At 43.6% G+C, this 144179-nt stretch overlaps 2 protein-coding genes across 4 annotated transcripts in view; one reads left to right on the top strand and one right to left on the bottom strand.

Moving 5' to 3' along the window:
• msraa (methionine sulfoxide reductase Aa) overlaps positions 1–13844 on the top strand; it is a 119453-nt gene extending 105609 nt beyond the window's left edge. The window contains exon 6 of the mRNA XM_035794131.2: positions 13219–13844. Coding sequence (XP_035650024.1) covers positions 13219–13383 — 165 coding nt within the window. The 3' untranslated portion in view covers positions 13384–13844. The remainder of the gene's footprint in view (positions 1–13218) is intronic.
• A 9619-nt stretch (positions 13845–23463) lies between these two features.
• On the bottom strand, positions 23464–143648 carry LOC118398611 (calcipressin-2-like). 3 transcript variants are annotated; one of them, XM_035794129.2, is made up of 5 exons: positions 143442–143648; positions 139907–140124; positions 70157–70330; positions 69178–69349; positions 23464–26173 (listed from the first exon to the last, which is right to left on the bottom strand). In XM_035794129.2, exons 2-5 carry the CDS (start codon positions 140120–140122, stop codon positions 26016–26018), a joined length of 720 nt encoding a protein of 239 aa, XP_035650022.1. In that variant the 5' UTR covers positions 140123–140124; positions 143442–143648; the 3' UTR covers positions 23464–26015. The 3 variants fall into 3 exon arrangements, with proteins under 3 accessions (XP_035650022.1, XP_035650021.1, XP_035650023.1); XM_035794128.2 differs by lacking the exon at positions 143442–143648 and adding an exon at positions 142940–143043; XM_035794130.2 differs by lacking the exons at positions 139907–140124; positions 143442–143648 and adding an exon at positions 92290–92599.
• Positions 143649–144179: the final 531 nt, after the last annotated feature.

The following is a 144179-nucleotide window of genomic DNA, read 5'->3' as shown; positions in this document are numbered from 1 at the left end:
CAATATTAGGTCCTAAATCTAGCATGAAAGTGCATCTTTATAAGTGTGTGGGCTAATATAGTCAAAATATTTGCCTTGGGGTAAGTTGAGCCGTTGGCCATGGGGTGAGTTGAGCCAACAGCAAGTTGAGCAGATTTGAAGTGTTTTCTTCCCAGCTGTAACGCAAGGCATTTTCACTGGAATTTGAGGAAGCAACAGAGCTTGCCCTTGGTTAAAAGTGTTTGTTAGGTGTTAAGCCTGTATTAAAATGATTAAAAGACAAAACATGTATTGTGATTGTGTTTAAGAAATGTAGTGGTGTTGTTTCATTCAGTACAGATATGTGTAGGCGGCTTAACTTACCCTGTCCTGCCGCTCAACTTATCCCATACCTATTGTTCCAAGAGACAACTTTTTACAAATGTTTTCAAAACTGTAATCTTTATATGAATTCTGATTATTTCCAGGGATACACAACATCCTGAAATATATGTACATATCTTTGTTAGAAAGAATACTATATTTCCCTTGACGGAGTGATACTGAATGTATAAAATTGCTTAACCCTTCCCTTACGTGTGTGGCTTTCACACCCACAGAGATACAGTAGATCGTTCATAGTTTATAGAGTGGACAGATACAGTAGAATGTTCATAGTCCATAGAGTGGACAGATACAGTAGATCGTTCATAGTTTATAGAGTGGACAGATACAGTAGAATGTTCATAGTCCATAGAGTGGACAGATACAGTAGATCGTTCATAGTTTATAGAGTGGACAGATACAGTAGAATGTTCATAGTCCATAGAGTGGACAGATACAGTAGATCGTTCATAGTTTATAGAGTGGACAGATACAGTAGAATGTTCATAGTCCATAGAGTGGACAGATACAGTAGATCGTTCATAGTTTATAGAGTGGACAGATACAGTAGATCGTTCATAGTCCATAGAGTGGACAGATACAGTAGAATGTTCATAGTCCATAGAGTGGACAGATACAGTAGATCGTTCATAGTTTATAGAGTGGACAGATACAGTAGATCGTTCATAGTTTATAGAGTGGACAGATACAGTAGAATGTTCATAGTCCATAGAGTGGACAGATACAGTAGATCGTTCATAGTTTATAGAGTGGACAGATACAGTAGATCGTTCATAGTTTATAGAGTGGACAGATACAGTAGAATGTTCATAGTCCATAGAGTGGACAGATACAGTAGATCGTTCATAGTCCATAGAGTGGACAGATACAGTAGATCGTTCATAGTCCATAGAGTGGACAGATACAGTAGATCGTTCATAGTCCATAGAGTGGACAGATACAGTAGATCGTTCATAGTCCATAGTCCATAGAGTGGACAGATACAGTAGATCATTCATAGTTCATAGAGTGGACAGATACAGTAGATCGTTCATAGTCCATAGAGTGGACAGATACAGTAGATCGTTCATAGTCCATAGAGTGGACAGATACAGTAGATCGTTCATAGTCCATAGTCCATAGAGTGGACAGATACAGTAGATCGTTCATAGTCCATAGAGTGGACAGATACAGTAGAATGTTCATAGTCCATAGAGTGGACAGATACAGTAGATCGTTCATAGTCCATAGAGTGGACAGATACAGTAGAATGTTCATAGTTCATAGAGTGGACAGATACAGTAGATCGTTCATAGTCCATAGAGTGGACAGATACAGTAGAATGTTCATAGTCCATAGAGTGGACAGATACAGTAGATCGTTCATAGTCCATAGAGTGGACAGATACAGTAGAATGTTCATAGTCCATAGAGTGGACAGATACAGTAGATCGTTCATAGTCCATAGAGTGGACAGATACAGTAGAATGTTCATAGTCCATAGAGTGGACAGATACAGTAGATCGTTCATAGTCCATAGAGTGGACAGATACAGTAGATCGTTCATAGTCCATAGAGTGGACAGATACAGTAGATCGTTCATAGTCCATAGAGTGGACAGATACAGTAGATCGTTCATAGTCCATAGAGTGGACAGATACAGTAGATCGTTCATAGTCCATAGAGTGGACAGATACAGTAGATCGTTCATAGTCCATAGAGTGGACAGATACAGTAGATCGTTCATAGTCCATAGAGTGGACAGATACAGTAGAATGTTCATAGTCCATAGAGTGGACAGATACAGTAGATCGTTCATAGTCCATAGAGTGGACAGATACAGTAGATTGTTCATAGTCCATAGAGTGGACAGATACAGTAGATCGTTCATAGTCCATAGAGTGGACAGATACAGTAGATCGTTCATAGTCCATAGAGTGGACAGATACAGTAGGAGTTAATGCTTCAGTATGGAGTAGCTCCATGGTTTGGGATGTGACCAAGGAACCTGTGTGTGTTCATATGAGGAGTTAATATTACTGTCTGCCTTCCTCACCTCTGTGTTCAGTAGACATAGAAAGCTGTTGAAGAGACCCAAGCCCCCTGGATCTCCCAGGAAGGGGTGCTTGTTAGTCCCCCTGGGGGTAGGATAACCCCTGACCAGGAGCCCCCAGCTAATGAAGGAGTGAGCGAATGATTGGAAGGAGGGGTAAATGATGGATGGGGTTTAGAGGAGAGGTGTGACCTTTGTTCACAGCATGTCACTCTCAGCTGATTAAGGCTAGTGTGTTCTCAGCCAACATAAAGACAAAGAAAAGAGTTCAGACGCATAAAACTGAATTTTCCGTCTCTTCCATTGAAGCAAACAAGCAAAAGAAAAGGGACCTGCAGGGTACTGGCCAGACTGAATTGGAGAGTGGATGAATGTCAAGTCCCTTAGCTTCCATCCACTGCTAAAGTGCTGTCTCCTAGACCTACCATCACTCACTGCTTAGACACAGAAATGAGAGATAAACATGTCATTCTTCTTCTGCATGGTTTCCTTTGTCTCTCAGGTGAACTATGAGCCATCTGCTGCCAGACTGACATGTACGCATATGCAAAAGTATGTGGACACCCCTTCAAATTAGAGGATTTGGCTATTTCAGCCACACCCGTTGCTGACAGGTGTATACAATTGAGCACACAGTCATGCAAACTCCATAGGCAAACATTGGCAGTAGAATGACCTTACTGAAGAGCTCAGGGACTTTCAACGTTGGTACCTTCATAGGATGCCACCTTTCCAAGTCAGTTAAGGGCTGTTATTGTGAAGTGGAAACACTCAGCTCGCGAAGTGGTAGGCCACACAAGCTCGCAGAATTGGACTTCCGAGTGCTGTAACACGTAGTGCATAAAAATCGTCTGTCGTTTGCAACACTCACTGCCAAGTTCCAAACTGCCTCTGGAAGCAACGTCAGCATAAGAACTCTTTGTCGGGAGCTTCATCAATTGGGTTTCCATGCCCGAGGAGGAATAATGGTCTGGGGCTGTTTTTCATGGTTCGGACTAGGCCCCTTAGTTCCATTGAAGGGACATCTTAACGCTACAGCATACAATGACATTCTAGACAATTCTGCTCAGGGTTTTCAACGTGGTACCGTCATAGGATGCCACCTTTCCAACAAGTCAGTTTGTCAAATTTCTGCCCTACTGGAGCTGCCCCGGTCAACTGTAAGTGCTGTTATTGTGAAGTGGAAACGCTCAGTCGCGAAGTGGTGGGGCACACAAGCTCACAGAACGGGACCACCAAGTGCTGTAGCGTGTAACAATTGCCTGTCCTACACTACGTGTTGCAACACTCACTACCGAGTTCCAAACTGCCTCTGAACTCAATGTCAGCACAACAACTGTTTGTCGGCAGCTTCATGAAATTAGTTTCCATGGCCGAGCAGCCGCACGCAAGCCAAGTGTGCAATGCCAAGCGTCGGCTGGAGTGGTGTAAAAACTCAATATTCACTTACATTTAAGTCATTTAGCAGACGCTCTTATCCACTTCATTTCACAATAAGGTACAGAAGTGAAGTGAAACTTCCAGAAGCTGTTAAATGAGGGCCAGGTTGACAGGATGGGTAGTGTAATGTCTAGTACACATGAATTGCAGTACACATGAATTACAAGTACCCCTCAAGATAAACTTAATTTTAACTAGAAGAAATCCTGTACAATGCATAGTAATTACATTGTACTTAGGCAAATATTACGATGCTTTGAAATAGTTAACCCAGATGGTTCATTTTATTTTGATGGTAAGTGCTAGCAATTATGTTGAGTGAAGATATATTTTCAACAGTGGACATTTATGGATAAGTAATTAGAGCCGAATCTTTCAGACACCCAAGACATCCACGAGGGGTCACAACCTTTGTAACAGTTGTTACTGAATCGAATAAAGCTGAGAAGAAATGAAACACAGAAAGTTTGTGAATTTAGTGGAAACCATCCCATTTGTAACAAGCACGGTAACAAGAATTCATTGTTACACCTTTGCAATTACAGACCGCAATACTTGTTAGTGTGATAGTCAGTTAAGAACAAATTCTTATTTACAATGACGGCCTACCCCGGCCAAACCCAGACGACGCTGGGCAATTGTGCGCCCCCCTATGGGACTCCCAATCAAGGCCGGATGTTATACAGCCTGGATACGAACCAGGGACTGTAGTGACGCCTCTTGCACTGAGATGCAGTGCCTTAGACTGCTGCGCCACTTGGGAGCCCCTTAAAATAAAGTTTTACCTAAATATACCCAAGTTTTCCGCACTGATCATGATGGAACTGTGTGATGACAAGTGCCAGGTCTTGCACCATGCGTCAAGTTCAAAGTAACGGTTTGAGCTCCATAATGATTTACATTTGTATTTTTACTACCATTTCTATTTGGCCTTCATTATAACGTCATTATAACGACATCATAACCACCATCGATAAAAGACAGTACTGTGCAGCCGTCTTCATCGACCTTGCCAAGGCTTTCGACTCTGTCAATCACCATATTCTTATCGGCAGACTCAGTAGCCTCGGTTTTTCGGATGACTGCCTTGCCTGGTTCACCAATTACTTTGCAGACAGAGTTCAGTGTGTCAAATCGGAGGGCATGTTGTCCAGTCCTCTGGCAGTCTCTATGGGGGTGCCACAGGGTTCAATTCTCGGGCCGACTCTTTTCTCTGTATATATCAATGATGTTGCTCTTGCTGCGGGCGATTCCCTGATCCACCTCTACGCAGACGACACCATTGTATACACTTTCGGCCCGTCATTGGACACTGTGCTATCTAACCTCCAATCGAGCTTCAATGCCATACAACACTCCTTCCGTGGCCTCCAACTGCTCTTAAACGCTAGTAAAACCAAATGCATGCTTTTCAACCCATCGCTGCCTGCACCCGCATGCCCGACTAGCATCACCACACTGGATGGTTCCGATCTTGAATATGTGGACACCTATAAATACCTAGGTGTCTGGCTAGACTGCAAACTCTCCTTCCAGACCCATATCAAACATCTCCAATCGAAAATCAAATCAAGAATCGGCTTTCTATTCCGCAACAAAGCCTCCTTCACTCACGCTGCCAAGCTTACCCTAGTAAAACTGACTATCCTACCGATCCTCGACTTCGGCGACGTCATCTACAAAATTGCTTCCAACACTCTACTCAGCAAACTGGATGCAGTTTATCACAGTGCCATCCGTTTTGTCACTAAAGCACCTTATACTACCCACCACTGCGACTTGTATGCTCTAGTCGGCTGGCCCTCACTACATATTCGTCGCCAGACCCACTGGCTCCAGGTCATCTACAAGGCCATGCTAGGCAAAGTTCCGCCTTATCTCAGCTCACTGGTCACGATGGCAACACCCATCCGTAGCACGCGCTCCAGCAGGTGTATCTCATTGATCATCCCTAAAGCCAACACCTCATTCGGCCGCCTTTCGTTCCAGTACTCTGCTACCTGTGACTGGAACGAATTGCAAAAATCGCTGAAGTTGGAGACTTTTATCTCCCTCACCAACTTCAAACATCAGCTAGCTGAGCAGCTAACTGATCGCTGCAGCTGTACATAATCTATTGGTAAATAGCACACCCATTTTCACCTACCTCATCCCCACAGTTTTTATTTATTTACTTTTCTGCTCTTTTGCACACCAATATCTCTACCTGTACATGATCATCTGATCATTTATCACTCTAGTGTTAATCTGCAATATTGTAATTATTCACCTACCTCCTCATGCCTTTTGCACACATTGTATATAGACTCCCCTTTTTTCTCTGTGTTATTGACTTGTTAATTGTTTACTCCATGTGTAACTCTGTGTTGTCTGTTCACACTGCTACGCTTTATCTTGGCCAGGTCGCAGTTGCAAATGAGAACCTGTTCTCAACTAGCCTACCTGGTTAAATAAAGGTGAAATAAAATTAAAAATTAAAAAATTAAATAGTATATAAAGGTAGGCTAAATCAAATGAATTAATGGAATGATAAGAATGTAGGGAAGGGAAAGAACACTAAATTGGCAGTTAAATATGCGTGGTTATTAGGCTACTTATGGTCAGTACCGATAGTGGCTAATAATATTTAACATAGGCTATAGCCTATAAATTGAAGGGAACAGAAAAAGTTGTGACATATTATTAGAACATTCTAGAGCACAAAGGTTACATTTGGTGTGACTTTTTGCCTTGTCATCCAATTTGGCTTGCGTCTCCACATTTAATCATGTGGAACATAATGGCACAGCATTTCATACTTCACTGTAGGAAATGGGCATAAATAGGCCTACCTGTCATGTTGATATTGGTACACCCTGATCTGTTTCACCTGTCCTTGTCCATGTCTCCACCCCCCTCCAGGTGTCGCCCATCTTCCCAATTATCCCCTGTGTATTTATACCTGTGTTCTCTGTCTGTTTGTTGCCAGTGTTTTTCCTGTCAGCTCCTATCGTTTCCCAGCATCTCATTTCTCGTCCTCCTGGTTTTTGACCTTTGCCTGTCCTGACCCTGTACCTGCCCGCCTGACCTCTGTCCCTGAGCCTACCTGCCGTCCTGTACCTTTGCTCCACCTCTGGATTACTGATCTCTGCGTGTCCCTGATTCTGCCTGCCGTCCTGTACCTTTACCTTACCCTGGATTATCGACCCCTGCCTGCCTTGACCTGTCTTTGCCTGCCCCTGTTGCTACAATAAACATTGTTACTTCGACAGTCTGCATCTGGGTCTTACCGTGATTCCTGATAGATATGCTTTTCAGTTCCCTTCCATATGACTGGTTTCTAGAACAATTATAATTTAGCCTATATTTACAATCTCCTTACTCAAACAGATAACTGTCACGCCTTGGTCTTAGTATTTTTGTGTTTTCTTTATTTGTTTGGTCAGGCCAGGGTGTGACATGGGTTATTGTGGTGTGTTTTGTCTTAGGGGTTTGTGGGGTGTCTAGGTAGTCTATGGCTGCCTGAGGCGGTTCTCAATCAGAGTCAGGTGATTATCGTTGTCTCTGATTGGGAACCATATTTAGGCAGCCATATTCTGTGATTGTTTCGTGGGTGATTGTTCCTGTCTTTGTGTTTGCACCAGATAGTGCTGTTTCGGTTTTCGTTATTTCATTTCATTATTTTTGTAGTTTCTGTATGTATAGTTTTTCCTTCATTAAAATATCATGAATCATCATCACGCTGCATTTTGGTCCGATCCTTGTTCTACCTCTTCGTCAGAGGAGGAGATAGTAGAGAGCCGTTACAATAACTCATGTACCTAGGTCTTATCAATAGCTCTTTTCATATCAATGTATAAAGGACAGTGCATGGAGACTGCTGTTATTTTTATCTTTACCTTATTCATGGTTTCCTCGCTCATAAAGGTGGTGGATTATTTGACAAATACTATATTTGGCTACAGAAGTGCCATTTCTTAACGATCTCTGCAGCTTTAGTACAAAAACAAATCCTGTGGAATGACGTCAGCACATACTGGAGGAGTTACTGGCTAGCTACAAGTGGCTAGCTTAGCTAACAAACTAGCTATTCGGTCGCGGCGTGCATGACCAGAAAGACGTCAATGAACCACCAAAAACACACCTCATTTCTGTTATAAAATTGAAAAAGAGGAGTTTTTTGTGCCTAAAGCCGACCTTTAAAGCTAATTTCCTGCAAATGTTTTTTTGTTGCCATTCTGTGTTCATAGGCTACATTGGGGTGGGCGAATCGACCTGTTCTGAATATTGAGGGGGATGTCTCCCCATCCCCCGTGGCAATTTTGTCTAGGATTTACACGAGCGTAACTCGGGTCTGAATTTCCGCCATTGTGTAAATGTCTTTCCCTGAAGATGCTAACAAACTGTAACAAAGGAATACAACATATGGACATTCTAAATAGTGGCAGCTGTAGTTCTATACATTAAGAACATTCATCTTGAAATCTAAGTTACACCCCCACATCCTTTGTTTCTCCTACCTGCATCCAAGGTTGTGCATGTTTTATGGGGTCCTTAAATACACAGGGTGCTTTAGACGTGTGCTGTTGGAGTTTCCTTTGGCGTATTATAGGCTCTTAACGCAAAATGGGATATTTCACTCTTCACAAATCCTTTGTTGCCCAGAAATGGACTAAAAATGGTGATTGGGATTTAATGTCCTGCCAATGTCTCAGCCTGTTGGACACCAGGCTGCTTACCTTGTTTTGTTCCACAAAAGCCTTTTGTCTCAAGCTCTTGCTCTGATCCATTTTCCAGAGCTGAGTGGGAGAAAGAAATGCCACCTGCCACTGCATTATCTTAGCTACACTCACACTTGCACACAGACCTTCCTCCCACCTCGCTGTGACAATAAGTGTTAACACTGCCCACTGTAGCTCTGGTCTCCCTAGCGACCAGGCTTCTTGGGGAGGCTGCCATAATCGGTGAGCTCAGAACGATGGAGTGCTATCCAGGCTCGGTACCGCTACGGAAACATGCCTGTCTCCAATTCTATCTGGCGGTGCCAGTTTGGCCAGGTGCCAGAGGGGGTTGGCATGCACCCGGTGGTGAGCTGCGGATGGCGATAGCTACCTGCTGGGTGTCCACGCAGAGATATTCAGAGGGAGAGAGAGAAAGGGAGAACGAGGTAGAAAGGAATAGGGGAAGAATGTGTCTGACAGAGGAGGGTATGGAAAGGGGCAGTAATTAGGGAGAGAGGACTGAGTGGTAAATGGGGGTTGATGAGGCTGAAAGAGTTAGAGAGAGGCTTAAATGTCTGTGGAGATCCTTCCATGGCCTATATGGAAGCTGGGTTATAGGGGTGGAGCTGGGCTATATGGGTGGGGTATAAGGGTGGAACTGGGGTCATATGGGTGGAGCTGGGCTATAGGGGTGGGGTATAAGGGTGGAACTTGGGTCATTTTGGTGGAGCTGGGGTTATAATGGTGGAACGGAGGTCATATGGGTGGAGATGGGCTATAGAGGTGGGGTATAAGGGTGGAACTGGGGTCATTTTGGTGGATCTGGGGTTATAATGGTGGAATTGAGGTCATATGGGTGGAGCTGGGGTTATAATGGTGGAACTGGTGTCATATGGGTGGAGTTGGGGTTATAATGGTGGAGCTGGGGTTATAGGGGTGGAGCTGGGGTTATAGGGGTGGAGCTGGGGTTATAATGGTGGAGCTGGGGTTATAATGGTGGAGCTGGGGTTATAGGGGGGGAGCTGGGGTTATAGGGGTGGGTGTAGTTAGGACTAGAGTTCAGGCTGAGGGTATAGTTAGAACTAGAGTTAGGGCTGAGGGTATAGTTAGAATTGGAGTTCGGGCTGAGGCTATAGTTAGAACTAGAGTTCGGGCTGAGGGTATAGTTAGAACTAGAGTTAGGGCTGATGGTATAGTTAGAACTAGAGTTAGGGCTGATGGTATAGTTAGGACTAGAGTTAGGGCTGAGGGTATAGTTAGAACTAGAGTTAGGGCTGAGGGTATAGTTAGAACTAGAGTTAGGGCTGAGGGTATAGTTAGAACTAGAGTTAGGGCTGATGGTATAGTTAGGACTAGAGTTAGGGCTGATGGTATAGTTAGGACTAGAGTTAGCGCTGAGGGTATAGTTAGAACTAGACCTAGGGCTGATGGTATAGTTAGAACTAGACCTAGGGCTGATGGTATAGTTAGGACTAGAGTTAGGACTGAGGGTATAGTTAAGACTAGGGTTAGGGCTGAGGGTACTAGAGTTCGGGCTGATGGAATAGTTAGGACTAGAGTTAGGGCTGAGGGTATAGTTAGAACTAGAGTTAGGGCTGAGGGTATAGTTAAAACTAGAGTTAGGACTGAGGGTATAGTTAGGACTAGGGTTAGGGCTGAGGGTACTAGAGTTCGGGCTTAGGGTATAGTTAGAACGAGAGCTAGGGCTGATGGTATAGTTAGGACTAGAGTTAGGGCTGAGGGTATAGTTAGAACTAAAGTTAGGGCTGAGGGTATAGTTAGAACTAGAGCTAGGGCTGATGGTATAGTTAGGACTAGAGTTAGGGCTGATGGTATAGTTAGAACTAGAGTTAGGGCTGAGGGTATAGTTAGGACTAGAGTAAGGCTGATGGTATAGTTAGAACTAGAGCTAGGGCTGATGGTATAGTTAGGACTAGAGTTAGGGCTGATGGTATAGTTAGAACTAGAGCTAAGGCTGATGGTATAGTTAGGACTAGAGTTAGGGCTGATGGTATAGTTAGAACTAGAGTTAGGGCTGAGGGTATAGTTAGGACTAGAGTAAGGCTGATGGTATAGTTAGAACTAGAGCTAGGGCTGATGGTATAGTTAGGACTAGAGTTAGGGCTGATGGTATAGTTAGAACTAGAGCTAGGGCTGATGGTATAGTTAGGACTAGAGTTAGGGCTGATGGTATAGTTAGAACTAGAGTTAGGGCTGAGGGTATAGTTAGAACTAGAGTTAGGGCTGATGGTATAGTTAGGACTAGAGTTAGGGCTGATGGTATAGTTAGAACTAGAGCTAGGGCTGATGGTATAGTTAGGACTAGAGTTAGGGCTGATGGTATAGTTAGAACTAGAGCTAGGGCTGATGGTATAGTTAGGACTAGAGTTAGGGCTGATGGTATAGTTAGAACTAGAGTTAGGGCTGAGGGTATAGTTAGGACTAGAGTAAGGCTGATGGTATAGTTAGAACTAGAGCTAGGGCTGATGGTATAGTTAGGACTAGAGTTAGGGCTGATGGTATAGTTAGAACTAGAGTTAGGGCTGAGGGTATAGTTAGGACTAGAGTAAGGCTGATGGTATAGTTAGAACTAGAGCTGGGACTTAGGCTGGCGTGGAAGTAGAATATGGCCTCTGTCAATTGCATACTCCTCTCTCATCACCTCCTTCTCAAAAGGGATCCTCTGGCTTTTTCATCCAATGGGAGAAGGAGGTGAGTAGAGATGACGTGGGGAGTATGCAATTATTTAAAAAAGGCCCTTGAGAGAGAAGAGTTGATTCTGTGTTACCTCGCTCTCTCTCTCCTGTCCCCTCTGCAATGGCAGCTGCTCCAAACAGGTGCGTGGCTACCTCCAGGCAGATGGTCAGAGAAATGAGGTAGTTGGCAGGTTACTTCACACAGTCTTTCTTTCGCCACACACACACACACACACACACACACACACACACACACACACACACACACACCACACACACACACACACACACACACACACACACACACACACACACACACACACACACACACACACACACACTGAGCAACAGAACATAAGTGAGAGGGGGGAGGTTGGTGAGGTAGAGGAAGAGATGGTGAAGTAATGGAGGACTAAAGATAGAAAGAGAGAAATAGAAAATGAAAGAAAGAAAGATCCATTGTTGCATCATTTTTTGAATCTCCCAAGTGGTATTGCATTAAGGTACAGAATTATTGCATTAAGGTACAGAAGTATTGCATTAAGGCCAGAAGTATGTTTAGTGGATTCGGCTATTTCAGCCACACCTGTTACTGACAGGTGTATAAAATCGAGCACACAACCATGCGATTTCCAAACGTTGGCGTAGAAACATTGGCAGTAGAATGTGTTAGACAGAAGAGCTCAGTGACTTTCAACGTAGCACCGTCATAGGATGCCACCTTTCCAAGTCAGTTAAGGGCTGTTATTGTGAAGTGAAAACACTCAGCTCGCGAAGTGGTAGGCTACACAAGCTCGCAGAATTGGACTTCCGAGTGCTGTAACACGTAGTGCATAAAGATCGTCTGTCCTCGGTTGCAACACTCACTGCCAAGTTCCAAACTGCCTCTGGAAGCAACGTCAGCATAAGAACTCTTTGTCGGGAGCTTCATCAATTGGGTTTCCATGCCCGAGGAGGAATAATGGTCTGGGGCTGTTTTTCATGGTTCGGACTAGGCCCCTTAGTTCCATTGAAGGGACATCTTAACGCTACAGCATACAATGACATTCTAGACAATTCTGTGATTCCAAATTTGTGGCAACAGTTTGGGGAAGGCCCAACATCAGTGCCTGACCTCACTAATGCTCTTGTGGCTGAATGAAAGCAAGTCCATGCAGCAACGTTCCAACATCAGAGGGGGACCAACTCCATATAAATGACAATGATTTTGGAATGAGATATTTGACGCCATGTAGTGTAAAGCTACTCTCAACAATATCCCCCTGGAACATTACTTCTCATTTCTCAGCTAAAAATCATCATATTCTCACAACCCAGAACAATGAATTTGCTTCCAACCTGGATTTCTCTATATGCTGTGTATTATACCAGACTAGCGTACAATTCAAACCTTGCTTGCGGATGTCAGATGATATCCAGGCTGGTCCTATCCATGATTTTCCATAGAGGAGGAAAAGCAGGGAGTATGGCCCAGTGATGTGTACCTGCTTCAACGGCCCTGTACTGGGGGTTAGCCTGAATGATGTGTGTGTGTGGACCATATAAAAATGCTGCAGTCATTGGCATTGGGTATGCTGGGTCGTGGGGCCCTGTGACAGTGCACACACTCATAAACCCATTGCCCCCTCCCCATACACACACTGGGCACATCTGGAGCACGTGAGCAGACATCTGCCAGGGCCTCACCCGTAGGGGAATCCGGAATACTAATGACCCATCTATGTGCCCGTCTCTGCTCCACTGCTTTACAAATGAGAGAGAGCGAGAACTGCCAACAGTATTAAAAAATAGATTTTCTTTGTAAGAAAACACGTTCCTTTAACGAGTCATAAAAATGTTTTGAAAGTACTTATATGGAAGGAGGCAGCAGGAAATGGTTCAAAATGTTTCGTTTGTGTGGCTTTTAGAAAGTATTTCCCTTGTAATCATTCCTGGACTATTAATTCATGAAGGTCATTCCTAATGACATATCGTTGTTGTTTCTACAGGTCCTGATAGAGGGGGGCTTTGGAGAAATCACCACAGAGATAGCCGAGGCCCATGAGTTCTACTATGCTGAGGACTACCACCAGCAGTACCTCAGCAAGAACCCCCGTGGATACTGTGGCCTCAGCGGCACTGGAGTCTCCTGTCCAATAGGACTCAAGAAATAACCACCTCTGTCCAATAGGGAATGACCATCCGATTGGCTAGTTTTGTTTGACAAGTCTAGTTTCTATTAATTGAAATGGAAGTTGCCTTCATTCCGATGCAGTAATGAAGCATATTCAGAGTTTATATACAAACAGTTCATATCTGAGTCTTATTTCAAATGCTTTGGTAATCAATCACTACAAACGTAAATGAAAGCACATTGTCTTGTTTCAATCAAATCACCCCCAGTATGTACCCCAGTATGTACCAATATGTACCCCCAGTATATACCAGTATGTACCTCTGTATGTACCCCCAGTATGTACCAGTATGTGCACCAGTATGTACCAGTATGTACCCCAGCACATACCAGTATGTACCAGTATGTACCCCAGCACATACCAGTATGTACCGGTATGTACCAGTATGTACATCAGATTGAACTCTATGGGGTGTTGGTGGATTAAATTATTAAAATGCATGTTGATGTTTGGCTGGTTCCTTTGTGTGGTGATTGGCTGGTTCCTTTGTGTGTGGATTGGCTGGTTCCTTTGTGTGGTGATTGGCTGGTTCCTTTGTGGAGTGTTTGGCTGGTTCCTTTGTGTGGTGATTGGCTGGTTCCTTTGTGTGGTGATTGGCTGGTTCCTTTGTGTGGTGATTGGCTGGTTCCTTTGTGGAGTGTTTGGCTGGTTCCTTTGTGTGGTGATTGGCTGGTTCCTTTGTGTGGTGATTGGCTGGTTCCTTTGTGGAGTGTTTGACTGGTTCCTTTGTGGGATGTTTGACTGGTTCCTTTGTAGGGTGTTTGACTGGTTCCTTTGTAGGATGTTTGACTGATTCCTTTGTGGGATGTTTGACTGGTTCCTTTGTGGGATGTCTGACTGGTTCCTTTGTAGGATGTTTGACTGGTTCCTTTGTGGGATGTTTGGCTGGTTCCTTTGTAGGGTGTTTGGCTGGTTCCTTTGTGGAGTGTTTGACTGGTTCCTTTGTGGGATGTTTGACTGGTTCCTTTGTGGGATGTTTGACTGGATCCTTTGGGATGTTTGACTGGTTCCTTTGTGGGATGTTTGACTGGTTCCTTTGTGGGATGTTTGACTGGTTCCTTTGTGGGATGTTTGACTGGTTCCTTTGTGGGATGTTTGACTGGATCCTTTGGGATGTTTGACTGGTTCCTTTGTGGGATGTTTGACTGGTTCCTTTGTGGGATGTTTGACTGGTTCCTTTGTGGGATGTTTGACTGGTTCCTTTGGGATGTTTGACTGGTTCCTTTGGGATGTTTGACTGGATCCTTTGTGGGATGTTTGACTGGTTCCTTTGTGGGATGTTTGACTGGTTCCTTTGTGGGATGTTTGACTGGTTCCTTTGTGGGATGTTTGACTGGTTCCTTTGGGATCTTTGACTGGTTCCTTTGGGATGTTTGACTGGTTCCTTTGTGGGATGTTTGACTGGTTCCTTTGTGGGATGTTTGACTGGTTCCTTTGTGGGGATGTTTGACTGTTTGTTCCTTTTGGGATGTTTGATGTTTGGGTTTGACTGGTTCCTTTGTGGGATGTTTGGATGTTTGACTGGTTCCTTTGTGGGATGGACTGGTTCCTTTGTGGGATGTTTGACTGGTTCCTTTGTGGGATGTTTGACTGGTTCCTTTGTGGGATGTTTGACTGGTTCCTTTGTGGGATGTTTGACTGGTTCCTTTTTGGGATCTTTGTATTCCTTAAACTGGTTCCTGATTGGGATGTTTGACTGGTTCCTTTGTGGGATGTTTGATCCTGATGTTTGACTGGTTCCTTTGTGGGATGTTTGACTGGTTCCTTTGTGGGATGTTTGACTGGTTCCTTTGTGGGATGTTTGACTGGTTCCTTTGTGGGGATGTTTGACTGGTTCCTTTGTGGGGATGTTTGACTGGTTCCTTTGTGGGATGTTTGACTGGTTCCTTTGTGGGATGTTTGACTGGATCCTTTGGGATGTTTGACTGGTTCCTTTGTGGGATGTTTGACTAGATCCTTTGGGATGTTTGACTGGTTCCTTTGTGGGATGTTTGACCGGTTCCTTTGTGGGATGTTTGACTGGATCCTTTGGGATGTTTGACTGGTTCCTTTGTGGGATGTTTGACCGGTTCCTTTGTGGGATGTTTGACTGGATCCTTTGGGATGTTTGACTGGTTCCTTTGTGGGATGTTTGACTGGTTCCTTTGTGGGATGTTTGACTGGTTCCTTTGTGGGATGTTTGACTGGATCCTTTGTAGGGTGTTTGACTGGTTCCTTTGTGGGGTGTTTGGCTGATTCCTTTGTGGGGTGTTTGGCCTGTGTTAGGTGACCTCCTTTCCGTGACCCCTCCCCCCCACACTTCTTGTTGGCAGAGAGAATATTTTACAGGAATAAAATCCCTACATTAAAAATGTTAGCTGACATGGGCTAGTTGATCTGGACATTTCTGACAAGTTATAAATAGCTGTCTAAGGACTGACATGACAAGAGGAACTGATGATGAACTACCCAATTTAGAAATGTCAACTTGTGCCTTCTACTACTACAACTTTCAAGAGTAAGTTTAAAGCCGGACTGAGCCCCACAGTTTGGGAAGCACTGTTCTAATCGATGATCAAAGACATTGGGCTTTAACATATATTTTTTTCATGTAGTTTCTACACCTACTACAGGTCTACATTATGAATATGAAATAGTTTCCTATTGAAATGGCATATCTCTCTCTCTCCCTCTTTCTCTTTTTCACACACTCACCAGTTCCTACACACATCTATTCATCTTTCCATCTGTCCTGTAGTCTACCTATCTGCCCAACACTGCCAGCCAGCACATCCACACAAACACTAACTACTCTCTCTCTTCTGTCCCACAGTGTCAGCGCATATTCAATCTCTTGAATTAAAGAGCTGACTGACAACCGACACAAAGGAACAAGAGTCTTTATGCTGAGCTCTCATCAACACTACCATGCCTTGCAGGAGATGACTCCTTTGGCGTAGTCCTCCTTGGTTCTCTTCACTAACAAGCAGCGTGCCAATACACTGTGTGATCATGTCCATTTGCAATGGGCTGCTGCTAGAACAGAGCTATTAGAGAAACTATTGTTGCCAACAATCCAAGGAAATGGGCTGAATTGTTCTTCAGTAGTTTACAACAGCTGATAGAGGAACCTCCAGTTAGTTGTGGGGTTTGGGAGGGTGAGTTGCAGTTCTACAATAAGCATGGTTTTTGGTTGGGTTTTGATGTACTCCATTTAAGGAGGAGTGTCAGTGATGGTTCTGCTGGATGGATGGATGAACGAACAGACATGTGACGTTTTTCAGTTTCAGTAAGCAGCTGAAGGCCCAGCCAGCTGGGCTAATCTCCAGACCCAGACCAGGTGGCTCCTGCACCACGCTCCTCTCCCTCAGCTGCCACAAATCTGCCACCGCAGCCTGGGCAAGGCTCGCCTGGCTCTGGGGCCCAGGATACAGGACCAGAAACTGGCAGAGCACTGGAGCATGGTAACAGCACACACACACAAACAGGCATACACACAGATGGTTGCACTGAAAACAGAGCTACACAGCATGCTCTCAAGTACAGGTAATGCTGGGAAGGCCATTGTTTTGACTACCATGGCTATGCCTCCATCCACAGGACACAAGTGGTCACTGAGTTGTTTGATGAGCATAAAACCGATGTGAACTATATGGCAGTTACAGTTGAAGTCGGAAGTGTACATACACTTAGGTTTGAGTCATTAAAACTAATTTTTCAGTCACTCCACAAATTTCTTGTCAACGAACTATAATTTTGGCAAGTCTGCTAGGACATCTACTTTGTGCATGACACAAGTAATTTTTCGAACAATTGTTTACAGACATATTATTTCACTCATAATCCACTGGATCACAATTCCAGTGGGTCAGAAGTGTACATACACTAAGTTGACTGTACCTTTAAACAGCTTGGAAAATTTCAGAAAATATGTGTTATGGCTTTAGAAGCTTCTGATAGGCTAATTGACATCATTTGAGTCAATTGGAGGTGTACCTGTGGACGTATTTCAAGGCCTACCTTCAAACTCAGTGCCTCTTTGCTTGACATCATGGGAAAATCAAAACAAATCAGCTAAGACATCAGAAAAAAATTGGAGAACTCCACAAGTCCGGTTCAATTTCCAAATGCCTGAAGGTACCACGTTCATCTGTACAAACAATAGTACGCAAGTATAAACACCATGAGACCACACAGCCGTCATACCGCTCAGGAAGGAGACGCGTTCTGTCTCCTAGAGATGAACATACTTTGGTGCGAAAAATGCAAATCAATCCCAGAACAACAGCAAAGGACCTTGTCAAGATGCTGGAGGAAACGGGTACAAAAGTATCTATATCCACAGTAAAACGAGTCCTATAGCGACAGAACCTGAAAGGCCGCTCAGCAAGGAAGAAGCCACTGCTCCAAAACCGCCATAAAAAAAGCCAGACTATGGTTTGCAACTGCACATGAGGACAAAGATCGTACTTTTTGGAGAAATGTCCTCTGGTGTGATGAAACATAAATAGAACTGGCAATAATGACCATTGTTATGTTTGGAGGGAAAAGGGGAAGGGGGGGCAAGCCGAAGAACACCATCCCAACCGTGAAGCACGGGGGTGCCAGCATCATGTTGTGGGGGTGCTTTGCTGCAGGAGGGACTGGTGCACTTCACAAAATAGATGGCATCATGAGGTAGGAAAATTATGTGGATATATTGAAGCAAAATCTCAAGACATCAGTCAGAAAGTTGAAGCTTGGTTGCAAATGGGTATTCCAAATGTACAATGACCCCAAGCATACTTCCAAAGTTGTGGCAAAATGTCTTAAGGACAACAAAGTGAAGGTATTGGAATGGCCATCACAAAGCCCTGACCTCAATCCTATAGAAAATTTGTGGGCAGAACTGAAAAAGTGTGTGCGAGCAAGGAGGCCTACAAACCTGACACCAGCTCTGTCAGGAGGAATGGACCAAAATTCATGGGAAGCTTGTGGAAGGCTACCTGAAACATTTAACCCAGGTTAAACAATTTAAAGGCAATGCTACCAAATACTAATTTATTGTATGTAAACTTCTGACCCACTGGGAATGTGATGAAACAAACCAAAGCTGAAAGAAATCATTCTCTCTACTATTATTCTGACATTTCACATTCTTAAAATGAAGTGGTGATCTTAACTGACCTAAGAAAGGGAATTGTTACTAGGAATAAATGTCAGGAATTGTGAAACACTTAATTGAAATGTATTTGGCTAAGGTGTATGTAAACTTCCCACTTCAACTGTACCTGTATGTATGCACATACAATCAGTCACACAGCACCGCCCGCCAAAATAACCATTGATACGCACACACACATTTACCATAAGATGATGCAACATCTTAACAAAACATATTTCTACACTTGAGCAATGGAACAGCTGGAGCTCGTCTGAAATGATTATATTGTACAGTGGTTCACTATCTGTCGTAAATCAAATCAAATTGTATTAGTCACATATGCTGAAAACAACCGGTGGAGACCTTACAGTGAACTGCTTACTTATAAGCCCCTAACCAACAATGCAGTTGAAATACGGATTATGCGGATAAGAATAAGAAATACAAGTAACAATTAATTAAAGAGCAGCAGTAAAATAACAAAAGCGAGACTATATATAGGGGGTCAATGTGCGGGGGCACCGGTTCGTTGAGATAATATGTACATATAGGTAGAGTTATTAAAGTGACTGTGCACAGATGATAACCACAGAGAGTAGCAGTGGTGTAAACGAGGGGGAGAAGGGGTGGGGGCAATGCAAATAGTCTGGGTAGCCATTTGATTAGGTGTTCACGAGTCTTATGACTTGGGGGTAGAAGCTGTTAAGAAGCCTCTTGAACCTAGACTTGGCGTTCCGATGCCGCTTTCTGTGCGGTAACAGAGTGAACAGTCTATGACTAGGGTGGCTGGAGTCTTTGACAATTTTTTGGGCCTTCCTCTGACACCGCCTGGTATAGAGGTCCTGGATGGCAGGAAGCTTGGCCCCAATGATGTATTGGGCCGTTCGCACTACCCGCTGTTAGTGCCTTGCAGTCGGAGGCAGAGCAGTTGCCATACCAGGCAGTGATGCAACCAGTCAGGATCCTCTCGATGTTGCAGCTGTAGAAGCTTCTGAGGATCTGAGGACCCATTCCATAATAGCACTATAGTGGGGTTTCAATATTATCTACATGAAAACAGGCAGTCATAGACTAACTATTTCATGGTGGCATTTCACTTCATGATGATATGATCATTCCTTTTAATAACGCCTATAAAATCTAATCTCAGTTGCTTAAACTTGGCCCTAAAACTGTCAGCCTATAAAATGGTAAGGTATTTACTGCCCCCCAGTGGTCCATGCATATATTGCAACTTGATTTATTTCTACTGCTGTGAATTTTTATTACGCAATGAAATAGAAGGGGGTGAGTGCTATGGCTGTACTACAATGTATGTTTAAGGGTTAGGGTTAGTTACACTAACCCTAACTCTTAGACTGGTAATACAATGCACCTACAACTATAGCACTAATTCTAACCCTAGACTGGTACTGACAGCAGTAACACTAACCCACACTCTAATCTTAACTCTACAAGAAAAAATATTTGACTTTCCAACCCTGATGAATGTTTTATGTTTTGCAATATTGATATCACTATTGTGACCATAAGCAGGCATTCTTCTCACCCTATAGTCCAAGCCTGTGGCTTCTAAATGTCTCCTCTAGAGGACAGTACACCACACCTTACTGAGCTGATGTCCAAGAAGTTATACTGTCACTGTGAATAGAGATAGTCAAAGACTTTATTTGCAGACACAGTAAGACTGAACCATATTTTACAGGGTTCTTTTCTGGTTATGCATTCACCATTTCGACACAAAACCCACCATTGGTGTGCATGGCCAAAGAGATCTATTTTCATGTCATCTGTCCAAAGCACCTGTTCCAATTTAAGGGTCAATTCCGTTTAGCAGACTCCAGGCGTTTACATTTGTTGGATGACAAGAAAATATATATCTTTGGCCACACACACCAGTGGTGGGTTTGTCATCTGAATGAGAACGCATGAGCAGAAAATAACCCAGTACCTACTGTAAAACACAGTGGTTGATCTTTGACGTTATGGAGCTATTTGGCTTCCACTGGTCCTTGGACCCTTGTTAAGGTCAATGATGTCATGAACTTTACCAAGGACCAGGACCTTTTTGCCAAAACCTGGTTGCCTCTGTCAGGAGGCTGAAAGTTGGCCGCAAGTGGATCTTCCAGCAAGACGATAACCCCGAGCACACTTCAAAATCCACAAAGTAATTATTAATTGGCCACAAAAGCAACTTTTTGAAATGGGCATATCAGTCTCCGGACTTGAAACCCATTGAAAACCTGTGGTTTGAATTGAGAGGGCAGTCCATAAGTGCACACAAAATATATCAATGATCTGTAAGGATTCTGGAGGAATGGTCTAAGATCCCTCCTTGCCTGGAAACCCGATGTTGAATTGCATTGAATTATACATCGGGCAGAAATGAACATGAACAGATATTAATCAGGAAATTTTCCTCTCACAACCTTTGTAAGCCAGAATGCTGAATAAAATTATATTTCAACATACTTTACCTGCTTGTCCATGTGGTTGGTCATTTTGACGGTAGGAATGTGAACTGGTAAAGTACGTTAAAATATAATTTTATTCAATATTCTGGCTTGTAGAGGTCGTGAGAGGAAACTTTCCTGATTCAAACGCTAATTTCTGCCCGATGTGAGTTCAACGTCGGTTTCCAGGCAAGGATTCCTCCCAATGTGTTCACCAACTCATAAAGCATGTTAGAAAAAGGCTCAGTGCCAGTATGAGGTACACATAATGAGTCATACTACCCATAAAACCTAGCAGTTAAACGAGGAAATGGTTCCAATAGTTTTTCCACCATTCATTTTTCCCTTAGGGGATTTTAGAAACACTTAAAATAAAGGCTGTGTTTCGTGTAGGCTTACCGTGACATGACGTTTTGATAACCGTGTAAATCTTTCTTGGACAAGGCGATTTTTATCATTATATTCACCTACATTTACCCCCCCCCAAAAATAAAATGCTAATTTGCTGCTGATGTGGCTATCATAAAGAACTACAAATGCCATGATCTGGACGAGACTGCCGAATCGAGGCAAAGGTAAGAATCTCTAGATTAACTATCTAATATTAGCTAAATTTAGTAATGAATAAATTGGCTACATGTCTTTAAACTGTCAAATTTGTGAACTGTCTTCTGCAAGTTTTAAATTGACACATTAACTGTTGGCAAAGGTGTCAGCTAGAGATGTCGTGCAGGAGCTTGCAGGGATTTGTAGTCTTGCATGTCTACTTTGATGCTAATTAGCATTTTAGAATCTGAGAGTAAATGGAGACAAATATATTGATAAAAGTAACCTTGTCCGAGAGAGATTTACATGATTATCAAAACATCACGACAGGATAAGCCCAGACGAAGCACAGCCCTTATTTTAAGTGTTTCTAAAATTCCATATGGGAAAAATGAATGGTGGAAAAACTATTGGAACCATTTCCCTGTCTGACCACTAGGTTTTATGGGTATTATGACACCTCCAATGTGGGGCTCTATACTTGCAAGGTGAGGTATTGAAAACAGGGGTGTCAGTCATTTTGACCACTACCTTTTTGAGAAAAATTATATTACTTGTTTTAACCAAATCTCTTTTCCTTGAGCAATGCATTAGTATAAAATAATATAATTTCCCCATTTTTTGGGAGCATAAATATACAGGTAACTGCTAAAATAATGGAAACACTTGAGTAAATTAGGGATACAAAGTATATTGAAAGCAGGAGATTCCACACATGTGTGGTTCCTGAGTTAAACAATGAACATCCCATCATGTTGAGAAGACCATTATTTTGGCTACCATGTCTATGCCTCCATTGGATGACTATGACCCCCCACTCCACAGGGCACAAGTGGTCACTGAACGCTTTGACAAGTATGAAAACCATATGCCATGGCCGTCTCAAGTCACCAGATCTCAACCGAATTGAACACTTACGGGAGATTCTGGAGCGGCACCTGAGACACTGTTTTCCACCACCATCAACAAAACACTTAAATGATGGAATTTGTCATGGAAGAATAGTGTCACATCCTTCCTATAGTTTTCGACACTTATACAATCTATGGCAAGGTGCATTGAAGCTGTTCTGGCTCATGGTGACCCAATACCATATTAAGAAACTAGGTTGGGGTTTCCTTTATTTTTGGCAGTTACCAGTAGCTCAGTATTTGAATGATTTATTTTACACAGTCATTTTTGCTCCTCTTTATCAAGGGTGTCAATCATTTAGGAACCCACTGTATATGGGAGCCAGTTAGAGTGCTTCATGTCTGGATGTCAGGGCCAAACACACCTTCATCTTGGCACTAGACCGACCAGCTGAGGAGGCAGGAGACGGAGGAGAGGAGGGGGAGTCAAGACACCACTTTACATGTACTTTCAGACTGTTGTAAATATCTGCTTTGACCCTGTTCACCCCATCAACACAGCACTTAGCCCTCTAAAGTTTAAGCCTACATAGCCTGTACCTGACTTAACATCAGTGTCATATTGTAGAAGACTGATAGAAGGGGAGGGCAACAGTGATTGATGTCTGTTGCGACAGCGTTGCCCTAGAAAACCCACAGCAACAGTTAAGTGAGGGGAATAACAAGCGTTCTCCAACAGCCGATAAAGCAATAAGGAACACGAGAGAGATGAACGTTGTTTATCACAGTGATATCCTCTTTGTTAAACATTAAACACGGTATAATGATGATAGCTCTTAAGAAATACAATTTAAATTGACATTGACACTGAAATTGGCCGTGACTATTCTTACACACTGATGATGCACACGGGAGAGAAAGTGATTGAGTGAAGGTTAGGAGAATGGAGGAGTCAAGATGGGAGTCAAATCTCTTAGTAAATGGGGGCTGGGGAGGGGATGTAGACTTGAGAATTTCCCCCTTATTTTCCTATAAAATCAGTAGGCCTATAAGCAACAATAGGACACATTAAAAACAAGACAATGCATTAAAACCAAACTCTTTTAATACTACCGTAGAATCATGTCAACTACTTTTACATGGCTACCATGAATATTTGTACAAAAATGCAGTAAAAATAGTATTGATTAATATATACAGATATGTATCCTTAGTGTAGGCAGGCAGGTTGTACATGTAGAATGACAAGTACATTGAAGGTGTTGCACAAGTTTTACACAATACAGATATTGGTTCCCCCCCATCACTGATACTACTTCCCAAATCCAACAGACTCTCAGAAGAAAACAGACAATAATATGATTTCAAAAATAAATGGAGAAAAAGAAATCAGTAAAATACAAATATCTGGACATTTTGAATCACATACAGGTACATATTGACAACATGCAGAATTCTTACTGTGTTTATGTTTAAGGATATGACTGCAGGACAAGCTTATAGAGCAGATTCAACAGACCAGGGGTATAGGCGAAAAACACCAAAATCTAGAAACAAAGTCATTGCATGTATACAAGTCACCTCATTTTGGGTTGTAATGGTGGCTGTAGTACATCATTTGGACAGGGGCATGTTATTGTGTTGTTGGTAACCATCAGATAAATGCAGTGAGGGAAGAGTGTCTTAAAACCAGCATGTACGAAACAAAACAAGGATGAAGGACTACTGTTACCCCAACCATTTGAAAGAAAGAAATGTTACATGATTCAAACCTGGTGTTTTTAGAAATAGATAGGGACTGTAATTAAATTTAATTTGATGTCTGTGTTTTTCAAAAAGGATAGTGGCACATTATTACCAACAACATTTGATCTGCTTTAAATGTCAATTATAAGCAGATGGGGAAATATTGCAGGTAAAGAAAAGGGCATTTAGCGCAACCTACTGGAGCTTGGTGAAGTAAACCATATTATCAATCAGCACACTTTGAACTGGGTCATCAAATCAGACCATTGGATTTATCATCATCATCATCATCATCATCATCATCATCATCATCATCATCATCATCAGAGATCGGGGTTGAAATGACAGACACTGTGAGGTTACTGGCTGAGTGGTTAGAGTGTAGAAAAGCACCAGGGTGGAATCAGTGTGTCAAACAAATGTGGAATCTCAGTGTTGGTGTAGTGTCTAAAACAGAAAGGGTCAATAGCAAACTGATCCCAACGCCAGTTCTCCACAAACAGACAGGGCATTTTAAATGCATTTTGTACAGGGCTTGTTCTATAGTCCTATAAGTTATTCGGGCATACCAAGACACTCTGCACCAACACAGGAAAAACTCAACAAAACACACAAAGGGAAACAAAAATGATTGTGTGAGTGAGTGTCATTTCCCTTGACCATTTTCACAGAAACTGTGTAATAGCACTTGGAAGATTTTGTATAACATAATACGTTGTTTTTTTTTTCATCCTCACAAGATTGTTGTGATGCATTTTCTTATTCCTTATGAGTCTGAATAAATGTTTCTTTCTCGCTCTCTACAGAAGCACACAAACTGCAAGGAAACCCCATGCCTGAACCACTGTTCTCAAACAACACAATATCTCTATAAAAATGCACATTATAGACTGTCTTCACGTGATGACATCTGATTGGCTATCCATTTTTTCCCTAGGAGGAAAGGGTTATTCTGTTTTTTTTTCTTAGTTCACTTTTTCCCCCTCTTTCTTTAAAACAGACTGTCAGGGACAAGACATGGACACAGAAAAATTCACATTGAGGAAAAATCACAGAAAGTTCATTGTACATAATGTTTTCACTTGAAGGCGCATGGCTTGTAACAGGTTTAAACATTGTTTTCTGTGAAGAACACCGATAGCCAGAACACCCAGGGAGGAGAGAGAGAAGATAGAGAAGAGAGAGAGGTCACATTGACAGTTACATACAGCAAACGGAGCAAAGTAAATACACAAACTGTATCAGACCAGTGCATGCATTGGCAAGATAAAAAAAATCCCATGGTCGACAGACAGCACTGACAACATGAGGAACAACCTCTGACAACTTTAAGTATTGAGTATTTATAATATTCCTTAGGGTTACTTCAATTCATGCAGCACCAGTCCCTCACCACCTCAGTGGCTAACATGCCCTGATGAGAGAAGTGCTATTCATCATTAGTGCTTGTGGTACATACGCAGTGGTGCGAGAGCAAAGCTAACGTCCAGCAAACAGTCCATAAAAGCGACCTATGGGCTTCTTTAAACTGGCATGCACCACAACCGCTAAGAGCTCAAAGCAAGGTGCTGCCCCATCACTGCTAACTGTGTGACATTACATCAACAGAATCATAAAGAGAGGAACCAATCACTGAGGGCATGGTGGCTGCAACTAGAAATGTGAAAATGATAGTGGACGGAAACTAACTCTGTGATCATACATGTAGCACATCAACGGCTGTATGTCGGCGAGGACGAGGAACAGAGATCACTCCCCCTCTGGCCCAGGCGGACAGCCTTAAGGCGGGAAGGCTGAACATGGGGAATGTTCCTGTGAGAGACATGGGTGGGGGTCAAATTCTCCTTCCTCCACACGAGGATGTTACGGCAGGAAGTGGCAGGGGGACAGAGTTCAGTTGGACACAGGAAGGTCAGGGCGCCGGGTCTGGATGATTTTTGGTTTGGGGCAATTCTTTGGTTCCTCTTCCTCCTCCTCTGTGTCGCTATCGCACACGTGGACTACGACGCTGGGAGTGGACTCTGTTCCCGCATGCAGCTCAAACTTCTCTCCTGTAGACAGAGTGAGTGAGTGAGAAGAGAGCGGGAGAAACAGAGACAGAGAGAGAAGGTAAGTACAAGGCAGACGTTTCAGAATTCAAAGCAGCAGATCTCAGAACATTTTTCTACAGTAGAATTACATGACCTCAAGAGGGAGCCCACGTTCAGTATGACGAGGCAAAGGATTTAGGATTTAGGATTTTCTACTCATGAATTGGAGGCATTTCAGTGAGCAGAAGATGAATATACAGTCTTTGTAATTATCTGGTTATAAGGACCTCAACACAGAGAAGACTGAGATAATATGGGGCGGCAGGTAGCCTAGTGGTTAGAGCGTTGGGCCAGTCCCCTAAAGGTCGCTAGATCGAATCCCCGAGCTGACAAGTTAAAAATCTGTCATTCTGCCCCTGAACAAGGCAGTTAACCCAGTGTTCCTAGGCCGTCACTGTAAATAAGAATTTGTTCTTAAACCTGTAAGTTCTCTGACATATTAGGAATGTTTATGTATCTGAGGTATAGCAGCGGCATCCCTTGGGCCAAGCGGTATGATTGTAGTACAGTCATGTTGGCCAAATCCAAAGTTGTGGCAAAATGGCTTACGGGCAAAGTCAAGGTATTGTAGTGGCTATCACAAAGCCCTGATCTCAATCCTATAGAAAATGTGTGGGCAGAACTGAAAAAGTGTGTGTGAGCAAGGAGGCCTACAAACCTGACAACAGCTGTCAGGAGGAATGGGCCAAAATTCACCCAACTGATTGTGGGAAGCTTGTGGAAGGCTACCTGAAATGTTTGACCCAAGTTAAACAATTGAAAGGCAATGCTACCAAATACTAATTGAGTGTATGTAAACTTCTGACCCACTGGGAATGTGATGAAAGAAATAAAAGCTGAAAGAAATCATTCTCTCTACTGTTATTCTGACATTTCACATTCTTAAAATAAAGTGGTGATCCTAACTGACCTAAGACAGAGAATTTTTAGTAGGAATAAATGTCAGAAATTGTGAAAAACTGTGTTTAAATGTATTTGGCTAAGGTGTATGTAAACTTCCGACTTCAACTGTAGCTTCAAGTGTTTTAACCAAATACTGGTGGATTCAACTGATAAATGAATGGACAACCTGACCAGAGAGGTCCCAGACCTGAATAACAGTTTGCAGTTCTCCCAGGGTCAGCTCGATGACAGCAATCTGTAATTCATTGAAAGAGTACATCAGTTCTGTGTGAATCTATGATAACAATGATGGATGAATCAGACTCTCAAGGGACAATCAAGGTGGAACAACATGGTTGTGGACGGAATTGCAGAATCTCCACATGACGGAGACTGATGGACCACAGGAAGTTTGAGGTGGAGTGCGCCCACAGGACTGTAAAACCCACCAAAAAGCCCAGGACGATAGTGGTCAAGTTCCTGATGTTCAAGGACAAGGTAGCTGTTCTGGAAAGAGCCAAGAACTTGAGAGGAACGTATATCTTCCTCAATGAGGACTATTCTGAAGCTGTGCGCCAGAAGAGGAAAGAACTGATCCCAGCCATGAAAGCTGCCAGAGCGAGTGGGGACATTGCTTACATCCGCTATGACAGGCTCATTGTCCACCCTCCTTCACAGAAGCCTGGAGGGGATGAGAGAGCCAAGCCTATGGGTTCGTAGCTTCAACCCCACAGCACACACACACACCAATTGATTAATGGACAACTGAATGTATATTTATTTTCCTCTTGCTTTGTTAGCTCTTTTCAGTATTATGTCTCTCTGATAAGCTACCCAGGAAAGGGCTGAAAATAGCACTTTCCTGGGTAGCATATTTAATATATAGTGCCTTGTAAAAGTATTGACATTCACACCCTTGGCGTTTTTCCTATTTTGTTGCATTACGACATGTAATTTAAATTGATTTTATTTTGGATTTCATGTAATGGACACACAAAATAGTGAAATGAACAAAATAACTGTAAATTAAAAAAGGAAAAGTGGTGTGTGCATATGTATTCACCACCTTTGCTATAAAGCCCCTAACTAAGATCTGGTGCAACCAATTACCTTCAGAAGTCATGTAATTTGTTAAAGAAAGTAGGCCCCAGAGTCTGCAACAACACTAACCAAGGGGCACCACCAAGCAAGCGGCACTATGAAGACCAAGGAGCTCCCCAAACAGGCTAGGGACAATTGTGGAGAAGTACAGATCAGGGTTGGTTTATAAAAAAATATCAGAAACGTTGATCATCCCATGGAGTACCATTAAATCCATTATTAAACAATGGAAAGAATATGGCATTACAACAAACCTTCCAAGAGAGGGCCGCCCACCAAAACTCACGGACCAGGCAAGGAGGGCATTAATCAGAGGCAACAAAGAGACCAAAGATAACTCTGAAGGAGCTGCAAAGCTCCACAGCGGAGATTGGAGTATCTGTCCATAGGACCACTTTAAGTTGTACACTCCACAGAGCTGGGCTTTACGGAAGAGTGGCCAGAAAAAGAGCCATTGCTTAAAGAAAAAAACAAGCAAACATGTTTGGTGTTTGCCAAAAGGCATGTGGGAGACTCCCCAAACATATGGAAGAAGGTACTCTGGTCAGATGAGACTAAAATTGAGCTTTTTGGCCATCAAGGAAAATATATACCCCAAGAGACTTGCAGCTGTAATTGCTGCCAACGGTGGCTCTACAAAGTATTTGCTTTGGGTGGGAGGGGGGGTGAATAGTTATGCACGCTCAAGTTTTCAGTTTTTTGTTATTTCTTGTTTGTTTCACAAGAAAAAATAGAAATAATAAAATAAAAATAATAAAATAAAAAAGTTGTAAGCAAGTTGTGTAAATCAAATTATACAAACCCCCCAAAATCTATTTTAATTCCAGGTTGTAAGAAAATAGGAAAAATGCTAGGGGGGTGAATACTTTCGCAAACCACTGTACGTAGCCTTAGAAATAAGGTTCATGAAATCAATAACTTGCTAACATTAGATAACATTCATATATTAGCCATTTCTGAGACTCACTTAGATAATTAATTTGATGATACAGTAGGAGCAATACAAGTATATAACATCTATAGAAGAGACAGAAATGATTATGGGGGAGGTGTTGTATATATTCAGAGCCATATCCCTGTAATGCTTAGAGAAGATCTTATGTCAAGTGTTATTGAAGTGTTGTGGTTGCAGGTTCACTGGGCACATCTAAAGTAGAGATGCACCGATATTACATTTTTGCCCGATACCGATATCCAATATTTTCCTTGACAAAAAACCTCAGATACTGATAACCGATATTAACATTTTGGCGGCATTTTAAGCATTCTAGTACAGTTAAATAGTTAACACACACACACACACAGGGACACAGCGGTCTAAGGCACTGCATCTCCGTGCAAGAGGCGTCACTACAGTCCCTGGTTCAGATCCAGGCTGTATCATATCTGGCTGTGATTGAGAGTCCCATAGGGCGGCGCACAATTGGCCGGGTTTGGCCGGGGTAGCCGTCATTGTAAATAAGAATTTGTTCTTAACTGACTTGCCGAGTTAAATAAAGGTTACACACACACCACACACACACACACACCACACTGACCCAAAAGTTATTTTGTTGGCATTTACGTATGACCCCCTTACCAGTAAAACATAATCAAAATCTATTTCCTTCATTTACTTGCTGTGCTGTTTTGTTGTTCATTTGTTCAGTCGTTTCATTCTCAACTAGGATTTCATCATACATGTCAAGCAGTGAAGTTTCAAGCTCTGTCTGTCCGTGGCATCTCATCCTCAGTGTGCACTGTCATTGTGTCTGTTTCCATCTTGTCCAGCTGTGTATGTAACATTTCACGTAAACCCTGTTTCTTGTCCGCATTGAAGTAGCAGTCCTTGTACCTAGCATCGAGCATGGTGGTGACACCGTAAAGAGGCTCAGAGAGAATGCCACCAAATCTCTTGTTCACAGCCTCCAGTACTTTTGTAAGTTTTAACCCCACGGTCTGTGTGGGCAATTTTGTTGAGCAGGCGTTTCAATGCCATGACAGAGGGAATCACGTCTGCTGCAGAAGCAGTTGATTAGCTTATTTCTCAAGTCAGTTGTTCGGATGGCTCTAGGAGTGTATTCATATTTCCAAGTTTCAAACGTGTTCTCAAATACCATTGAAATGGCAGCAGCGGTATGAGAACCAGCACATTCTTGAGCATGCAATACGGCTTTCCTCGGTATGAAATCCTCGTCGACCCACTGTCCTGTCAGACTCAGTATGCTCATGGGGCTAACATTGGCTGGTCCAAATGTCAGTCATGAAGCTAATAGCAGTGACGCCCATAGCAAGTAGGTCATAGATGTACGTTTCAACGGTACTGTGTAACTCTGGTAGGGCAACATCTGAAGAATAGTGTGTACCGGGGCTCGACCAGTCGGCGAAAGCCAACATCATCCACGACAGAGGACGGTTGATTGTCAAGGGCAATGAATTCCATTATCTTGGCGTTAGAGGATTTCACCTTTGAGTTGTCTCGCTGAAATGTTCTTATTCTTTCAAATGACTGCTCGTCTTGAACTTGTTGAGTTGTTGGAAGTGTGCACTTAGTGTGCGCTCCATGGCATCATTGCGTAATCTACTTACGTCATATATGTAGGTATGCGCGGCAGCTTTGACATCGGACTTGCGCATCGGCGTTAAATTAGACATCGGGCCGATGCCAATGTTGCCATTTTTAGCTAATATCGGCCGAATCTGATATACTCACCAATATATCATGCATCCCGATATATCATGCTTCCGGCGCCGACAGAAATGGCCGCCTCGCTTCGCGTTCCTAGGGAACTATGCAGTTTTTTGGTTTTTTTACGTGTTATTTCTTACATTAGTACCCCAGGTCATCTTAGGTTTCATTACATACAGTCGAGAAGAACTACTGAATATAAGATCAGCGTCAACTCACCATCAGTACGACCAAGAATATGTTTTCCGCGACGCGGATCCTGTGTTCTGCCTTACAAACAGGTCAACGGAATTGATTCCATGCAGCGACCCCAAAAACGACTTCATAAAAGAGGGAAACGTAGCGGTCTTCTGGTCAGACTCCGGACACGGGCACATCGTGCACCACTCCCTAGCATTCTTCTTGCCAATGTCCAGTCTCTTGACAACAAGGTTGATGAAATCCAAGCAAGGGTAGCATTCCAGAGGGACATCAGAGACTGTAACGTTCTCTGCTTCACGGAAACGTGGCTCACTGGAGAGACACTGTCCGGGGCGGTGCAGCCAACTGGTTTCTCCACGCATCGCGCAGACAGAAACAAACATCTTTCTGGTAAGAAGAGTGGCGGGGGCGTATGCCTCATGACTAACGAGACATGGTGTGATGAAAGAAACATACAGGAACTCAAATCCTTCTGTTCACCTGATTTAGAATTCCTCACAATCAAATGTAGACCGCATTATCTACCAAGAGAATTCTCTTCGATTATAATCACAGCCATATATATCCCCCCCCCAAGCAGACACATCGATGGCTCTGAACAAACTTTATTAAACTCTTTGCAAACTGGAAACCATTTATCCGGAGGCTGCATTCATTGTAGCTGGGGATTTTAACGAAGCTAATCTGAAAACAAGACTCCCTAAATTTTATCAGCATATTGATTGCGCAACCAGGGGTGGTAAAACCTTGGATCATTGTTACTCTAACTTCCGCGACGCATATAAGGCCGTGCCCCGCCCCCCTTTCGGAAAAGCTGACCACGACTCCATTTTGTTGATCCCTGCCTACAGACAGAAACTTAAACAAGAGGCTCCCACGCTGAGGTCTGTCCAACGCTGGTCCGACCAAGCTGACTCCACACTCCAAGACTGCTTCCATCACGTGGACTGGGACATGTTTCGTATTGCGTCAGATAACAATATTGACGAATACGCTGATTCGGTGTGCGAGTTCATTAGAACGTGCGTTGAAGATGTCGTTCCCATAAAAACATTCCCTAACCAGAAACCGTGGATTGATGGCAGCATTCGCGTGAAACTGAAAGCGCGAACCACTGCTTTTAATCAGGGCAAGGTGTCTGGTAACATGACCGGTTACAAACAGTGCAGCTATTCCCTCCGCAAGGCTATCAAACAAGCTAAGCGTCAGTACAGAGACAAAGTAGAATCTCAATTCAACGGCTCAGACACAAGAGGCATGTGGCAGGGTCTACAGTCAATCACGGACTACAAGAAGAAACCCAGCCCAGTCACGGACCAGGATGTCTTACTCCCAGGCAGACTAAATAACTTTTTTGCCCGCTTTGAGGACAATACAGTGCCACTGACACGGCCTGCAACTAAAACATGCGGTCTCTCCTTCACTGCAGCCGAGGTGAGTAAGACATTTAAACGTGTTAACCCTCGCAAGGCTGCAGGCCCAGACGGCATCCCCAGCCGCGCCCTCAGAGCATGCGCAGACCAGCTGGCCGGTGTGTTTACGGACATATTCAATCAATCCCTATACCAGTCTGCTGTTCCCACATGCTTCAAGAGGGCCACCATTGTTCCTTTCCCAAGAAAGCTAAGGTAACTGAGCTAAACGACTACCGCCCGTAGCACTCACTTCCGTCATCATGAAGTGCTTTGAGAGACTAGTCAAGGACCATATCACCTCCACCCTACCTGACACCCTAGACCCACTCCAATTTGCTTACCGCCCAAATAGGTCCACAGACGATGCAATCTCAACCACACTGCGCACTGCCCTAACCCATCTGGACAAGAGGAATACCTATGTGAGAATGCTGTTCATCGACTACAGCTCGGCATTCAACACCATAGTACCCTCCAAGCTCGTCATCAAGCTCGAGACCCTGGGTCTCGACCCCGCCCTGTGCAACTGGGTACTGGACTTCCTGACGGGCCGCCCCCAGGTGGTGAGGGAAGGCAACAACATCTCCTCCCCGCTGATCCTCAACACGGGGGCCCCACAAGGGTGCGTTCTGAGCCCTCTCCTGTACTCCCTGTTCACCATGTGTATGTGACAAATAAAATTTGATTTTATTTGATTTGATTTAAAGCCTTTTAGGACACCAATTGCGAACAGTCAGTATCTGAATAATATGTGTGAAATGCTTGATAGTGCATGTGTTGTAAACAGAGAGGTCTACTTTCTTTGGGAACTTAATATTGACTGGTTTTCATCAAGCTGTCCGCGCAAGAGGAAGCTTCTCACTGTAACCAGTGCCTGTAATCTGGTTCAGGTCATTAATCAACCTACCAGGGTGTTTACAAACACCACAGGAACAAGATCATGCACATGTATCGATCACATTTGAACTAATACCTTAGAACTTTGTTCTAAGCTGTATCCATACCCAGTGGATGCAGTGATCACAATATAGTGGCTATATCCAGGAAAGCCAAAGTTCCAACAGCTGGGCCTAAAATAGTATACAAGAGCTCATACAAAATATTTTGCTGTGACTCTTATGTGGATGATGTTAAAAATATTTGTTAGTCTGATGTGATTAATGAGAAGCATCCAGATGCTGCACTTAATACATTTATGAAATTGCTTCTTTCAATTACTGATAAACATGCACCTGTTAAAAACTTCGTAGGGCCGAGATCCCGTGAACGGGATCGATATGACAACAGCCAGTGAAAGTGCAGGGCGCCAAATTCAAACAACAGAAATCTCATAAAAATTCCTCAAACATACAAGTATCTTATTGTTAATCCAACCACAGTGTCCGATTTCAAATAGGGTTTATAGCGAAAGCGCTCAGAGACCCAACAAGCCAAAAAGATATCCGCCATATTGTGCAGTCAACAGAAGTCAGAAATAACATTATAAATATTCACTTACCTTTGATGATCTTCATCAGAATGCACTCCCAGGAATCCCAGTTCCACAATAAATGTTTGTTTTGTACGATAATGTCCATCATTTATGTCCAAATAGCTACTTTTGTTAGCGCGTTTTGTAAACAAATCCAAAGTCACAAAGTGCGTTCACTAGTTGCAGACGAAATGTCAAAAAGTTCCGTTACAGTCCGCAGAAACATGTCAAACGGGTTTGGCATTTACAATTTACAACACTCATTTACAACTGCGACCTGGCCAAGATAAAGCAAAGCAGTGCGACAAAAACAACAACACAGAGTTACACATAAACAAATGCACAGTCAATAACACAATAGAAAAATCTATGTACAGTGTGTGCAAATGTACAAGATTAGGGAGGTAAGGCAATAAATAGGCCATAGAGGCAAAATAATTACAATTTAGCATTAACACTGGAGTGATCGATGTGCAGATGATGATGTGCAAGTAGAGATACCGGGGTGCAAAAGAGCAAAAAGATAAATAATAACATGGGACGAGGTAGTTGGGTGTGTTATTTACAGATTGGCTGTGTATAGGTAGAGTGATCGGTAAGCTCCTCTGACAGCTAGAGTTAGAGAGGGAGATTAGAGGGGGAGATATAAGTCTCCAGCTTCAGTGATTTTTGCAATTCGTTACAGTCATTGGCAGCAGAGAACTGGAAGGAAAGGCAGCCAAAGAGGTGTTGGCTTTGGGGATGTCCAGTGAAATATACCTGCTGGAGCGTGTGCTACGGGTGGGTGTTGCTATGGTGACCAGTGAGCTGAGATAAAGTGGGGCTTTACCTAGCAAGGACTTATAGATAACCTGGAGCCAGTGGGTTTGGCAAAGAATATGTAGCGTTGGCCAGCCAACGAGAGCATACAGGTCGCAGTGGTGGGTAGTATATGGTGCTTTGGTGACAAAATGGATGGCACTGTGATAGACTACATCCAGTTTGCTGAGTAGAGTGTTTGGAGGCTATTTTGTAAATGACTTCTCCGAAGTCAAGGATCGGTAGGATAGTCAGTTTTATGTTTGGCAGCATGAGTGAAGGAGGCTTTTTTTTGCGAAATAGGAAGCCGATTCTAGATTTAATTTTGGATTGGAGATGCTTAATGTGAGTCTGTAAGGAGAGTTTACAGTCTAACCAGACACCTAGGTATTTGTCGTTGTTCACATATTCTGAGTGGGGGTTGCTGCAGGGGGTGCAGAGCTGTTGGCCGGGGTAGGGGTAGCCAGGTGGAAAGCATAGCCAGCTGTAGAAAAATGCATATTGAAATGATCGATTATCGTAGATTTATCAGTGGTGACAGTGTTTCCTAGCTTCAGTGCAGTGGGCAGCTGGGAGGAGGTGCTCTTATTCTCCATGGACGTTAGTGTCCCAAAACGTTTTGGAATTAGTGCTACAGGATGCAAATTTCTGTTTGAAAAAGCTAGCCTTAGCTTTCCTAACTGATTGTGCATATTGGTTCCTGACTACCCTGAAAAGTTGCATATCGCAGGGGGGTTTTTGAAGCTAATGCAGAACGTCACAGGATGTTTTTGTGCTAGTCAAGGGCAGTCAAGACTGGGGTAAACCAAGGGCTATATCTGTTCTTAGTTCTACATTTTATGAATGGGGCATGCTTATTTAAGATGGTGAGGAAATCACTTTTAAAGAGCAACCAGGCATCCTCTACTGACGGGATGAGGTCAAAATCCTTACAGGATACCTGGGCCAGGGCGATTAGAAAGGCCTGCTTTCTGAAGTGTTTTAGGGAGCGTTTGACAATGAGAAGGGGTGTTCGTTTGACCACGGACCCATTACGGATGCAGGCAATGAGGAAGTGATTGCTGAGATCCTGGTAGAAGACAGCAGAGGTGTATTTAGAGGACAGGTTAGTCAGGATGATATCTATGAGGGTACCTATGGTTACTGATTTAGGGTTGTACCTGGTAGGTTCCTTGATAATTTGTGTGAGATTGAGGGCATCTAGCTTAGACTGTAGGACGGCCGGGGTGTTAAGCATAACCCAGTTTAGGTCACCTAACAGTATGAACTCTGAAGATATATGGGGGCAATCAATTCACATATGTTGTCCAGGGCACAGCTGGGGGCTGAGGGGGGTCTATAACAAGCGCAACGGTGAGAGACTTCTTTCTGGAAAGGTGGATTTTTAAAAGTAGAATTGTTTGGGCACAGACCTGGATAGCATGACAGAACTCTGCAGTAGATTGCAACTCCACCCACTTTGGCAGTTCTATCTTGGCGGAAAATGTTGTAGTTGGGGTTGGAAATTTCAGAATTTTTGGGGGTCATCCTAAGCCAGGATTCAGACACGTCTAGGACATCAGGGTTGGCGGAGTGTGCTAAAGCAGCGAATAAAACAAACTTAGGGAGGAGGCTTCTGATGCATGAAACCAAGGCTTTTACGGTTACAGAAGTCAACAAATAAGAGCGCCTGGGGAATAGGAGTGGTGCTGGGGGCTGCAGGGCCTGGGTTAACCTCTACATCACCAGAGGAACAGAGGAGGAGTAGGATAAGGGTACGGCTAAAGGCTATAAGAACTGGTTGTCTAGTGCATTTGCAATAGAGTAAAAATAAGCAGATTTCTGGGCGTGGAAGAATAGATTCAAGGCATAATGTACAGATAAGGGTATGGTAGGATGTGAGTACAGTGGAGGTAAACCTAGGCATTGAGTGACGATGAGAGAGGTTTTGTCTCTAGAGGCACCAGTTAAGCCAGGTGAGGTCTCCGCATGTTTGGGGGGTGGGACAAAAGGCCTATATAAGGCATGTTGGGCAGGGTTGGGGGCTCTACAGTGAAATAAGACAATAATAACTAACCAAAACAGCAATAGACAAGGCGTGTTGACATTAGGAAGAGGCATGTGTAGCCGAGTGATCATAGGGTCCAATGAGCAGCAACAGATTAGACAGGGAGCCGTTCAGTAGTTGCTACTAGGCTATGCGAGCTGGAGACACAGCGATTCAGACAGCTAGTGGGCCAGGGCTAGCAGATGGGCCTTCGGCGATGTCGCAACGGAAAAGCCTGTTGAAACTAGCTCGGACGATTACGTCGGCAGACCAATCGTGATGGATTGGCGGTGCTCCGTGTCAGCAATAAAGGGTCCAGGCCAATTGGCAAAAGAGGTATTGTAGCCCAAGAATTAGCTGGTAGACCTATTTGGCTAGCCGGGAGATGGGTCTAGCTCAAGGCTAGCTCAAGGCTAACTGGTGCTTACTACGGGACAGAGGCGTTAGCTAGCAGTAGTCACTCGAATGCAGCTAGCTAGCTGCGATGATCCGGTGTAATGGACCAGGGCTTGCGGCAGGAATCCAGTGATGCGGTAGAGAAAAAAGCAGTCCGATGTGCTCTGGGTTGATATCGCGCTGTGCAGACTGGCAGCTGAAGCTGGCTGATGTCCGAGTTAACGGTGAAGACCGCTAGCAGTGGCTAACTGACTACTAGCTCGCAGCTAGTTAGCTGGCTAACTTCTGATGGGGTTTCCGATTCTAAAGTATAAAAATAGTAGATCCGTACCACCTTGGGTGAGGCAGGTTGCAGGTAAGTATATTCAGTTCGTAGATGGAAAGTGAGATTAAAATATATTCAAAATATATATGAAAAAAACAAACAAAACGACTATGTACACGGTACAAGACAAACACACGTCCGACTGCTATGCCATCTTAGAAGAGCCAAGATCCATGGATTGATGAGGAATTGAAAAACAGTATGGTTTAAGAGATGGGGCAAAAGGAGTGGCTAATAAGTCTGGCTGGACATCTGACTGGCTGACTTAATGCAAATTGAGACATTTTGTGACTAAACTCAACAAAAAGAAGAAGAAACTGTATTACGAGGCCAAGATATATGATATAAAGAATGATGGAAAAAAGTACTTTAAATGAAATTATGGGCAAAAAGACAAATTCAACTCTATCTTTCATAGAATCAGATTGCCTATTCATCACATAGCCGTTTGATGTTGGCAATTCTTTTAATGATTACTTCATTGGCAAAGTGGGCAAATTTAGGCAGGAAATGCCAACAATGAACAGTGAGCCTTGATATTCATGCATTAAAAAAAACTAATAATCAAAGAAAACATTGACAACTTAGATGGAAAGCTACTGAGGATGGTGGCTGACTCCTATCTATCATATCTTTAATCTGAGCCTAGAGGAAAGTCTTTGTCCTCAGGCTTGGAGGGAAGCCAAAGTAATTCTGCTACCCAAGAGTGGTAAATCGGCCTTTACTGGTTCTAACAGCAGACCTATAAGCTTGCTGCCAGCTCTTAGCAACCTGTTTAAAAAAATTGTGATTGACCAAATACAATGCTAATTCTCTGTAAACAAATTTACAACAGACTTTCAGCATGCTTATACAGAAGGGTACTCAACATTGACACAAATGACTGATGATTGGTTGAAAGAAATTGATAATAATAAGATTGTCAGAGCTGTACTGTTAGATTTCAGTGCAGCCTTTGTTATTATTAAACTGGTTGAAAAAAAAAACGTATGTGTTATGGCTTTTCGACCTCTGCCATATCGTGGATTCAGAGCTATCTATCTAATAGAACTCAAAAAGGTTTTCTTTAATCGGAAGCTTCTCTAATATCCAACATTTAAAGTGTGGTTTACTCTAGGTCCTCTACTCTTTTCTATTTTTTACCAATGACCTGCCACAAAGCATGTGTGTCCATGTATGCTGATGATTCAACCATATACACATCAGCAACCTGTCACGACTTCCTCCAAAGTTGGCTCCCCTGCCTGTTCAGGCGGTGCTCGGCGGTCGTCGTCACCGTGCTACTAGCCGCCACCGATCCCTTTTTCGTTTGTCTGTTTGTTTTATCTTATTAGTTTCACCTGTGTTTCTGTTGTTTGGCTTTATGAGCTTCCCTATATTTAGTAGGTAGACCCGCCCTTGTTTTGTGCGGGATTGTTTTTATGTTACTTGTGTGCATTTTAGGTATCGCGAGGTGGATTTATTTTCTGAACTTGGCACCCTGTGTTTTTTGGGTTGTCACGTTGTATGTCCGCGCCCTGTATTGTTGGGCTTATCATTTTATGTGCTGAAGTAAAGAGCACTTTTCCCCAGTGGAACTCTCTGCGTCTGATTCCTTCACCCACCTAGTCCCGCGTGACACAACCACAGCTAATGAAGTCACTGAAACCCTTAACAAAGAGTTAAAGTCTGTTTTGGAATGGGTGGCCAGTAACAAACTGGTCCTGAACATCTCTAAAACTAAGAGCATTTTATTTGGTACAAATCATGCCTTTAGTTCTAGACCTCAGCTGAATCTGGTAATGAATGGTGTGGCTGTTGAACAAGTTGAGGAGACTAAATTATTTGGCGTTACCTTAGATTGTAAAATGGTCAAAACATATACAGTGCCTTGCGAAAGTATTCGGCCCCCTTGAACTTTGCGACCTTTTGCCACATTTCAGGCTTCAAACATAAAGATATAAAACTGTATTTTTTTGTGAAGAATCAAAAACAAGTGGGACACAATCATGAAGTGGAACGACATTTATTGGATATTTCAAACTTTTTTAACAAATCAAAAACTGAAAAATTGGGCGTGCAAAATTATTGCATAGAACTCCGTTCCATCTCAAATTGCTCAAATGAACAGATAAAGCAACACCTCGCGGCACAACGCCTCGCCCCTATTTGACCTAGATAGTTTGTGTGTATGCATTGATATGTAGGCTACGTGTGCCTTTAAAAAAAAAATGTAGTTCTGTCCTTGAGCTGTTCTTGTTCTGTATTATGACATGTTTCATGTTTTGTGTGGACCCCAGGAAGACCCCTGCTTTTGCAACAGCTAATGGGGATCTGCCTGGGCGGCAGGTAGCCTAGTGTTCACAGCGTTGGGCCAGTAACCGAAAGGTTCCTGGTTTCGAATCCCGGAGCTGACAAGGTAAAAATGTGTATTTCTGCCCCTGAACAAGGCCGTTACCTCACTGTTCCCCGGTAGGCCATCATTGTAAATAAGAATTTGTTCTTAACTGACTTGCCTAGTTAAATAAAGGTTAAATGTAAAAAAAAATACAAATAATAATAATTGTTATTCAGAGTATTCACACAGCATTGTGTTACAAAGTGAGTCTCTCTCTCCATTTCTCCTGAGGGCCTGGACTCCTCAGCCAACCACTGGGTGACGTCAATGCTGCTGCATTCTGACGCGCAGAGAGGGAGAGGAGGGGAGAGCGAGAGAAGGGGAATGCAGAAAATAAAACGAGTGAAAAGGAAATAGAGAACGAATGAGAGGTGCTGAGAGAAAGAGAATGACAGGGGATAGTAGAGGAGAGGAGATCTGACACCACACTGCACAAGCCCAGTCCTCAGAACAAGATAAAGGACCTAACTACCATATCAGTATCTGTCAACTATAAGATACAGAGTTTCAAACATCTCCCCACCTAAAAGACCACTGGGATCGCAACACTCTCCTAGCCATCATCTATCATACTGAGGGACTCAAATAACGACAGCATTACCGTTCTCTATCACGACACACACACTAGTCCGTCATGAATGCTGCCTATCTGGACCTAGCATTATCCATGCTATTTCAGGCTCTGCTAATAAATGTGCTCTCTCTGTGTGTGTGTGTGTGTGTGTGTGTGTGTGTGTGTGTGTGTGTGTGTGTGTGTGTGTGTGTGTGTGTGTGTGTGTGTGTGTGTGTGTGTGTGTGTGTGTGTGTGTGTGTGTGTGTGTGTGTGTGTGTGTGTGTGTGTGTGTGTGTGTGTGTGTGTGTGTGTGTGTGTGTGTGTGTGTGTGTGTGTGGACTGTACTGTATGTGGTGAGCTCACCATCTCTGGTGAATGTCTGTACCCCACCCAGCCAGCCAGCTCCTATCAAAAGTGATGGCTCATACCATGCAGAGTGCGTGTGTGTGCGGTGGGTAATGGGGGTAGAAGGACAGATAGACATGATGGTCTCTCTCCTTTGGGTTAAGCGTGGCCTAAGCCCAGGACCACTAACAGACTGCAGCTATTATTACTGCATTCTTTCAAGCCAGGCCAAACACTCCAAATAATTTACTCCCTGTATCACCATTTCTTAAATATACAACATTCCTTAGCAACAGTCTCAAAATAAACAGGTGTGCCAGAGTATAGTACATGGAGCTGCAGTGTTTCACAAGGCCGCCAGGCCAGACGAATTACCAGGACATGTACTCACTCAGAGCATGCGTGGACCAAATGGCAAGTGTCTTCACTGACATTTCAACCTCTCCCTGTTCAAGACTGTAATACCTACATATTTCAAGCAGACCACCATGGTCCCTGCGCCCAAGAAAGCAAAGGTAATCTGCCTAAATGACTACGTTGGTAGCCATGAAGTGCTTTGTCATGGCTCACATCAGCACCATCATCCCGGTAACCCTAGACCAACTCCAATTCGCATACCGCCCCAACAGATCCACAGAGGATGCAATCTCAATCGTACTACACACTGCCCTTTCCCACCTGGACAAAAGGAACACCTATGTGAGAATGCTGTTCACTGACTACAGGTCAGCGTTAAACACCATAGTGCCCACAATGCTCATGACTAAGCTAAGGACCCTGAGACTAAACACCTCCCTCTGCAACTGGATCCTGGACTTCCTGACGTGCCGCTCCCAGCTGGTAAGGGTAGGTAACAACATGTCTGCCACGCTGATCCTCAACACTGGGGCCCCTCAGGGGTGCATGCTTAGTCCCCTCCTGTACTCTCTGTTCACACATGAATGCGTAGCCAAGCACTACTCCAACACCATCATTAAGTTTGCTGATGACACAACGGTGGTAGGCATGATTACTGACAACGATGAGACAGCCTATAGGGAGGAGGCCAGAGACCTGGCAGTGTGGTGCCAAGACAACAACCTCTCCCTCAATGTGAGCAAGACAAAGGAGATTATCGTGGACTACAGGAAAAGGAGGGCCGAACACGCCCCCATTCACATCGACCGGGCTGTCGTGGAGCTGGTCGAGAGTTTTGCGTTCCTTGGTGTCCACATCACCAACAAACTATCATGATTCAAACACACCAAGAAAGTTGTGAAGAGGGCATGTCAATGTCTTTTCCCCCTTTAGGAGACTGAAAAGATTTGGCAAGGGTCCTCAGATCCTCAAAACGTTATACAGTAAGGCGCGACAGAGGGTATACAACATTCCTTAATAGTCTCAAAATAAACAGGTGTGCCACAGTGCCAAAAAATGGTCAGAGACTCCAGCCACCCTAGTCATAGACTGTTCTCTCTGCTACCGCACGGCAAGCGGTACCGGAGCGCCAAGTCTAGGTCCAAAAGGTTCCTTAACAGCTTCTACCCCCAAGTCATAAGACTGCTGAATAATTAATCAAATGGCCACCCAGCCTATTTACATTGACCCTCCCTTTGTTTTTACACTACTACTACTCGCTGTTTATTATCTATGCATAGTCACTTTATCTCTACCTACAGGTACAAATGACCTCGACTAACCTGTAACCCAGCACATTGACCCCCTGCCTCGTTATTGTTATTTTATTGTGTTACTTTTTATTACATTTTTTACTTTAGTTTATTTAGTCAATATTTTTTAAACTCTATTTCTTGAACTGCATTGTTGGTTAAGGGCTAAGGGCTTACAAGTAAGCATTTCACAGTAAAGTCTACACCTATTGTATTCGGTGCATGTGGAAATTAAATTTGATTTGAGTGTTTGATACTGGGAGGAATGTGTGCTGCATCCCATGCACTGATGTCCTCTGATCTAGTGTGGAAACATTGAAACGTTTCCTCGCTAGCACTGACTTTGCTGATAGCTGCTTTATGGAGGAAAAATAATACTTACTATGACTGTGATATGTGGTTGTCTCACCTAGCCGTCTTTATGGTGAATGCACTTAAGTCGCTTTGGATAAGAGCGTCTGCTAAATCACTGAAATGTCAAATGAAATGCTAAAGACCTCATCTATTCTACTGTATGCTGTATAGTCCAATACACCCAGCCATGTCTTCACTGTACTGCCACAGTACTACAGTTCCTTCTGCTCTCCAGACCCTGGTATGGTAACAGTACAGCACTACCTGCTGCCACACATGCTTGGCAACCCCCTCACCCATCTAACTGCCCACAGATGCGCCTCAAATATTTCATTAAGTGTTTTTATTTCTCAGGCTTAATGAGAAAGCGAGTGCGAGGCTGGAAGGCTGGGAACAACAAAATAATTCTCTCCTTAACGAGGCCTTGTGTTGTAGGGAGGCAGCCTGGTGGGGCCGCAGCACTATACTACACTCAGGTAGCCCCTCTCTCTGAAGGCTGGGTTGCATATGGAAACACTGTAGTGGAAAAACACACACACACCTTGTGTAACTGGCTATTATTGCCATGCTGGAAGAAAGCAATCTGACTGGATAAAGGTTTTGTGCCAAAATGCCAAGCGCTGAAGTTATGGTCTGTCTCTTGTTGCTAGTTTTAATGGGGATGAGTTGAGACAGTTTAATGCAGCTAGGAAACAACAGAAACAATATCATTTTCACAGTTTAAAGAGTTCAATAAACAACTAATGACTAGAAGAATGTTCAAATTAAAATCCCTATTCTCTATTTGTTTGTTAAATGAGCATGAAACATCAGACTGACTGAGTCAACTCTCTCAGGAGTGCTAACCCCAAGGCTTCTCCACCGATACTCTGAAGAATAAAAGCCTGTAATGCTCACACACACGCATACTATGGAGTATGCACGCACGCACGCACGCACGCACGCACGCACGCACGCACGCACACACACACACACACACACACACACACACACACACACACACACACACAAATTATGTATGCCAGATAACTATAGTAAACGCCTGTGATGTTTGCAGTTTAAACATAAACAGAGTTTTTAAAATAAAATGTTCCTATACATACTGCACTCTACATTATTGCATTGCAAGTCTAAACAGTGTTTTAAAAGTTTACATTCATATACTGCACTCTATTCCATGACCTAGAACGCATATGCCCAGGCCTTATCATTTAAGAGCTACTTCAGTGTACCAGGAAACATTCACCACCAATGCATCTTTATTTTTAGCCCAATCACATTTACATTTTCTGCACTAGAAGTGTTCTAAACATATCAGATAACCATTCCCAAGTGTCTACAATACCAGTTGTATCTCTACGTGTTGTCACTAGAGGTCGACAAATTATGATTTTTCAACGCCGATACCGATACCAATTATTGGAGGACCAAAAAAAGCAGATACAGATTAATCGGATGATTTTTTATTTTATTTGTAATAATGACAATTACAACAATACTGAATGAACACTTATTTTAACTTAATATAATACATCAATAAAATCAATTTAGCCTCAAATAAATAATGAAACATGTTTAAATAATGCAAAAACAAAGTGTTGGAGAAGAAAGTAAAAGTGCAATATGTGCCATGTAAGAAAGCTAACGTTTAAGTTCCTTGCTCAGAACATGAGAACATATGAAAGCTGGTGGTTCCTTATAACATGAGTCTTCAATATTCCCAGGTAAGAAGTTTTACGTTGTAGTTATTATAGGAATTATAGGACTATTTCTCTCTATACCATTTGTATTTCATTAACCTTTGACTATTGGATGTTCTTATAGGTACTTTAGTATTGCCAGTGTAACAGTATAGCTTCCGTACCTCTCCTCGCTCCTACCTAGGCTCGAACCAGGAACACAACGACAACAGCCACCCTCGAAGCAGCGTTACCCATGCAGAGCAAGGGGAATAACTACTCCAAGTCTCAGAGCGAGTGACGTTTGAAACGCTATTAGCGCGCACCCCGCTAACTAGCTAGCCACTGTTCCTAGGCCGTCATTGAAAATAAGAATTTGTTCTTAACTGACATGCCTAGTAAAATAAAGGTTAAAATATATTTAAAAAATTAAATAAAAATTCACAACGGTTACACCAGCCTAATCTCGGGAGTTGATAGGCTTGAAGTCATAAACAGCTGCTGGCAAATGCACGAAAGTGATACTTGAATGAATACTTCCGAGCCTGCTGCTGCCTACCATCACTCAGTCAGACTGCTCTATCAAATCATAGACTTAGTTATAACATGATAAAACACAGAAATACGAGCCTTCGGTCATTAATATGGTCGAATCCGGAAATCATCTCGAAAACAAGACGTTTATTCTTTCAGTGAAATACGGAACCGTTCCGTATTTTATCTAACGGGTGGCATCCATAAGTCTAAATATTATAGTTACATTGCACAACCTTCAATGTTATGTCATAATTACGTAAAATTCTGGCAAATTAGGTGGCCCAAAATGTTGCATATACACTAACTCTGCGTGCAATGAACGCAAGAGAAGTGACACAATTTCACCTGGTTAATATTGCCTGCTAACCTGGATTTCTTTTAGCTAAATATGCAGGTTTAAAATATATACTTCTGTGTATTGAGTTTAAGAAATGCATTGATGTTTATGGCTAGGTACACGCTGGAGCAACGATACGCACCGCGTCGATTATATGCAACGCAGGACACGCTAGATAAACTAGTAATATCATCAAGCATGTGTAGTTAACTAGTGATTATGATTGATTGATTGTTTTTTATAAGATAAGTTTAATGCTAGCTAGCAACTTACCTTAGCTTACTGCATTTGCGTAACAGGCAGTCTCCTCGTGGAGTGCAATGTAATCAGGTGGTTAGAGCGTTGGACTAGTTAACTGTAAGGTTGCAAGATTGAATCCTCCGAGCTGACAAGGTAAAAATCTGTCGTTCTGTCCCTGAACGAGGCAGTTATTAACCCACCGTTCCTAGGCCGTCATTGAAAATAGGAATGTGTTCTGAACTGAATTGCCTAGTTAAGTAAAGGTATAATTATTGTTATTATTTTTTTTAAATTGGCAAAATTGGTGTCCAAAAATACCGATTTACGATTGTTATGAAAACTTGAAATCAGCCCTAATTAATCGGCCATTCTGATTAATCGGTCAACCTCTAGTTGTCACTACTATTCCCTGAACTCTTGTCAGTCTCTGACCCCTAAGCTCAGAATCTCTAACTACAGTCGCTGCTCCACTTCTGACTCCAAGTTAGTATATAAACTAATGTCCAGCGATGCAGGGGGTAAAGACCAGCTTGATGCCGCTCTCCTCTGTTCCCATGATTATGCAATATCCTTTAAATCGGGGGTCTCCAACCTTTTCTAGCATGAGAGATACTGTAAAAATATTCAACATAACGTAAGCCCAAAAAAATAATTATAGCTTTCAAATAGGCACATTCTTCTCTTCACCCCTACAACGGTTCCCCAGGTTCTTGGTGTACAAGAGAAAGTAGTGCCCCATGCTTCACTTTTTTATGTCTGGAAGAAAACTAACAAATATCGATTTTTTTTTGTGTAGTTCCCCTTTAATTGCGCATCTGTCCCTTTTAATGTACATCAAGCGAGTGATGAATGTGAGGTCGAATGAGCCGCTCTAGCAATGGTTTGATACTGCTGATGCTCATTTCATTGGAAAGTTTGCAAATAAGAAATAATCAGTTTCGACCCGTCATTCAGGGCTCTGCCCCACCTGTTTTGAGCCCCACATTTTTTTACATTTTTGCATGTTAATTTGGCATGAATAAACTCAGCAAAAAACAAAATGTTTTTCAGGAGCATGTCTTTCAAAGATAATTTGTAAAAATTCCAATAAATTCACAGATCTTCATTGTAAAGGGTTTAAACACTGTTTCCCATGCTTGTTCAATGAACCATAAATAATTAATGAACATGCACCTGTGGAACGGTCGTTAAGACACAAACAGTTTACAGACAGACGGTAGACAATTAAGGTCACAGTTATGAAAACTTAGGAAACTAAAGACGCCTTTCTACTGACTCTGAACAACACCAAAAGAAAGATGCCCAGGTCCCTGCTCATCTGCGTGAACATGCCCTAGGCATGCTGCAAGGAGGCATGAGGACTGCAGATGTGGCCAGCGCAATAAATTGCCATGTCCATACTGTGAGACGTCTAAGACAGGGCTACAGGGAAACAGGACGGAGCTGGTCGTCCTCGCAGTGGCAGACCACGTGCAACAACACCTGCACAGGATCGGTACATTCGAATATCACACCTGCGTGACAGGTACAGGATGGCAACAACAACTGCCCGAGTTACACCAGGAACGCACAATCCCTCCATCAGTGCTCAGACTGTCCGCAATAGGCTGAGAGAGGCTGGACTGGGGGCTTGTAGGCCTGTTGTAAAGCAGGTCCTCACCAGACATCACCGGCAACAATGTCGCCTTTGGGCACAAACCCACCATCGTTGGACCAGACAGGACTGGCAAAAAGTGCTCTTCACTGACGAGTCGCGATTTTGTCTCACCAGGGGTGATGGTCGAATTTGAGTTTATCGTCGAAGGAGAGTTTATCGTCGAAGGAATGAGTGTTACACCGAGGCCTGTACTCTGGAGCGGGATCGATTTGGAGGTGGAGGGTCCTTCATAGTCTGGGGCGGTGTGCCACAGCATCATCGGATGCAGCCAATTTCAACGTTTGCTGAAAATAAAGGCAGTTGACAGTGAGAGGGCGTTTCTTTTTTTGCTGAGTTTACGTGTCACATATCTTAGCTAGCAGTCATCATCAGGAATCAAGTCGACAATCTATGGCAAATCCTTTTTAATCGCTGTCATATGAAGATAAATAATTAAGAGAAATTACAGATAAAACGTATCGGTGCTCATCAGCCATTGGACATAAACATTAAACAACAAGTTGGAAATCGCAAATTCAACAATGAGTGGTTTGGAAGGAATCAGTGACATTGGCTAACTGCAAGCATTGCAAAGCAATTACTAGCCTGCTATTCAGTGGAGTGGCTGTGTGGTCCCAAATCTGGGATTAAGGGGCTTTTCCAAGTTTAAAATGATAAACATTCAACATTGGCCATGCTGTCAATGAAGCATGATTCGTGCCACGCTCAAAACAACTGTTAACTCTGAACTGCGAAAACTTAACTTCAGTGAGTTCAAAACAACTGGTAAGTCAGGAATAAATGATCTCCGACTGGGAAAATACGTTTTGAAGAGTCATTCAACTCAGAATTGTAAATCCGGCCTCTTTCTAGAGCTACGACCTGAAGATCAATGACGTCATCATGATTCAACCTTGTTTTTTTCCGAGTTCCCAGTTGTTTTGAAAGCACCATAAATCCAGAGAATGTCAGACTTTGATGACAAAAGGCCACGAAGGACCGCCCACCTCCTTCATGTTCAAGTGAGCACAGCACAACAAGGTGAGTCCAAAAATGTATTGTATGCTGCTGAATAAACGATGTAATATGCCAAGGAGATATGCATACTGTAGCTAAGAAAGTAATACTGAGTGTATGTTGTGTAGTAAGATGTTAGTAGCCCATGTGCCTCACCCTAATAATTTGGTCTATTTACCCATCTTAATTTCGCCTACTGTTATGACTTGGTGGTGCACATGTAGCATATAGCCTGGTTTAGAGAAATGTAATCATTGAATATTGTAAGAGCTTTCATTGTCTGCTTATATGCCCCCTTTATTTATCCTACAGTTCTGACTTGGTGTATAGGGAGAACACTGTAAGAACTCCCTACGTTCTTAATTCTGTCGCTGTACATTTCGAAAGTGCTAAACAAATGGTTGTATTGACTACGTCCGTCCTAGCTCGCTCATTAATGTCTGAATCTAAATGATGGATTGCCTCTTATTCGCTTGTCGTCCCCTTATGCCATAGTTGGTACATCTCAATTGTCATAAGAAACCACATTTGCTTAAGCAACTCAGCCCATATCAGTTATGTTTTTTAAAAGGCAGTAATTGAGGCTGAATTACTTGTTTTACTGCCACACAAGGCTCCGCTGATAGCCAGGTGTAGCAGCCGTAAGGTGTTGGGACAGCTTTATGTAGGCCCTAACACCGTTTGTCACCGTTATAGTGCACCGTTTGTCACTGTTATAGTGCAATTAATGTATTGTTTAGTGTTGTGTTTTGCTTTGCTGGCATGCCTCCCATTTATTTTTGATTTTTTTGCCCCACCAAGATAAACATGCTAAAATTGCCACTGCAAATAATATATTCAAATTATATACTTACTCATAATAGGTAAGCCTACTTTGCAGCTACAATTTGAATGAGAAGGTTTTGTGGAAAGTGTTTCTGTCAACCCACAAGACGGTTATCACAACTGGCTACACACGACGGAGTGACAGACAAACGCGCGATACCACACAGACAGACAGCGGCGATATTGCTGGAAATTAATTGCCATATAGTGTTAAGGTAGTCTTTTTAAGTCAATAGTGGCAAACCAGGGGTGGGATAATGTCAAGTCGCGTTGATTAAATAGTAGCTGGGAGCTTAAAGTGTCTGATACTTGTGAGATTTGTTTATGACAGTTTGTGGTGGAAAACATGAAAAATGTGAAATACTCATATGTGGGCTGCGAGCTACTGGTAGGGCTACTGGTAGGGCTACTGGTAGGGCTACTGGTAGCTTGCGATCAACCTTTTGGAGACCCCTGCTTTAAATGAATCACTTATGCAACCCACTCTAGTCCCTAAACAGAGAAAGGGAAAGGGACTCAATAGGAATATGAAATGGTGTTCCAGTAAATATGAGAGGAAGTAAGTATATTGCATGTTTTGATAGATACAGGAAGATCATTCTACTAAAATACAACTGAGTCAGAGTCATATGAGTAATCAATCTTAGTTGTAGGCCTACAGTATATTCCGGTGAGTGAGCCTATGCAGTCATGCAGGCTATTCCCTGAGGTATAGGGGATAACCCCAATTTATCAGATCAGAGAGAGGAGGGATAGAGAGGGCGAGAGAGTGAGGATAGAGGGACCGAGAGAGGAAAGATAGTGAGAGAGGGGGGTGAGAGAAATAGAGAATTCCCTAGGGGGTTGACAGCTGAGAGTTAGTAATGCCAAACACTGTTGCATAATTTAAATGTTCCTACATCTCATCCCACCACCTGGAGCTATTTTAACAGCCACTGCAGCTTAAAATAAAAGAATGAGAGATACTTAAAATAGAAGAGAGAGAGAGATACTTAAAATAGAAGAGAGAGAGAGATACTTAAAATAGAAGAAGAGAGAGTTACTTAAAATAGAAGAGAGAGAGAGATACTTAAAATAGAAGAGAGAGAGAGATACTTAAAATAGAAGAGAGAGAGATACTTAAAATAGAAGAAGAGAGAGATACTTAAAATAGAAGAGAGAGAGAGATACTTAAAATAGAAGAGAGAGAGAGATACTTAAAATAGAAGAGAGAGAGAGATACTTAAAATAGAAGAGAGAGAGAGAGATACTTAAAATAGAAGAGAGAGAGAGATACTTAAAATAGAAGAAGAGAGAGATACTTAAAATAGAAGAAGAGAGAGATACTTAAAATAGAAGAGAGAGAGAGATACTTAAAATAGAAGAGAGAGAGAGATACTTAAAATAGAAGAGAGAGAGAGATACTTAAAATAGAAGAGAGAGAGAGATACTTAAAATAGAAGAAGAGAGAGATACTTAAAATAGAAGAGAGAGAGAGAGATACTTAAAATAGAAGAGAGAGAGAGATACTTAAAATAGAAGAAGAGAGAGATACTTAAAATAGAAGAAGAGAGAGATACTTAAAATAGAAGAGAGAGAGAGATACTTAAAATAGAAGAGAGAGAGATACTTAAAATAGAAGAGAGAGAGAGATACTTAAAATAGAAGAGAGAGAGAGATACTTAAAATAGAAGAAGAGAGAGATACTTAAAATAGAAGAGAGAGAGAGATACTTAAAATAGAAGAAGAGAGAGATACTTAAAATAGAAGAAGAGAGAGATACTTAAAATAGAAAAGAGGTTAGCAAGGAACTGCAGGTGCTTGCTCCCCCCCTCTCTTTATATCATTGTCTGGAACTAAGGGTGTTTACAGTGGGAGTTAACCGTGCGATTGGCAGCTCAAGTTACGTCTAGTTAAAATAAGCAAGATGGCCAGATTCTGTGAAACAGCTGTTCTGATGAGAAATTGAGGCTCTTTCCAGGAAGGGCTTGAGGTGGGCTTGACTCTGGCTGTATGGAATACTGTATAATCCTTGTACATTTAGATACTCTCTGAAATGGAGCATTCTCAGAGCGTAGTAGCCTAGCTTTCACAATACTAAGCTTAACTATTGGACACTATATAATCGTCATATCAATCTTGGCTTTTTGAGTAGGGTTAGGCCTACTACTGGACAAAAAAGCACTCTAGTATAAGGCATTTAGTGAGCTATATAAAAAAAAGACAGACAAAAAGATGAATGACAATCCACATAGATGTAGTATAAACAAGAACAAGACATAACAGCTGACTGATTGACATTTGCATCCGCTGCTTGCTCTGACCAAACCTCTAACTCAAAGACGGCCATCATTACCACACCACACACAATTGTGGTTGTCACTCTCTCCTGACTGACTGCCTGACACAGTGGCTGAGGTGAATCCTAGAGGAGTGGGGGAGGGGAGGGATTGATTGTGTTGTTTATCAGATGGTGCGATTTAAAGGGTGTGAGAAATGTATGTGAGAAACCTAAAAATGATTGTTTGTAGCCAGCACTTTCAGCCAGAGGATTTTGAAACGGAAGTCTGAAAAAAGTGATAGTATTCCATCGATTTCCCCCTTCTCTTCAAAGAGGAAGGCATCCGATCAGCCAACATCAGTGCAACAGAAAATAAGCCAAGCTGAGGTAATGTTGTTAACGTTACTTATCTAACTAGCTAGCTAGCAAACTACATTTGTTTATGTTCTATTTAGAGTCCGATCGCATCAACATCTGCAGCGGCATCAACATCAAGCTCAACACCAGGAACTAGTAAGTCTACGTCACCTTCTAAAATCGTACAAAAATCGACTAAATCTTTCCATGACGAGTAAATAAAAATACTGGAGCTAGGCATATACATGGTCCGTGTCTTGTTGTCATAGCTGGTGTTTACAAGTAGGCTACAACTTCTACTGTCGTTTTCTCTGTGTAGTGAAGGCTTAGTTGATTGTTCGTACAAGGCTTGAAGTCTACATTGGAGAAAATGAGGTATTAGTAAGGAGAGGATGGTGTGGGTGACTGACTGGTGTCTGTTCGGGTGTGTGTGTGAAGGTTAGTATGCATGATCTATTGACATGAGTGTGGAGGGTGCATATTGTACCTTGTTTGAGTGTGTATTGATGGGGACAAAGTAGTAAAATGTTGTCTCATCGCTGACTACTGTGTGTCCTTCAGACTAATCCTGCTACTGAGGACGACCTTGACACCAACGTTAGTAGTACAGAGCCTGTAGACCCATTGGATGAAAGCTTTCAGCCTAGAGTAAGCCTAAGCTCAACATCATCTGACGTTGAAACAAGCCAGGACAGCCAAAGGTATTTATGAAAGCACAAAACCCTCTTGAGAAAACAAAATCACCAATACACTAAACTGTCTACAAGACAAGTGCTCCTCAAACCTTTTACACCCTTGCAGTCAGTTCTTTGGCAGGGGTGAGAGGGGCTGTTAGTATACTTTTCGAACCTATTCACACTATTGTTGGCAGTGCTCGTCTACCCAACAGCACAACTGTAGGCACTCATATACAACAATACACACCTGGACTGTCTACAAGTCAAGCCCCCATCAAACGTTTCACATCTTTGCTAACAGTCCAACTCAATGCCCCATTATTGACTCTGAGTGTAACAGAACACATACTGTACCCGCCTACTGTATCCTTTTTTGGTTTACAGATGAACATGGTTTATTGTATGGTTACACATCCTCATGATCAGTATTGATGTTTTACACATCCTCTTCATGTCTTTCCAGGGGACTTGCGGTACATACAAATCTTCTGCGAGAGGTCGAAGCAGCGGCTAGTGAAGAACATCGCCAAAGCCTGCTAAACCAGCTGCCATTACCCTTCACAAGCAGAGGTTCACCAGCTGAAGAACATTCAACTAAAACCACATCCATATTCAGTTAGACTCGTGTTCTAGTATAATATAGATTGAAGGATGCCTGCTGATTCATGATTTCGACTGTCCGAGAAACACAGCCTGCCAGTCTGTCTCGTCCCGACTCCCGTTCATTACTATGGGACAGCTGGAGATCGAATTTGAATATTGAAACAAGGTTGAAAATGTCGGAGGGACAAACAGCAAGGTTTATACAAATCTCCGCTTTTGAAAACTAAATGTTAGTCTAAAAGATATGTGAGATAATGTCTAGATGCATCTTATAGTGGAGATCAACTTTATAAATTGCCTGGCTGGGCTGATGAGAAAGTGGATTGTGCAGTCAGATAGGCATTTTAAGCTTATAGATTTAGCTGGTGGTAACTTGTGGAATAGACACCGGCCTGAATGCAGTTTTAACCAATCAGCATTCAGAATTAGAACTAACCGTTGTATAATATAGGAAACCAGAAACCAGAAACCAATAAAGTGCTGACTTTAACTTCTGGATCAATTCATTGTGATATTCATGAAATATATTTGGTTAATCTAGGTTCAATCTTACTGCTAAAACAAATGATGCAGGGAGTTGGTGTATAATTTAAACTTGAATTTGTTGGCAAGTAAACATTAGTTTACTAGATTAGTTTATCAATATAACAAATAAGTAAACATGGCTTGTATTCAAGACAAAGTTTATTTGCTCTGGAGCCCGAGGTGAGTTTACACAGCAGTATGCAGGGACAGGTATGTAAATGTAAGACATACAGTTTAAGTCAGAGGTTAATATACAACTTAGCCAAATACAGTTCAACTCAGATTTTCACCATGCCTTCCACAAGCTTCCCACAATACATTGGGTGCATTTTGGCCCATTCTTCCTGACAGAGCTGGTGTAACTGAGTCAGGTTTGTAGGCCTCCTTGCTCACATATACCTTTTCAGTTCTGACCACCCATTTTCTATCAGATTGAGGTCAGGGCTTTGTGATGGCCACTCCAATACCTTGATGTTGTTGTCCTTAAGCCATTTTGACAGAACTTTGGAAATATGCTTGGGGTCAATGTCCATTTGGAAGACCCATTTGCGACCAAGCTGTAACTTCCTGACTGATGTCTTGAGATGTTGCTTCAATATATCCACACAATTTTCCATCCTCATGATGCCATCTATTTTGTGAAGTGCACAAGTCCCTCCTGCAGTAAAGAACACCCACAACATGATGCTGCCACCCCCGTGCTTCACGGTTGGGATGGTGTTCTTCGGCTTGCAAGCCTCCCCTTTTTTCTCCAACATAATGATGGTCATTATGGCCAAACAGTTTTGTACCTGTTTTCTCCAGCATCTTCACAAGGTCCTTTGCTGTTGTTCTGGGATTGATCTGCACTTTTTGCACCAAAGTACATTCATCACTAGGAGACAGAACACGTCTCCTTCCTGAGCGGTATGACGAATGCGTGGTCCCATGGTGTTCATACTTGCATACTATTGTTTGTACAGATGAACGTGGTACCTTCAGGCGTTTGGAAATTGCTCCCAAGGATAAACCAGACTTGTGGAGGTCTACAATGGTTGTTCTGAGGTCTTGGCTGATTTCTTTTGATTTTCCCATGATGTCAAGCAAAGAGTTTGCACTGAGTTTGAAGGTAATACATCCACAGGTACACCTCCAATTGACTCAAATGATGTCAATTAGCCTTTCAAGCTGTTTAAAGGCACAGTCAACTTAGTGTATGTAAACTTCTGACCCACTGGAATTGTGATACAGTGAATTATATGTGAAATAATCTGTCTGTAAACAATTGTTGGAAAAAATGACTTGTGTCATGCACGAAGTAGATGTCCTAACAGACTTGCCAAAACTATAGTTCGTTAACAAGAAATTTGTGGTGGTTGAAAAATGAATTTTAATGACTCCAACCTAAGTGTATGTAAACTTCCAACTTCAACTGTATATACAGTAGAAGATAAATATACTACTAATGCTTATAATACATACCACAGTTCTACAAAGGGAATACTTGCATAGGGTATGTTGGGGTGGTGCAGTGAGGTGTTCAGAGTCACTTTGATACAAGGGGGCGATTGTTGTTATAGGACCTTTCGCATCTCCTCTTGAGAGCCATCAACTTCTTTGTATCCAAGCGCCATTGTCTGCGAGAGAAAGACGAAAACACTATTAGACATTCAAGGGCAATCAATGTGTATTCTCTGTATTTCTACTGTAGCAGCATGGTGTAGAAAATGAGACATCTCACAGACACATGTTAGCTAGCTACAACACACAGGTATAGTTACTCCAAGACTAATATGAGTAATAAAGCCAAAGTCTTTCCTTTACTCTCTACAATATTCATCAACGTTTTGCTCCTAATGAGAGGCACTGAGGCTAGCTAGGCTAGTTAGGTAAATAGCTAAAACGTTAGACGACAGTACATTTTAGGTATAGAAAATGCAGCTAGCTAGCTAAACTTGTCTTGTAACGGTACTTACAAGTCCTGTTATGGCCGAATCAATCACCAAATTGTACTGTACTGAACAACACTGCTTTGTGTAAAAAGAGAGGTTATATTTAAGCAATAAGGCCCGAGGAGGTGTGGTATATGGCCAATATACCACGGCTAAGGGCTGTTCCTATGCAAGACACAACGCGGAGTGCCTGGATACAGCCCTTAGCCGTGGTATGTTGGCCATATATCGCTATCATAAACTGTTTACCAACGTAGAGCAGTAAACATAACTGTTTTGTCATACCCATGGTATACAGTCTGATATACAGTGGGGCAAAAAAGTATTTAGTCAGCCACCAATTGTGCAAGTTCTTCCACTTAAAAAGATGAGAGAGGCCTGCAATTTTCATCATAGGTACACTTCAACTATGACAGACAAAATGAGGAAAAGAAATCCAGAAAATCACATTGTAGGATTTTTAATGAATTTATTTGCAAATTATGGTGGAAAATAAGTATTTGGTCAATAACAAAAGTTTATCTCAATACTTTGTTATATACCCTTTGTTGGCAATGACAGAGGTCAAACGTTTTCTGTAAGTCTTCACAAGGTTTTCACACACTGTTGCTGGTATTTTGGCCCATTCATCCATGCAGATCTCCTCTAGAGCAGTGATGTGTTGGGGCTGCTGCTGGGCAACACGGACTTTCAACTCCCTCCAAAGATGTTCTATGGGGATGAGATCTGGAGACTGGCTAGGCCACTCCAGGACCTTGAAATGCTTCTTACGAAGCCACTCCTTCCTTGCCCGGGCGGTGTGTTTGGGATCATTGTCATGCTGAAAGACCCAGCCACGTTTCATCTTCAATGCCCTTGCTGATGGAAGGAGCTTTTCACTCAAAATCTCACGATACATGGCCCCATTCATTCTTTCCTTTACACGGATCAGTCGTCCTGGTCCCTTTGCAGAAAAACAGCCCCAAAGCATGATGTTTCCACCCCCATGCTTCACAGTAGGTATGGTGTTCTTTGGATGCAACTCCGCATTCTTTGTCCTCCAAACACGACGAGTTGCGTTTTTACCAAAAAGTTATATTTTGGTTTCATCTGACCATATGACATTCTCCCAATCTTCTTCTGGATCATCCAAATGCTCTCTAGCAAACTTCAGACGGGCCTGGACATGTACTGGCTTAAGCAGGGGGACACGTCTGGCACTGCAGGATTTGAGTCCCTGGCGGTGTAGTGTGTTACTGATGGTAGGCTTTGTTACTTTGGTCCCAGCTCTCTGCAGGTCATTCACTATGTCCCCCCGTGTGGTTCTGGGATTTTTGCTCACCGTTCTTGTGATCATTTTGACCCCACGGGGTGAGATCTTGCGTGGAGCCCCAGATCGAGGGAGATTATCAGTGGTCTTGTATGTCTTCGATTTCCTAATAATTGCTCCCACAGTTGATTTCTTCAAACCAAGCTGCTTACCTATTGCAGATTCAGTCTTTCCAGCCTGGTGCAGGTCTACAATTTTGTTTCTGGTGTCCTTTGACAGCTCTTTGGTCTGGGCCATAGTGGAGTTTGGAGTGTGACTGTTTGAGGTTGTGGACCGGTGTCTTTTATACTGATAACAAATTCAAACAGGTGCCATTAATACAGGTAACGAGTGGAGGACAGAGGAGCCTCTTAAAGAAGATGTTACAGTTCAGTGAGAGCCAGAAATCTTGCTTGTTTGTAGGTGACCAAATACTTATTTTCCACCATAATTTACAAATAAATTCATTAAAAATCCTACAATGTGATTTTCTGGATTTTTTCTCTCATTTTGTCTGTCATAGTTGAAGTGTACCTATGATGAAAATTACAGGCCTCTCTCATCTTTTTAAGTGGGAGAACTTGCACAATTGGTGGCTGACTAAATACTTTTTTGCCCCACTGTACCATGGCTGTCAGCCGATCAGCATTCAGGGCTCGAACCACCCAGTTTATAATACTAGCTAGCTACCGACAGCAAAACAACTTACTTCTTTGTCATTTGCCCTCCTGAGTCCTGGTCCAGCTGGTCTAGGCTACCGCCACTGCTTGCTTGTCTCACAATTATTTTTCTTGGTCTCAACTCCTCTTCAGTGCATTCTGGCTCAAATAAATAGGGCTGTATGTTCCTATGTAAAAGAACATTTAAAAAAAATCTATGTCCAGTTCTTCTTGGAAAGAGGAATCATCACAAGCAGCCATTGTAGCTAATTCATTTGCAATTTCCGATAGATAGTGCACGGTAACATATCTCTAGTGAAGCTGTAAACTGTGTACCGCCCCTGTTTTGAAAAGCCTGCTTTCGAAAGTGGGAACAAGACAGTAGACCTCCCTTCAGGCTGTTGTCTTTACAAAGCCAGGGAAAATGAGTCAACTTAGATATCCTGCAATGTCCTGGCAGTCCAAAGGCTCTATTAAGCAAGGACAACCATATCTAATCGCTGCTGTCGTGATCATGTAATCGGCGAAACACAAAGGCCACAATTATTGCAACAAAACATGACTCCATTTATTTTTAGACATCTCCAAGCACAATTTTTTTCATCCAGCTATATTTTATCTTTAGTTAACTAGGCAAGTCAGTTAAGAACAAATTCTTATTTTCAATGACAGTACGATAGATTTGTACTTTGTCAGCTCGGGGATTTGAACTTGCAACCTTTTGGTTACTAGTCCAACGCTCTAACTACTAGGCTATGCTGCCACCCCTATTGTGCCCCTATAGTGCATAATTATGTCTGAAACACCCTCTCATCAATCAGAATTATGTAGGGAGACTGGAAAAACACACCAAATAGTGTCTGTCGGTGAAGTTTTCCTTTAATGAGAGGACTGTTGATACTCCTCTCATAGCAGAGATTAATAAGCCCATGGTGTATCGGGATCAGTAGGCACAGGTTGTCGATATCTCTCAGCCTCATGCATTATTTATGGTTGACATGGCGACGCGCAGCAGAACCTTTGTGGAGAGAGTGGCACTGCTTTGGCGTGCAGCTCTTTCAAGTCGGTGGCGTGTTACATTTAGCACACTAGCACAGCCCCTCTGATGGCATGAAAAACAGAGGCAGACTGGAGCAGAGGAGTGAAGGTGGATAGGATACATTCTGACTGGAGTGCTGTTCTTTAAATCAAAAGTGAAGCCTTGTGTCTTAAACTGGTGAGAGATACTGTATTACAGACAGACAAGTTTCTCCATCTCAACCTCATATTTTACTGTGTGTGAAATGCTTTTTAAATCAACACGTCATAGGAAGCCCACTGGGCAATATTGCATCGTCTGACAGACAGTGCTAAACATGTCCATGGATCGAAATACATAGTTATTTTAGATGAACTCTCCCCTCTTTTACTATAATGTCACACACAACCTTGTGCAGAATGTCCTTCCTCAGTTTAAATACATATGTAAATAGCTTGTTGCCTGTAATACATCTTGTGGAACACATTCCCCATGGGACCAGTATTTAATTAGACCAACAGCTGGGGTTGTAGAGAGGTTGACCTGACTGACTCTTGTGAAATGGACGGTTACATTCTGAGCGGTCATCTACTCTGTCGGTCAACATGTGTGGTCCACTACAAACACTAACTGGACATGACACGGTCATAAAGGCCAGAACACAACCTTCCCTATACTCTGAAGTGGAACGATACGGGAGTTAATACTCTTGTTATGATCATAAAGTATTTTTAAGGACTCAAAGGGCTTTACATTGTATGGCAGTAAAACGTATTGATGTCTCTATACGGCATCTTGAAGGTCAACTGGGGTCCAGCTCATAAATTGTCCTTCACTCTCAGTCTTTGTTGTTGTGTCTCTATGCCCTTGTTCTGTACACAGAGGGATGAATTAGGGATGATTATAGAACAGACAGGGATTGATGCCAGAGGACGTATTCTATGAATACTAAGAAGTTTAAAAAGGTACAGGTTCTGACCGGTGTGACTTGAGACCATTAATCTTTTAAAGAGGCAGCCAGTAGTTTCTACATCCATTATAAGACCTTTAAATGAATGAAATATACCAATTGATTATTGAAGAAAATAACTGATAAATAACATGCCTCCAAAACTTAGTTCAACGGTCATGCCCCATCAGCTTGTTTTACTCATGTTTGTAAACAATGTAAACATAAACAAACACCGTATTGCCTCAAAACATGTGTCCCTCTGCCCTCCCCAAATCATGGCATTGAACAGTTCAGCAGACCTGTATCCCTCCATAACTGGCTACGAGACTATTGTGTAACATTTATTGACCATTTTGATACCTTCTGGAAACAAAGCTTGTGTTATAAGGAGGATGGGATCCACTCACATCATTTGGACTAGTTAAAAGAAGCTAAATCAGATTATTATGTTAATACACTATCTTAATGTACAGGGAACCCATACAAATGTTGGAAAGCTGTTAAATCACTTTAGGCTTGCGTCTCCTCTTCTCTCCCCAAAGAAATTAATTTAGATTCTGGCCCTATTACTGTCAAAATTGATCTCATTAATGCATTTAATCACCATTTTATCTCTGCGGGCTTTATATTTGAATGTATTTTCAAAGCAGTAGTTTGGATGTAGATGGTGAAAATCTATTGAATGATACTGAAAACGCTGGTCAGGAGTTTTCTTTTCGGAAATTCAATGATAAAGAAGTCCTGGATGCTTTGCTAACATTAGTCAAAAAAAATCTGCAGGGGCTGGTCATTTGGAGCCTAGTCTGCTTAAGTGTGCAGCACCCCTTATTGCTGGCTGAGTAGCTCACATTTCTAATTTAAATTTTTTATCAGGAAGTATTCCAAAAGCATGGAAATCCACATATGTGCTGTGGGGATACAAATGATCTTGACAACTATCGCCATAGGTTATTGAATACTTGGTTAATGTACAACTTCGTTCCTTTTTATCTGATAATTGTATTCTTAATATAAACCAATCAGGGTTTAGGCCTGAGCATATTACTACCACAGCAACCACGGCTCCCGAGTGACGCAGCGGTCAAAGGCACTGCATCTCAGAGCAAGAGGCATTACTACAGTCCCTGGTTCGATTCCAGGCTGTATCACATCCGGCCGTAATTGGGAGTCCCATAGGGCGGTGCACAATTGGCCAAGCGTCGTCCGGGTTTGGCCGGGGTAGCCTGTCATTGTAAATAAGAATTTGTTCTTATCTGACTTGCCCAGTTAAATAAATAAACTGTTTTGCTGTTTTCCGTTTTGCTGAAGAAATGATAAAGAGTAGGCCTGGGATACACAGCCTGTTTATGGTTTCAGAATTATCTTAGCGACAGAACTCAGGCCATCCTGAATTTCTTGAGATTCAAAAAGGTGTCCCTCCGGGTTCAATTTTGGGTCCATTATTGTTCACTTTGTATATTAATGACATAGGAAACACTGTTAATACTTGTGACATTCATCTCTATGCAGATGACACAATTCTGTGCCACCTCAGTGCAGCAGGGAATTTGTGAACTTCAGCATGACTTTGATTCAATTCAGAAATCACTTACAGATCTTAATTAGTGTTAAATACAAGTAAAACCAAGCCATTGCTGTTTCTAGGTCATGAAATGTTGACCCCGACGACCTGCATATTTGAGCTATAAATGGAGCCCAAATTGAGCTTGTTTTTCAATAGAAGTATCTGGGTGTCTGGATTGATGACAAGTTATCCTTCGTAACGCATATAGAAAATCTGACTAAGAAGCTAAAATCCAAGATAGTTTTTTATATTGAAATATAGATCACAACTTAGTATTAAAAATAGGATAAATATTGTTCAAACAACGCTTCTCCCTGTTTTGAATTTTGGTGATATTGTTTACATGCATTTGACAACCTCTGTTTTAAAACCCTTGGACACTGTCTACCATCCAGCAATACATTTCATCACAGGGGACAATTTTAGAACTCATCATTGTAGTCTGTATAAAAATGTGGGATGGACCTCTGTCTGTAAGAAGAGAGCTGCATTCTCTTCTATTTACAGTTGAAGTAGGAAGTTTACATACATTTAGGTTGGAGTCATTAAAACTTGTTTTACAACCACTCCACAAATTTATTGTTAACAAACTACAGTTTTGGCAAGTCAGTTAGGACACCTACTTTGTGCATGACACTCAAGTCATTTTTCCAACAATTGTTTACAGACAGATTATTTCACTTATAACTCACTGTTCCAGTGGGTCAGAAGTTTACATACACTAAGTTGACTGTGCCTTTAATCAGCTTGGAAAATTCCAGAAAATGAAGTCATGGCTTTAGAAGCTTCTGATAGGCTAATTGACATCATTTGAGTCAATTGGAGGTGTACCTGTGGATGTATTTCAAAGCCTACCTTCAAACTCAGTGCAAACTATTTGCTTGACATCATGGGAAAATCAAAAGAAGTCAGCCAAGACCTCAGAAAAAAATGTAGACCTCCACAAGTCTGTTTCATTCTTGGGAGCAATTTCCAAACGCCTGACGGTACCACAGTCATCTGTACAAAACAATAGTAAGCCAGTATAAATACCATGGGACCACACAGCTGTCTTACCGCTCAGGAAGGAGACGCGTCTCCTAGAGATGAACATACTTTGGTGCAAAAAGTGCAAATCAATCCCAGAACAACAGAAAAGGACCTATTGAAGATGTTGGAGGAAACAGGTACAAATGTATCTATATCCACAGTAAAATGAGTCCTATATCGACATAACCTGAAAGGTCGCTCAGCAAGGAAGAGGCCACTGCTCCAAATCCACCATAAAAAAGCCAGACTACAGTTTGCACCTTGGGACAAAGATAGCACTTTTTGGAGAAATGTCCTCTGGTCTGATGAAACAAAAATAGAACTGTTTTGCCATAATGACAATCGTTATGTTTGGAGGAAAAAGGGGGAGGCTGCAAGCCGAAGAACACCATCACAACCGTGAAGCACGGGGGTGGCAGCATCATGTTGTGTAGGTGCTTTGCAAAATAGATGGCATCATGAGGTAGGAAAATTATGTGGATATATTGAAGCAACATATCAAGACATCAGTCTGGAAGTTAAAGTTTGGTCGCAAATGGGTCTTCCAAATGGACAATGACCTCAAGCATACTTCAATAGTTGTGGCAAAATGGCTTAAGGACAACAGCATCAAGGTATTGGACTGGCCATCACAAAGCCCTGACCTCAATCCTATTGAAAATTTGTGGGCAGAACTGAAAAAGCGTGTGCGAGCAAGCAGGCCTACAAACCTGACTCAGTTACACCAGCTCTGACAGGAGGAATTGGCCAAAATGCACCCAACGTATTGTGGGAAGCTTGTGGAAGGCTCCCTGAAACGTTCGACCCAAGTTCAAAAAATTAAAAGGCAATGCTACCAAATACTAGTTTATTGTATGTAAACTTCTGACCCATTGGGAATGTGATGAAAGAAATCAAATCTGAAAAAAATCATTCTCTCTAATATTATTCTGACGTTTCACATGCTTAAAATAAATTAGTGATCCTAATTGACGTAAGACAGGGAATGTTTACTAGGATTAAATGTCAGGCATTGCGAAAAACTGGGTTTAAATGTATTTGGCTAAGGTGTATGTAAACTTCCAAATTCAAATGTATTTACAAAGCAATTTTACAGAAACTCCCTCTATATGTAATATCATTAATTAAGATAAGAATCATAAGTTACCAAATCCGTTCATAGGAATGGATAACACTAGAGTTACCTCCAGTCTCCACAGATTTGGGAAAATCTGCGTCCCCCTAATTTGTGTAACAATCTACAGAGTTCACTGCAGCTAGATGACACTCAGGCAGTTTACATTATTGATTGAGGACCTCTATGTATTTCAATGTGATTGCTTTTATTAAATGTTTATTTTTGTTTATTGTGCAGAATTAAACTCAGCAAAAAAAGAAACGTCCTCTCGCTGTCAACTGAGTTTATTTTCAGCAACCTTAACATGTGCAAATATTTGTATGAACATAACAAGATTCAACAACAGACAAACTGAACAAGTTCCACAGACATGTGACTAACAGAAATTGAATAATGTGTCCCTGAACAAAGGGGGGGGGGGGGTCAAAATCAAAAGTAACAGTCAGTATCTGGTGTGGCCACCAGCTGCATTAAGTACTCTCCTCCTCATGGACTGCACCAGATTTGCCAGTTCTTGCTGTGAGATGTTACCCCACTCTTCCATCAAGGCACCTGCAAGTTCGCGGACATTTCTGGGGGGAATGGCCCTAGCCCTCACCCTCCGATCCAACAGGTCCCAGACGTGCTCAATGGGATTGAGATCCGGGCTCTTCGCTGGCAATGGCAGAACACTGACACTCCTGTCTTGCAGGAAATCACACACAGAACGGGCAGTATGGCTGGTGGCATTGTCATGCTGTGATGAGCATGCAGGAAGGGTACTGCATGAGGGAGGAGGGTGTCTTCCCTGTAACACACAGCGTTGAGATTGCCTGCAATGACAACAAGCTCAGTCCGATGATGCTGTGACACACCGCCCCAGACCATGACGGACCCTCCACCTCCAAATCAATCCCGCTCCAGAGTACAGACCTCGGTGTAACGCTCATTCCTTCAAAGATAAACGCGAATCCGACCATCACCCCTGGTGAGACAAAACTGCGACTCGTCAGTGAAGAGCACTTTTTTGCCAGTCCTGTCTGGTCCAGCCACGGTGGGTTTGTGCCCATATGCAACATTGTTGCCGGTGATGTCTGGTGAGGACCTGCCTTACAACAGGCCTACAAGCCTTTAGTCCAGCCTCTCTCAGCCTATTGCGGACAGTCTGAGCACTGATGCAGGGATTTTGCATTCCTGGTGCAACTCGGGCAGTTGTTGTTGCCATCTTAGACCTGTCCCGCAGGTGTGATGTTCGGATGTACCGATCCTGTGCAGGTGTTGTTGCACGTGGTCTGCCACTATGAGGATGATCAGCTGTCTGTCCTGACTCCCTGTAGCGCTGTCTTAGGCGTCTCATAGTACGGACATTGCAATTTATTGACCTGGCCACATCTGCAGTCCTCATGCCTCCTTGCAGCATGCCTAAGGCACGTTCATGCAGATGAGCAGCGACCCTGGGCATCTTTCTTTTGGTGTTTCTCAGAGTCAGTAGAAAGGCCTCTTTAGTGTCCTAAGTTTTCATAACTGTGACCTTAATTGCCTACCGTCTGTAAGCTGTTAGTGTCTTAACGACCATTACACAGGTGCATGTTCATTAATTGTTTATGGTTCATTGAACCATTGAAGCATGGGAAACAATGTTTAAACCCTTTACAATGAAGATCTGTGAAGTTATTTGGATTTTTACGAATTATCTTTGAAAGACAGGCTCCTGAAAAAGGAAAGGTTTTTTTTGTTGCTGCGTTTATATGGTTTTATACACGTGTATGTTTAATTCTGTTTTTATTGTAATGTGTAGAGGGCTCTCTTGTCAAATATATTTTTAATCTCAATGTGACTCCCTGTTAAAATAAAGATTCAATAAAATAAATAAATACAGGTAAATCATGCAAGGAGTCAAATTTGATGAAAAAAAACAGATAAAAATACACCATATGGACCAGTGGGGACTGTGAAGCAACACAAACATAGGCACAGACACATGCATACAAATGCACGATAACATACGCACTGTACACACACCTACACATGGCTTTTGTGTTTGGCCCTGTCCGGGGGTGTCCTCGGATGGGGCCACAGTGTCTCCTGACCCCTCCTGTCTCAGTCTCCAGTATTTATGCTGCAGTAGTTTATGTGTCGGGGGGCTAGGGTCAGTTTGTTATATCTGGAGTACTTCTACTGTCCTATTCGGTGTCCTGTGTGAATTTAAGTGTGCTCTACCTGACATGATGACTCCTTGCTGTCCCCAGTCCACCTGGCCCTGCTGCTGCTCCAGTTTCAAATGTTCTGCCTTATTATTATTGGACCATGCTGGTCATTTATGAACATTTTAACATCTTGGCCATGTTCTGTTATAATCTCCACCCGGCACAGCCAGAAGAGGACTGGCCACCCCACATACCCTGGTTCCTCTCTAGATTTCTTCCTAGGTTTTGGCCTTTCTAGGGAGTTTTTCCTAGCCACCGTGATTCTACACCTGCATTGCTTGCTGTTTGGGGTTTTAGGCTGGGTTTCTGTACAGCACTTTGAGATATCAGCTGATGTACGAAGGGCTATATAAATTTGATTTGATTTGTGTTGTGGATATGTGGTAGTAGAGTAGGGCCTGAGGGCACATACTTAATATGTTGTGAAATCTGTTGTGAATGTATTGTAATGTTTAAAAAAATATCTAACTGCCTTCATTTTGCTGGACCCCGCAAAGGATAGCAGCTAATGGGGATCCATAATAAATGCAAATCAATACAAATGCATGGTGAAAACTATCATTTTGATATCATGGATGGTCAGTCCTTGTATCCATAGCTCTGTGCATGAGTTTGAGAGCAGGTACATTTCTCCAGCCACATCCCTCAGCTGTTCACCATATCAGTGGTGGAGAGGCGCTTTGTTATTGTTTGAACTTCAGATTACCACTTTAAACAACAATGATTTGACCTGATCCCCTGCTTAACCGAGGGTAGGTGATCTAGGATGTCCAATTACCTGACGCTCACGTAGAACTGGATATATTTACAGAGTGGATATATTTACAGACAGAGATGTGAGAAAGGGAATGAGGGGGAGAATGACAAATAGCTATCAAGCAAGAGAATGGGACAATAGAAAGATCAGACAGAGAATGGGACAATAGAAAGATCAGAAAGATAATGGGACATTAGAAAGATCAGACAGAGAATGGGACACTAGAAAGATCAGACAGAGAATGGGACACTAGAAAGTTCAGACAGAGAATGGGACACTAGAAAGATCAGACAGATAATGGGACATTAGAAAGATCAGACAGAGAATGGGACACTAGAAAGATCAGACAGAGAATGGGACACTAGAAAGTTCAGACAGAGAATGGGACACTAGAAAGTTCAGACAGAGAATGGGACACTAGAAAGTTCAGACAGAGAATGGGACACTAGAAAGATCAGACAGAGAATGGGACAATAGAAAGATCAGACAGAGAATGGGACATTAGAAAGATCAGACAGAGAATGGGACAATAGAAAGATCAGACAGAGAATGGGACATTAGAAAGATCAGACAGAGAATGGGACACTAGAAAGATCAGACAGAGAATGGGACACTAGAAAGTTCAGACAGAGAATGGGACACTAGAAAGTTCAGACAGAGAATGGGACACTAGAAAGATCAGACAGAGAATGGGACACTAGAAAGATCAGACAGAGAATGGGACACTAGAAAGATCAGACAGAGAATGGGACAATAGAAAGATCAGACAGAGAATGGGACAATAGAAAGATCAGACAGAGAATGGGACATTAGAAAGATCAGACAGAGAATGGGACACTAGAAAGATCAGACAGAGAATGGGACACTAGAAAGTTCAGACAGAGAATGGGACACTAGAAAGTTCAGACAGAGAATGGGACACTAGAAAGATCAGACAGAGAATGGGACAATAGAAAGATCAGACAGAGAATGGGACATTAGAAAGATCAGACAGAGAATGGGACAATAGAAAGATCAGACAGAGAATGGGACACTAGAAAGTTCAGACAGAGAATGGGACACTAGAAAGTTCAGACAGAGAATGGGACACTAGAAAGATCAGACAGAGAATGGGACAATAGAAAGATCAGACAGAGAATGGGACATTAGAAAGATCAGACAGAGAATGGGACAATAGAAAGATCAGACAGAGAATGGGACATTAGAAAGATCAGACAGAGAATGGGACACTAGAAAGATCAGACAGAGAATGGGACACTAGAAAGTTCAGACAGAGAATGGGACACTAGAAAGTTCAGACAGAGAATGGGACACTAGAAAGTTCAGACAGAGAATGGGACACTAGAAAGTTCAGACAGAGAATGGGACACTAGAAAGATCAGACAGAGAATGGGACACTAGAAAGATCAGACAGAGAATGGGACAATAGAAAGATCAGACAGAGAATGGGACAATAGAAAGATCAGACAGAGAATGGGACATTAGAAAGATCAGACAGAGAATGGGACACTAGAAAGATCAGACAGAGAATGGGACACTAGAAAGTTCAGACAGAGAATGGGACACTAGAAAGTTCAGACAGAGAATGGGACACTAGAAAGTTCAGACAGAGAATGGGACACTAGAAAGTTCAGACAGAGAATGGGACACTAGAAAGATCAGACAGAGAATGGGACACTAGAAAGATCAGACAGATAATGGGACATTAGAAAGATCAGACAGAGAATGGGACACTAGAAAGATCAGACAGAGAATGGGACACTAGAAAGTTCAGACAGAGAATGGGACACTAGAAAGTTCAGACAGAGAATGGGACACTAGAAAGTTCAGACAGAGAATGGGACACTAGAAAGTTCAGACAGAGAATGGGACACTAGAAAGATCAGACAGAGAATGGGACATTAGAAAGATCAGACAGAGAATGGGACACTAGAAAGATCAGACAGAGAATGGGACACTAGAAAGATCAGACAGAGAATGGGACATTAGAAAGATCAGACAGAGAATGGGACACTAGAAAGATCAGACAGAGAATGGGACACTAGAAAGTTCAGACAGAGAATGGGACACTAGAAAGTTCAGACAGAGAATGGGACACTAGAAAGATCAGACAGAGAATGGGACACTAGAAAGTTCAGACAGAGAATGGGACACTAGAAAGTTCAGACAGAGAATGGGACACTAGAAAGATCAGACAGAGAATGGGACACTAGAAAGTTCAGACAGAGAATGGGACACTAGAAAGTTCAGACAGAGAATGGGACACTAGAAAGTTCAGACAGAGAATGGGACACTAGAAAGTTCAGACAGAGAATGGGACACTAGAAAGTTCAGACAGAGAATGGGACACTAGAAAGTTCAGACAGAGAATGGGACACTAGAAAGTTCAGACAGAGAATGGGACACTAGAAAGTTCAGACAGAGAATGGGACATTCTGTCTCAGCCTCCAGTAATTATGCTGCAGAAGTTTATGTGTCGGGGGGCTAGGGTCAGTTTGTTATATCTGGAGTGCTTCTCCTGTCTTATCCAGTGTCCTGTGTGAATTTAAGTAATGCTCTCTCTAATTCTCTTTTTCTCTCTTTCTTTCTCTCTCTCCGAGGACCTGAGCCCTTGGACCATGCCTCAGGACTACCTGGCATGATGACTCCTTGCTGTCCCCAGTCGACCTGGCCGTGCTGCTGCTCCAGTTTCAACTGTTCTGCTTGCGGCTATGGAATCCTGACCTGTTCACTGGACGTGCTACCTGTCCCAGACCTATTATTTATGAACATTTGAACATCTTGGCTATGTACTGTTATAATCTCCACCCAGCACAGCCAGAAGAGGACTGGCCACCCCTCATAGCATGGTTCATCTATAGGTTTCTTCCTAGGTTTTGGCCTTTCTAGGGAGTTTTTCCTAGCCAACGTGCTTCAACACCTGCATTGCTTGCTGTTTGGGGTTTTAGGCTGGGTTTCTGTACAGCACTTTGAGATATCAGCTGATGTACGAAGGGCTATATAAATACATTTGATTTGATTAGAAATATCTGACAGAGAATGGGACAATAGAAAGACCAGACAGAGAATGGGAGACAGAAATGATTGAGAAAAGGAAACATGGAGAGTAATTGAAAGTTGTGAGAGAAGGGTTGAGACTGACAAATTAAAACTGACAGAGCGAGGTCGCTCTGTAAGAAACAGTATGCACAATATAGTGGTATAACTCACCGGGGCCCAGCTTGGCCACCGCATAGAGCAGGTCATAGTTGATGACGGTCGTAGCCTCGTCTATCTGCTGCCAGCCAATGGGCGGTGAGCCGGGAGGGGAGATGAGGAACTGTTTAGAGGGCTGAGGAGGAGCCAGGTGCAGGTTATCACCATCTGATACTGGGTTCTGGACCTGAGGGAGGGAGAGAGAGAGAGAAACCAATTATTAGTGAATGTGTTTGAATCCGATGTCTCTTAGTAATAGGCTTGAACAAAAACCTAGTCTAGTGAGGTTGGCCCTCATCATCGCCACCAGGCCTGTCATCTTGACTAATAGCTGATAGGCCTAAATTAGTGCAGATCACATGCAGATGAACCTAATGTAGCACAGGTGTAGAAAGACGGCTGAGCGGAGTCCCCACTTCCGTTTTTCAGGGGAAACGGAGGATAGGTTGAAAATACTGTACCCCTGAAAAATGGCAACATCCGCGTTCTACCAACGGCGTTAAGGGTGCATGTAGATCACCAGAGTGCTGTGAAGTGTGCTCCAGCCTTCAGGCAACACAACGGAACATTTGGTCCTGCAGGTAATAGGTCTTCTCTAACAGGAGAATAACTCATGGACTTCATCTCTCTTTCTCTCTGCCTCAGCAGGGTGTTTGTGACCCTGATATCCTTTGGGAAAGGAATTAGACAGGCCTACTGGCTAATGTGGAGCAATCACACGCTGCTGCAAGGAGGACGGCACACACACACACACACACAAACACACACACACACACACACACACAAACACACACACACCCTGGAGAGGCTTTTAAAGTTAGTCACACTGCAACGGTGACAAAACCTTTTCCATAAACACAGTTTTTCCCCTGAACTATACACCATAACTAAAGCTAGTGTCTTAAGGTGTCCTTTCCTTCCAGCAATAGGCAACAGAACTATCATAAGGGTAAATCAAAGTCAGTCCTGCCTGTTGTACTGTATAAATACTGACCTGAGCGAAGTAGAGTTTGAGCTTCTTGCCCCTGAAGGGCGTTTCGTGCAGCTCTATCCTGGCGCTTGCGGCTGCTTTGGGGTTGCTGAAGTTGATACGGACACGCCGGAAGCTCTTGAACAGCTGGAACGTCACCCGCTCATCGTAGGACAGGAACAGAGCCTCAAACATCTCCTGAACCAAGACAATATAGAGAGACAAAAACAAACCACATGAAGTTGTGCATATTATGGTTTCAGGTGGTAAATGCCGAAGCATGAATAATTCAGATAGACATACATTAAGCCCGGAGGGAGAAAGAGACCGTCAGCAGTGTCTGGAGTGAGGCACTATATTTATCACAGCCTCCACCAGTCCCCACAGAATCCAGGTAACAACCTGTTAATCATGCACAGGGGATGCTGCATGTCTCTGTGTTGTTTTATTGGGTGCAGTCTAGATGATGTTTTCTGTTGCAGACCAAATAAATCGGCCATTCATTAAGCCTGGCCAGAGGAGAGAAGGAGCGAGAGGGAGCGAGAGAGCGAGGAAAAACGTGTGTGTGTGTGTGTTTGGAATCTATCCGCTCGCTTAGCATTCATTTCCTGCTGCGGAGTAGAGCTAATGAAAGGTGTCTTATCTGAGCATCATCTCCCAGACCTGCCCTGGGCTGCAAAGAGAAAGGAGAGAGAGCAGAAAGGCAGAGAGTAGAAAGGGAGAGGGGAGAAGAGTAGCGATTTGGATACAGCGGAAGGCAGAGTTGGGGGAGAGAGGGACACAGGGTAGAGGAAAGAGGAGAAAGAAAGAGGAAGAGGGAGTCGTTTCCTCATTTCCTCAGACCAGGGGGCCACAGTCAGTTCTGGGAAAATCTCCCACAACCTCTAGGCTCTACAGCCTGATCGCTAACACAACATCTCTGTTACTGTAGCTATGTCTGTCCCCTATGACCACACCTCATAACCCCAGGATAGAATTCATAGGTTATAGCCAGACCAGGTTATACACAGAACAAGTGTGCAATAGAGATGATTGTGTCAAACACTCAATCCTGTGAATTAAGACACTCAACCGAAAAGTAAATCTCCCACCTCAGCTAACTCACACGACTGGTACTTTCCCCAAATGAGACGTTTGTTCACAATAACAAGTAGGTCTTAAACACAGCATTAAAGACAGAGCAGAGCATATGGCCTACAGTATTTCCCCTCCCTCCCTCTCTTCCACCCTCCCTCCCTCCCTCATGGTGGTGAGCGGAGATGCTGTTCTAGCAGACTCTAAACGAGCCACCTCATTCAGCCAGTAATGAGTGTGAAGATGAGCACTTTTAAAGAGATAATCTGGTGCTTAACTGTCCATCTGAATAAATATTTGCTGTAAATTGATTAGCAGTGCATGGGTAAAAAAAAAATGATAATAAAATAAACACTTGAACAGGGATTTCACTACTGCCACAATCAAATGTCGACCGCATTATCTACCAATTATATTATTATATTATAATTATAATCACAGACGTACATATTCCCTCCCAAGCAGACACATCGATGGCCCTGAACGAACTTTATTTGACTCTATGTAAACTGGAAACCACATATCCTGCAGCTGCATTCATTGTAGCTGGCGATTTTAACAAGGCTAATCTGAAAACAAGACTCCCTAAATTCTATCAGCATATCGATTGTGCTACCAGGGCTGGTAAAACCTTGGATCATTGTTATTCTAACTTCCACGACGCATATAAGGCCCTCCCCCGCACTCCATTCGGGAAAGCTGACCACGACCTCATTTTGTTGCTTCCAGCCTACAGACAGAAATTAAAACAAGAAGCTCCCGCGCTCAGGTCTGTTCAACGCTGGTCCGACCAATCTGATTCCACGCTTCAAGACTGCTTCGATCACGTGGATTGGGATATGTTCCGCATTGCGTCCAACAACAACATTGACGAATACGCTGATTCGGTCAGCGAGTTCATTAGAAAGTGCATCTGCGACGCTATACCCACAGCAACGATTAAAACATTCCCAAACCAGAAACCGTGGATTGACGGCAGCATTCGCACGAAACTGAAAGCGCGAACCACTGATTTTAAGCAGGGCAAGGTGACTGGAAACATGACCGAATACAAACAGTGTAGCTATTCCCTCCGCAAGGCAATCGAACAAGCTACGTGTCAGTATAGAGACAAAGCAGAGTCGCAATTCAACGGCTCAGACACAAGAGGTATGTGGCAGGGTCTACAGTCAATCACGGATTACAAAAAGGAAACCAGCCCTGTCGCGGACCAGGATGTCTTGCTCCCAGACAGACTAAATAACTTTTTTGCTCGCTTTGAGGACAATACAGTGCCACTGACACGGCCCGCTACCAAAACCTGCAGGCTCCCGTTCACTGCAGTCGACGTGAGTAAAACATTTAAACGTGTTAACCCTCGCAAGGCTGCAGGCCCAGACGGCACCCCCAGCCGCGTCCTCAGAGCATGCGCAGATCAGATGGCTGGTGTGTTTACGAACATATTCAATCAATCCTTATCCCAGTCTGCTGTTCCCAAATGCTTCAAGAGGGCCACCATTGTTCCTGTTCCCAAGAAAGCTAAAGTGAATGAGCTAAACGACTACCACCCCGTAGCACTCACTTTCGTCATCATGAAGTGCTTTGAGAGACTAGTCAAGGACCATATCACCTCCACCCTACCTGACACCCTAGACCCACTCCAATTTGCTTACCGCCCCAATAGGTCCACAGACGACGCAATCGCAACCACACTGCACACTGCCCTAACCCATCTGGACAAGAAGAATACCTATGAGAGAATGCTGTTCATCGACTACAGCTCAGCATTTAACACCATAGTACCCTCCAAACTCGTCATCAAGCTCGAGACCCTGGGTCTCGACCCCGCCTTGTGCAACTGGGGTACTGGACTTCCTGATGGGCCGCCCCCAGGTGGTGAGGGTAGGTAACAACATCTCTACCCCGCTGATCCTCAACACTGGGGCCCCACAACGGTGCGTTCTGAGCCCTCTCCTGTACTCCCTGTTCACCCACGACTGCGTGGCCATGCACGCCTCCAACTCAATCATCAAGTTTGTGGACGACACTACAGTGGTAGGCTTGATTATCAACAATGACGAGACGGCCTACAGTGAGGAGGTGAGGGCCCTCGGAGTGTGGTGTCAGGAAAATAACCTCACACTCAACGTCAACAAAACAAAGGAGATTATTGTGGACTTCAGGAAACAGCAGACGGAGCACCCTCAGTGGAGAGGGTAGTAAGTTTTAAGTTCCTCTGCGTACATATCACGGACAAACTGAATTGGTCCACCCACACAGACAGCGTTGTGAAGAAGGCTCAGCAGCGCCTCTTCAACCTCAGGAGGCTGAAGAAATTTGGCTTGTCACCAAAAGCACTCACAAACTTCTACAGATGTACAATCGAGAGCATCCTGTCGGGCTGTATCACCGCCTGGTACGGCAACTGCTCCGCCCACAACCCAAGGGCTCTCCAGAGGGTAGTGAGGTCTGCACAACACATCACCGGGGGCAAACTACCTGCCCTCCAGGATACCTACACCACCCGATGTCACAGGAAGGCCATAAAGATCATCAAGGACAACAACCACCCGAGCCACTGCCTGTTCACCCCGCTATCATCCAGAAGGCGAGGTCAGTACAGGTGCATCAAAGCAGGGACAGAGAGACTGAAAAACAGCTTCTATCTCAAGGCCATCAGACTGTTAAACAGCCATCACTAACATTGAGTGGCTGCTGCCAACATACTGACTCAACTCGAGCCACTTCAATAATGGGAATTGATGGAAATTGATGGAAAAATATATCACTAGCCACTTTAAACAAAGCTACTTAATATAATGTTTACATACCCTACATTACTCATCTCATATGTATATGTATATACTGTACTCTATATCATCTACTGCATCTTGCCATCTTTATGTAATACATGTATCACAAGCCACTTTAAACAAAGCTACTTAATATAATGTTTATATACCCTACATTACTTATCTCATATGTATATACTGTACTCTATACCATCTACTGCATCTTGCCTATGCCGTTCTGTACCATCACTCATTCATATATCTTTATGTACATACTTTATCCCTTTACACTTGTGTGTATAAGGTAGTAGTTGTGGAATTGTTAGGTTAGATTACTCGTTGGTTATTACTCCATTGTCGGAACTAGAAGCACAAGCATTTCGCTACACTCGCATTAACATCTGCTAACCATGTGTATGTGACAAATAAAATGTGATTTGATTTACATCCTCCTTAGAAGGATCGGCAATAGTGAGACTGCCTGGGCAGGTTACAGAGAGCGTGTTCATGTACAGTACAATCAATTCAATGGCTCTTTTGTTCGTCAGTTAATACATTCCCGAGCCAAGGAAGATTTCTAGATTCGGCTGTGCTCCCTCAAATAAACAATGTGACCACGTAACATTGTTTAGAAGACGTCTGTTAAAACTAGTCTGACAGAATAGCCTAGTTCCAAGATGCCACATCTCACTCCCATCAAAACATCTATTCACAACACTCTGAGTCACTCAGATACAATAGTCGTCTATCAGCATGCCTGACAAAGAGAGCGCATTAGCAGCTCGTTATGTCAGAGCCGGTGACAGATGAAAATATGACTTCCTTGGTGGAGCTGGTCTGTAGAGACAGGCAGTCACTTTCCAAACTAGTAAATGTGTCTCAGAGTTTGTTTCCTGTCAGTGTGTGTGAGATCGGTGGTGTGTAGCAGGCTCCCGATGCCTAGTAAGGGTCCTGGGAGCTGACAGCTGGGACCGGTATGTGTCTGTCCTGATTGGGGGGCTGGAAATGAGTGGTGACAGCTCAGTTCAGTTTGCTGTACTCCTCCCCTTCGACAGGTGAGGGGGTGTAAAATAGAGAGGTCTGGTGGAGGAGGACCTGGCTCACTGTAGGTGCCTTGGATCAGCACTTTAACAGTTTCCCTCTGCGTTGTCAGAGTAGTGGGAATGAATACAGAAGCAAATGTTGCTGCTTCAACGTTTCACTTCGGTCGCATGTTCTTCTGCCTTTCAATAAGCCAGAGCAGTAGGATTACGTTGCCCCCTAGACACCGATAAGACACCGTCATGTTTGCATTCCTCTACCCGAATGGTCTAAGCTCAAGATTGAGGCAAACTGCTCCTACATCTGTACCTAGAAGCAACTTCTAGCCCGAGTTAAGGCTAAAGCAGACATAATGTTGCATCCAACTCATGAACAAAAATTGACTGGGTTCCCTCTCTGTACAACAATATTCCAACTCAGGTGATGTAGCCATCTCCAAGACTCTAGAGCCTCAGACCCACACCACACAGAGGAGGAAAGTGTTTCAGCAGTAGGATGGAAAGCAGCACCAGCAGGGCAGTGTGTGGATCTGAGCTGGCTTAGCATGGAACCTGTCACACATGAAACCTGATCCACCAATCAGTAACATCACCCTCTGGGTCAGGTTTATGTTCCATCACTAAGGCTTTAGCTTACATAGGCCTAATGGCATTAAAATACCTGGCCTGCTCTACTTTAGAGTGTTCTGCAGAGAAGGCATTGTGAGTGTAATTCGAGAATAGATCACATTCTTTCGCAAATATGGACAGTGAGGTGAGGAGTAGAGGAAAAGAGAGGGAGGGTTTCGTTGGAGCTGGAATGGAGGGAACATACTGTAGCTTTCTAAAAATACTCTTTCTCTCTCCACCTGCCGACCGATCCATGCATTACCAAAGAGCCGGTGGGCACATTCCTCCTAGTTAAGCAAATGGCTCAGGCACATTACTGGTGGAATAACGCATGATGCTCAGGAGGAGAGATTGATCAAAAATAGCTTCAGAATGATGAGAATTAGAGAGGCTGAGGCCCTGATGTCATCTGGACGGGTATGTTTGGGTGTGTGTGTGTGTGTGTGTGTGTGTGTGTGTGTGTGTGTGTGTGTGTGTGTGTGTGTGTGTGTGTGTGTGTGTGTGTGTGTGTGTGTGTGTGTGTGTGTGTGTGTGTGTGTACAAAGATAGTTGTGATAAGATAGTTGTGATAAGGAAAGTATAACCTCTCTGACATCACTCAGATGGGTCATGAGTGTGTGTGTGTGGGGTGTGTGTGGGGCTAAGTACAGAAGGCTTTCAGGACACTTATCAGCCTAATGGTTAGTGAGAGTGTGTCCATAACAAACGTATCAAACACTGCGGAGGCTCAAAGACAAATAATGTCAGAAAAGTGATTAGGAAAGACGGTGTTAGACTGTAGGGGCAGGGAGGATGTGCAAGCATACAGCTGCTGTTGGAGGGGATGACCAGGAAGGACAGGATGGGAGTGAGTAAGTGATGGTACTTCTTGTTGGCGAGGCCCATTACTTGTCTGGAGCTGCTTCCAGAGGCGTAGCTAGGTCAGGATGCATCACAGATGCTCTTATCCAAAGCAATACAAAATACATTAAGGAAATTACAATGATCTTGCAGAAGCATTACTGTAGTTCAACATCACAGATTTTGGTTCATCTCTAGGTTCCTTTCTAGGGAGTTTTTCCCAGCCACCGTGCTTCTACATCTGCATTCCTTGCTCTTTGGGGTTTTAGACTGGGTATTTAATATAAGCACTTTGTGACATCTGCTGATGTAAAAATGGCTTTATGAAATAGATTTCATTTTCTCCTCCAGTGATAGTGAAGGCTGGCAGCAGCCTGAGGCATATTGAGTTTCACGTTGACTGACTGTTACCATATTTCAAAGCAAGGTCCCTGCAATACTGAGACATCCAGGTCGAATGCATTAGATATTCTCTACCGTAGTGTGATGTATCATATTACTTTAAAAGAGGAGAAAAGGGATGAATATGACTGATACAACCTCTAGAAACGCCACAGAATCCAACACATTCTGACCACAGAACGAGAAAGATATGCACACACACACACACACACACACACACACACACACACACACACACACACACACACACACACACACACACACACACACACACACACACACACACACACAAAATCAAATCAAATCAAATGTTATTTGTCACATACACATGGTTAGCAGATGTTAATGCGAGTGTAGCGAAATGCTTGTGCTTCTAGTTCCACACACACACACACAAGGTGCAGCCAATTATTCATAGCTACGTTTTCCCCATGCAAACTATATATCACTTTGAGAATGACTCAGAGTTGACTCGTTAGCGAGACAGGGGATCCGACTACTTTTCCAAAGCAATGATCTGTCCGAAGGTATCAGCTGTCATCTAATGTTCTGACGTAGAACCATCCAAATGTAGTCTGTGGATGACAGCAGGAGCAGAGGAGAGGAGGACATGTAAACTCATCTTGCACAGTGCTTTGTGTTTCAGAGCTGATGAGTTGGAAAGTGGTGGTGCTCATGTGGGGTTATATGTTTAAATCAGGTGATGTGAATGGGTGACAGAACATGCTCAAACGAGACCTACTGCTACACACAGTGAAGTGTGTTAAGAGCAAAGCATGAGGTGCCATTTTGCTAACTGTTGCCACGGGGTTATGCAACATCAGCATATTTCAATAAATCTAGCACAAAGTAGCACAGCGAACAATAATACTCAACATAAACAAAGATGACCTAGAAAATATTACGCAGGATGAAAAAGACGAGTCCACTGAAACTCATTACCCTTCGACAACATTGACACAAGCCAAAGGCAATAGGAGAATTTCTGGGCTAAAATAATGCACACAGCGGAGGTACGCTGGGAATGCAGAGCAGCTTCCAGTATTTCACCGTTCCGACTCTGAGCTGTCCTGTGTTGTGCTCTCTCTGCACTCAGAATGTTAACGAGAAACAGCTTGTGTTCTGTTCCTACATTGTTTTCACTGGAGATTCCAGACACAGCGTTCCAGAACACTCACACAGCTTCCCTAACCAGGAGGGACTGACTGGGTGCAACATTCCACTACAGAGGACAGACAGGAATGACTAGGACATGGCTAATTCATCTTAACTGACCTTCAAAGTGACCTGAGGCTTTAGCTGGGCCAGACTGACTGTACATTGCAGATGAGGATTTGAGCACACTCAATCTGGCTAGTGATTGAATAAATATGCATAAAGTATGCTACAGATGTAGGATCTTAATTTGACCAACCTGTTGCAGGAGAAGAGGGTGAGAAGATTAAGAACTCTCTTTGGGGAGACAGTGAGGAGATCTGGCATGAGAAAGAGGGTAGCATTGTGTTCCCAAAGACTTGCCCCAGCTCCTTCTAGGCAACGGACCGAGAGAAATACACAAAGAAAATGTATTCTGAAAGAGAGCAAGCAGCTTATTCCCTGGAGGGGAAAGGCTTGTGCTTGGCCACCACTAACATCTGTTTAAGGTACCATCTCAGTATCTCACTCTTCAGATGAGTCTCAGAGCCCAGGATGCATGGAGTCTTCTGTTGTCTCTTCCATCTAACATCAACACAGAAGAGATATTGCATAACTAGGACCATGAGTGTTTTTGAAAATCTGATTTGACCAGGAAAAGGTCACATGGTCTTGACATAACATATGGGTGAATAGGAGTCGACGATGACTTAACAGTGTAATGTGTATGCTGTGATGCAGAACTGTCATCGTCGAGGACTGCTGCTCACACCATGACGATGTGACCAACACAATCCTTCCAAGAAAAAGGGAAGCCATGGTGTATCCATTCAATTGGGTCTTACTGTCCACAACCTTTATGGTGGTTTAGTTACAGACCACAAAGCCTTTAGTGGCGTGACTCCCATGCTGGATCAGCTGAGGAGAGTCTTTGTGGGTTATGATGATATTTGGCATGAGATTGAAAGGGAAAGTAACCCTCCTGGGAACAAGGTGAGGAGACCGTACCGTAGCAGTGGTTATAGCAACACGCTAAACACGGGGACACAACACTGGCTGTCAACATACTGCACACAGTGTTTGAGAGAAATAATCATATTTCACCTACATTTAACCAGGTAGGCTAGTTGAGAACAAGTTCTCATTTGCAACTGTGACCTGGCCAAGATAAAGCAAAGCAGTGCGATATAAACAACACAGAGTTACACATGGGATAAACAAACATACAGTCAATAACATTAGAAAAATCTATATACAGTGTGTGCAAATGTAGTAACATAAGGGAGGTAAGGCAAAAAAATTGGCCATAGTGGCAAAAAAAATACTATTTAGCAATTAAACACTGGAGTGATAGATGTGCAGAAGATGAATGTGCAAGTAGAGATACTGGGGTGCAAAGGAGCACAAATAAATAAATAACAATATGGGGATAAGGTAGATGGGTGGGCTATTTACAGATGGGCTGTGTACAGGTGCAACGATCAGTAAGCTGCTCTGAAAAGCTGATTCTTAAAGTTAGTGAGGGAGATATAAGACTTCAGCTTCAGTGAGTCTTGCAATTCGTTACAGTCATTGGCAGCAGAGAACTGGAAGGAAAGGTGGCCAAAGGAGAAGTTGGCTTTGGGGATGACCTATGAAATATACCTGCTGTAGCGCATGCTACGGGTGGATGCTGCTATGGTGACCGGAGAGCTGAGATAAGGCATTACCTAGAAAATACTTATAGATGACCTGGAGCCAGTGGGTTTGGCGACAAATATGAAGCGACGGCCAGCCAACGAGAGCATACAGGTCGCAGTAGTGGGTAGTACAGTTGAAGTCTGAAGTTTACATACACTTAGGTTGGAGTCATTAAAACTCATTTTTCAGCCACTCCACACATTTCTTGTTGACAAACTATAGTTTAGGCAAGTTGGATAGGACATCTACTTTGTGCATGACACAAGGAATTTTCCAACAATTGTTTACAGACAGATTATTTCACTGTATCACAACCCAGTGGGTCAGAAGTTTTTGTACACTAAATTGACTGTGCCTTTAAACAGCTTTGAAAATTCCAGAAAAATATGTCATGGCTTAAGAAGCTTCTGATAGGCTAATTGACATCATTTGAGTCAATTGGAGGTGTACCTGTGGATGTATTTCAAGGCCTACCTTCAAACTCAGTGCAAACTCTTTGCTTGACATCATGGGAAAATCAAAAGAAATCAGCCAAGACCTCAAAGAAAAATTGTAGACCTCCACAAGTCTGGTTCATCATTGGGAGCAATTTTCAAATGCCTGAAGGTACCACGTTCATCTGTACAAACAATAGTACGCAAGTGTAAACACCATGGGACCACGCAGCCGTCATATCGCTCATCCTAGAGATTAACGTACTTTGTTGCGAAAAGTGTGAATCAATCCCAGGACAACAGCAAAGGACCTTGTGAAGATGCTAGAGGAAACAGGTACAAAAACGAGTCCTACATCGACATAACCTGAAAAGCCACACAGCAAGGAAGAAGCCACTGCTCCAAAACCGCCATAAAAAAAATCCAGACTACGGTTTGCAACTGCATATGGAGACAAAGAGCGTACTTTTGGGAAAATGTCCTCTGGTCTGATGAAACAAAAATATAACTGTTTGGCCATAATGACCACTTGCAAGCCGAAGAACACCAATCCAACCGCGAAGCACGGGGGTGGCAGCATCATGTTGAAGGAAAAATAGATGGCATCATGAAGAGGGGAAAATAATATGGATGTATTGAAGCAACATCTCAAGACATCAGTCAGGAAGTTAAAGCTTGGTCGCAAATGGGTCTTCCAAATGAACAATGACCCCAAGCATACATCCAAAGTTGTGGCAAAATGGCTTAAGGACAACAACTTCAAGGTATTGGAGTTGCCATCCCAAAGGCCTGACCTCAATCCCATAGAACATTTGTGGGCAGAACTGAAAAAGCATGTGCGAGCAAGGAGGCTTACAAACGTGACTCAGTCACACCAGCTCTGTCAGGAGGAATGGGCCAAAATTAACCTAACTTATTGTGGGAAGCTTGTGGAAGACTACCTGAAACATTTGACCCAAGTTAAACAATTGAAAGGCAATGCTACCAAATACTAATTGAGTGTATGTAAACTTCTGACCCACTGGGAATGTGATGAAAGGAATGAAAGCTGGAAAAAATAATTCTCTACTATTATTCTGACATTTCACATTCTTAAAATGAAGTGGTGATCCTAACTGACCTAAGACAATTAATATTTACTAGGATTAAATGTCAGGAATTGTGAAAAACTGAGTTTAAATTGGCTAAGGTGTATGTAAACTTCCGACTTCAACTGTATTTGGGGCTTTGGTGACAAAACCAACTGCATTGTGATAGACTACATCCAGTTTGCCGAGTAGAGTGTTGAAGGCTATTTTGTAAATGACCGCCAAAGTCAAGGATCGGTAGGATAGTCAGTTTTACGAGGGTATGTTTGGCAGCATGGACGCTTTGTTGCGAAATAGGTAGCAGATTCTAGATTTAATTTTGGATTGGAGATGCTTAATGTGATTCTGGAAGGAGAGTTTATAGTTTAACCAGACACCTAGGTATTTGTAGTTGTCCAAATATTCAGAACCGTCCAGAGTAGTGATGGTAAACGAACGGGCAGGTGCAGGCAGCGATCGGTTGAAGAGCATTCATTTAGTTTTACTTGCATTTAAGAGCAGTTGGAGGCCACGGAAGGAGTGTTGTATGGCATTGAAGCTCGTCTGGAGGTTAGTTAACACAGTGTCCAAAGAAGGGCCAGAAGTATACAGAATGGTGTCGTCTGCGTAGAGGTGGATCAGAGACTCACCAGCAGCAAGAGCGACATCATTGATGTATACAGAGAAAAGACTCGAGATTTGAACCCTGTGGCACCCCCATAGAGACTGACAGAGGTCATGACAACAGGCCCTCCGATTTGACACACTAAACTCTATCTGAGAAGTAGTTGGTGAACCAGGCGAGGCAGTCATTTGAGAAACCAAGACTGTTGAGTCTGCCAATAAGAACAAGGTGATTGACAGAGTCGAAATCCTTGGCCAGGTCGATGAAGACGGCTGCACAGTACTGTCTTTTATTGATGGCGGTTATGATATCGTTTAGGGCCTTGAGCGTGGATGAGGTGCACCCATGACCAGCTCGGAAACCAGATTGCATAGCGGAGAAGGTACGGTTGGATTCGAAATGGTGGGTGATCTGTTTGTTAATTAACTTGGCTTTCGAAGACTTTAGAAAGGCAGGGTAGGATAGATATAGGTCTGTAACAGTTTGGGTCTAGAGTGTCTCCCCCTTTGAAGAGGGGGATGACAGCGACAGTTTTCCAATCTTTAGGGATCTAGGAGAAATGAGGGATACTTGGAAAAGTAGCTGTAGGGGGTGCAGAGCTGTTGACTGGGTTAGGGGTAGCCAGGTGGAAGGCATGGCCAGCCGTAGAAAAATTCTGATTGAAATTCTCGATTATCTGAGATTTTATCAGTGGTGACAATGTTTCCTAGCCTCGGTGCAGTGGGCAGCTGGGAGGAGGTTATCTTATTCTCTATGGACTTTACAGTGTCCCAGAACTTTTTGGAGCTTGTGCTACAGGATAAACATTTCTGTTTGAAAAAGCTAGCCTTAGCGTTCCCAACTGCCTGTGTATATTGGTTCCTAACTTCCCTGAAAAGTTGCATATCGCAGGGGCTATTCGATGCTAATGCAGAACGCCACAGGATGTTTTTGTGCTGGTCAAGGGTAGTCCAGTCTGGAGTGAATAACCAGGCATCCTCTACTGACAGAATGAGGTCAATATCCTTCCAGGATACCCGGGCCAGGTCGATTAGAAAGGCCTGCTCGCTGAAGTGTTTTAGGGAGCGTTTGACAGTGATGAGGGGTGGTCCTTTGATCGCAGACCCATTTCGGACGCAGTGATCGCCGAGATCCTGGTTGAAGACAGCATAGGTGTATTTAGAGGGCAGGTTGGTCAGGAGGATATCTATGTGGGTGCCCGTGTTTACAGATGTAGGGTTGTACCTGGTAGGTTCCTTGATCATTTGTGTGTGATTGAGGGCATCTAGCGGAGATTGTAGGATGGCCGGGGTGTTAAGCATATCCCAGTTTAGGTCACCTAACAGTACAAAGTCTGAAGATATATGGGGGGGCAATTAATTCACATATGTTGTCCAGGGCACAGCTGGGGGCTGAGGAGGGTCTTTAACAAGCGGCAACAGTGAGACACTTCTTTCTGGAAAGGTGGATTTTTAAAAGTTGAAGCTCGACCTGTTTGGGCACAGACCTGGATAGCATGACAGAACTCTGCAGGCTATCTCTGCAGTAGATTGCAACTCCACCCACTTTGGCAGTTCTATCTTGGTGGAAAATGTTGTAGTTGGGGATGGAAATCTCAGAATTTTTGGTGGCCTTCCTAAGCCAGGATTCAGACACGGCAAGGACATCAGGGTTGGCGGAGTGTGCTAAAGCAGTGAATAAAACAAACTTAGGGAGGAGGCTTCTGATGTTAACATGTATGAAACCAAGGCTTTTTCGGTTACAGAAGTCAACAAATGATAGTGCCTGGGGAATAGGAGTGGAACTGGGGGCTACAGGGCCTGTGTTAACCTCTACATCACCAGAGGAACAGAGGAGGAGTAGGATAAGGGTACGGCTAAAGGCTATAAGAACTGGTCGTCTAGTGCGTTGGGGACAGAGAATAAAAGGATCAGATTACTATGCTTACTGGAAACAAGAGGTTTCTAACCTCAAGGGTCTTTTCCAGGTCTTTTCCTGGTTAAATAAATAAAAGCTTCAACATATACAGCCTGAGAAATGTCACTTCCCATGAAGTAGCAATCAGGGCTTTTAAACATCAACTGGCAACAGGGCCATGGCAATTCTCAGGCTCACAAACAAAGACCTATTCGTACATGAGCACACACACACACACACACACACACACACACACACACACACACACACACACACACACACACACACACACACACACACACACACACACACACACACACACACACACACACACACACACACACACACACACACATGAGCAGCGGTAGCACAGTCCAGTCTGTTCGTGCGGGCGTCTGATGGCTCTAAGTGCCCTTAGATAATAGAGAGCTATAAAGGTGAACAGTGAACATCCTCATAACTGCCATCTGGTGTTTGTAGTAGTCATGCAGTTAAAACTAAATGTCAAGATGGAGGGGCCCATTCTCAAATCTATTAAACTGCGTTCCACAGTTTATGTGCTCCAATTATGGAAATAAATATCCTAATGAAGCAAAGAGCTCCGGATGAGAGTAAAAGCAAACGAGAGGGTGAAAGGAGAGGGGATGCTGGTTCGGTGGTGCTACAGCTATCCCGGACAGTCAATGGGAGAGAGATGTGGGTTGGCCAAAGAACATTGGTGTCTAGCATTATTGTGTCTGCTAACTAACAGTGTTATAATTAATCACAACTTTTATTCGGAGAAAATGAGCAGTACTCTGCATATTTCCATAGCTAAGTGGCTATTTGAGGTACTTGTGTTGACAGCCTCACATTTGAGAGTTTGGGAGAGGAAGGGGTGACGCAAAGGCTTGCTCAAAATCAAATGTGAGTCTGCAAAAAACAGAGATATGGAGAGAACATAATGTGTTGTGTAGGAAGCCTGGGGTTAGGCCAAGCAGCAGCCCTGGTTTCTAAACATCCAACTCTCTCTGACGTATACAAGTAAAGCCCAGTAAAGCATGACATTACCACTGAGTGTTACGTTCAGAGGTCTTCAAACTTTTCTTGCCAAGACGAACCGGAGACCCAGGGACCCCATCATACATTAGCAAACAAAAATAAATGAACTTGTGATCAGGTGAATGATATCATCAGGTATATCATAAAATGAATAGATTTGGTAGATCGGTATTCATTATTTTGGTCTCCCCACATTATAATTGGAAGGGGAAATGGAAACTAACAGCCTATTAGCTAGAACGGTAACTCCAAAAACATTTTATCTAAGAGCCCCGGTTTAGTTGGTTAAAACAAAGGTTAGCCATGTGTTGGCAAAAATGAATGTGCAAGTCAAGCTTACCAACAGCCAGCATCACTTACAGCACTGGTAGGATATTCACAGCTGCTTTTTCAAAGCCTATGTCAGATACTGAATGTAATTGGCTCCAATGAGTGTAATTTGCTCAACATTAGGAGTTGAGAAGTTGACATCATTGGAAAGATACAGTATATTCTCCTCTTTTTTACTGCTGGTATGTAATAAAAAAAATGTGTTTATTCTGTTGTTGCTAGTGATACTCATAAAAACAACGAATAAAAAAAAAAGTTATTGTTTTTTATATATTTTGTATTTTTATTCGATTTTCTTTGCGGACGCCCTGCAGTACCCCCACGGAACTCCGGTTGAATATCCCTGGGCTAAGTGAGTGACAGGGGGAAGTGCCACTCAACTTAACCTTTCTGTTAACACCTCTCCTTGAGCAACACACAGATATATCTACAGCAAACCAGGAGCACTGGACGACAGGACAGACCTCTCCTCATCAGTATGAGAAGCACTCTCTCCAATAGGAACACAACAGCTCTCCACTGGAATAAAATTACAAGTTAAATGGGGCTGTGTTAGAGGAAGGAACAAAAGTGATCCAAGGTGTTGTGTTTTTTTCCACAGCCGCCTTTGAAGACGATGCGGTATGCATGTGGATATTTACGTAATTACAGTGGTAAGCTACCAGAGCCAAACAGGCATGTTTACTGTTCACTTACTGGCATTAACCTCATCAATCCCTTCTTAACAGGGGCAGCAGAGGAGAGGAGAGGCGAACAACTCAACATGAAACTAGGCTCACCTTTAGACTCATTCACAGATGAATGTCAATTTTAACAACACAGGCTTTGGCTTTAATCACATACAGACAGACTAGGAGATGAATCAGCCAGAGACTAAAGAAACAGAGGCCAGAATACAGGGTTTTTCTGTTCTCTCTTCCTTTTAGGGGAAGAAACTATAATTCATCTTAAACACATCCAGACTCTAGACTCCCAGATTGCTCTTTTTCATGTTGAACCTTGACCTACAGCCAAAAATAGCTCCTGCGTTGTGTAACCTCGTGTAAGGAATGGTCATGTTTTAACCAGGGCAGGAAATTTCACATAGCAAGCTTGTGGGGGAGGAAGGATTGTTAATAACATCCCCTATCCATCCATCCAGTCATTTTACTGCAATGTGATTTTCCATCTTAGAGGAGAAATTGAACAAGTCACCCATTAGAACTGGCATGGATAGATTTCTCAAAGGTTAATGAATTCTCATTCATTAAAACACCACACTTTATTACAGCACATTGTGATTGGTCAGGCTTTATGGAAATAGGGGTTTTATCTAACCACTGCTCAGTACAACGAGATAGAATATCTAATCTAGCCTGTGCCAGGTTAAGCCTGTTCATAGTAACATTCCTAACTTTTCTAATTGAGCCCCTCTTTCTCCGTTCTCTTTCTCCTTACCTTTTAACTTCTCTAGGATAGGGGGCAGCATTTGGAATTTTGGATGAAAAGCATGCCCAAATTCAACTGCCTGCTACTCATCCCCAGAAGATAAGATATGCATTGTAGATTTGGATAGAAAACACTCTGAAGTTTCTAAAACTGTTTGAATCATGTCTGTGAGTATAACAGAACTTATGTAGCAGGCGAAACCCCGAGGACAAACCATTCAGATTTTTGTTTTTGAGGTCACTCTCTTTTCAATGAGTTGGGAATCCAGATTTGTAAGGGACTAAGGGACTTGCTTGCAGTTCCTACTGCTTCCACTGGATGTCACCAGAAATTGGTTGAGGTTATTCCTTTGTGTAATGTAGAAGTACGGCCATCTTGAACGAGGGTCACTTCATGTGTACTGTTTGATAGAGGCGCGAGACCAGAAAGCATGCATCAGTTTGTTTTCTTCCTGTATTGAACACAGATCATCCCGTCCTCAATTTTATAGATTATTTACTTTTTAAAAAACTAAAGTTGTATTACCAAAGTAGTTTGAAATGTTTTGGCAAAATTTACAGGTAACTTTTGAGATATTTTGTAGTCACGTTGCGCAAGTTGGAACCAGTGTTTTTCTAGATCAAACGCGTCAAATAAATGGACATTTTGGATATATATGGACAGAATTAATCTAACAAAAGGACCATTTGTGATGTTTATGGGACATATTGGAGTGCCGACAGAAAAAGCTCGTCAAAGGTAAGGCATGATTTATATTTTTATTTCTGTGTTTTGTGTCGCACCTGCAGGGTTGAAATATGTTCTCTCTTTTGTTTATGGAGGTGCTCAGATAATAGCATCGTTTGCTTTCGCCAAAAAGCCTTTTTGAAATCTGACATGTTGGCTGGATTCACAACACCTGTAGCTTTAATTTGGTTTCTTACATGTGTGATTTCATGAAAGCTTGATTTTTACAGGAATTTATTTGAATTTGGCGCTCTGCATTTTCTCTGGCTTTTGGCCAAGTGGGACTCTACCATCCCACATATCCCAGAGAGGTTAAACACCCAACTAAACAGAGAATCCAGTTATAGAGTGTAGAATTCACACAATGGGACACTAAAGAGATGCAATATGAACAAATGCTGGGATCACAGTTCCTTTATCTATCATGGTGGTAGATCAGAAAGAACAAAACTACAGTATATTCAAAAAGAGCTAGACAGATGTGAATGCTTGAAATCAAAATTATTCTTCATACACTGGCTGAATAGGAATTATGATGAATGGACCTCTTGGGATCATAGTAATATTTGTATAACTAACAGAAATGGTGACTTCCTCATGTTAACAACCATGTTGTGAAAATGCCTCCCTGTAAATACAGCTGAGAGACAGTTTTACCCTCTCACTGACCCTGAACTACACTCCAACCTGAACCTACCCCATCCTTAACCCAAACCACTGCCATGACCTCTTTCACCGTCATGTTTCCATAGTCAGTACACAGCAATTACTTCAGTAATGATAGTGTTTAGTGTTGGGAATATAGTATTTCTGTGCTCAATCACCCACAGTACAGTATCCCAAACAACGCACCCATAAACGTCAATATAAAAATAAAAATACAGTTCAGAACCAAGTTCACTTATTCAAGGAGTACAGTGTAAAAACAACTAATTATTAACACAGCCTACTACAGTAACTGTAACCTTCATAGAGACCTCCATAATTGCTCAGTCTTTCAAAATTCAGGAGGCTGATAGGTCACAAGTCAGGGTTCAAGTTCACGACTGGTACAGGAATGACACTGACCCTGGTCCTGACTCTGGTGACTGGTGAGTTTCTTACTGTAGGGCTGAAGAGAGAGATGACATGTCTCTGTGACCGGCTACTCCTACTGTCATTAAATGGTATTACAGCCTGCCTTAACCTCTAACCCCTCTTTTGACTATATAGGACACAGCTCAATGGAAAGCATGGACACAGGCAGACTGTGGGGGGAGAGAGAAAGGGGGTGGAAGAGGAAGGGAGAAAGAGGGAGAGAGAATGAGAGAAAGAGAGCAGGAAGGGAGTGAGGGGGGAGGGGGAGAAAAAGGAGGAAGAGAAGGGGGAGAGAGAGGTCATGGTGCCATGTCATGGTCAACAACACCGTTGACCAGTCACGTCAGGCTGTAGACGTGCTCGTGTGAACATTAAGAACCCACGACTGAGCGGCTTCAACACTCCATATTCACTCCATATTCACTCCATATTCATTCCATATTCACTCCATATTCACTCCATATTCACTCCATATTCATTCCATATTCACTCCATATTCACTCCATATTCATTCCATATTCATTCCATATTCACTCCATATTCACTCCATATTCACTCCATATTCATTCCATATTCACTCCATATTCACTCCATATTCATTCCATATTCATTCCATATTCACTCCATATTCACTCCATATTCACTCCATATCCACTCCATATTCACTCCATATTCGCTCCATATTCACTCCATATTCATTCCATATTCACTCCATATTCACTCCATATTCATTCCATATTCACTCCATATTCACTCCATATTCACTCCATATTCATTCCATATTCACTCCATATTCACTCCATATTCATTCCATATTCATTCCATATTCACTCCATATTCACTCCATATTCACTCCATATTCATTCCATATTCACTCCATATTCACTCCATATTCACTCCATATTCATTCCATATTCACTCCATATTCACTCCATATTCATTCCATATTCACTCCATATTCACTCCATATTCACTCCATATTCACTCCATATTCACTCCATATTCATTCCATATTCACTCCATATTCACTCCATATTCACTCCATATTCATTCCATATTCATTCCATATTCACTCCATATTCACTCCATATTCATTCCATATTCATTCCATATTCACTCCATATTCACTCCATATTCATTCCATATTCATTCCATATTCACTCCATATTCACTCCATATTCACTCCATATTCATTCCATATTCACTCCATATTCACTCCATATTCATTCCATATTCAATCCATATTCATTCCATATTCATAAGTATCTGTGGCAGAAGGGATATGGAAACCTGGCAACATGTAAAATAACACATCCGTGTCAGTGATATTCTCAGCAGCAAGTGATACAAGTGACTTGGTCACCACCATTAGCTGCTGTGTCTAAGCATAGGGAGAAGCTGCTTTAGCGTTCAAATCAGAGCGCTTCAGAGCGGTTAGGATCTCAGCTGTTATCCTCTGTCTACTCTACCGTTCAAAAGTTTGGGGTCACTAAAAATTTGCTTGTTTTTGAAAGAAAAGCACATTTTTTGTCCATTAAAATAACATAAAATGTATCAGAAATACAGTGTAGATATTATTAAAATTACTATTGTAGCTGGAAACGGCAGAATTGTTTTAACCGAATATCTATATAGGAGTCAAGGAGGCCCATTATCAGCAACAATCACTCCTGTGTTTCAGCGGCATGTTGTGTTAGCTAATCCAAGTTCATCATTTTAAAAGAATAATTGATCATTAGAAAACCATTTTGCAATTATGTTAGCACAGCTGAAAACTGTTGTCCTAATTAAAAAAGCAATAAAACTGGCCTTCTTTAGACTAGTTGAGTATCTGGAGCATCAGGATTTATGGGTTCAATTACAGGCTCAAAATGGCCAGAAACAAAGAACTTTCTTCTGAAACTCATCAGTCTATTCTTGTTCTGAGAAATGAAGGCTATTCCATGCGAGAAATTGCCACTCTGTGTACTACTTACTTCACAGAACAGTGCAAACGGGCTCTAACCAGAATAGAAGAGTGGGAGGCCCCGGTGCACAACTGAGCACAACTGAGTTTGAGAAAGTTTGTGAGACGCCTCACAAGTCCTCAACTGGCAGCTTCATTAAATAGTACCCGGGACTCCAGGATGCTGGCCTTCTAGGCAGAGTTGCAAAGAAAAAGGAATATCTCAAACTGACCAATAAAAAGAAAAGATGAAGATGGGCAAAAGAACACAGACACTGGACAGAGGAAGGCAGAGTCCCGGAGTCGCCTCTTCACTGTTGACGTTGAGACTGGTGTTTTGTGGGTACTATTTAATAAAGCTGGCAGTTGAGGACTTGTGAGGCATCTGTTTCTCAAACTAGACACTAATGTACTTGTCCTCTTGCTCTTTCTATTCTGGTTAGAGCCAGTTTGCGCTGTTCTGTGAAGGGAGTAGTACACAGCGTTGTACCAGATCTTCAGTTTCTTGGCAATTTCTCGCATGGAATAGCCTTCATTTCTCAGAACAAGAATAGACTGATGAGTTTCAGAAGAAAGTTCTTTCTTTCTGGCCATTTGGAGCCTTTAAATTGAACCCACAAATGCTGATGCTCCAGATACTCAACTAGTCTAAAGAAGGCCAGTTGTATTGCTTCTTTAATGAGCACAACAGTTTTCAGCTGTGCTAACATAATTGCAAAAGGGTTTTCTAATGATCCATTAGCCTTTTAAAATGATAAACCTGTGCCATTAGAAGACAGGATTGATGGTTGCTGATAATGGGCCTCCTTGACTCCTATATAGATATTCCATTAAAAAAATATTCACATCACTCCAATCATAACTTCATCTCTTCAGTCTCTCTGCCTCATCTTCAATCAGAGGATAGTCTAGATTCCAGAATCTTCTATATTTTAGATGATTAACCCAGTTGAACATGGTGGTTGGGAGAGCAGCCAGACCAGAGTAGCCGAGCAGCAGACAGTGATTCCTTAAACAAAACATGTGGGTCCAATGTGATTGGAGGAGTAATGATCACTCAGACAGAGCCTCCTTTCCTAATCACTGACTATTATGGATGGATGCACAGTAGTGTGTGCATGAGTGTGTGTGTGTCTTACGCAAGTAAATGATGAACATTTGAGAGTGCCAAAAGTAGAACAAAGCTGCAGCATCTTGCTGTGCAATTCAACACACTTCACCCTAAAAATGAAACTTGTTCCAACACAAATCAAAGTAATGGTAAAAAGGCTCTGACATGTTTGATGTAAAATGAACACCAACTGCATACAGTGCATTCAAATAATACTTCAGTGTTAAAATCAATACATCGAAGGTTTGTTTGCGCATGTACAGACAGTAATACAATCAGAAACAGACAGTACAGGTTAGCTGGGCAGCTAACCTGTACACCTTGTTAACTACACTAGGCATGCGCATTGGCAGCAGGTAGCCTAGTGGTTAGAGCATTGAGCCAGTAACCGAAAAGGTTGCTAGATCAAATCCCCGATCTAACAAGGTTAACCTCTGTTGTTCTGCCCCTGAACAAGGCAGTTAACCCACCGTTCCTAGGCCACCATTGTAAATAAGAATTTGTTCTTAACTGACTTGCCCAGTTAAATAAAGGTTAATTAAAATGGCATCTGTGGAGTGACTGACAGGTGACGAGCTAACCTAATGTCTCTCTAATCCCACATCAAACAGAACACAGCCATTTATCCATCAGCTCATCTGGTCCAGCTGGACTCACAGCAGAGACAGTGTTCACATTGACATGGTGTCACTTTTAGTCGGCTGATGATGGGACAAAACAACGGTCACTGTACAACACTGTCAGACACACCCTCAGAATAGTCTTACAGTAATTGCAGACTGAAAGCACAAAATTCAGTTGTGCCGAGTTGTTTGAGCAGCATAGACAGACCCACAGAACACACATTCTAGTCCTGTATTCTAAAATGTGTGTGAAGTGTGTTCTGTAGACTGCCTTCTAGGAATGTGTATGTGTATCTTGTCCTACCTTGACCTCCTGACTGGTGAACACCTCAACGTCCACCACACAGGCAATGAGGACAAAGATATCAAAGTCCAGGTTTCGGGAAGGCATTTCCACTTTGCTCCTCTCTGTACCGCTCAAACAGACAAATAACTGCTAGAATCTACGTCTCGGTCTGGAGCACCTGGCTGTGTGTTTCTGTGTGTGTTCACGCCGGTGTGTGTGTGTGTGAGGAGGAGAGTGTGTGTGTTGTATTGTGCTCTGAAGAGCCCACTCTAATAATCTCTAGCTGTGAGGCAGGCTGATTGTTAGTCAGAGCTGGCTGACTGGAGAAGTCGAGACTCCGAGAGGAATCAGACCACTAGCCCCCCCTCCCCTCCCCTCCCCTCGCTCCCTCTTCCAGTTATGACATCACTGCCCCCAGCACACACACACAATATCAAACGTTGATTTGTATTCCACACCATGCTCCCTAAAATCAAGAGACACACTCAGACACATTGGCTCTGAGGAAGGATTCAAACAATATTCTGCAGTATGAATATGGAATATTAGCGTCATAAATACCAGGCTGATTCCCGCTGCGCTACATGTGCAGCAGTGGAGGCTCCTCAGAGGAGGAAGGGGAGGACCATCCTCCTTAGTGAACTTCATAAAAATAGTGAACCATTTTAAAAAGTTGTCCTTTTTATAATAAATATATTCACGTCACCAAATAATTGATGAAAATAAACTGTTGCAATGAAGATCTACAGTAGTCTCAGCAGCACTCTGTAGGGCAGCACCATGGTGTAGCTGGAGGACAGCTAGCTTCCTTCCTCCTCTGGGTACATTGACTTCAATGCTCATGGTTCTTCACCTACAGTATATAGACTTACACAGTAATTATGACAACTTCCGGAGGACGTCCTCCAACCTATCAGGGCTCTTGCAGCATGAACTGGCATGTTGTCCACCCAATCAAAGGATCAGATAATTAATCTAGTACTGAAAGCATAAGCTACAGCTAGCTAGCACTGCAGTGCATAAAATGTGGTGAGTAGTTGACTAAAAGAGAGAGAAAGACAATAGTTGATCTGTTTTTAACAAATTAATTTATTCCAAAATTAAGGAGAGAGAGAGAGAGAGTTTAGCCTACTCAAACACCCAGCTCAAACAGAGAGGGATGCTATGTTAGCTAGCTGGCTATGGCTATCCAACACTGGAACCCTTCCAAGTCAAGGTAAGCTTTTGGTTTTATTAATTTATTGCCACTGGGGCCTGCTAAACTGCTTTCTGACTGTACACTGTACTGCATGATTGTAGCAGATTTATTAGTTCTAGTAGTTCTGGTTGACTATGACGTGACAACGTGTAGTGGTTAGCGGTCATGATATGAAGGTTTGGCTTGGCTTGGAAAAGTGTTTTTGCCTGGTCACAGACAGCTGATGTGTTGTGCACTGAAGTCTACAAGCGATGGAAAAGGTGAGATGAGGAGAGTATATTGATAGATGCTTGAAGGAACTTTATACTAGAGGTCGGCCGATTATGATTTTTCAACGCCAATACCGATTATTTGGGGACATAAAAAGCTGATACAGATTAATCGTCCGATTAAAAAAATGTTTTTTTATATACACACACACACACATTTTTGTAATAATGACAATTGCAACAATACTGAATGAACAATGAACACTTTTATTTGAACTTAATGTAATACATATTATGGGCTTTTGGATGGGTGTTCCACATGTTGGTGGTATTTTTTAATTTAGCCGTTGCTGATCCCATGCTTACATCTTTATGACAAATAAGACACCTTGCTTTCCCTGGTGCCAATTCCATGTAACAGTCCCACACTGGTGCTCTGCTTTTCTCTGCCATCTGTAAAACACACACACACACACACACACACACACACACACACACACACACACACACACACACACACACACACACACACACACACACACACACACACACACACACACACACACACACACACACACACACACACACACACACACACAGCTCTGAAGTGACAATGATACTGAAGAGTCTGCTTAGGAGACAAATACTCTCAACTATTTGAATAAAAATAGAGTTTAAGTTACCTGTGATGAATGTTGAAAACAAAAACTAATTTCTATATGCAGGAAATCCTATTTTAATAATTGTCATGGTAAGAATTGACTACCAAAGTGCGAGTCATAATTCCCATGACACCTTCTAGCAAAATCTGAAAAGCGGTTCCTTCATTCATTTATTCCATAGGATAATTTTAGATTCACTCAAAATAAGGTTGTGTTTCGTGTAGGCTTACACCACCTGGCCAATTTTATAACTGTGTAGATATCAAATAGGATAAGGTAACTCTGATCAATATTGGCTAAATATAAGCGAAGATCATTTTTTTTGTAGAGTGGATTTATGAAAATATGTTGACAAACGTTACCTTATCCTAGTGGGATTTACACGGGTATCAAAACGCAGAGGCGGTTTAAGCACGAAACACAGACCTTATTTGAAGTAGATCAAGACATTCTCTATGGAAGACATAAACGGTAAAAAAAGGTTTCATCCGTTCCGTATTTTAGGTGGCATCCATGAGTCTAAATATTCCTGTTACATTGCACAACCTTCAATGTTATGTCATAATTATGTAAAATTCTGGCAAATGAGTTGGCAAAGAGCCAGGCGGCCCAAACTGTTGCAGAGACACTGGCTCTGTGTGCAATGAACGCTAGAGAAGTGACACAATTTCACCTGGTTAATATTGCCTGCTATCCTGGATTTCTTTTAGCTAAATATGCAGGTTTAAAAATATATACTTGTGTATTGATTTTAAGAAAGGCATTCATGTTTATGGTTAAGTACACATTGGAGCAACGACAGTCATTGATTGATTGTTTTTTATAAGATAAGTTTAATGCTAGCTAGCAAACTTACCTTGGCTTACTGCATTCGCGTAACAGACAGGCTCCAATTGGAGTGCAATGTAATCAGGTGGTTAGAGCGTTGGACAAGTTAACTGTAAGGTTGCAAGATTGGATCCCCCGAGCTGACAAGGTAAAAATCTGTCGTTCTGCCTCGTTCCTAGGCCGTCATTGAAAATAAGAATGTGTTCTTAACTGACTTGCCTAGTTAAATAAAGGTGCTAAATAAATTTAAAAAATCGGCGCCCCAAAAATACCGATTTCCGATTGTTATGAAAACTTGAAATGGGCCCTAATTAATCGTTCATTCCGATTAATCGGTCGACCTCTACTATATACACACAACAAGTTGTTTTTATGTGGCTGCTATGTAAGTGAACTGTGTTTGCGTATGACATGGGGTGTATTCATTGCACCGATTCTGTTGAAAAACATGGGGATAAACATACCTGATATTGTCCAATAGAAATGCTTGTTTGCAACTGTTGGACTAATGTGATTACACCCTTGTACAAGAAATGCAGGCAAGAGTGTGCAAAGCGGTATTGAATGTGTCACTGTCTGTCACCGGGATTATTCTAAATTCTCTCGACCTGTGCACCTACGTTGTAAACTTTCATTCATAGGCTAGGTTGTAGCAAGCTCATGATGAGTACACGGTAAATGTAAGTATCATGTATTAGCCTAAACCTATCACTGTTACATTGAGCTGGGTGAATGGAATATGAATGACAGTCATCCAATACGCTGTAATAGAAATAAGGCCATGTTCATTAAGAAAATGATCATCCTTCCTCATCTTAAATGGCAACGACCGCCAATGACGTTCAGCAACAATCATGTAAGCTTGCGGGATCAGGCAGCGTTGGTGAGGCTAATGAAACATATACCAATTAATTTAATATTCTAAAAAGATTGATAAAATACTAGTATAACCACTTAGTCATATAATAATCATATTAGAATTCATTTCCGCATCCTCATTGCTTATTCTACTGTAGTAAACACTACTTGTATCAAAGGATTAAATGATTAATACATGGGTCTAATGCTGACGTTATTTTACAGGGGTGCTTTGTGTTCATATCACATCTTCCACTGACCAGTCTGCCGCCTCCTCCTCATCTTAGAATTTGAGCTACCAGGTGGTGAAGCACAGCTATTTGTCCAGGGTAAACAACAGAGGTGCCATAGAATACAGCTAACACATTACCTCCATGGAATACAGCTAACACATTACCTCCATGGAATACAGCTAACACATTACCTCCATGGAATACAGCTAACACATTACCTCCATGGAATACAGCTAACACATTACCTCCATGGAATACAGTTAACACATTACCTCCATGGAATACAGCTAACACATTACCTCCATGGAATACAGCTAACACATTACCTCTATGGAATACAGCCAACACATTACCTCCATGGAATACAGCTAACACATTACCTCCATGCAATACAGTTAACACATTACCTCCATGGAATACAGCTAACACATTACCTCTATGGAATACAGCTAACACATTACCTCTATGGAATACAGCCAACACATTACCTCCATGCAATACAGTTAACACATTACCTCCATGGAATACAGCTAACACATTACCTCCATGGAATACAGCTAACACATTACCTCCATGGAATACAGCTAACACATTACCTCCATGGAATACAGTTAACACATTACCTCCATGGAATACAGCTAACACATTACCTCCATGGAATACAGCTAACACATTACCTCTATGGAATACAGCCAACACATTACCTCCATGGAATACAGCTAACACATTACCTCCATGCAATACAGTTAACACATTACCTCCATGGAATACAGCTAACACATTACCTCCATGGAATACAGCTAACACATTACCTCCGTGGAATACAGCTAACACATTACCTCCATGGAATACAGCTAACACATTACCTCCATGGAATACAGCTAACACATTACCTCCATGGAATACAGCTAACACATTACCTCCATGGAATACAGCTAACACATTACCTCCATGGAATACAGTTAACACATTACCTCCATGGAATACAGCTAACACATTACCTCCATGGAATACAGCTAACACATTACCTCCATGGAATACAGTTAAACACATTACCTCCATGGAATACACATAGACTGGGATAGTACTCATCTGCATGTGAATACATGCGATGCACAGAACATCAGCCATGCTGAGGCAAGGGACAGGTTATTATATGGCGGTATTGCATGACTGTGTTAAGTCATACACTCACACTAATGCCAACCAGGTACACTGCATAGAGGGTAGCATGTGTTTGCCTCTCTCCACTCCATCTCTCCTCATTTCCTTTCTCTATCTCTTACTCTCTCTTTTGCCCTGTCTCTCCCCTCTGTCTATTCAGGTGTATTGACAGAACGATCCTGCAGTACCAATGTAATATTTTATCATGTTGTCCTTCCTTAATGGAAAATCAGCCTCTGTGTGCGTGCGTGCGGCACACACACACACACACACACACACACACACACACACACACACACACACACACACACACACACACACACACACACACACACACACACACCCACCCACCCACCCACACGGTTTTCCTTGGTGTCGATAAACAACCCATCTCAGCCTGTCACAAACCAGTGGGTGGGTGACCAGGGGGAACACCATTTCATAATTCACAAGGACCCGTTTGACAGAAGCTGGGGCTGATTTCACACACCACTACAAGGTCCTTGATAAAACACACACAAAGACAGACTCTCTGCATAAGCGGAGCAGTTTAACAGCCACTTGTCCACATGGCATTAGAGTAGAAACGGGACCAGAGTTAGATGAGAGAGACAGTAACAGCAGAGTCAATGGAATACAGTCCACTCCTGATACCTGAAGCAAGAGACACGGGATCGATCAACAGAACTGCACTTAAACTGACGTATGTTCACTTATCCGATGCGTACTTCTCAGGACTCAACTGTATATAAGGTCAGTTGAAACCAAATTGTCAGTTTAAACCAATAAAGCCTCCCACTCGCCATGGTTTTCTATTGTAAACAAAGCCCAGTCCATCCATTTAGCTGCTTATCTTTGGCCACACAAAGCCATCATCACTCCGGCCACAACGGCCTGCCTGCCTGTGGGAAACCCTTGATTAGATAAAGGAGAGTCACAATAGAAGGCCCACCCAGTCTTCTAACCAGTTATTGACAGACAAAACGTTAATGGGGGAAATGGAAAATCTAGTGTTCAGTGGAACAGTAGCCCAGAGAGAGACCTTTGTACCCAGACTCTGCTGGGAACTGCCTGTTGTCAAAGGAGTCTCTGGACAACACAGACAGAGCTGTTTCTAAGTTCAAGATGAGTGTTTCAACTTTGACATTATGTGGTTGCGTGCAGTGCATGCACATGGAATGCACAGATGTACATTACATGTGCATGAACTGCACGCAACCACACAGACAAATTACATTTTCAAGTACACAAGTACATACAGAACAGCTTAGAATTAATTGAAACACACAACCAATGTAAATAGTCCGGGGGGCCATTTGATTAATTGCTATGTCTTATGGCTTATGGGTAGAAGCTGTTCAGGAGCCTTTTGAACCTATACTTGGGCTCCAGCAGAGACAACAGTCTTTGACTAGGGTAACTGGAGTCTTCAACATTTTTTGGGGGGCCTTCCTCTGACACCGCCTAGTATATAGGTCCTGGATGGCAGGATGCTTGGCCCCAGTGATGTACTTGGCCGTACGCACTACCCTCTGTAGCACCTTACGGTCCAATGCCGAGCAGTTGCCATACCAGGCGATGATACAACCAGTCAGGATGCTCTTCATGTAGAAGCTGTATAACTTTGAGGATGTGGGGACCCATGCCAAATCTTTTCAGTCTCCTTAGGGGGAAAAGGTGTAGTTGTGCCTTCATCATGACTGTTTTGGTGTGTTTGGACCATGATAGTTTGTTGGTGATGTGAACACCATGGAAAGTGAAACTCTCGACCTGCTCCACTACAGCCCTGTCATTGTTAATGGGGGCTTGTTCGGCCCGCCTTTTCCTGTAGTCCACAATCATCTCCTTTGTCTTGTTCACGTTGAGGGAAAGGTTGTTGTCCTGGCAGTCTCTGACCTCCTCCCTATAGGCTGTCTCATTGTTGTCTGTGATCAGGCCTACCATTGTCGTCAGAAAACTTAATGATGGTGTTGGAGTCGTGCCTGGCCATGCAGTCGTGGGTGAATGAACAGGGAGTACAGTAGGGGACTAAGCACGCACCCCTGAGGGGCCCCAGTGTTGAGGATCAGCGTGGCAGACATGTTGTTACCTACCTTTACCACCTGAGGGACAACCCGTCAGGAAGTCCAGGATCCAGTCGCAGAAGGAGGTGTTTAGACCCAGGGTCCTTAGCTTAGTGATGAGCTTTGTGGGCACAATGGTGTTGAATGCTTAGCATTAGTCAATGAACAGCATTCTCACACACAGTTGAAGACGGGAGTTTACATACACCTTAACCAAATACATTTAAACTCAGTTTTTCACAATTCCTGACATTTATTCCTAGTAAAATTCCCTGTCTTAGTTCAGTTAGGATCACCACTTCATTTTAAGAATGTGAAATGTTAGACTAATAGTAGAGAACTATTTATTTCTGCTTTTATTTCTTTTATCACATTCCCAGTTGGTCAGAAGTCTACATACACTCAATTGGTATTTGGTAGCATTGCCTTTAAATTGTTTAACTTGTGTTCAACATTTCTGGTAGCCTTCCACAAGCTCCCCACAATACGTTGGGTGAATTTGTAGGCCTCCTTGCTTGAAAACACTTTTTCAGTTCTGCCCACAAATGATCTATAGGATTGAGATCATGGCTTTGTGATGGCCACTCCAATACCTTGACTTTGTTGTCCTTAAGCCATTTTGCCACATCTTTGGAAGTATGCTTGGGGTCATTGTCCATTTGGAAGACCCATTTATGACAAAGCCTTAACTTCCTGACTGATGTCTTGAGATGTTTCTTCAATATATCTACATCATTTTCCATTTTCCATTACCTCATAATGCCATCTATTTTGTGAAGTGCACCAGTCCCTCTTGCAGCAAAACACCCACACAACATGATGCTACCACCCCCTTGCTTCACTGTTAGGATGGTGTTCTTCAGCTTGCAAGCCTCCCCCTTTTTCCTCTAAAACAATGAGGAGGTGTTGTGGTGAATGACAGGATGGCTCTCTCTATCTTCTCACAGACAGTCAACAATGAACACAGGGACGTATTCTTAATTAAGACCCAGACTGATACACCAGTGTCACGCCATGATCTGTTTCACCTGTCCTTGTGAATGTCACCTCCAGGTGTCGCTTATTTTCCCCAGTGTATTTATCCCTGTGTTTCCTGTCTCTCTGTGCCAGTTCATATGGTCTGTTTCAAGTCAACCAGCGTGTTTTTCCCGTGCTCCTGCTTTGCTATTCTCTCTTTTGCTAGTCCTCCCGGTTTTGACTCTTGCCTGTTTTTTTGACTCTGTACCCACCTGCCTGACCAGTCTGCCTACCCACCTGCCTGACCAGTCTGCCTGCCCTGACCTCGAGCCTGCCTGCCACTCTGTACCTCCTGGACTCTGATCTGGTTTTGACCTTTTGCTAGTCCACGACCATTCTCTTGCCTACCCTTTTTGGAACTAATAAATATCAAATACTCAAACCATCTGCCTCCCGTGTCTGCATCTGGGTCTGGCCCTCAGCCCTTATGCCCCGGGACCTCTGGTACTGACTGATGCTGGCCTGGCTTTGCCTGAAGAGAATGCAGGTTGGCATTTATTGGGTTGACTCATGACCTGGAGGTAGCTCTGCAGGGTATACACTAGCTGGCATAGTCACACAAGTCATAACATTTTAAACCTAACCCTAACCTCACTGCTAACCTTATGTCTAACCCTAAACATAAATTAAGTATAAAAAGCTCATTTTTGTTTTCATGGATTTTGACGATATAGTCAAATTGCCACTGGCCCATCTTGTGGAAATCGCTGAGCTCTGCCTCCAGGACAAGATTTATCCCAGTAAACGTCAATCTGCTCCAAAAATACTGTAGTGCTGCCAGGACCCTATGTGAGGAGGCCCAGAACCAATCTGTGAGGGGTTTGTTATGGAAATGTCCCTAATCTCAGACTGCTGCCTCCACTGCAGCACTACCTCACTGAGAATTCAGACCCAGTCACACCGCTATGCTGCCATCACAGTCAGCACAGAGAGGAAAGAGGGGGAGAAGAGAGGAGATGAAGGGAGGTAGAGAAAGCAAATAGAGAGAAAGAGAGTAGAGGGAGCTAGAGATTGATAGAGAGAAAAGGAAAAGAGGGAGAGGAGAGGAAAGGGAGCTAGATATGGAGAGAGAGCAGAAAGAGAGAGCTGTGGTTGAGATGAGGTTCATATAAGGTGAACACATGAAGGTGTGACTAAATCTACACTACAGTTGCTGGGGGAAGAGAGCCTGAGAGAAAAATGGGGGTGAAAAAAAAGGTGAGATATTGATGGAGAAGGAAAGAGAAGGAGTCAAATGGAAAATTATTGGATGCCAGCAAATAGAAGAGGGGGAAATCGGAAGAAAGAAAGAATCAATGTTGTCCAACACGAATGCAAAGGAGTATAGTATACTACAAGCTGTATTCCATAAGAAGCATTGGTGCACTTACTGTACTGTCAGTCTGCCCATGTAATGTGGAGACAGTGAAGACACTGGGACTAATTGCCTTTATTAAGGCGTCGGCATGCTTCCCAGCTGAAACAGTTCGTTTTGGACTTCGGTAAGGTTTTTTCCCCCAGCTGTTCGGGCACACAAAATGTTTTCTATATACGCCCCTTCATCCGTGATTGGTCAACTGTAGGGATTCTTCAATAAAGTCTGTTGTCATTCAATGAGAGACGACTCGTTTTCAACCCAATTTTTTCATTGAGAAATACTGCACCAAATATCTTAGTTAGTTGGAAAAAAAAAAAAAAAAAAAAAAAAGAAATAAGAAAAAGATCTCCTCTGCAAAATCAGCAAAATGGACTATTTTGAGGGAGTATATATTGGCTACAGGGACAAACAGTACTATTGCCTATTTTTTCTAGTTTTAAAAGCAAAGGTATTTTAAGGGATAAGGGAGTATGCGATCAACCTCGTTCGGTTCGCCTAGCTGACCTCGGCTAGCCGCCAGCTGAACTGAAGCATGTTGACGCCTTTAGGGTCCTGCCTCATGTCCACTCCAAGCATGACAGCCATAGACGCATGTCTATCTACTGTAACTCTACATTACTGCTTCCACCCTTGGACACAAGAACAAAGCTGCAGCTGTCTTCAAAGCGCGCTGTGTGACACACAGGACCTAGTCGTATCAGCGTCTCCATCTAAAGGAAAAGCAGGTGACCAGATGGAGCCTATTTCCTCCCAGTCAGTCAATCTCAAATTGGATCAGCCAGTGGTGCCTATATGCTACAATACACAGAGGCTACATCTGCAATTAGGGCCATCACAGGAGGAAATAGCTAGGCTACATATCTCAGAGGGGGAGAGGAGCGGCTGGAGGAAATAGCTAGGCTACATATCTCAGAGGGGGAGAGGAGCGGCTGGAGGAAATAGCTAGGCTACATATCTCAGAGGGGGAGAGGAGCGGCTGGAGGAAATAGCTAGGCTACATATCTCAGAGGGGGAGAGGAGCGGCTGGAGGAAATAGCTAGGCTACATCTCTCAGAGGGGGAGAGGAGCGGCTGGAGGAAATAGCTAGGCTACATCTCTCAGAGGGGGAGAGGAGCGGCTGGAGGAAATAGCTAGGTTACATATCTCAGAGGGGGAGAGGAGCGGCTGGAGGAAATAGCTAGGCTACATATCTCAGAGGGGGAGAGGAGCGGCTGGAGGAAATAGCTAGGCTACATCTCTCAGAGGGGGAGAGGAGCGGCTGGAGGAAATAGCTAGGTTACATATCTCAGAGGGGGAGAGGAGCGGCTGGAGAAAATAGCTAGGCTACATATCTCAGAGGGGGAGAGGAGCGGCTGGAGGAAATAGCTAGGCTACATATCTCAGAGGGGGAGAGGAGCGGCTGGAGAAAATAGCTAGGCTACATATCTCAGAGGGGGAGAGGAGCGGCTGGAGGAAATAGCTAGGCTACATATCTCAGAGGGGAGAGGAGTGGCTGCAGAACTTATTTTGTGATGCTAATACTAGGACATGGCGAGGCGTCTCACACCAGCTCAAGCCAGCTCTCACTCTCTCCTCACAGACAACTGAGCAATCTCTGCAATGAAGTCAAAAAGGCAGTGCACTCACTGTGTGTGTGTGTCTCAACTGTGTTTGTGTGTTTTCAGGGGCATATCACAGTTCAAAATGTAGCTCCTAAATTGAATACCGCAGGGAGAGAGAGAGAGAGAGAGAGAAGGGGAGTTGGAGGAAAGAGAGAAAGGGAATGAAACAGTGAGTCAAAGGGAGAGAGGGATAGAGAGATGAGGAAGTGAAAGAGAGACAGAAGACTGCAGAGTGATGACTTGATTAATGAGAGGGCTGATGAAAGACTCATGTTGACGCCAACGGATTCAGCTCAGCAGCACACAATGCAGGGAGGAGAGGGGGGGGGGGATGAAAGACTCATGTTGACGCCAACGGATTCAGCTCAGCAGCACACAATGCAGGGAGGAGAGGGAGGGGGGGATGAAAGACTCATGTTGACGCCAACGGATTCAGCTCAGCAGCACACAATGCAGGGAGGAGAGGGAGGGGGGATGAAAGACTCATGTTGACGCCAACGGATTCAGCTCAGCAGCACACAATGCAGGGAGGAGAGGGAGGGGGGATGAAAGACTCATGTTGACGCCAACGGATTCAGCTCAGCAGCACACAATGCAGGGAGGAGAGGGAGGGGGGGATGAAAGACTCATGTTGACGCCAACGGATTCAGCTCAGCAGCACACAATGCAGGGAGGAGAGGGGGGGGGGGATGAAAGACTCATGTTGACGCCAACGGATTCAGCTCAGCAGCACACAATGCAGGGAGGAGAGGGAGGGGGGATGAAAGACTCATGTTGACGCCAACGGATTCAGCTCAGCAGCACACAATGCAGGGAGGAGAGGGAGGGGGGGATGAAAGACTCATGTTGACGCCAACGGATTCAGCTCAGCAGCACACAATGCAGGGAGGAGAGGGAGAGGGGGGATGAAAGACTCATGTTGACGCCAACGGATTCAGCTCAGCAGCACACAATGCAGGGAGGAGAGGGAGGGGGGGATGAAAGAGTCATGTTGACGCCAACGGATTCAGCTCAGCAGCACACAATGCAGGGAGGAGAGGGAGAGGGGGGGGGATGAAAGACTCATGTTGACGCCAACGGATTCAGCTCAGCAGCACACAATGCAGGGAGGAGAGGGAGAGGGGGGTGAAGAGAAGGAGAAAAGAAACAGAACAGATTAAAAGGAGAAAAGAGAGACATTGGAGCATGCATCAACCTGGTCAGGTCAACCAAACTGAATCTACCATTCACAGGTCAAAGACACTATTTACATTGGCAGGATTAAAGAACAGCTCCTCATTAGACAGAGAGGGCCGTTTGAGCTACAGAGCAAGATGGTCTGTGTGACTGGAGAAGAGGGGTAAAATACAACACAACTGCATTGTCCATAGTTACAGCGAACAACAGAAATGAATCTTCAGACACACAGTTGAGAGGAGCACAGGGTCAAGCTGGATGGAGAGCATGGTGTGGGGTTACAGGTCTTGCTCAAGGGCCAAACGGTAGGGTTATTTTAGGTTAGAATATGAACCCAGCAGCCCTCCAGTTGCCAGATCAATTTCCCCCCTTTTACAACGCCCGGACTGGGATTTGAACTGGCGACCTTTCGGCTACATGTCCAACTCTTCAGCCGCTGGGCTACATACCGCTCCCTGGGTGACTCTCAGAATGACATTAGGTGCCTTTTGGCAAACTCTAAGCGGGCTGTCATGTGCCTTTTACTGAGGAGTGGCTTCCACCTGACCACTCTACCATAAAAGGCCTGATTAGTGGAGTGGTGCAGAGATGGTTGTCCTTCTGGAAAGTTCTCCCATCTCCACAGAGGAGCTCTGGGTTCTTGATCACCTCCTTGACCAAGGCCCTTCTCCCCCGTTTTCTCAGTTTGGCTGGGCGGTCAGCTCTAGGAAGAGTCTTGGTGGTTCCAAACTTCTTCCATTTAAGAATGAGGGAGGCCACTGAGTTCTTGGGGACCTTCAATGCTGCAGACATTTTTTGGTACCCTTCCCCAGATCTGTGCCCCTGACACAATCCTGTCTCAGCGCTCTACTGACAATTCCTTCAACCTCATGGCTTGGTTTTTCCTCTGACATGCACTGTCAACTGTGGGACCTTATATAGACAGGTGTGTGCCTTTCCAAATCATGTCCAATCAATTGAATTTACCACAGGTGGACTACAATCAAGTTGTAGAAACATCTCAAGGATGAGCAATGGAAACAGGATGCACCTGAGCTCAATTTCGAGTCTCATAGCAAAGGGCCTGAATACTTATGTAAATAAATCCATTTCTGTTTTTATTTTTAATATATTTGCAAAAATGTCTAAAAACCTGTTTTCGCTATGTCATTATGGGCTATTGTGTGTAGATTGATGAGGGAAAAAAACAATTGAATCAATTTTAGAATAAGGCTGTAAAGTAACAAAATGTGGAAAAAGTCAAGGGGTCTAAATACTTTCTGAATGCATTGTACATTGTTCTGTTTTCTATGGGAGTGTATCTTCTATCAGTTTATTTATACCTGTTATGAAACAGAGAGTGCATTATCGATGTGTGTCCACTAGGGGCAACAGTGGAAACCATTGTGTGGTTAGCTCACGTGTCCTGGCCATTCCTTCTTTCTTAATCCCCCCTCCCTCCAATCAATTAACTGATACAGACCACTGTCCAACTTGGTGCCCCACCTCTTCTCTCTCCACCCCCCCACATCTCTGACATAGGTAGGTAGGTGAGTGTGTTTTGGGTTGGAGATGGAATGGATGGAGCAGAACCTACCTACCTAACTCACTTACCTCGCTCACTCACTTACCTCGCTCACTCACTTACCTCGCTCACTCACTTACCTCGCTCACTCACTTACCTCGCTCACTCACTTACCTCACTCACTCACGTACTTACCTCACTCACTCACTTACTTACCTCACTCACTCACCTCACTAACTCACTCACTCACTTACCTCAGTCACTCACTCACTCATTCACTTACCTCAGTCACTCACTTACCTCAGTCACTCACCTCACTCACCTCACTCACCTCACTCACTTCACTCACACACAGTCCTTTTCTAAATGAAGGAGGGGAGCACTATGCATATCTAAATTCAACAGACAACATCAGAAACAGCATGTTCTCAAGGTCAGTGTGACCTGACAGTCTGTGTCACATGGGGGGAGACTGTAGCCTGGTGCACTCTGGGAAGTCAAGAGCGTTTCCTTAGTTACTGGAGAGCGCCAGCAGAGGGGAAGCATCTCAATGTGCCAGGGCATCCTCTCTGAAATGTCATTGAAGACAGAGAGCAGAGCATAGCAGATTGGCCGGACAGTTCAGGATTAGGGCCAATGTCTCCTGGATTAGTGACTATTTCTGAAGGGATTAGGTCCATTCCTCCGCTATGGAGTTTGAGACTGACCCACAGAACAGTTTTCCGGTAGGGATTATTACACATCTCCAGCTGAAACAGGTGATGGAGGAAGTGCCTAGAATAGCATTGATAGGTAGTGGACGCAATGACGTAGATAGAGTGGAACAGCAAATTGGGTTGTTAGAGCTCTCAATGCTACATTTTTAAAACAGTCAGGCATGGAATTTGTTACACCAGTCAGAAGAGTATGGCAGATTTCAATCAATTTCACTCATGGACTACAGGCATCTGAGTATTTTATAGCATCTGTCCATCCTCAACTATCCCTGCATAGTCCTGCCCAGTCAGGACTTAACACCAGGAACAATAAATAGCAGCAAAGCCAGCCTGTCAGAATGTTTACTGAGGGGTTTCTTCTCTCCTCTCCTGAGCAGCACAGAGACAGACAGATAGACAGCAGGGGAAGAAGAGTGAACACAACACACAGCACCGCTGGGGTTTTTATGTCATGAATCAAAGCAAATGACAAGCTTGGGATATATTTGGATTAAGCCTTTTCCTAAAATAAATGTAATTCAGCCAGCTAGGATTTGGTAGTTTTTTCTGCGAAGCGAGGGATTATGGCTAATGTATAAACCCATGGCTTTATGATCAATGTTTGACAGCTCTGGACCTCCCTGTGTTAGATCCTGTCGGAAGAGGTGAGGGATGAGTGTGTGTGTCTGTTAGCTTTAGTGGTTTAGTAAACAGACAATTATTCCATCCAATATCCTGAGATTTTTTTCTTCTTAAAGACTTTATTTAGCTAGGTTTAAATGAAAATATGAACATACTATAGGCTATCTGAGGACCACAGCCACATATCCAGTCGACAGAGAGTCAAGCCACCTCTCCCTGAGGCCAGTCAGCTGCAGCTTGGAGCGTGGAGGAGAGGAGACAGCAGGGAAAAGGAGGAGGGCTTCTGGTTGGGGCAGGTGGGGTCTGGTCCAGGGCCAGACACGAAGGGGTGAAGGGAGCCACTACATACAGCTGTACGCTACACGCCCCGATAATACATTACCTACGCCCCTCTTTCCCCCCATACAGTCAATTAAAAACAGAACGCATTCAACTGAAATATGACTTCTGCATTTAACCCAAACCCAACATCCTCATCATTGGCACCCAGGGACCAGTTGTTGTTGGGGGTTAACTGCCTTGCTCAAGGGCAGAATGGCAGATTTGTCCACCTTGCCGGCTCTGGGATTCGAACCAGCAACATTTCGGTTACTGACCCAACGCTCTTAACCGCTAGGCTACCTGCCGCCGTGACGGTGGACAGATATGACTGTGTGGTCCTATCTGTAACTCAGAGGGTGAGGGTCTGACCTCTCATTGTGTGACAACCAGGGCCTATTGACCTGCTATTATAGGACAATCTCCATTCTGAATCATAGAGCAACGAATGTCACGACCTGCTACAGACCACCAACACTTATATAGAAATAATATGTAGCAAGTGTCCAAAACATCTGCTGACCTCTACTGCATTAACGACAGCGGTTACAACAGCTATGGTTGTGCTACCATCATCAGCCAATCCATACCAGAGGAGAAGCACGTTATTCTCTGTCCCAATGACAGCTCCATCGGTCCTGCGACCCCTGGCCCTGCACGTACACCCTGGACCACACACCTCTCCTCCCCTGTGTCTGTCAGCCTGGCAGCAAGGTTACTGTGGTCTCTGTTTACGCAACTTTATCAGACTTGATCTTCGCTCAACACTACACACACACCTAACAGCTCCACAGCTGCACCACACATGACCCAGTCAGGGCTGTGTGTGTGTGTGTGCATGCGTGCGTGTCTGCGTGCGTGTGTCAATGCTAGCAGTGCAGACAGGGAGCCAGGCATGCAGGAAGTGTAAAACTCCAGTGAACCAGGCTGCTGTTGTGGTACTGCCATTCAAGACATGACCTCTCTGCCTCTCTCTGTCTCTGTGTGTCTCTCTCTCCCCGTCTGTCTGTCTCTCTCCCAGTCTGTCTGTCTCTCTCCCCGTCTGTCTGTCTCTCTCCCCGTCTGTCTGTCTCTCTCCCCGTCTGTCTGTCTGTCTCTCTCCCCGTCTGTCTGTCTGTCTCTCTCCCCGTCTGTCTGTCTGTCTCTCTCCCCGTCTGTCTGTCTGTCTCTCTCCCCGTCTGTCTGTCTGTCTCTCTCCCCGTCTGTCTGTCTCTCTCCCTGTCTGTCTGTCTCTCTCCCCGTCTGTCTGTCTCTCTCCCTGTCTGTCTGTCTCTCTCCCCGTCTGTCTGTCTGTCTGTCTGTCTGTCTCCCCGTCTGTCTGTCTGTCTGTCTGTCTGTCTCCCCGTCTGTCTCCCCGTCTGTCTCCCCGTCTGTCTGTCTGTCTGTCCGTCCGTCCGTCCGTCCGTCCGTCCGTCCGTCTGTCTGTCTGTCGTCTGTCTGTCTCTCGTCCCCGTCTGTCTGTCTGTCTGTCTCTCTCCCCGTCTGTCTGTCTGTCTGTCTGTCTGTCTGTCTGTCTGTCTCTGTCTGTCTGTCTGTCTCTCTCCCCGTCTGTCTGTCTCTCTCCCCGTCTGTCTGTCTCTCTCCCCGTCTGTCTGTCTGTCTGTCTGTCTGTCTGTCTGTCTGTCTCTCTCTCCCCGTCTGTCTGTCTGTCTCTCTCTTCCCATCTGTCTGTCTATCTCTCTCCCCGTCTGTCTGTCTGTCTCTCTCCCCGTCTGTCTGTCTGTCTCTCTCCCCGTCTGTCTGTCTGTCTGTCTGTCTCTCTCCCCGTCTGTCTGTCTGTCTGTCTCTCTCCCCGTCTGTCTGTCTGTCTCTCTCCCCGTCTGTCTGTCTGTCTGTCTGTCTCTCTCCCCGTCTGTCTGTCTGTCTGTCTGTCTGTCTCTCTCCCCGTCTGTCTGTCTGTCTCTCTCCCCGTCTGTCTGTCTGTCTGTCTGTCTGTCTCCCCGTCTGTCTCCCCGTCTGTCTGTCTGTCTGTCCGTCCGTCCGTCCGTCTGTCTGTCTGTCTGTCTGTCTCTCTCCCCGTCTGTCTGTCTGTCTGTCTCTCTCCCCGTCTGTCTGTCTGTCTCTCTCCCCGTCTGTCTGTCTCTCTCCCCGTCTGTCTGTCTGTCTGTCTGTCTCTCTCCCCGTCTGTCTGTCTGTCTCTCTTCCCATCTGTCTGTCTATCTCTCTCCCCGTCTGTCTGTCTGTCTCTCTCCCCGTCTGTCTGTCTGTCTCTCTCCCCGTCTGTCTGTCTGTCTGTCTCTCTCCCCGTCTGTCTGTCTGTCTGTCTCTCTCCCCGTCTGTCTGTCTGTCTGTCTCTCTCCCCGTCTGTCTGTCTGTCTGTCTGTCTCTCTCCCCGTCTGTCTGTCTGTCTGTCTGTCTGTCTCTCTCCCCGTCTGTCTGTCTGTCTCTCTCCCCGTCTGTCTGTCTGTCTGTCTGTCTCTCTCCCCGTCTGTCTGTCTGTCTGTCTGTCTGTCTGTCTGTCTGTCTGTCTCTCTCTCTCCCCCTGTCTGTCTGTCTGTCTGTCTGTCTGTCTGTCTGTCTGTCTCTCTCCCCGTCTGTCTGTCTGTCTCTCTCCCCGTCTGTCTGTCTCTCTCCCCGTCTGTCTGTCTCTCTCCCCGTCTGTCTGTCTGTCTCTCTCGGTCTATGTCTCTATGTCTGTGTCTCTCGGTCTATGTCTCTATGTCTGTGTCTCTCTGTCTATGTCTCTATGTCTGTGTCTCTCTGTCTATGTCTCTATGTCTGTGTTTCTCTGTCTGTCTCTCTATGTCTGTGTCTCTATATGTCTGTGTCTGTCTCTCTGTCTGTCTGTGTCTCTGTCTCTGTGTCTGTGTGTCTGTGTCTGTGTCTCTCTGTGTCTCTCTGTGTCTGTGTCTCTGTGTGTCTCTCTGTTTGTGTCTCTCTGTTTGTGTCTCTCTGTCTGTGTCTGTGTGTCTGTGTCTCTGTCTGTGTGTCTCTGTGTCTGTGTTTCTCTGTGTCTGTGTTTCTCTGTGTCTGTGTTTCTAAGGCTGTGTCTCTAAGGCTGTGTCTCTAAGGCTGTGTCTCTGTGTCTGTGTTTCGCCGCTCGTGCTAGTGTCATCTATTTCAGTATGTTATTTTATTGTGTTACTATTTGTGTGTGCAAATATTCTTACCTTTTAACTCTGCATTGTTGGTTAAGGGCTTGTAAGTAAGCATTTCACGGTAAAGTTTACACCTGTTGTATTCAGCGCATGTGACAAATACATTTTGATTTGAATAGTGTCCGTGCAGTGTGTGTTTGTGTGTGGGTGCGTGTTTGTGCGTGCGTGTGTTTGAGCATGGGCGCGTGTGTTTGTGCGTGGGTGCTTGTGTGCGTGTGTTTGTGTGTGTGTTTGTGCGTGTGTTTGTTGCTGGGTGCGTGTGTTTGTGCGTGTGTTTGTGTGTTGGTGCGTGTGTTGGTGTGTGTGTTTGTGCGTGTGTTTGTGTGTGTTTGTGCGTGTGTTTGTGCGTGTGTTTGTGTGTGTGTTTGTGCGTGTGTTTGTGTTGGTGCGTGTGTTTGTGCATGTGTTTGTGTTTGTGCGTGTGTTTGTGCATGTGTTTGTGTTGGTGCGTGTGTTTGTGCATGTGTTTGTGTTGGTGCGTGTGTTTGTGCATGTGTTTGTGTTGGTGCGTGTGTTTGTGCATGTGTTTGTGTTGGTGCGTGTGTTTGTGCATGTGTTTGTGTTGGTGCGTGTGTTTGTGCGTGTGTTTGTGCGTGTGTTTGTGTGTGGTTGCGTGTGGGTGCGTATGTTTGTGCGTGTGTGAGTGTGTTTGTGTGTGGGTGCGTGCGTGTGTTTGTGCGTGGGTGTGTGTGTGTGTGTGTTTGTGCGTGGGTGCGTGCGTGTGTTTGTGCGTGTGTTTGTGTGTGGGTGCGTGCATGTGTTTGTGCATGTGTTTGTTGCTGGGTGCGTGTGATGTGTGTGTGTGCGTGCGTGCGTTTGTGTATGTGTGGGTGTTTGTGGGTGCGTGTGTTTGTGCGTGGGTGCGTGTGGTTGTGCGTGGGTGCGTGTGATTGTGCGTGGGTGCGTGTGGTTGTGTGTGGGTGCGTGCGTTTGTGCGTGGGTGCGTGCGTGCGTTTGTGCGTGTGTTTGTGCGTGTGTGTTCGTGTGGTTGTGCGTGTATTTGTGTGTTTGTGCGTGTGTTTGTGCGTGCGTGCGTGGGTGCGTGTGTTTGTGCGTGCGTGGGTGCGTGTGTTTGTGCGTGTGTTTGTTGCTGGGTGCGTGTGTTTGTGCATGTGTTTGTTGCTGGGTGCGTGTGTTTGTGTGTGGGTGCGTGCGTTTGTGCGTGGGTGCGTGCGTGCGTTTGTGCGTGTGTTTGTGCGTGTGTGTTCGTGTGGTTGTGCGTGTATTTGTGTGTTTGTGCGTGTGTTTGTGCGTGCGTGCGTGGGTGCGTGTGTTTGTGCGTGCGTGGGTGCGTGTGTTTGTGCGTGTGTTTGTTGCTGGGTGCGTGTGTTTGTGCATGGGTTTGTGCGTGTGTTTGTGCGTGTGTGGGTGCGTGTGTTTGTGCATGGGTTTGTTGCTGGGTGCGTGTGTTTGTGCGTGGGTTTGTGCGTGGGTGCGTTTATTTGTGCGTGGGGGAAGGGGTTGGGGGTGGGTGCGTGTGTTTGTGCGTGGGTGAGTGTGTTTGTGCATGTGTTTGTTGCTGGGTGCGTGTGTTTGTGCGTGGGTGCGGGTGTTTGTGCGTGGGTGCGTGGGTGCGTGTGTTTGTGCGTGGGTGCGTGGGTGCGTGTGTTTGTTGCTGGGTGCGTGTGTTTGTGCGTGGGTGCGTGTGTTTGTGCGTGGGTGCGTGTGTTTGTGCATGTGTTTGTTGCTGGGTGCGTGTGTTTGTGCGTGGGTGCGGGTGTTTGTGCGTGGGTGCGTGGGTGCGTGTGTTTGTGCATGCGTTTGTTGCTGGGTGCGTGTGTTTGTGCGTGGGTGCGGGTGTTTGTGCGTGGGTGCGGGTGTTTGTGCGTGGGTGCGTGGGTGCGGGTGTTTGTGCGTGGGTGCGTGTGTTTGTGCGTGGGTGCGTGTGTTTGTTGCTGGGTGTGTGTGTTTGTGCGTGGGTGCGTGTGTTTGTTGCTGGGTGCGTGTGTTTGTGCGTGGGTGCGTGTGTTTGTGCGTGGGTGCGTGTGTGTGTTTGTTGCTGGGTGCGTGTGTTTGTGCGTGGGTGCGTGTGTTTGTGCGTGGGTGAGTGTGTTTGTGCATGTGTTTGTGCGTGGGTGCGCTTGTTTGGGCGTGGGTGCGTGTGTTTGTGCGTGGGTGCGTGTGTTTGTTGCTGGGTGCGTGTGTTTGTGCGTGGGTGGGTGCGTTTGTTTGTGCGTGGGTGCGTGCGTGTATTTGTGCGTGGGTGCGTGTGTTTGTGCGTGGGTGCGTACGTGCGTGCATTCATAGATGTGGGTCGGATGGGGGTAATGTCTGTCTCTCTATGGTCACTCTCTCTTTCCCCTGCAATGCTGTGCCTCATCCCATTGGCTGAGCAGCTGTAGCTGTGTGATCTGTCTGCCAGTCAGTCAGCGAGACAGTGTGTGTATGACTCATCCATTGCACACCACCGTGCCGAGGGAATTACACACTGACTACTGTTAGAACACACCGGCAGACACCGGCATTCGAACGGACGTTAGTATTCGATTACTTGCGAGGTTCTTATTTCTTTTTTAAAGCTTATTTGAATTAAAAGGCTTTGTCAAAAATGTAATTATCTATGTGGCATTGCGACATACAAGGTTAGACCATAACATTATACATTCATATAAAACAAGAGTTTTATGACAGTTTTACCGGCATGCGACACGTCTCAGGCGTGTAACATGCGTGTAATGTGTAACCGTGGGCCCATCAAACAGCACTCCAGTCAGATGCTCCATGTGTAGCAAATGAAGTGGGAAAAGTCCAAATCAATGCAAAATGGATTTACAATTATAGAATGAAGTTGGCTAAATGAGAAGGGGAAGGCTACAATGATCAACAAACAGGTTGTTCAATATGAATGTAGACAAGGACACAGGGAGTGCAGTAAAATAGTCTCAATTAGCCTCGTGCAGTTAGCTAGATTCTTTACATCAAGTTGATGCAGTCAAGACAGACACTACCAGATGAGATGAAAGATAACCTATTGCAGAAACAAGTTTAACTTGCGCATGTCGGTTTGGCTACTTTGTCTCTCTCCCTCTGTGTCAGACAAACCGACCCCTGCTCCTCTCGTGTCCCTACCCCAACACCTGTGCAGAAACACACAGAAACACACTCCTCTACTGAGTCACACAATCAATTCCCCATTGAAGATGAACAAAATATATATACACTGCTCCAAAAAATAAAGGGAACACTAAAATAACACATCCTAGATCTGAATGAATGAAAGAAATATTCTTATTAAATACTTTTTTCTTTACATAGTTGAATGTGCTGACAACAAAATCACACAAAAACTATAAATGGAAATCAAATTTGTCAACCAATGGAGGTCTGGATTTGGAGTCACACTCAAAATTAATGTGGAAAACCACACTCACTACAGGCTGATCCAACTTTGATGTAATGTCCTTAAAACAAGTCAAAATGAGGCTCAGTAGTGTGTATGACCTCCCTACAACGCCTGGGCATGCTCCTGACGAGGTGGCGGATGGTCTCCTGAGGGATCTCCTCCTAGACCTGGACTAAAGCATCCGCCAACTCCTTGACAGTCTGTGGTGCAACGTGGCGTTGGTGGATGGAGCGAGACATGATGTCCCAGATGTGCTCAATTGGATTCAGGTCTAGGGAACGGGCAGGCCAGTCCATAGCATCAATGCCTTCCTCTTGCAGGAACTGCTGACACACTCCAGCCACATGAGGTCTAGCATTGTCTTGCATTAGGAGGAACCCAGGGCCAACCGCACCAGCATATGATCTCACAAGGGGTCTGAGGATCTCATCTCGGTACCTAATGGCAGTCAGGCTACCTCTGGCGAGCACATGGAGGGCTGTGCGGCCCCCCAAAGAAATGCCACCCCACACCATGACTGACCCACCACCAATGCCACCACTACCTGAGCCACTTGTGTGGATTGTAGACTCCGTCTCATGCTACCACTAGAGTGAAAGCACCGCCAGCATTCAAAAGTGACCAAATCATCAGCCAGGAAGCATAGGAACTGAGAAGTGGTCTGTGGTCACCACCTGCAGAACCACTCCTTTATTGGGGGTGTCTTGCTAATTGCCTATAATTTCCACCTGTTGTCTATTCCATTTGCACAACAAAATGTGAATTTTTTTGTCAATCAGTATTGCTTCCTAAATCACAGAAATGTGATTGACTTGTTGTTACATTGTGTTGTTTAAGTGTTCCCTTTATTTTTTTTGAGCAGTATATATATATATATATATATATATATACAGTGCCTTGCGAAAGTATTCGGCCCCCTTGAACTTTGCGACCTTTTGCCACGTTTCAGGCTTCAAACATAAAGATATAAAACTGTATTTATTTGTGAAGAATCAACAACAAGTGGGACACAATCATGAAGTGGAACGACATTTATTGGATATTTCAAACTTTTTTAACAAATCAAAAACTGAAAAATTGGGTGAATGTTGGCCCGTTCCTCCTGACAGAGCTGGTGTAACTGAGTCAGGTTTATAGGTATCCTTAGGTATCCTTGCTCGCACACGCTTTTTCAGTTCTGCCCACAAATTTTCTATAGGATTGAGGTCATGGCTTTGTGATGACCACTCCAATAACTTTGTTGTCCTTAAGCCATTTTGCCACAACTTCGGAAGTATGCTTGGGGTCATTGTCCATTTGCAAGACCCATTTGCGACCAAGCTTTAACTTCCTGACTGATGTCTTGAGATGTTGCTTCAATATATCCACATAATTTTCCTACCTCATGATGCCATCTATTCTGTGGTGCAGACAGAACGCGTCTCCTTCCTGAGCGGAATGACGGCTGCGTGGTCCCATGGTGTTTATACTTGCGTACTATTGTTTGTACAGATGAACGTGGTACCTTCAGGCGTTTGGAAATTGATCCCAAGGATTAACCAGACTTGTGAAGGTCTACAATTTTTTTTCTGAGGTCTTGGCTGATATATTTTGATTTTCTCATGATGTCAAGCAAAAAAAAACTGAGTTTGAAGGTAGGCCTTGAAATACTTCCACAGGTACACCTCCAATTGACTCAAATGATTAGCGTATTAGTCAATTAGCCTATCAGAAGCTTCTAAAGCCATGACATAATTTTCTGGAATTTTCCAAGCTTTTTAAAGGCACAGTCAACTTAGTGTATGTAAACTTCTGACCCACTGGAATTGTGAAACAGTGAATTATAAGTGAAATAATGTCAGTAAACCATTGTTGGAAAAATGACTTGTGTCATGCACAAAGTAGATGTCCTAACAGACTTGCCAAGATTATAGTTTGTTTAACAAGAAATTTGTGGAGTGTTTGAAAAACTAGTTTTAATGACTCCAACCTAAGTGTATGTAAACTTCTGACTTCAACTGTATATAGAGAGAGACGGGAGAGAGAGAGAGCGGAGAGAGTATATATATCGAGAGACAGGGGAGAGAGAAAGAGAGAGAAGATAGGGAGCCAGAAAGAGAGACAGAGAGAGAGGGAGCCAGAAAGAGAGACAGAGAGAGAGAGAGAGAGAGACAGAGAGAGAGAAGATGGAGAGCCCCAGAAAGACACAGAGAGAGAAGATAAACAGAGAGACAGAGAGAGAGAAGACAGACAGAGACAGAGACAGAGAGGTCATGAGCAGGTGAGCTCCTGCCTTTTTCAGCATGTTATTGGAAAAATATAGATTTGGAGTTAGATAAACTTAGATTTTTTTAGGCAGGGACATGTACAGGATTCTACCCTCCACAGCATTACCTTCACTCCAGATCAAAACTCAAAAACCTGCAACCTGATTTTGGACAGAATTACGGAAATACCTGGAAGGCATAAGCTATACAGCAAATGCTCTGGCAAACAAACAGAAAACACCATCCAACCTGGAACTGAGTGAGTAATGTTTAGTCTGAAGCAATATTTTATATTCAAAAGCCAAGAAGAGAAATACATTACAATGACATATTTGACATTATTAGGACTGAATGCTGAGTTGGACTACCAAGCCTGCTAGGACAAGGAGTTGGACTACCAAGCCTGCTAGGACAAGGAGTTGGACTACCAAGCCTGCTAGGACAAGGAGTTGGACTATCAAGCCTGCTAGGACAAGGAGTTGGACTACCAAGCCTGCTAGGACAAGGAGTTGGACTACCAAGCCTGCTAGGACAAGGAGTTGGACTACCAAGCCTGCTAGGACAAGGAGTTGGACTACCAAGCCTGCTAGGACAAGGAGTTGGACTACCAAGCCTGCTAGGACAAGGAGTTGGACTACCAAGCCTGCTAGGACAAGGAGTTGGACTACCAAGCCTGCTAGGACAAGGAGTTGGACTACCAAGCCTGCTAGGACAAGGAGTTGGACTACCAAGCCTGCTAGGACAAGGAGTTGGACTACCAAGCCTGCTAGGACAAGGAGTTGGACTACCAAGCCTGCTAGGACAAGGAGTTGGACTACCAAGCCTGCTAGGACAAGGAGTTGTACTACCAAGCCTGCTAGGACAAGGAGTTGGACTACCAAGCCTGCTAGGACAAGGAGTTGGACTACCAAGCCTGCTAGGACAAGGAGTTGGACTACCAAGCCTGCTTAGGACAAGGAGTTGGACTATCAAGCCTGCTAGGACAAGGAGTTGTACTAGTAAGCCTGCTAGGACAAGGAGTTGTACTACCAAGCCTGCTAGGACAAGGAGTTGGACTACCAAGCCTGCTAGGACAAGGAGTTGTACTATCAAGCCTGCTAGGACAAGGAGTTGGACTATCAAGCCTGCTAGGACAAGGAGTTGGACTATCAAGCCTGCTAGGACAAGGAGTTGGACTATCAAGCCTGCTAGGACAAGGAGTTGGACTATCAAGCCTGCTAGGACAAGGAGTTGGACTACCAAGCCTGCTAGGACAAGGAGTTGGACTACCAAGCCTGCTAGGACAAGGAGTTGTACTAGCAATCTTGCTAGAACAAGGAGTTGGACTATCAAGCCTGCTAGGACAAGGAGTTGTACTAGCAATCTTGCTAGGACAAGGAGTTGGACTATCAAGCCTGCTAGGACAAGGAGTTGGACTACCAAGCCTGCTAGGACAAGGAGTTGTACTAGCAATCTTGCTAGGACAAGGAGTTGTACTATCATGGGGCGGCAGATAGCATAGTGGTTAGAGTGTTGGACTAGTAAGCCTGCTAGGACAAGGAGTTGGACTATCATGGGGCGGCAGATAGCCGGTTAGAGTGTTGGACTAGTAAGCCTGCTAGGACAAGGAGTTGGACTACCAAGCCTGCTAGGACAAGGAGTTGGACTACCAAGCCTGCTAGGACAAGGAGTTGGACTACCAAGCCTGCTAGGACAAGGAGTTGGACTACCAAGCCTGCTAGGACAAGGAGTTGGACTACCAAGCCTGCTAGGACAAGGAGTTGGACTACCAAGCCTGCTAGGACAATGAGATACGGCTTCAATTAGAACTGATGTGTCAAGTGAGAGGAGTCAGAGCCCTTTAGCCCAACAACAGGAGAATCAAACAGGCTACTCCATCCAAATGCAGAGGGATTAAAATGTTAAGGCAAGAAAAGAGTGCAAAATGGATCTCCTTATGGAAAATCAAGAGACACTTTTTGCTGACTTATAAAAATGAGAACATAAGCAAATTAATCTTCCACACAGACCATCCCCTGGCATGGCACAGTGCTATTTTAACACACTACCTCTCTGTTAAGAGGGGGGTTAACGAGGGGTGGAAATGAGAAATTAGATTAAATTAGATATTAGGATATTCGACAATGAGGACTCTTAGTCAGCTAATATAAATCTCTATGAGTCTGGAACAGTATTGGTACAGGGCAAGCCCAAACAGTTTCAGCTGGACTTTCACCTAATCAAAGAATTAGCCCAGCAGGAGAGGCTCTCCCTCGCGAAAGATACCCCCACCCCCACCCCCACCCTGAGCGGGTCAGACCAGACCTCTTCATTATATAACACCACAGATGAGCAACCCCAAGCGGAAAGTCAACCTCGCAGCACAGAATACTACTTCCTCATTGAAATGAAGGTTAAATTCACCCAGCTGGAGGTAAGGCAGGTGGAGCTAGAACAGCAGGTGTTTACACTCCAGTCAGCACAGACCCAGACAACAGTCCAGCACAACAACACCCCCTTAACAAGACCTGGAAAGCTGGTGGAGAGAGACATATCTGCACTCTGGACTGTAGTGAGACAACATCTACAGGAGAAAGAGCAGGAGCAGAACTGAGCACTAGATGAGAGGATCAGATTGCTGGAAGAGAGGGATGACGTGTGACAGAGAACAACCTACGAGAGAGAGGTGGACACCCTCGCAGAGAAGCCAGCAGAACAGCCCACCTGAGCTTCCAAGAAAAGTCTCGACACCATAGCAGAACAGTCCACCCCTGACCATAGCATCGACATCACAGTGGGACAGACAAATGAAGAACCCCAAGCCAAGGGGATCTCACCCCCTCTGAGCACACACCCTGTCAGCCACCCTGATAGCCCTCCTGACAACCCCCCCACACCCACTGAGGACAAACACAAGACACAGATTGTACTCCTTATGGACTCAAATGGGAAATATACACAAGAAAATAATATTTTTCCCCAACACAGAGTGTCTAAACACCCAGCGCGCCCTAGACCTTCTGTCTGAGGACCAACTAGGGTCACCCAGCCACATAATAATACACAGGCACAAACGACCTGAGAGCAGAGCAGGAAAGGGTGGCCACAGCACTGAAGGGAGTGATTGAAAAAGCTTCTAATCTCCATCCTGCTACCACAAAAAGACTTCCACCCTGCTACCATACAGCGGGTAAACGCAAGTATTTATTTCCCCTGACTGTGGTGACAGCACACCCTCCCCCATATGCCCCCCTAGCCACAACTATGACAACATAACCAACAAAAATGGGTCACAACTCCTGCAGCTCTATCGCCCGCTGGGTATGTACATAGTCAATGGTAGGCTTCAAGAGGACTCCTATGGTAGGTACACCTATAACTCATCGCTTGGCAGTAGTTCTGTAGACTACTTTATCACTGACCTCAACCCAGAGTCTCTCAGAGCGTTCACAGTCAGTCCACTGACACCCCTATCAGACCACAGCAAAATCACAGTCTACTTGAACAGAGCAATACTCAATCATGAGGCATCAAAGCGAAAGGAACTGAGTAATATTAAGAAATGCTATAGATGGAAGGAATGTAGTTTGGAAACCTACCAAAAAACAATTGGGCAACAACAAATTCAATCCCTTTGGAATGGTGGTCGTTGGTGGAAGAAGGCGAGGACCAAGTTGCAGCGTGGTATGTGTCCATATTTATTAAATGAACGTAAATAACAGAAATAACAAATTAACAAAGAGAAACGACCGAAAACAGTGCAGACACACAACAGAAAACAATCACCCACGAAACACGATAGAAAACAGGCTACCTAAATATGGTTCTCAATCAGGGACAACAATTGACAGCTGCCTCTGATTGAGAACCATACCAGGCCAAACACAGAAATAGCAAATCATAGAAAAACTAACATAGACAACCCACCCAACTCACGCCCTGACCATACTAAAACAAAGACATAACAAAAGAACTAAGGTCAGAACGTGACACCCTTTTAGACATCTTCGTGGACAAAACGTTCCACTGTAATAGTGAAGGTGTAATCTTAACAGTATGTTTGACCTGTCAGCTTCCCTATCAAATCTAAAAAATCTCAAATAGAAAACCGACGAAAATGAACAACAATGACAAATGGTTTGATGAAGAATGCAAAAATCTAAGAAAGAAATTGAGAAACCTGTCCAACCAAAAACATAGAGACCCGGAAAACCTGAGTCTACACCTTCACTATTGTCAATCACTAAAACAATACAGAAATACACTACGGAAAAAGAAGGAACAGCACGTCAGAAATCAGCTCAATGTAATGGAAGAATGCAACAAACAACAACACGAAGAATGGAGATGTATGGGTAAACCACTTCTCCAATCTTTTTGGCTCTATAACAAAGAACAACACGAAGAATGGAGATGTATGGGTAAACCACTTCTCCAATCTTTTTGGCTCTATAACAAACAACAACACGAAGAATGGAGATGTATGGGTAAACCACTTCTCCAATCTTTTTGGCTCTATAACAAACAACAACACGAAGAATGGAGATGTATGGGTAAACCACTTCTCCAATCTTTTTGGCTCTATAACAAACAACAACACGAAGAATGGAGATGTATGGGTAAACCACTTCTCCAATCTTTTGGCTCTATAACAAACAACAACACGAAGAATGGAGATGTATGGGTAAACCACTTCTCCAATCTTTTGGCTCTATAACAAACAACAACACGAAGAATGGAGATGTATGGGTAAACCACTTCTCCAATCTTTTGGCTCTATAACAAACAACAACACGAAGAATGGAGATGTATGGGTAAACCACTTCTCCAATCATTTTGGCTCTATAACAAACAACAACACGAAGAATGGAGATGTATGGGTAAACCACTTCTCCAATCTTTTGGCTCTATAACAAACAACAACACGAAGAATGGAGATGTATGGGTAAACCACTTCTCCAATCTTTTTGGCTCTATAACAAACAACAACACGAAGAATGGAGATGTATGGGTAAACCACTTCTCCAATCTTTTTGGCTCTATAACAAACAACAACACGAAGAATGGAGATGTATGGGTAAACCACTTCTCCAATCTTTTTGGCTCTATAACAAACAACAACACGAAGAATGGAGATGTATGGGTAAACCACTTCTCCAATCTTTTGGCTCTATAACAAACAACAACACGAAGAATGGAGATGTATGGGTAAACCACTTCTCCAATCTTTTGGCTCTATAACAAACAACAACACGAAGAATGGAGATGTATGGGTAAACCACTTCTCCAATCTTTTGGCTCTATAACAAAGAACAACACGAAGAATGGAGATGTATGGGTAAACCACTTCTCCAATCTTTTTGGCTCTATAACAAACAACAACACGAAGAATGGAGATGTATGGGTAAACCACTTCTCCAATCTTTTGGCTCTATAACAAATGGAGATGTATGGGTAAACCACTTCTCCAATCTTTTTGGCTCTATAACAAACAACAACACGAAGAATGGAGATGTATGGGTAAACCACTTCTCCAATCTTTTTGGCTCTATAACAAACAACAACACGAAGAATGGAGATGTATGGGTAAACCACTTCTCCAATCTTTTTGGCTCTATAACAAACAACAACACGAAGAATGGAGATGTATGGGTAAACCACTTCTCCAATCTTTTTGGCTCTATAACAAACAACAACACGAAGAATGGAGATGTATGGGTAAACCACTTCTCCAATCTTTTTGGCTCTATAACAAACAACAACACGAAGAATGGAGAAGTATGGGTAAACCACTTCTCCAATCTTTTTGGCTCTATAACAAACAACAACACGAAGAATGGAGATGTATGGGTAAACCACTTCTCCAATCTTTTTGGCTCTATAACAAACAACAACACGAAGAATGGAGATGTATGGGTAAACCACTTCTCCAATCTTTTTGGCTCTATAACAAACAACAACACGAAGAATGGAGATGTATGGGTAAACCACTTCTCCAATCTTTTTGGCTCTATAACAAACAACAACACGAAGAATGGAGATGTATGGGTAAACCACTTCTCCAATCTTTTTGGCTCTATAACAAACAACAACACGAAGAATGGAGATGTATGGGTAAACCACTTCTCCAATCTTTTTGGCTCTATAACAAAGAACAACACGAAGAATGGAGATGTATGGGTAAACCACTTCTCCAATCTTTTTGGCTCTATAACAAAGAACAAACAGCAAAAACATATACATGATCAAAGACAAATCTTAGAATCAAATATTAAAGACTACCAGAACCCACTGGATTCTCCAATTACATTGAATGAGCTACAGGACAAAATAAAAACCCTCCAACCCTCCAATTCCTATTGGCTATACTAAAACTCATTAACATCATCCTTAGCTCTGGCATCTTCCCCAATATCTGGAACCAAGGAACCAAGGACCCCAATCCACAAAAGTGAAGACAAATTTAACCCCAATAACCATGTGATATGTGTCAACAGCAACCTTGGGAAAATCCTCTGGATTATCATTAACAGCAGACTCGTACATTTCCTCAGTGAAAACAATATACTGAGCAAATGTCAAATTGGCTTTTTGACAAATTATTGTACGACAGACCACGCATTCACCCTGCACACATTAATTGACAAACAAACCAAACAAAACAAAGCAAAGTCTTCTCATGCTTGTTGATTTCAAAAAAGCCTTCGACTCAATTTGGCATGAGGGTCTGCTATACAAATTGATGGAAAGTGGTGTTGGGGGAAAAACATATGACATTAAAAAATGTATGTACACAAACAACAAGTGTGCGGTATAAATAGGCAAAAAACACACGCATTTCTTCCCACAGGGCCGTGGGGTGAGACAGGGATGCAGCTTAAGCCCCACTCTCATCAGCATATATATCAACGAATTGGCAATGGCACTAGAAAAGTCTGCAGCACCCAACCTCACCCTACTAGAATCTGAAGTCAAGTGTCTACTGATGATCTGGTGCTTCTGTCACAAACCAATGAGAGCCTACAGCAGCACCTAGATCTTCTGCACAGATTCTGCCATACCTGGGCCCTGACAGTAAATCTCAGTAAGACAAAAATAATGATGTTCCAAAAAAGGTCCAGTTGCCAGGACCACAAATACAAATTCCATCTAAACACCGTTGCCCTAGAGTACACACAAAACTATACATACCTCGGCCTAAACATCAGCGCCAGAGGTCACTTCCACAAAGCTGTGAACGACCTGAGAGACAAGGCAAGAAGGGCATTCTATGCCATCAAAAGGAACATAAAATTCGACATACCAATTAGGATCTGGCAAAAAGCACTTGAGTCAGTTATAGAACCCATTGCCCTTTATGGTTGTGAGGTCTGGGGTCCGCTCACCAACCAAGAATTCACAAAATGGGACAAACACCACATTGAGACTCAGCATGCAGAATTCTGCAAAACATATCCTCTGAGGACAACATAATACACCAAATAATGCATGCAGAGCAGAATCAGGCCGATACCCACTAATGATCAAAATTCACAAAAGAGACGTTCAATTCTACAACCACCTAAAAGGAAGCGATTCCCAAACCTTCCGTAACAAAGCCATCAGTGATGTACTTATTAAGTAATGTACTTATTAAGATAAGGTGGACTGTCTGTATTTCCAGACGGAAAAGAGGTAGATAAATTAGCTTGGACAAACTGACAAGAAAATAAAACGAAACAACCTCACAAAACATTTGATTTATCGAGCCGGCAGAAAGCTTTTGGATAAACACAAAAGGAATTGCTCTGGGTTGTCAAGACTCGTAAAGCATTTGTGCGACGTGGAAAAATAAACTGGAATAAAATCAAGCGGAGGCTGCTGAGCTTTCAAGAGTTTACAGATGAGGCAGGGCTGAAGACAAAGTAAATGCTAAATGGGTGTTTATTCATGTCCCAGCGCTCATGTAACTCTGAAAACATCCGTGTGTGTGTGTGTGTGTGTGTGTGTGTGTGTGTGTGTGTGTGTGTGTGTGTGTGTGTGTGTGTGTGTGTGTGTGTGTGTGTGTTTTATGTGTGTGTGTGTGTGTGTGTGTGTGTGTGTGTGTGTGTGTGTGTGTGTGTGTGTGTGTGTGTCTGACGTACTATATTACACTGCCCCAAGTTCCCACAGATAAATACAGTGAACATCATCAACCTAACTGATGCAGCAAACTATGGTATCACTCAATATTTTTCTCGAGGCTATAGACCTACATCAAGACTTATAGATAAGAAACAGAACACCAACTTTTGCCCAAATCCTCCATTGACACCAATACTTGAGTTTTAAACTTTCTTAAGTCACTGTACATGCAAATCAAGACATCAGACTTGCATAAAGAACTTTTCCTTTCAAGGCAGAATGGTGACGTTATTCTCTCTCTCTCCAGAACAGGCAGAGAACCCATCCAACAGAAAGGAGTGGGGAGGAAATGCTAAATGTAAGTCTGCCAGCCTGGCCAGATCACACAAAGCTAAATGTAAGTCTGCCAGCCTGGCCAGATAACACAAAGCTAAATGTAAGTCTGCCAGCCTGGCCAGATCATACAAAGCTAAATGTAAGTCTGCCAGCCTGGCCAGATCACACAAAGCTAAATGTAAGTCTGCCAGCCTGGCCAGATCACACAAGGCTAAATGTAAGTCTGCCAGCCTGGCCAGATAACACAAAGCTAAATGTAAGTCTGCCAGCCTGGCCAGATAACACAAAGCTAAATGTAAGTCTGCCAGCCTGGCCAGATAACACAAAGCTAAATGTAAGTCTGCCAGCCTGGCCAGATCACACAAGGCTAAATGTAAGTCTGCCAGCCTGGCCAGATAACACAAAGCTAAATGTAAGTCTGCCAGCCTGGCCAGATCACACAAAGCTAAATGTAAGTCTGCCAGCCTGGCCAGATAACACAAAGCTAAATGTAAGTCTGCCAGCCTGGCCAGATAACACAAAGCTAAATGTAAGTCTGCCAGCCTGGCCAGATAACACAAAGCTAAATGTAAGTCTGCCAGCCTGGTCAGATAACACAAAGCTAAATGTAAGTCTGCCAGCCTGGCCAGATCACACAAAGCTAAATGTAAGTCTGCCAGCCTGGCCAGATCACACAAAGCTAAATGTAAGTCTGCCAGCCTGGCCAGATAACACAAAGCTAAATGTAAGTCTGCCAGCCTGGCCAGATCACACAAAGCTAAATGTAAGTCTGCCAGCCTGGCCAGATAACACAAAGCTAAATGTAAGTCTGCCAGCCTGGCCAGATAACACAAAGCTAAATGTAAGTCTGCCAGCCTGGCCAGATCACACAAGGCTAAATGTAAGTCTGCCAGCCTGGCCAGATAACACAGAGCTAAATGTAAGTCTGCCAACCTGGCCAGATATTATTGAAAATAAGAATTTGTCTGGTTAAACTTGCCTGGTTGACTTGCCTGGTTAAATAAAGGTTAAAAAAAAAAAATATATATATATAACACAAAGCTAAATGTAAGTCTGCCAGCCTGGCCAGATAACACAAAGCTAAATGTGAATAAGCACAGAAACATATTTAACTGCACTCAATGGCTAAGCTGTTGCGTAGTCACCATGTTTATGCAAGCCTTTGACGCATTCCCTAATAGGAAGTCTGCAGAACCACTCCATTCTGAGGCTATTTCTGACTTCAGGTCTCAGTTCAGTAGCTAAATATACCCTGGTGCCTGCCTATTACCTGTACCCTTGTCTTACACTGGGCTAACCCACAGAGACTCTATGAGTCATACTGTTGCATCCCCCCAGGGCCTGTCTGCCTGGCTATACAGGACCGGATGTAATGCTACATGAATGAATGGTGTGAGGAACTAGTTTATAACATGCTACTAAGAATGATGTTCCTAACCCAACCTGAGCATGTAAGATGATGTTGCAGGAGATTTCCATAACACTACCAGGCTCATCATCACTGTAGTCCAGCTCAATAGGCCTGATTAACCTTGGCTGGATGGATCCGGTCTCTCTCTCTCAGCAGTGACAACAGTGACCAGTTAAAGGCCATTGTAGGGTAAAGTTAAAACAAACGGTCCCTCTGCTACTTCACAGCTGATAAAGGTCTACACTCCACCACAAAGCACAGAGGGCAGGTCAGACCATTGCACTGTACAGTATGCCCTGGTCTCACTTACTCGCACGCACACACACACACACACACACACACACACACACACACACACACACACACACACACACACACACACACACTCCTCCAGCACAGCTGCATCCAGCTGGTCCCATCAGCCTCTCTCCCTCTCAACATTCATCAATTTATAGATTTTCCACTTGTATCCATGTCGGGGGCCTGGAGCCGGATGTTGCAAAGCTCCTCCTCATTGTGATAAGTGACTGGCTGAGCAACAACACAGCCCTTTGAGTTACACAGAGCAGGAACACACTGGACTTAAACAACAAACACTAGTGGAATTCAATCCAATTTGGATCCTAGTCTGGACTTCAAATCAAATCTTTCCCATGGACAAATAAACCACAGAATGGTTTGGGATTGTAAAACCACAGAGCTATTAGCTAGGTAGACTCCCCTCACAGGTAGAACTACATGAGCATCGGCTGTCATTTTTAAAGGAATCCAATTGCCTGAACATAGCTTCAGAGAGTCCAGCAGAACTACACCCTAGTCTAGTTCCCAGCCGTGTCATACTCTGAAATGCAGCGCATCTCCATGTGCACCACAGCATCTATGTTTTCCCCATGTCTCCCTTTCTATACAGGAGGTCTCAAGGAGTTTCCACTAGAATCTGAGGAACATATATTATCAACATGACTAAATGGCTTGGCATTAGGACTGAACCACACATATTTGTCATTCCTTACAAATTGTTATCAGACGGTTCTATAAAACCTGGTGCTAAACAGTCTTTCAGGAGGAAGCCATTTTGATCCAGTCTACATAAGCTTACATGATGACAGCATCAGAGCTGTGTTGATCTCTGTGTTTGAGGTGATCAGCTATCTACTGCGAGAGCTACTCAGGTGACCAGTAAAGCATGCCAACTCTGTTCCAGACAAGCCTGCCACCTGGTGCTCCGGCCCAGAATGCATTCCACAGAGCTCTGAAACAGAATGGCATGGCTCCAGAAAGATATGGCATTACAATGTTACAACAACAAGAACATAGCAGGGTTGGGTTGGATAGGCTCACCCCTACCCCCACAGCCTCCCTCCCTCCCCCATTACCATCCACCTCTCTTCCCAACCTGACTGACAGCCCCACAGCATCTTCCCTAATCCACAGCTGGTAGCCTAAGTGGTTGGAAACTAGGTAGGGGTGTGTGTGTGTGTGTGTGTGTGTGTGTGTGTGTGTGTGTGTGTGTGTGTGTGTGTGTGTGTGTGTGTGTGTGTGTGTGTGTGTGTGTGTGTGTGTGTGTGTGTGTGTGTGTGTGTGTGTGTGTGTGTGTGTGTGTGTGTGTGTGTGTGTGTGTGTGTGTGTGTGTGTGTGTGTGTGTGCATGAGTGCATGTATTCTTGGGTTCGTGTCTGCATGCGTGCGTGTGCATTTGTCTGTGTATGCCTGTTTGTGCTTCATGCCTGTCAGGGCTGTGGCCCAGCATCTGTGACTGTGCCCCTCAGGGCCCAGAGGCAGCGCCAGTCACCCTGCAGGGCCGGAGTCTGACGATGTGATGACACATAGCGACGCCCTGCCATGTGCGTCAGCAGCCAAGAACACACACATATCTCCTCCTCCTTCTCTTACTCTTCCCACCCTGGCTTGTCTCCATATTTCTCTCATTGTATTTCTCTCATTCTCTGCCTCTACATATTAAAAAGCTTTGGAGAAAAACCAATAGTTCAACTCAAAACAACATTTTGCTAAATGTTAGGGTTTTACTGCACAAATCCAATCACAAGAGGTAAGACAATCAATACATATCCTTATGAAAAAGACAATCAATACATATCCTTATGAAAAAGACAATCAATACATATCCTTATTAAAAACACAGTCAATACATATCCTTATCAAAAAGACTACCAATACATATCCTTATCAAAAAGACAATCAATACATATCCTTATCAAAAAGCCAACCAATACATATCCTTATCAAAAGACAATCAATACATATCCTTATTAAAAAGACGGTCAATACATATCCTTATCAAAAATACAATCAATACATATCCTTATTAAAAAGACGGTCAATACATATCCTTATCAAAAATACAATCAATACATATCCTTATCAAAAAGACAATCAATACATATCCTTATTAAAAAGACGGTCAATACATATCCTTATCTAAAAGACAATCAATACATATCCTTATTAAAAAGACAGTCAATACATATCCTTATGAAAAAGACAATCAATACATATCCTTATGAAAAAGACAATCAATACATATCCTTATCAAAAAGACAATCAATACATATCCTTATTAAAAAGACGGTCAATACATATCCTTATCAAAAAGACAATCAATACATATCCTTATCAAAAAGACAATCAATACATATCCTTATTAAAAAGACGGTCAATACATATCCTTATCAAAAAGACAATCAATACATATCCTTATTAAAAAGCCAATCAATACATATCCTTATCAAAAAGACACTCAATACATATCCTTATCAAAAAGACAATCAATACATATCCTTATTAAAAAGACGGTCAATACATATCCTTATCAAAAAGACAGTCAATACATATCCTTATTAAAAAGACGGTCAATACATATCCTTATCAAAAAGACTATCAATACATATCCTTATCGAAAAGACAGTCAATACATATCCTTATCAAAAAGACAATCAATACATATCCTTATTAAAAAGACAGTCAATACATATCCTTATCAAAAAGACAATCAATACATATCCTTATCGAAAAGACAGTCAATACATATCCTTATAAAAAGGACAATCAATACATATCCTTATCAAAAAGACAGTCGATACATATCCTTATCAAAAAGACAGTCGATACATATCCTTATCAAAAAGACAGTCGATACATATCCTTATGAAAAAGACAGTCTAATGGAAAGCTCCTCAGAGTCAGTATGTGTGTGTGTATAGTGTGTAGTCGTGCATCAGTGTGTGTGTTAATATGATATACTGTATGTCTGTCTCAGGAAGCTATTATTCAGGACCTAGGAGAGCTCTCACACACACACACACACACACACACACACACACACACACACACACACACACACACACACACACACACACACACACACACACACACACACACACACACACACACACACATAAACGGATAGAAAGTATGTTGAAGAAATAATGGACAAAGATAATGCAGAAAATTAGGATTAAAACAGCATTGTTCTCTCTCAGCTCCATGGAAAAATGGATGGAATTGCAGGACATTTACTTTAAAACAGCACCCCTGCCAAGACAGGGACCTCTAAAAGGTTCTTGCCCAGGGCCAGGACCAAATTCAGCCTGCCGAAAGACCACCACACCCATTACCACAGGCCCACCCCCCATCCACACCTACCACCGAAGCCATTTTTTGATTCAGAAGAAACCCGGCTCTTACCCAACAAATACTTCAGAAAACTCTGCCATTTCCTCCACTACCAGCACAATACCATGCCTCCCTTACAGCTGAAAACATCTGCTATCTCCAGTCAATACGTTTGAATAATACAATCATTTGGTGGGTGCTTATATTTGTCTACTGGAAAGATTCGATATCATTCCATACTACATCATGAAGCACCCCGTGAAAAGCCTAAAGCCATGAGTAGCTGTGGCAGTCTATAACTGGATAGTATTGATGAGTATGTGTGGTGTGTTTGAGAGCTGTCCCATATTTGCTTCCCACAGAAGCATTTGTTGTGGAATCAGCAGCGCGGTGTGACCTTGTGACCTTCGCGTCACAGACATTGCAGGGTATGACAATAACAAGGCGTGCACACACACACACACACACAGCCTGTACATACACACTTTATACCACAGTAACCGAAGATGGAAAAACCTAGCATTATTAATTATTCTACCACAAGGTAGTAGTAGTACAGTATGTGCATGATATTATGGAGAATTGACCAGTTTTGTATTTTTTGTATAGTTGATACTAGTTTGGTTGTGATTTATTGTACAAGGGAACTTAAGATTGTTGTGTCTGGTTTGTGGCAGACCGCATCCAGAATGTGACCTCTATAACAGGTCAGTCTCAACAGATAGAGCCTTGTCACCATCATAACAAGCATACACATAGCACCTGAGAGGATTCTGATTCAATCACTAGCTGTCTGGTGTTCTTGAGCTTTCATGATAGTGAACCAAACGGAATTGTAAAGGTATCTCTCTCTCTCCACAGAATTGGTGTTTGCAGTTACTGAAGTGTACAAACTATAGACATGGTACAGCAACAGGACTCCTGAGGCTAATAATTAACCCGTGTGTGTGTGTGTGTGTGTGTGTGTGTGTGTGTGTGTGTGTGTGTGTGTGTGTGTGTGTGTGTGTGTGTGTGTGTGTGTGTGTGTGTGTGTGTGTGTGTGTGTGTGTGTGTGTGTGTGTGTGTGTGTGTGTGTGTGTGTGTGTGTGTGTGTGTGTGTGTGTGTGTGTGTGTGTGCGCGTGCGTAGCTGCACATCATCCATTGCAACAACATTAGCATAAGCTAGACTGCAAGTTGTTCTCAGATATCACCAAAAATACAATAAAAAACAGATTTGTTATTCAGTTTATTAATGACTTGTTCCCAGGTCATTGAGATAGCTAAGCAAATACAGCAATGTGTTTTTAATTAGAATGATTTGTCATTTCATTAGGAACCAGACCGTCAAGGATGATTTGAGTCAGATCTCTTGTAAGCCTTTTCCCACGGTCACTAAACGCCAACTCTAACACACATCCACTCAAACAGACAGCGTTCTTCATCTACTGTCATTCATTTGTTCAGCTTGACGACATTTCAGCTCTGTTTTATTTGTTATTAATCTGATTGAAAGTGTGCAGAGAAAGTGTCAGAGACTGTCTGCACAAGATGAATGGGACCCGTACAGGTATTTTATTTTTGCTGCCTCAGATAATGACCCATATCAAACAATTGTCTGATATGTCTTCTCAGAGCGTGGTGGGGTGCACTGTGCCCATTGGCAGCCAGCGATGAACCCAGAACAGGTTCATTAGAGAGCTCTAATGAGTGATCACTCAAATCAAGCGGTAATATACTAGAATCCCTTTGACCAGGTTTACCTAGAATCGCCCTGGAATGTCAGAGATACCTATACTGTCACCTGAAGGGTAGGGCAGGGTGTTATGTAACTAATCACAACTGGAGGTTGGATGTTAATGGCTGTCTCTCCTCCCATTACCTGAGGCTAAAGCTTCGTGAGTTTGGTAAAGTGTAGGCCTACCGTGTGTGTGTGTGTGTGTGTGTGCCTGGGGGATGCGTGAGTGACTTCAGTATAATATGAGTGAATAAGACTATGAGAGAGAGCACAATATGACTGTGCATTCAGCATGAGCGTTAGTTTTAGTGTGCGTGCGTGTGTGTGTGTGTGTGTGTGTGTGTGAGATGGTGCACAGCGGACCAACATCTATTAGTCCCCAACGTACCGATCAGTCTCTTTAGCTTAGCTCACCACGATGGTCACTCCTATTGTCATACACACGCACACACACACACCCCTTCCCTCTCTAAATCCCTTCAGCCCCAACACGAAGGTCACTTCTTATACCGTTCAACTGTGTCTCCAGGCAAGAGTGAGCAGCACAGGCTCCCAGAGGAATATATTACAGCGTCAACAAGGAAGTAAAAAACAAAACAGGAGGATCTGCTGTTCACAACAAAGTGGTTGTGAAAGTATTTCTACTGAACAAAAATATAAATACAATTTAAACTAATTTACTGAGTTACAGTTCACATAAGGAAATCAGTCAAATTAAATAAATTCATTAGGTCCTAGCTGTGGGTCAGCCTGGGAGACAGTTTTTCCCCACAAAAAGGCTTTATTACAGACAGAAACACTCCTCAGTTTCATCAGCTGGTCTCAGACGATCCCACAGGTGAAGAAGCAGGATGTGGAGGTCCTGGGCTGGCGTGGTTACACGTGGTCTGCAGTTGTGAGGCAGGTTGGACATATTGCCAGATTCTCTAAAACAATGTGGAGGCGGCTTAAGGAAGAGAAATTAACATTTAGTTCTCTGGCAACAGCTCTGGTGGACATTCCTGCAGTCAGCATGCCAATTGCACGCTTCCTCAAAACTTGAGAGATCTGTGGCATTGTGTGACAAAACTGCACATTTCAGTATGGCCTTTTATTGTCCCCAGCACCAGGTGCACCTGTGTAATGATCATGCTGTTTAAGCAGTTTCTTGATATGCCAGCACCTGTCAGGTAGATGGATTATCTTGGCAAAGGAGAAATGTTCACGCACAGGGATGTAAACAAATTTAGAGAAATAAGCTTTTTGTGTGTAGGGAAAAATTATGGGATCTTTTATTTCAGCTCATGCAACATGGACCTACACTTTACATGTTGCGTTTCTATTTGTGTCCAGTGTAATTAGACGCAATACTTTGTGAATTGTGAAGAAATAAAATAACAAACCGTTTTCAGTTAGAAAGCCTGAAGGGAAGGAAAATAAATTACCTTTCCTATCTAATTCTCTCATCCTGGCGAGATGCTATTACCATAATATATTATAGAGAGAGAAAGCAATGAAAAAGGCCCAGCAACCCTTACAAGCTGGCATCTTTGAAAACCAATTACGCTATATGTTTGCAAATGTCTTCTAAAGGGCATTCTGGACTTTGTTGTCAAAGCAAAGGCTCCTCGTTTTCTTTAAGGAGATAGGGAGAAGAGAGAGAGATGGAGACGGAGAGAGAGAAGAAGAGTGAGTCAGAGAGAGCGAGAACTGGAGAGAGAGAGCGGTGTGAGAGAGACAATAAGAGTCTGATCCATTCTCTGAAACTCTGGTGGAGAGATATCTGGAGTAGGGGATTTATTTACAGCCTTGGGTAACAACACAAACACATCTCACTGCTGCATCCACCTAACCGATTGACTGAGAACTGCCATCAATAATCCACAGCCTATTATACACAGCAGCATAATGTAAAAGATGCTTGACTCATCGCTGTGCAGAGGAGTCCAACATGAAGGAGAAAATTAAAACCGCACAAGGAGATACCTATAGATATAGAAACATATTTATACAGATGTAGGATCTTAATTTGAGCCAGGCTCCCACAGCAGGACAATCTTGCAGCAACAGGAAATATGAATTATTATGTGGATTCTAATTAATGGCCATTTTTGTTACGATTTAAACATTTTTCGTAAGGGATTTCAAAGTGGAAATTACAAACTTTAGAAGCCTTTTTAAACCTCAAACACATTACAAGTTTAAAATGTTCTGTGTTGGAAAGTTATCCTGCAACAGGGTGATCAAATTAAGATCCTACATCTGTAGGACCAGAGGGGACCATCAGCAGCTCTTTCCTCCTCCGCATCAGAGAACATGATGTGAAGAAAGAACTCTGATTCTGCTGCCCAGACAAACACAGATTTCTCCTCAATATCCCAAATCTGCCCCCATTGGTAAAGTAAACACAACAACAGTGAGTGAGTGAGTGAGTGAGTGAGTGAGTGAGTGAGTGAGTGAGTGAGTGAGTGAGTGAGTAGTGAGTGAGTGAGTGAGTGAGTGAGTGAGTGAGTGAGTGAGTGAGAGAGAGAGAATGGGAGGACCTAAACCCTTGGCACAAGGCGGGACAAAACCTTTCCGGACCTCAGTCAGTGTCAGAGATGAAACAGGGATTATAGATTTTATCGATCTCATTCATTCACAATGGTCTCAACAGCTCCCCTAAAGAGTGGAAAACTTACCCAGTCACTGAAGATGGCCACACAGGAATTATATTACAGTGTAGCCATTTTCACATATACAGTATATCGTAACCTTTGAGGTGCTAACTCAGATGGAACTTTGTTGTGTTTGGTCAAACCAGTCTTTAAAACTGCACATTGATAGTGACTCCTGTACATGGCTATTGCATTGTAACCACAAGGCTTCAAAACAAAAAGCCCAAGTCTCCGTGTGTATCCTCGCTGGCTAACTCAATAAAGTGGAGACGGAGGAATGTTAATGCTTTTCTGCTGCAAACCATCAGCACTTTTTCTGTTCCCGCCACCCCATAAATGTTGTTCAGAGAGCAACCGTCTGATACAGCAGTCTTAACACAGTGTCTTGTTACCCAGATACTGTTTCAGCTAATCTCCTTCAACTTTGGCCAACCTTGCAGCAGACAGGATCATAGGGTAGGGGGTCGAAAACACACACAGAGTACTTAGTCTAAGTAAACTATCCATGCGGCGCAAAAGACCATACTTGTAGCTGGGCACATAAAAGTGATATGCCCATATAAAGTAGAAACGACGGGTTGCATAACCGCTAACCTCACATTTAGATTCCTTACGATGTTGTCAGGAAACTTGGGATCTTCAGAGAGGAACTGGCCGGTCAGGGTGTCACCCCCAGCTCCAGTTTTTCCCCATTAATCAGCTATTTTCTTCCGCTACTTCCTTGTTTCGGACATTCCATTAATAGCCAACTTCGTCCCTTCCATTAAGGAGGAAACTTTCCATTGGTGTTGCATTTCTGAGCCCTTTCAGCATCCTGGCTGTAATAGTGTATGGGGCAGAGGACACGCTAGGCTAGGGTCTAGCCAACACATTGCCTTTCAGAGACTCCCCTTCTGATCCAAGGTGTTCTCTCACCCCAGCTAAAGCTGCTATCAGACACTAAAACCTACACAATTAGGTCGTTCCTTTTGAGTAGTGTAACTACTTTTTAAATGTTTATTTCACCTTATTGTAACATTGGCATAAAGAGCACGTGTTCCCATGGATAAAAAACACCTTTTCCCCATCTCAAGCAACAACAAAAAAAGACTTGAATGAGTCCCAAATAAAGTAACAGGGTTGATAACTTCATCTTACACCAGCCATACATCTCCTTGTAACAGGAAACATGGAAGCTTGTTGTGTGCAACAGGGAGGGGGAATTGAATGCAAGCTTCACAAAAAAATATATATATATTTTTTTTTAACATAATGATAGCCTGTCTATCTATGGGTAGACCTGTTCTGCTCGATCCGCTCAGTTTCCCACCAGTAAACTGATAGAAAGTGTAGAACCGGCTCACCTGATTTTACACTGTGATTTGGCTATTACATGTTCAATGTTCCTTTTATAAATAAATATTTGAAAAAGTTCTAGTTTCAAAATATTAAAAGGAGAGTTCAGCTCACGTAACAGGGTTGACCTTAAAATGAGGAACAGGTCGTTGTTTTTGGACCGTAAAATGACTAATAACAGGAAAGAAATAAATAACGTTTAGAAATGACTTTACCATGATGGTGAAAACATTTTGGGGTTAAGTGGGTTCAAATCTTCCTAGGAGTCACAGAGGGTACACTGAGACACATCAAAATGCTGAATTATGGCACTTTGTCTTTATTCATATAACAAATCTGATTTATTAGAATGTCCACGTGGTCTATAGCACTTTGTTTAATATAACAGGCTTTTAAAATGCAACATTTGTGCACAAATATTGACTTAAAATATCAAAAGGGGTGCAATTTTGTGAAACGACCCACTTACATTCTTTGCAGCATTCAAAGGACAAAGAAAATAACCTTTGTACAAGAAAACAGAGAAGGTGCAACACGTCAGTCTCCTGAACTCTCCCTGTCAACTGCAATGCCATGTCAGTCAGTCCCCGTCGCCCTGGTTATGAATCATACTCAGACTCCTCCACTGTACCTTGACATTTCCAAGCTGACGATCAATACTATCGATTGTGAAAAGGCCCTGAGCAGTGAAGGTCTATAGGAAAAGGTCTGTGGCACACAGGTGGAAGGGATTCCATCCTTACAGCCATTTAGTATTAGTCTTGGAGGTGCTCTGGTTGAAACAGCCTTCAGCTCTACAAGTGGCTGTGTCTCACCCCAAGTCCTGGAAACAGTCTGGAGCCTCAACGGCGAGGACATTCAGAGATAAATCACGTAGTTAGAACTTGGAACTGAGAGGGCCAACAATGACACTCCAAATTCCATTGCAGTCCACTGGGGCTTTAGGACTGACTGATTTTCCATCCCCACTCCCCAGACAGACTTAACTATTAATAGAAACAAGCTAATAACACTACGTAGCTATAAATAGTCATGATTCATTACGGAGGGCTTTCCATCAAGGTAATCTTATCACAGAAACTTGAATTGATTCTGGCCCGGGTCCACAAACAGAAACTACGCTTCACTCGTCGTGGCCAACAAGGGTCAAGCATTTTGAGGTCGAGGCAAATCAGGAAGAAAAACAGACAGGGAAACATCCAGGTTCTGTTGGACTGATTTCATCCTGGTAGATCAGTCAGCAGAAGCAGAGGTACTGAATGGTGTCTCCTTGTCAGGCTGGTGTTAAGGTTCAGCATGGCTCATTATATAGAGGGAAATGGAATGGTGATGCGTATACTGGTTGTCATGGCAGCACATGTATGTTTTATGCATATTGACGTCCCTCAAGTCATGTGATCCCACTCTCCGTAGGGAAGACCTTTAAACAAGTTAACATTCTCAAGAATGCAGGCCCAGACGGATTCCCAGGATACGTACTGAGAGCATGCGCTGACCAGCTGGCAAGTGTCTTCGCTGACATTTTCAACCTCTCTCTGACCCAGTTGGTAATACCTACAGGTTTCAAGCAGACCACCATGTGCCCAAGAATGCCAAGGTAACCTGTGTAAATGACTATCGCCCCATAGCAATCACATCTGTAGCCATGAAATGCTTTTAATGGCTCACATCAACACCATCATCCCAGACACACTGGACCCACTCTAATTCACATACCCCCGCCAACAGATCCACAGACGACGCAACCTTTTTTGCACTCCAGACTTCCCTTTACCACCTGGACAAAAGGAACACCTACGTGAGATTGCAGTTCATCGACTACAGCTCAGCGTTCAACACCATAAACTAAGGACCCTGGGATTAAACACCTCCCTGTGCAACTGGATCCTGGACTTCCTGACTGGCCGCCCCCAGGTGGTAAGGGTAGGCAACAACACATCCGCCACGCTGACCCTCAACACGGGGGGGGGCCCCTCATGGGTGCGTGCTTAGTTTGCCGACAACATGAAAGTGGTAGGCCTGATCACCGATGAGACAGCCTACAGGGAGGAGGTCAGAGACCTGGCAGTGCGGTGCCAGTACAGCAACCTCTCGTTCAACATCAGAAAGACACGGGAGTTTATCGTGGATTAGAGGAAACGGAGGACCCGAGGACGCCTCCATTCACATCGACCGGGCTGTAGAGAAGCGGGTCAAGAACTGCAAGTTCCTTGGTGTCCACATCACTAAGGACCTGTCATGATCCAAAACACACCAACACAGTCATGAAGAGGGCATGACAACGCCTCTTCCCCATCAGGAGGCTGAAAAGATTTGGCATGGGCCCTCAGATCCTCAAAACGTTCTACAGCTGCACCATTGAGAGCATCTTGACTGGCTGCATCACCACCTGGTATGGCAACTGCTTGGCATCCGACCGCAAGGCGCTACAGAGGGTAGAGCATATGGCCCAGTACATTGCCCTTCTTTTTGTTGCACTTACTCTTGCACTGGCTCTCTCTTGCACTGGCTCTCTCTTGCACTGGCTCTCTCTTGCACTGGCTCTCTCTTGCACTGGCTCTCTTAATCTCACACATACTAAAGTGACACTCCCACATACACACACACACACTACATACGCTCACACACACAAAATGCATGCATATAGAAACCACACACACACGCACACACACACACACACACACACACACACACACACACACACACACAAGGTGCTCCAGCTCTGTTTATTAGCTATCCTGATTACCTAGTCACTGTTACCTCTACATAATACCTCAATTACCTAATACCCCAGCACATTGACTGGGTACTCCCTGTATATAGCCTTATTACTTTGTGTTCATATTTTGTGTTACTATATCCTTTTCTATTTGATCATTTTCTTACTTTTTAACTCTTAATTGTTGGGAAAGTGCTAGCAAGCATTTCACGGTAAAGTCCACACCTGTTGTATCCGACGCATGTGACTGGGATGGGTGATAGATCACCTTTAGCCTGCCGCTGTACTGGAGGAATGGCTTCTGTATGCATCTGTCACACAGCATAAGGCTCAAAGAAGCAGGGTGGTCAACCAGCTAATGTCTCCCCTCTGACTTGACGCAGGCTGGGGTATGGGGCTGGGTTGGGGCAAGGATGGAGCTGGGGTTAGGGCAGGGTAAGAGGATGGAGTGGGGGTTGGGACAGGGGCAGGGACTGTTGACTGGGGCAGGGACTGTTGACTGGGGCAGAAAGACCGGTCTAGTGCAGTTCCTTTGGTTTGTTCACATGACCTCAGCTCCAGACACAAAAGCACTGAGGGGCCCACACACACCACAACAGGACCAAGAGTTCTGGATGAGAAAGCCTGAGGAAGTATGTCCATATTCAGCGGTAAAGCAGAGGGAGTGGACTGGACTCTTTCTTAGTCTTCATTATTTTCACCTCACAAACAACAAGAAGTATGTCAGTTCATGTACAAGGGGGAGCAGAGGTCAAGGTCTAGATGACCATTGTCCTCAGATGCTGAGATTCAGAGAGCCCTTCCCTAATGGACAGCAGATAGAACTTCAGACAAGTCATATGGCTCTGTGGACATCCCTTAGGACTCCTCAGCCACATATCAAAACCACTGCTTGCCAAGATGGTGATCAGAAGAATGTATAGCAAGAGCCACAAAACAGTGGACGACCACTGGTCTGACCTTTAGCTGGGAACTGGATGACATAACAGGCCTGACAGGCCGAGCCCAGGTAATGGTGGTTTATGAGGACAGTGTGGGGTACGAGGACAGCCCGAGAGACATGATACCCATCAGCAGACCAGATAAATGGAGAAAATGGCTGCCAGCATCCACAGAGTGGAGTGCAGTAGGTCAGAGAAATATTTGCTGTGTTTGTTTGCCAAGGACAAATTGACCTCAATAAGACATTTATTTAATTTATTAATTTACATTTTAGTCATTTAGCAGACGCTCTGCAATCGCCATGCGCTACCAACTGAGCCACACGGGACCGCGTGGAGAATCAATATGTTCTGAATTCATTATTTCGTTACGATGGGGACCAAAGCACAACAACACACAAATACAGCACCAAGAACACAATCATACAGTACAATACAATACAAGATCTGTGGTTGGAAGCACGGACCAGGAGGAAAAACAATTTCATCACCTTGAATCACACTTTTCCTCAGATGGGTTGCGAAATGAGAACAAACTAGGCCTGAGTGAAAATAGCAGGGGGGACATTGTGCAACTCTCTCCCCCATAGATAAGAAGAGAGTGGTTTGACCTTACCTTGCCATCCTGCTCCTCAAACACGGACTGGTCCACGTTGCAGGCAAATAGGGAGGTGGGTAGGTCGTTGAAGTCGGTGATCTGATGGAAGTTGTCACCCAGCGTGGAAACTCCCACAGTGCTTTGCAGCACCAGCAGCTCCTCTCCTCCCAGTAGGTAGACCCGCTGGTAGAACGTGGCTTTTCTCAGGTTGGAAAATAAATGATCCCCCTTCATGGCTAGGGAGAGAAAGAGAGAGCCAGAGAGAGAGAGTGAGAGAGAAAGAGAGACAGAGACAGAGACAGAGAGAGAGAGAGAGAGAGAGAGAGAGAGAGAGAGAGAGAGAGAGAGAGAGAGAGAGAGAGAGAGAGAGAGAGAGAGAGAGATGAGGGTGAGTTCAGTCCAAATGCTGCGATGAATCCTTTCAGAGTGTAATGGTGGTTTCAAGGGTGGAGGAAGTGGACAGTCAAACTGTCCTTCTTACCAGTTGAATGGGAAGGCTAACTGAACCACTGATGTTACTGAATAATGAAGCTCAAACTCAGTCCGTTAAATACACACAACTAGTCCTGCACTGTTGGTTTGCATCTCTAGCTCATGTCCTAGAATAACAAATGTGTTCTGAGATTAACCTTCCAGGCTGTTTTACGATGACATCATCTTGGTTATGAACCCCTGTACCCCCACCTCTCCCTCCCTCCCTCCCTCTCTTACCCATCTATATTTTCCCATATATCTAAAGTGCACCTAGCATGATTCAGATGAAATGGTGATCTGATTAATCAGACTGGTTATAGAGTCTTTTTACACTCTCTCTGCTGTCACAACTACTGATGCCTTCTAAAACACTCAACGGGAAAGTAAAAGAACAACACTGAGAGACAGAGGCAGACAGAGAGACAGACAGGCAGTCAGAAAGAGAGAGATAGAGAGAAAGAGAGAGAGTCAGAGCGAGAGCGAATAGAGAAAGAGAGTGTTTACCTCTCTAAACCCCAGCCAACAGATGTTAATCTCTGGCCCAGGTCAATAATATTCTGGCAAAAGATTAGGTGATGGGTTTAGGATGGGTGCTCCCACAGAGGTGTAATGGGGGGAAGGAATGGGGATGGAAGGAGGAGAGATAGAGAGGAGTGGAGGAGAGGGATGTGGTAGAAAAGAGGAGAGGATGATTGGAGGGTGAGAGGGTAGAGTAGAGGATGGAGAGAGGTGGAGTAGAACAGAGATAAAAGTGGAGAGAGGAAGGGAGGGAGGTGGAGGTGAGAAGGAGATAGGGAGAAGTGGAGGAACAAGGGGCTTGTCACACTTTCCCGTCATTAATACACCCCGACATGTCCAGTCCACCGGCAAGCCAGCACTGTCACCACATGGTTATTTTAGGATCAATAGCCCATCACCTGTCACACACACACACACAAAAGGCTATAGATAGTGGCTGTCTGGATCATTCCTGGCCTGTGTAAACGCTGCTATAAATAGCTGCAGAACTAATGAAATGCACAGATCGCTGGGGCACCTGATTAAATTGAAGTGTTCCAGACCAGTAGGGCCTCATTTCATTTCAATATCAGAAGCATGCCCTGTGGTCTAAGACAAGGCTGTTAGTGAGCCCAAAACAAGAGCACACGCACACACACACACCTACAGATGCTCTTGCACACACACACTCACGGACGCTAGCTCTCGACTCGCACGCAAACACACGGATGCGCTCTCTTTCGCTCACACACACACAGCCATTTGTCTCTGCTGTCTGTCTCTGCTGAAGGGATGTGTGTCTGTGTTTGACAGTAAGAGTGGAACAGGCATAGAAAATAGAAGGAATCAGACACAGTATTCCATTCATGCCTTCAGAACTGTGAGTCAGCCTTTGATGTGCTGTCTTGTCAGTCAGTCAGTCTGTCACCTGTATGCTTGTTTACTCATCATTTCAGATGAAATATGACGGATTCAGATTCAATATATTAAGCACTGAAGTTTTCAAATAACCTGAATGATAAACAAAGCTTAATGTAAATGATCTCGTTATCAATGCAACCAATGGACCACAATCAATTGACCATCGAATTACTGTTCTGCAAACGAACTAATGCTAACTAAGCGGCAAGGAACATTCGACAAACCACGAGGTAAATGGTTAAAATCATCAGGCATTATTGATTGGCCCATTGTAGAATATTTCAATTGTCACTAGTTCCATTTCACTGACCTCATGGCTGGATGGTAAACACATGCTTATCAGAGCACCAACAGAGATATGGCTGATAGTGGTGGTGATGTAGCCAGCATCACATGGCTTGACAAGGATAAACTTTAGCTCAGAAACCCACCTGATGAATGAGGTCACTAACGTACCATCATATCAATGTGCAACAACAACAAAAAAACATGTAGGATTCAATAGTTCATATTATCTATAATAAAGTGCAGTGCGATATTGATTACTGAATGTTCTGACCGTATGCAACACAAACACTGAAAAGGCATGCTTTATATCACAGTAATTACAAAATCCAACCGGTTACTGACTGTCTATGCAACAGTTAGATCAGGAATGTCTCATCCACACTGCACAGGAAAGCAACAATATGAAGCAAACATACTCGTTCAGACTTTCAATGAGTCATATCTGCAGAGGTTTAACCAAGAGCAACCTGTTGATGTCAGAGGGGAAAATGTCTGGAGGGCCCGCGCTTTTGCTGTCAGAATACCACAACGTTCTCGTGGGAAAGAGAGAAACACCCGAACACTGCGCTTGACATGAGTAGCCTTCTATGGCTGGAGCTCCTGTCCCTCTTACAGAATATGAGTTCAAAAGTATCGTGGAGCTCCTGCACCTTAATATAAACAGCCCCGCACCCAAAACGACTACCGGCATCTATTTCAGTCCAAGTCAAGCACTGCCGAATCATACCTGACAGCCCACCTCAGGTCGGATACTAATAGGCTACATGTACTTTTCATGGAGGCTGTTGAATATTGAAAAATAATAATAATATTTCAAGATTAATAGACAAGTAGTCTATAGACAAATAGACAAGTATTCTTAAACCTTACTTTCAATTGCAGCAGTATTCGCCAATAAATCCATTCTGCTTGCAATGTTACAAAATACTCAATGGTGACTGTCTATCATGTTTAAAGAAGGTGAGTGCATTGACAGCTGGTATTTCGGTCTCAGAACGGTCAATGTCACTAAAGCATCATAGGGGTTACATTGGGGGAGTGGCGTAACATCACCTCTGAATTGCCAAGCAACATAAATTGAAGGTAAACTAAACAGATTTATACATATGAAAAATAATATAGCATAGCATACGTTATCCTCCAAGCAGCCAATTGTGCAGGTCAGCACAGTTGCATCGCTAACAAAATCCCAAATGTAGGCTAACCTCTATTCAAACTCGTTCTCTCGCAAGTTAGAGCACTTTCTCACCCGCTGACTTTACCCTATCCACACCCCATAGCTTCAATGCAACGCAAGCGACACTTTGCATCACTGTCAATTTCCCACAGAAACTCGATCTGCGAAACCGGAGTCGCCATCGCTTCTCTCTACCTGTATGTGCAGTGTGTATCGGTCGGACTGGCGTGTCTTCAGCGTTGCCTCTACCTCCTAACTCTTCTTCGTGAATCAACCTTGCATTCCAGCTGCGAGCCGATATTATCCTGACGTTTTTGCAGACAGCTTGACTCACCAATGACTGGCCTGCTGCATCCAAATTATATTTGTGTTACCCAGTAATGAAATACAGCTATCACCACAGGGGGCATTATTTGACCAATAGTCTAGGCTACTCCGGAGCTGAGGGTCTAAAAAAAATAACTACAAATGAACGTCAGCGCTTTCTTTCGCGCGCACTTGCAGGCTGGTGTGGTGTTTGCTGGCTTCATGTAGAATCAAATCAAACATGTCTGATGACATTTACTGCGGTCATAGGCCACGCAAATAATGTGCAGTCGATATTTGACAATCAGATGCCAGTGCAAGAAACGTATTTGTTTCGGTAAGCTAATGATTGGTGTCATTCATAGGTGGCAGTTGTCTGGGATATTTTAGCCCTTTGAACTCTGAGCATGTTTGTTCATTGAACACTGAAATTTGAAACAGCTTTTTTTCCAGACACACTCAAGTGGACACACACTCAAGTGTGTGTCCAGAAGCCTAACTTTCTAATCTAATCAACCTCTCTCTATCTTCACTCAATGTTTTCAATAGGACCATTTCATTAGGCAGGCATCTTTCCTCTTGTAAACAAGTCTAAACCTGTGACCTGGCAGATACATAACTATTACA

This window comes from Oncorhynchus keta, chromosome 19, assembly GCF_023373465.1.
Source record: "Oncorhynchus keta strain PuntledgeMale-10-30-2019 chromosome 19, Oket_V2, whole genome shotgun sequence".
Lineage (NCBI taxonomy): Eukaryota > Metazoa > Chordata > Actinopteri > Salmoniformes > Salmonidae > Oncorhynchus > Oncorhynchus keta.
Note: the sequence above shows the minus strand (reverse complement) of the source record. Positions and strands in the feature narration are given on the sequence as shown.

Excerpts from the sequence above, each read along its gene's own strand:
- LOC118398611 (XM_035794128.2), bottom strand. The coding sequence starts at position 142,973 with ATGGATTTATTGGCGAATACTGCTGCAATTGAAA. Across the intron at positions 140,125-142,939 it reads GAATACTGCTGCAATTGAAA|CCATGAAGGGGGATCATTTA; the intron begins GTAAGGTTTAAG and ends TTCTCTCCCTAG. Across the intron at positions 69,350-70,156 it reads TCAAACTCTACTTCGCTCAG|GTCCAGAACCCAGTATCAGA; the intron begins GTCAGTATTTAT and ends TCCCTCCCTCAG.